This window comes from Muscardinus avellanarius, assembly GCF_963383645.1.
Source record: "Muscardinus avellanarius genome assembly, chromosome: 18".
Lineage (NCBI taxonomy): Eukaryota > Metazoa > Chordata > Mammalia > Rodentia > Gliridae > Muscardinus > Muscardinus avellanarius.
In genome coordinates, this window is record NC_137804.1 from 13,340,619 (window position 1) to 13,484,797 (window position 144,179).

The 144,179-nt window shown below is 42.5% G+C and overlaps 2 protein-coding genes across 22 annotated transcripts in view; both read left to right on the forward strand.

Moving 5' to 3' along the window:
* Positions 1-6,290: 6,290 nt before the first annotated feature.
* SLC4A7 (solute carrier family 4 member 7) lies at positions 6,291-110,401 on the forward strand (the record flags this gene model as incomplete). Of its 14 annotated transcripts, none has more annotated exons than XM_080715931.1 (26): positions 6,291-6,338; positions 36,825-36,906; positions 41,817-41,963; positions 49,674-49,812; positions 51,052-51,212; positions 53,167-53,355; positions 56,872-57,249; positions 63,329-63,444; positions 65,317-65,474; positions 68,157-68,244; positions 70,161-70,307; positions 74,037-74,143; positions 76,371-76,545; positions 80,270-80,403; positions 82,048-82,293; positions 83,529-83,634; positions 85,608-85,769; positions 86,137-86,250; positions 89,059-89,220; positions 89,646-89,897; positions 95,688-95,756; positions 97,201-97,374; positions 101,797-101,928; positions 104,255-104,352; positions 107,864-107,962; positions 110,320-110,401. In XM_080715931.1, 26 exons carry the CDS (start codon positions 6,291-6,293, stop codon positions 110,399-110,401), a joined length of 3,765 nt encoding a protein of 1,254 aa, XP_080572057.1. The 14 variants fall into 14 exon arrangements, with proteins under 14 accessions (XP_080572057.1, XP_080572063.1, XP_080572070.1 ...); XM_080715937.1 differs by having other exon boundaries at positions 56,872-57,231; XM_080715944.1 differs by lacking the exon at positions 56,872-57,249 and adding an exon at positions 64,571-64,630.
* Positions 110,402-140,095: 29,694 nt separating this feature from the next.
* Positions 140,096-144,179, forward strand: part of NEK10 (NIMA related kinase 10) — a gene marked incomplete at both ends in the record, with an annotated part of 236,981 nt that continues 232,897 nt past the window's right edge. For all 8 annotated transcript variants that reach the window (XM_080715029.1, XM_080715023.1, XM_080715024.1 and 5 more), the window contains 2 exons: positions 140,096-140,169; positions 141,440-141,500. In XM_080715029.1, coding sequence (XP_080571155.1) covers positions 140,096-140,169; positions 141,440-141,500 — 135 coding nt within the window. The remainder of the gene's footprint in view (positions 140,170-141,439; positions 141,501-144,179) is intronic.

Below are 144,179 nucleotides of genomic sequence, written 5' to 3' on the forward strand. Positions count from 1 at the left end.
AAAGGCTGGGCATAGTGGTGCATGCTTGACCAGAGGAATGCAGTTCAAGGACAGTTTCAGTCCCAGTACTGCCGCCCCCCCCCAAAAAAAAAAAATTCAGTACTCTTTCAAATAGGTTAACCCTATGTGTGTGGCACTGAAGGTGGAACCCAGGAGCATTCTAACTCTGAGCTATACCCTCAGCCCTATTTTCCTGTCTCAGCCTCCCAAGTACTGGGATTACAAGCATGTGCCACCACGCTTGGCTCAAGAGTTTTTATAAAGCTTGATCCAGCTCACCTTCCATTCCCAGAGGTCTCTCGTACCGCTGAAAAGGCCACCCTGCTATACAACCACATGGTGTTGGTTTCTTGTGACTTGGGCCCTTCTGGGGGCGGGTTTACCTTGGGCCCACCTTAGGAGACCTGGAGAGAATAAATTCAGGCATTATAAAAGGGGCTCATTTTGAATAACAAAAGATACTCCCATTGCTCTGGAACTTCCTTTAAAGTCTGTGAATGTAACCAGGAACCAAATCAAATACAGTTCTTATTTTGCCACCAACATCCATGAATCAGTTTTAATTTTTTTTTTTTTTTTTGTGGGTCTGGGGATGGAGCCCAGAGGCATTTGACCTCCGTGCTACACCCCCTGCCTTATTTATTTATTTATTTATTTATTTATTTATTTATTTATTTATTTATTTATTTATTTTTGGTGGTACTGGGGTTCCCGGAAACCCTTCTACCTCCAGCCACACTCCCAGACGTATTTTATGACTTTGAACCTGCGCGATCCTCCGGTCTCCACCTCCTAAGCGCGGGGATTACAAGCCTGCGCCACCATGCCTGGCACTTTATTCTTTATTTTGAAACAGGGTCTCACTAAGTTGCGGAGGGCTTCACTAAGTAGTTGAGGCTGGCGGTGAATCAATGATCCTCCTGAATCAGCCTCCCGAATGCTGGGATTCCAAGTGTGCGCCACCACGCCCGGCTGAATCAGTTTTAACTTAACCCAGAGGCATTCTACTCCAAGCTATATCCCCAGCCCTATTTTTTATTCTTTATTTTGAAACAGGGTCTCACTGAGTTGCAAAGGGCCTCACTGAGTAGCTGAGGCTGGCGGTGAATCAATGATCCTCCTGAATCAGCCTCCCAAATGCTGGGATTACAAGTGTGCGCCACCGTCCCCAGCTCAGCCCTATTTTCTTATTCTTTTATTTTTATTTTAAAACAGGGGCTCACTAGGTTGTGAAGGCCTCACTAAGTCCCTGAGGCTGGCGGTGGACCTGTACTAGGATTACAGCCATGTGCCACCAAAACCAGCTGCTGGAAACTCTGAGCTAAAGGATCTCTTAGGTGACCTCAGAATCAAGGTCACTCTGCCCTTCTGCCCTTCAGGTTCTGGTCTCTCTTTCTCCCTCTAAAGGCAGAAGAAAGCTTTCTGCAAAGTCCCAGTTGTCTAGAGGTAATGCCTCCCCCAAAAATCTCATCATACAAGACACCCAGGCGTCCTCAAGATTCCCCAATTCTCTGAGGGTTGCTCCAAGCTGGATTTTTTTTTTTTTAATTACAGGAGACTTGTATTTGCATAATAAGACAATGTTTTCCACTATATACTTCTTCCCATCACCATCCCTTAGGCCCTAACCCCCCATTCCACTTAGTAGTTCAGGATGATACATAAACTTCAGTTACCTTGCCCTTCTTCAAAGCTCATGTGGGACTTGTATGGGTGTAATTAAACTTGTATGTGTGTAATTAAACTTGCTTTTTTTTTCTCTCTCCCGTGAATCTGTCTACTGTCTTTTGTTATTTTTTGGTACTGAGATTGAACCCAGGGGAATTCTACCTCTAAGCTCACACCTCAAGCTCCTTAAATGTTTTATTTTATTTAGTTTTTTTTTTTTTTTTTTTTTTGCCGGTGGTGGTGGTGCATGCTTGTAATCCTAGCATTTGGGAGGCTGAGTCAGGTTCTCAGATAGCCTCAGCTACTACTTAGTGAGGCCCTTTGCAACTCAGCGAGACCCTGTTTCAAAATAAAGAATAAAAAATAGGGCTGGGAGTATAGCTCGGAGGTATAATGTTCTTTCTTTCTTTTTTTCTTTTTGCGGGTCTGGGGATGGAACCCAGGGGCATTTGACCTTCGAGCTACACCCCCTGCCCTATTTTTTATTCTTTTTTTTTTTGAAACCGGGTCTCACTGAGTTGCAAAGGGCCTCACTGAATAGCTGAGGCTGTCTGTGAACCGCGATCCTCCTGTCTCAGCCTCCTGAATGCTGGGATTACAAACGTGTACCACCACGCCTGGCTGCTAGAATGTTCTTAAGTTCTATTCCCAGCACCAAAAAATCCAATTTTTTGGGGGGTGGAGTCACTGTTTTGAAACAGGATCTCTGTAGAATGTTGAGAATCTTGGTAAGAGGCTGAGGTTGGTATCAAACCAGACATTCTCCTGTTTCAGCCTCCCAGGTACTGATTATGGGGATGTGCCACCAGGCCCACCTTGTCCTTTTATTTCCTAAACTCAAATGTGTCAAGTCTTCAGAGAGCAGAAAGTTTTTCCCTTCCCCAGAACCATAAAGGCTCAGATGACTGGCGACGTTTCAACTACAAGAAGACACCAGGAAGATACATAGACTTGTCAAAGGATCTTCTGTGAAAGGTTAAGGATGGTTTCAGGCTCTTGGAAATGACAAAGAAACTGCTATTTGTCTTTACAAAATATTCCTTGGCTCCCAGAGTATTGTTTGCAGGAAGATTGTTGCCTCCCAGAACGGTGATCTTGCCAAGGTGTGGTTTCCAAGTCCCTGCTAGGATTACCTTATCCCAGAAGCACAGGAAGTATCCTGAATGTCGCCGTAGTTAAAACTCCTTGACTCTAGGTGTTACTATTTCTCCTGATGAACTTGGGTTCATATTCACCTCTGTTTAGCAAATGTTCCCTTGTGATACATTTCAGATAAATATTTAAGTACCAAAGAGAACAATTTTCCTTTTAGCACCCTGAATCACTTCTTACCTGTCTCCATTTGCACAAAGCAATTTTGACAGGTTATCTTCTTTACTCGGTATACCATAACCTCAGGACCAATTTTGGCTGGTCTTGAATTAACCGGGCAACTGAGAGCAATCAATTCTACAATTCAGACCTTTACCACATTATTCTATTAGCAGTTGGGGTGAAGTGAAGAATGGAAAAAATATGGAGTAACAGAGAAGTAATTCAGAAACTATTTGTAGATTAAATAAACTAAGGTTTTTTTTTTTTTCTTCTTGCAAGATAGATGAAGAGAAACCCTCATTGTTTAGCCAGATCTGCTGAGGGCATATTTTTCCTTTGAAGTTGAATGTTTAATACTTTCAACTCTGCCACCAAGGGTCTGGGTTTCTACTTTGTTCTTCTAAGTTCTCTGGCCACATTCTCAGCTGTCACCCACGAGGCTCTTAGGTTTTAAGAGGAATGGTATTGTCTCCCCTATAGATTTGTTCACTGAATGGCGTACTGAGAGATTACAAGGGCTGAGCGTTCTTGTAGGTACTATCAGCAAACCAAACAGATAAGAAATCACTATCCATATGAAGCTAGCAGGGAGCGCACATTGTGTGTGTGTGTGTGTGTGTGTGTGTGTGTGTGTGTGTGTAGACAAATGGTAAACCAAATAAAGCATTAAATATATAGACTGTTATATGCAGAAAAATTGAGCAGAGAAAGGGACTAGAGTATATTCTGCATAACCTAATTATGGTTTCAGGGAGTCCGTATTGTGTGAGAGCCCAGACCAAATTCTTCAAAATAAATTATATCCACCTTTGAGAATAGATAGGCCAAGCATAAGAGACTGATGCTTTAAACAACTTTAGGAGGTATTTTCCTCCAGTTCTCTTTTTCTATATTATTTATTTATTTGTTTGTTTGTTTATTTATTTATTTATTTTTTCAGTACTGGGGATGGAATCCAGGGGCATTTTACCTCCAAGCGACACCCCCAGCACTATTTTTTTTGGGGGGGTACTAGGGATGAAACCAAGGGGCATTCTACCTCTGAGATACAGCCCCAGCCCTATTTTTAAGTCTTTATTTTTATTTTTTGTTTTTGTTTTTTGGGGGTCTGGAGATGGAACCCAGGGACATTCGACTTCCAAGCTACACCCCCACCCTATTTTTTATTCTTTACTTTGAGACAGGGTCTAATTAAGTTGTGGAGGGCCTCACTATGTAGCTGAGGCTGTCTGTGAACTGCGATCCTTCAGTCTTAGCCTCCTGAATGCTGGGATTATAAGTGTGCACCACCACGTCCTGGGATTACAAGGGTGTGCCACCAGTCCCCGCTCTTAAGTCTTTATTTTGAAACAGGGTCACTGAGTTGCAAATGGCCTCACCAAGTAACTGAGGCAGTCTGTGAACTCCAAACTTCTATGAGCCTTCCTTTCCCGATTTGCAAACCGGGGAATATCACAATGTCTACAATCTGTTGCTATAACAGAATACCACAGACTGGGAAAACTGTAAAGAAAAGGTACCACAGTTCTAGAGGTTGGGAAATTTAAGGTCAAATTTAAGGTCTGGGGAGAGTCTTCTTCCTGTGTCTGAAAACAGGAAGGCAAAGCACATACAGGGTGGAATTGGCAGCCGCAAGCCCTTTTATGATCAACGTTAATCCGTTAATGAGAGCAGAGCCCTTGTGACCTAAACACCTCTCCTTAGGCCCCACCTCTCAACGCTGTCACATTAGGGATTAGATTTCTAAGTCATGCTTTCTGCCAAACACATTCAAACCACAGCAAACATATTTTGTAGTATCGTGAGGATTAGAGATGAGACATGTTTACAAAATGTCACAGCCTCTAATTGTAGGCCTCTTTGAAACGATGGCTATTACTAACAGAAGCACGCCTACTCTTGGGCAAGTGCGTGAACAATTTATGCCAGCCTATTAGTAACTCTCTGGGAAATTTAGAATGAAGGGGTCTAGGACCTAAACCACGAGTGAGACTTCCGCCATCCGGAGCTATTTGTTGGTGGCAAAGGGCCTTATTATTATCTTGTGGCTAGGATATGAGCTCTAGACCCTCTAATATATGGATTCATTTTTTTCTCTAGGGAGACTCAGCGATCCTCAATTAAACCCTTTGTTATCTTTATTAAACATCAAGAGAAGCCAGGCCTGGTGGTGTATGCTTGTAATCCCTGCATTTGGGAGGCTGAGACGGGAGGATCTCCGTTCCCGGACAGCCTCAGCTACTACTTAGTGAGGCGCTTTGGAACTCAGTGAGACCCTGTTTCAAAATAAAGAATAAAAAATAGGGCTGGGAAGCCGGGCGTGGTGGCGCATGCTTGTAATCCCAGCATTTGGGAGGCTGAGACCGGAGGATCTTGGTTCGTGAACACCCTCAGCTACTTAGTGAGGCCCTCTGCAACTCAGTGAGACCCTGTTTCAAAATAAAGAATAAAAAATTGGGCAGGGGGTGTAGCTCGGAGGTCAAATGCCCCTGGGTTCCATCCCCAGACCCGCAAAAAAAAAAAAAAAAAAAAAAGGGGGGGGGCTGGGGTGTATCCTGGAGGTCAAATGCCTCTGGGTTCCATCTCCAGTACCTCAAAATAAATAATGTGGGGGTGCACAGTCAGCGGGGGAAGCCTATAAGGATACCTGGTCAGGTGTACCCCTCTCTCATAGGCACTGAGTTGGAAGTTTAATACTACTGTACTGAGAGTAAAAGAAACTTGGAAAAGTCCTGAAGACCCTGTTCGTTCCTCCTCTAAAGGGGTGGCCTTCTCCTTCCCTCCGGGCTATAAAACACGTGCTTAGGAACCAAAGGAGGTGTGGAACACTAACGCACTTCCGAAAGTCATGGGAACCTTGGAGCCCAGGGAACTTTTACAAAGAGGGGCGGGGCCTTCCGGGGGGCGGCGCGTGCGGGGACCAGCGGGCCGCCGATTGGCCGGGACAGACGTCCGTCCGCCTCTCCCCGCCCCACCTCCGGGTGGCCCGGCGGTGGGGCCCGCGGGCGCGCTGGCAGTGCCAAACTGGCAGGGGGCGTGGCGGGGGCGTGGCCCGCGCGACGTCACGGCCGCGGCCCCGCCCCGCGCGGCTCCCTCCTCCGCCCCGCGCGCCCCGCGCTCGCTCAGTCCTCGCTCCACGCTCCACGCCGCGGCCTCGCTCCGGCGCCAGCCAGCCCCGCGGCCGCCGCGCTCCTCGGGCGCCGGCTCTCCCCGCGCCGGGCGCACGTTCCCGGTGCCCGCGCTCGCGGCTCGCGGCCGCGGCGGTCGGACCGCGCGGGGCGGCCCCGTAGCCGGCGGCGCGGCCGGCCATGGAGGCGGACGGGGCCGGCGAGCAGATGAGACCGCTACTCACCCGGGTAACGCGGGGGCTCGCGGCGGCGGCGGCGGCGGCGGGAGGGCGCCGGCCGCAGACAAAGGCGGGGCGCGGCGCGGCCCCCCGGCCTCCGCCCCCGGCCGGCGCGCTCGCCATCCCCTTTGTGTGGCCGCCGGGCGCGGGTGCGAGGGCCGGGCGGCGCCGGGCCGGCTCGGGGTCCGCATCCCGCCGGGCATCCTCGGAGTCGAGCTCGCCCGGGACGACCACCGCGGCCCCCGGGGGACCCGCGCCACCTGCGCCCGGCCGGCGGGGGCAGCTGGGCCCCCTCCCCGGCCGCCCGCGGCCCCCACCCGGCGCCCGCGCTTTGTTCGGCGAGTTCTCCGGCCGCGTGGACGAGCCGCCTGCGTTCGCGGCCGGGGCTGCCGGCCCTGCCTCCGGCTCCTCCTCCTCCTCCTCCTCTGGCACCAACCCGAGTATCCTCCTGCCGCCGGCCGAGCGGAGGGACGGGGTGTCCGCGTCCCGCGTCCTCTCCCCTCCGCGGCTCCATCCGTCGGGCTTCCCCGCCGAGATGAATTCAGGGTGAAAGGGAGTCGGGGTCCACCTCCCCCCTCCCCAGGTCGGGGATGTCTTGTAGGATGATGGGACCACGGGGTCCATCCTCATTTCCTGCTTGGAGTCGAGTCCGTGGGCCCTCACCCTGGTGGTTTCCTTCTCCCTCCCGGTTTTGGTGATTCAAAACACATGGGGGTGTTAAAATTTTTTTCCTACTTCCAATTTACTCGGGCCGGCAAAGGAGGGAAGGTTGCAGGGGAAATTTTCCAGTCTTTCACACGTAACAGGAAAAGAATGGCTTTTCACGTGTTTTTATCTGAGTTTTAGTTCAGACTTCTCTCTCTACTCTCCCCCCCCCCCCATCCCCTTAGTTTTGAGATGATTGTCAAGGGCCGGGAAAGTAGTCATTCATTGTTTCCGAGTGTGCCTTTATAAGTTGCTCTAAAAGCAGAGTTGAAAGCGGAGTCTCCAGACAGTGAAGTCTTTTAGCAGTGGTTATTGGGACGCTCATTGACATCGAAGGGGATGGAATACTGCAGACGCCTAAGGAATCTTTCCTCCAGATTCTTCCTGAGGCCTTTGACTCAGCTATCTAGCGTCTTCTCTAATAGTTCTTAACCTCATTTTTTGCAAGTGTTCAGTGGAACAGTAAAAAGCATCCGAGTTGTCCTAAAGTTAGACAAACTATGATGTGTTCTCAGATATTGCTCATTTAGCAGAAGCAGCATACAAAGGCGGCTGCCTTCAAAACCATTCATTCTTTCAGTGTAACACCAGTGGGAACCTGCTCCGTACTGTCCAACAAGACAGAATCAGCCTAACCCTAATAGAGGTTACATTCAAATCTGGGGAGACAGATGGCAAAGGAATTCTCAACACTTTTTTTTTTTTTTTGGTGGCATTGAGGATGGAACCCAGAGGCCTACCTCTGGACTACACCCCTGAGTCTGTTTTTTATTTGGAAACAAGGTCTCATTAACTTGGCGGAGAGCCTCACTACTGTTGCTGAGGCTGGCCAGCGAACCTGCAATCCTCCTGTCTCAGCCTCCCAAGTACTGGGATTACAAGTGTGCACCACTACGCCGGACTCCTCAGTACTGTAATTAATTGCATAATGAGAGAGCTTTGGAAGGTTATATTGGGGAAGATAAAAATGGCCAGGGTTAAGTCTATACAGATCAGTAATAGAAATAAAATACAGTAAGCTCTTTGTCTAAAAATAGACCGGGGGCACAGCAAATGTAGATTGAGGTAGTCTTTAGAAAGAGTAGAGTATTGGCACTTAAAAAGTTAAATCTTTTCTCATCCTTCCCCCCCCCCCCCGTAAATGTAAGTCATAAAAAAAGTGAGAGATGATGGTATTTGTTAGCTATAATTCAGCAGACTGTTTAGCACAGCCCAAAAGTAGAAGAGAATTAATATTCACAAAATACCACCTTAGGTTTGTAATTATGCAGAAAATTTGAATGAGTTGGTGGCAGTTTATGTTACTCTGAAACTGGAGCCCATCTGTTTCATAATTTAGACTCTAAGTTTTCTTCTCTTTAAAATTCTATAATTTTCACTCATTGTGGCATTGAGGAAGAAAGTCATTTGTCTTACGTGCAACTTTTGCTTTGGTACGTACGCCTCATCGTGGGTATCACATAGAATTAGTTGAATTTGCCGGGCGCATTCGGGAGGCTGAGACAGGAGGATCATGGTTTGGGAACAGCCTCAGCCACTTAGTGAGGCCCTTTGCAACTCAGTGAGACCCTGTTTCAAAATAATTAGTTGAACTTGACATTCTTATTTTCTAGTACAGGTTAATTTGTCATAACAAATAGCCCTATTTAGAAGCTTCTGAAGATTTAGCAAATGCTTTATTCTCTGTAAGTAGTAAGTGACAACACACTTCTGTTACCACTGAAATTTGGAACTGTTACTTGAAATTTCTTAAATGATTTCTTTCATTTTATGGATATTAAGTATCTCATGGGTGCCAGGAGTGGACAGATAAGACAAAGGTAGCCAGGGTCCTAGCTTTATTAAGTTGGTTTTGGCATGTGGAGTGAACCCGGTGATGGCATTTTTATTCCATTTGTGAGGGCCAGTTAAAACATTTTGAGTCTGTTAGGACTACTTTAAAAAAATAGCCAGTGGGGTAAAATGAAAGATATTAACAACTCAGATTGAATTCGTTGGTGATGAGTAAGGGGAAGGTGTTTGTAGGTCTGTAAGAAAGCATTCCCTTGGGGAACGGTTCGATTTTGATAGTTTTAGATCACATCCCCCCTGGATATGACCAGGATTTTAGTTACCTTTTTTTTTTTTTCACCTTGGGGAATTTGGGCCCTAATATATGGAGTTGGAAGAAAGAAAGAGACAGTAAATCTGTCATCTGTCCAAGTGAAACTGTGGGACAATTGAGTTGGATTGAAGAATTGTTTTGTCAGGTTACTGAAACTGGGAAGTACACAGGTTTTCTTTTAAGAGCACGAAGGGTGTGAAGATTGTTTCGTTGCACTATGGTCTTGGTGAGTGGGCTAAAATGCAAAGCCAAAGTAACCTGGTGTCGGAGGAGCCTGGTATATTATTTTAGTGGTATGTGGTGTAACCAGTATATTCTAGTTATACTTGTCAACATCCTGTAATGGGTTGCTTTCCTCTTTCTTTCTCGTTCTTTACTGTATTTAACCTAAAGTATGATCTTCAAGTGCATAGGATCTGTGACTGATAAAATGGGCCATTTAGGTAAAGGTGCCTTTGGAGTTTCAGAAGGTTGATGTTACAGTCCGGGATCAATGGAGTTTTGGATTCATAGTGCACTTTCCTCTTGCTGATCATGGTTTCTTGTAGTGACTCCTTTTTTCTGCCCGCAGTATTTTCAGTTTCACAGTAAGCACTTCTCAGTAGTAGAGCTTACGTTCTAGCTTACAGTGAGAGTTACCTCTGTTTTTGTTTGCACTATTTTGTTTTGAACTACTTGTAATTTTTTTTTTTTTTTTTTTTTTTTTGGTACTGGGGGTGGAACCCAGGGGCTTTCTACCTCCAGGCTAATACTCCCAGACCTATTTTATACTGTTTGGAAACAGAATCTCACTCAGTAGCTGAGGCTGGCTTTGAACCTGTGCAATACTCCTGTCTCAGTCTCTCGAGCGCTGGGATTACAAGCGTGTGCCACCACGCCCGGCCTACGAACTACTTGTAATTCTGATGGTGATAAGCCACTGAGGGTCAGTGGTTGGCTAGCCTTGTGTTCTAGAGGCTAGCACTGCTGGTTTTCAGTCTTCCTGAGGCCAGAGGTCCAGCCAACCAGGCCAGTGCTCTGGGGCCTAAATTAAGGATGCTTAATTCCTTCCATGGGCTCCATCTTCTAAGACAAGAGAGTGGTCAAACACTTGAGCACTCAGAGCAGGGAAATGATGTGGTTCTGATACAGATTTGTGTTTTATCTGGAGATGATATGCTAAACAGCCAAGCTTTACTTGGGCTGTTGTAAGCAGATTTTCAAATTTCCTTCAAAGTTGATGTATTTAAGTATTTCAACTTTTCTTAAGTAGTAGTTTAGATTTTAATGAGTTTAAGCAGTATTTTTTTGGCTAATGAAGTGAAGGACAAAACTACCTTTTTGACAATGCAGGAAAGATATACTAATGTTTTAACTTTATTTTGGTGGTGGTGGTACTGGGTATTGAGTCCAGGGGCATTCTATCTCTGAGCTACACCCCAAGCCCTAGTTTTTATTCTTTTTTTTTTTTTTGGAAACAGGGTCTCACTGAGTTGCAAAGGGCCTCCACTAAGTAGCCGAGGCTGTCCGTGAACCATGATCCTCCTGTCTCAGCCTCCCAAATGCTGGAATTACAAGCGTGCGCCACCAGGCCCGGCTGCCTCCAGCCCTTTTTATGTTTTATTTTTTATATACTTTTATTGGTGCATTTTAGTCCCACATCATCATGTAAATCATAATGATAGTGACATACATGCACATGGCACTTGGCAGGTTTTCCCCTGGCTCCCTCTTACGTTTTATTTTGAAACAGGGTCTCACTAAGTTGCTGAGAATCTTAAGGTGCTGAGGCTGGCCTTGAATCTGCGATCCTCCTGTTTTGCATCAGCCCCCCAAGTACTGGAATTACAGGCATGCTCCACTATACCTGGCTTATTTAAAACATATTTAAAACATATTATTAAAACATATTAATGTTTTAAATATGCTTTGTTTTTTTCGCAGAGAATGCTAGGTGGGCTGGTGTCGTTTGGTGCTTGTTTTGCTCACGTTGCAGGCAGTGTGAAAATCGGCCCCTCTCCCCCAGTTCCCTCTCAGCCTCTGTTGCCCTCCCAGGATGGTAGTGCCCATTTTCTGACAACTTGCCAAATCTGGAGAAGCTGTTGAGTTGTATATGATCTCTGATTATGAATTCGGGGAAGGGATAGACCTTTTTTTTGTGATGCTGGGTGTGGAATCAAGGGAGATTCTGCCTCCAAGCTACACCTCAGCCCTACTTTTTTATTCTTTATCTTGAAGCAGGATCTCACTATGTTGCTGAGGGCCTCATTAAGTAGCCGAGGCTGGCCGAAAACCTGCCATCCCAAGTACTGGGATTACAAATGTGCGCCACCACGCCCAGGTAGGGATGAACCTTTGAAAACAGATGCACCTTTTTGGAAGGTGCCTGTATCCTATTATATTGGGAATGTGGAATGGTTTCTAAAAAGAACACGAGAGAAATGATAAAACTTAAAATCTTTTTCTCTCACAGCGTGCTGTAACACACGTAATTAATACTTGGCACGTTTATGTTTCCTTTATGTCCTTTTCATGTGCAGAATGCTTTCAGCTTAATGCTATATTTTATTCTGGAAAGTAATAATATTTTTTATACTGAAATATACAGAAATCCTCTTACCTAAAGAATTCATGTGTTCAACAAAAGTAAGAGTGAAAAAATTTATGTATACTAGACTCTTCCCATTGAATTTCATGGAAGTATGACAGGTGTTGCCACTGAGAGAATCCTTTCAGGACCGGGCCTGGTGGCTCACTCTTGTAATCCCAGGACTTGGGAGGCTGACGCAGGAGCATCACAATTTCTCGGCCACCCTAGGCAATTGGTGAGACCCTGCCTGAAAAAAACTAACAAGACTAGGGAGCCTAGTATAGATGATGCTTTAGGTGTAAGTCTTAGTATTGTAAAAGTAGTAAAATGACTCTTTGCAAAACTTTGTTACTTAAAGGATTTTTTTTTTTTTTTTGGTAGTAGTGGGAATTGAACCCAGGAGCATTCCACCCCCAGCCCTATCTTTTATTCTTTATTTTGAAACAGGGTCTCACTGAGTTGCAAAGGGCCTCACTAAGTAGCTGAGGTTGCCTGGGAACCATGATCCTCCCGTTTCAGGCCTCCCAAATGCTGGAATTACAAGTGTGCACCACCACACCAGGCTAAAATTGCCGTGTGTGTGTGTGTGTGTGTGTGTGTGTGTGTGTGTGTGTGTGTGTGTGTTAACCCAGAGGCATTTTAGCTTTGAGCTAAACCCCCACCCTGATTTTATTTCTTATTTGGAGACAAGGTCTCACTAAGTTGCGGAGGGCTTTGCTAAGCTGTCAAGGCTGGCTGCAAACCGGTGATCCTCCTGTCTCATCCTCCCAAATACTGGGATTATGGCATTATAAGCATGTGCTTGGCTTCTGAATTTGTTTTTAACAGAGAGATAATGACATTGGAGTCTGAGGATGAGCCTCAGACCCCTAGGAGCTGATGAAACATACTCTACTGGGCATTCTTTCCTGAAGAGGGTCAAATAGTTTTACAACTAGCTCTATTCGGATCTCAAAGGGGTTTATAATCCAAAAAAAGAGCTAAAGAATGTATTTTGAATATTAGCTCAGTTTGACTTCAGGCCATCTTTAGAAGTTCATAGTTTATATTTTGCTTAAATAGTTGTCAATAATGATTATATACCATTTCAGTTTGTTTTATAAAATACCAGATCTATAGGAGATTCTGCCAAAACACCATCTGTAGCCAAATAAATTTGGGAATGTCTCAAATTGCACTTTTTGAGATTCACAATGCATAGCAGTAGATTAAAGATGCTGAGGAATCCTAAAATAAATAAATATTGAGGGAATATAGGCAGATGAGTTGGCAATTCTTGATTGTTCTTACAAAAGATAAATTAGTAAGTCAATAAGATGTTGTATTTTTTTTGTACTAGAGATTGATCCCAGAGGTATTCTACCTCCGAGCTACACCCCCAGACCGATTTTATTGCTTATTTGGAAATATGGTCTCCAGGTTGATGAGAATCTCACTGCTAAGGTTGTCCTTGAGCCTGTTGTCCTCCTGTCTCAGCCTCCCAGGTACTAGAATTATAAGCCTGCGCCACCATGCCCGGCTTATAGACCACTTTTAGATAAACTTTTTTGAGCTGGGCGTGGTGGTGTATACTTGAAATCCCAGCATTTGTGAGGCTGAGACAGAGGATTGCGTTTTGCGGACAGCCTCAGCTACTATATGAGGCCCTTTGCAGCTCACTTGAGATGCTGTTTCAAAATTAAGAATAAAAAAAAAAAAATAGGGCTGGGAGTGTAGCTCAGAGGTAGAATGCTCCTAGCTTCCGCCCCCATACTGGGGAAAAAAAAAAAAAAAGATAAACCTTTTTCTCTAAATTAGAAGTCATCTTGTTACAGTACAAGAGATATTTGGAAATGTTCCACTTAAGATGTTTTCAAAGCAGCCAAATAGGGCAGTAGTTGAGTAAATAATATTGTCCACAATTGTGTGATCTTGTAGCCACTAAAAACTAAGGAGAGCCAGGCGCGGTGGCCCATGGCTCTAATCTCAGTACTTGGGAGGCCATGATAGGATCACAGGTTGGAGGACAGCTTTGGCAATATAGCGAAACTCCTAGTGATCTAGAGATACTCCCTTTCAAAGTAAATAAAAAGGGCTCGGGATATATTAGGATGTAGAATGCTTCTTTTACCCTCTAGTACCACACATACATACACACACACACTTCAAGAAACAAAACAAAAGGATGAATAAGGATGATTTATTTGTATAAAAAGACTTATCTAGGCTCAGTTGACTATCAAAAAAGATGATAACTGGGCATGGTGGCGCATGCTTGTAATCCCAGCATTTGGGAGGCTGAGACAGGAGGATCGTGGTTGTTGGACAGCCTCAGCTACTTAGTGAGGCCCTCTGCAACTCAGTGAGACCCTGTGTCAAAAAAAGAGTAAAAACTAGGGCAGGGGGTGTAGCTCGGAGGTAGAATGCCCCTGCGTTCCATCCTCAGTACCACACCAAAAAAAAAAAAAAGCAAAAAAAAAAAAAAAAAGCAAGATGTGGGTTTGAGTATGCTGCAGTGTCTTTTCGGTAATGGGAAAATAAATCTGTGTCATTGTACTTACCAGCATTTGTATAAATATATGAGGAGGATAAATGGGAAACAAAAATGTTGATGTAGAGGTGAGTGAGAGCAGGGACTGAGGCAGGAGCGGGAGGAGAGCTTCCTTGTATACGGTCACTTTCTGAGCCACGTGAACACCTGTACGTATTAAGTAAAATGGAATAATTTATTACAGTGCTTCATGCCATAGGTTAGCATACCAACTATTTCACAAGAAAGAGATGAACACACACACACACACACACACACACACACACACACACTTTTTGGTACTGGGGATTGAACTCTGGGGCATTCTACCTCTTATCTTGACCCCAAGCCCTTTTTATTTATATTTATATTTTATTTTTTTGTGGAGCTGGGATTGAACCCAGGAACATTCTACCTCTGAGCTACACCCCCAGCCCTATTTTATTTTTTTTTACTTTGTAACAGGGTCTCACTCAGTTGTGGAGGGCCTAAGTTGCTGAGGCTGACTACGAACCTGTGTTACTCCTATCTCATCCTCCCAAGTACTGGGATTGCAAGGGTGCGCCACAGTGCCTGGTTTATTTGTTTATTTTTATTTTGAAACAGCGTCTAGCTAGGTTGCTGAGAGTTACTTGCTAAGGCTGTTCTCAAACCTGCAATCCTTTGTACTGGGTTTAAGGGTGAGCGTCACCACACCCAGCTTTAATACATTTTAACATATATGAACTACCTAATTTTTGTTTTATAAACTTAACAACATTTATACCTTGGTGTAAATCTGGTCTAGGCTTTATGGATTCGTTCTTTGTTGCAGCGCAGGCCAGTGAAGATCGGGGAACTGAGTTTGTAGAGAAGCGGACTCTGAGCGTACATCATATTAGGTATCTCGTGGACTTTAGCATCCCCGTGTTACAGGTGTGAACTCGTGGACAGAGAGATTTTCTGAACATTGCCCAAGCCCTGCAGTTAGCAAGAGACCACTCTTTGGAACTCGTGGTTGATGTCAAACTGTGTCTCTTTGTCTTCCATTTTTCATTGGTGCCTCTTTTTGTCAACACCATTTAACAGCCATAGTAGATGATTCTACTTGTATGGTGTGTGAAAGGTCTGTTTGTATCTGGGCAAGTGGTCTCCCTTTTGTGAGTGAAGTACACAGTTCTTTAGGTTGCTGAGATTCTCACTATATTGGGGGGACTATTCTTGAACCTGCAATCCTCCTCCTCACCTTCCTAAGTGGTGGGGTTATAGGCGGTCTCCATGGGTCTAAGTTTTCAATTAATTCTAGACCTTTATACCTAGGAAGCAGTAATATTTGTTCAATGAATGAATGCTAGGATAATATCATGGAGTCATAAAATTTGGAATTGAATAAGCTTTTGTTTAATTGTTCAGTCAGCTAAGTAATGAATAATATTGCTATTCTTTTTTTCGTTACTGGGGTTGGAACCCAGGGGCATTCTACTTCTGAGCTACCCTCCCAGCCCTATTTTATTTTTTATTTTTTATTCTTTATTTGTAACAGGGCCTCACTGAGTTGCAAAGGGCCTCACTAAGTAGTAGCTGAGGCTGTCTGAGAACCACGACCCTCCTGTCTCAGCCTCCCAAATGCTGGGATTACAAGCGTGTACCACCATGCCTGGCACCACTATGCCTGTCAACATTGTTTTTATGATGTTAACTGCGAATAAAACCAAAAAACAAAAACACACATAAAAAGATCTTACTTGATACAGGTGCCAATAGGAGACAGTATTCCTTTATACAATGCGTTTTGGAATTTTGATTGATTCTAAAGTAAGATGTTTCATCAGTGCCTCAGAATGAGAGGCAAGTACTCTACCAGTGAGCCATATCCCCAGATCAAAGTAAGAGAATATTTAACTTTTTTTTGTGTGTATGGTACTGGAGATTAAACCCAGAGACATTCTACCCCTGAGAAAAAAGTAGTATCCCCAGTCCTACTTTATTTTACTTTGAAATAGGATTTTGCTAAGTTGCCAGAGGCCTCACTAAGTTGCTGAGGTTGGTTTTGAACCTGTGATCCTTCTGTCTCAGCCTCCCAAGTACTGGGATTACAAATCTCTCTCTTTTTTAACCTAAGGTTTTAAGCAAGTGAGTATTGAGCACCAGGAAAATGAAAATTTATTTTCACCAATTTTAAATACTTTACTAATAGTGAACTGTGTATTTCACTCATATTAATCCTGTTCAGTTTTTTTCTTCATGAACAGCAGTGACTTTCTGCAACCATGTTTCCAGCAGCACCAATGGCAGAGAGGGGTCAAGTCCCACATCAGATGTTGGCTATTGTGCTAACTCAGTTGGTACTTCAGAATTATTACTTACATAATGGACTTTTTTTTTTCCTGCTCATCTGCTTTTAAGTCTGCGATTTGCGATTTGCGGACCCTCGTCCTTCAGGGCCTGCTCCCGGACCTCCCGGTCCGTGCAGTGTTTGTGAGGTGCTGCCCCCAGCCGGCGCTCTGGCCCAGTGGGGCCCTGTCAGTAATACTGAGGACTGATTTTTCTTTCGCTCTTAATTGTCCGCACATGACCTTCCAACTTTTCCAGGAAGAGCTTCCTTGTCCGCTTTTGCATATGCTGTTCGTATCCTCGGCTAGGTTTCTGTGATGAGTCTGTGTCTGGGCAAGTGGGTCTCCCTTTTGTGAGGAATAAGGGATTCATTCAAGACTAAAATTGGCATTCATTTGGTCTTTCATTTTAGTTTGTTAAGCTTTTTTTTTCCCCTCCCATTAATTGGAAATTCAGTAAATAATCACAAGTCCAAACCCTCATTTTGCAGGCGGGTATAATAGGAGGTGGGGTAACCCTCAAGCACATGGCTGGGTTTCTGACGCACCTGAGTGTCATGGCCTTCATCGGCCACCAGGTGGCCCCCGGGGGCAAACTCACTTCCTAAGATTTTTATACATATATATTTGAATCATTGGATCATTAAACAACTTAGCGATACATAGCACTTTTGAGATGAACTTTGCAGCCTTGACTGCTATGGGGTTAAGATACTTAGGCCGCCTCTACATTTTGCAGAAATGTGATTTCTCGAACAGTGAGTCATAGTAGGAACTTTTCACTTAAAGAGGACAGACTCTGAACTTTCTAACTTTTTTTTTTTTAAGATAGCTGTCTTTTTTTAGCCAGGCGTGGTGGCGCACGCTTGTAATCCCCGCGCTTGAGAGGCTGAGACAGGAGGATCGCACAGGTTCGAAACCAGCCTCAGCTACTTAGTGAGGCTTTCAGCAACTTAGCGAGACTGTTTCCAAATAAAATATATAAAAAAGGTCTGGGAGTATAGCCTGGAAGTAGAAAGCCTCTGGGTTCCACCCCTAGTACCACCAAAAAAAAAAAAAAAAAAAAAAAGATAGCTGTTTTTTTTAAATCTCCATCTTTCAAGCTTCTTCAGACTTTTGTCCCCTTTACTGGGGGAGCCCAGCGGTGCTCTACCACTGAGCAATATCCCTAGTCCTTTTATTTTATTTTTATTGTTTGCTGTACTGCAGATAGAACCCAGGGGCATTCTACCTCTAAGCTATATCCCCAACCCTATTTTTATTCTTTATTTTGAAACAGGATCTCACTAAGTTGCAGAGAGCCTCACTAAATAGCTGAGGCTGGCAGTGAACTTCAGCCTCCCATCTCAACCTCCCGAGTACTGGGATTACGAGCGTGCGCCACCATGCCCGGCTTCCTTTTTATTTTTTGTCTTATTTACATTCATTCATTTGTTTTAATGATTCTCTAGCAAAGTGTGGTCCTACCAGAATTTGAAACTATATTGGTGGTATGATGGCAGTTATTGGAAGATACCGGTTTTAATGGGAGCTGGGAGAGATTTTTAGATTTTTTTAGGTTAAATCTCACCGTTTCAGATCACAGGTGAAAAATTGCAAACTGCCAGTTTTACATCATTGGTATTTATTTATTTATTTATTTATTTATTTATTTATTTATTTTGCGGTACTGGGGATGGAACCCAGGGGCATTCTACCTTCAAGCGACACCCCCAGCCCTAGTTTTTATTCATTATTTTTAAACAGGGTCTCACTGAGTTGCAAAAGGCCTCAGTAAGTAGTAGCCGAGGCTGTCTGTGAACCATGATCCTCCTGTCTCAGCCTCCCGAATGTTGGATTTATAAGCAAGCACCACCACACCTGGCTCATTGGCTTTATTTTTATGTTAAGTTTTCATTTCTGTCATCGGCTAGTTGCATCGAATTCACAGTAAATGCTTTAAAAGGTTAAGTAATGAATATTGAATGTGTTAGCCACAAGGGATTGTTTTATATTTAAAGTGCCAGTGTTTCTTTGTTTATGGCTATGGACTTCAGATAGAAGCAGTTGAGATTGTACTTTATTGGCGCTGGATTTCGCTTGATTAGGGATGGTTGATTCCCCGCACATTTAAAATAAGTAGAAGAATCTGATTGGAGGTTTTTTTTTTTTTTTTGTATAGGAGATGGAACCCAGGGGCATTTTACCTTCTAGCTATATGCCCAGCATTTTTATTTTGAAATAGGGTATTGCTAAGTTACTGAAGGTCTCACTAAATTGCTGAGGGTGGCTTCAAACCTGAGATCCTCCTGTCTCAGATTTCCAAGGACTATGATTATAGGCATGTGCTGCCATACCTGGCTGCATGTATATAGTTATTTATTTATTTATTTATTTATTTATTTATTTATTGTGGGTCTGAGGATGGAACCCAGAGGCATTTGACCTCCGAGCTACACCCCCTGCCCTGTTTTTTTATTCTTTATTTAGAAACCGGGTCTCACTGAGTTGCAGAGGGGCTCACTAAGTAGCTGAGGCTGTCCGCGAACTGCGATCCTCCTGTCTCAGCCTCCTGAATGCTGGGATCACAAGTGTGCGCCACCACGCCTGGCTATGCATTATTTTTATAATAAATTTTTTTTGTAGTACTGGGGATATAATCCATGGTTATTCTACCTCTGAGCCACACCTCCAGCCCCCCTCTTCTTTTTTGAAACTGGATCTCACTGAAGGCCTCACTTTGTTGAAGCTGACTGTGAACATGCGATCTTCCTGTCTCAGCCTCCCAGGTAGTGGGATTACAACCATGCAGGACCACACCTGGCATTATAAAAAGTATTTTTAAGCTTCTGAAATTACTCTCTGACAACCACTTCTCAAAAATTAGCAGAACGATTATTTCTAAAAGATTTAAATTATTTTGCAGGAATTGGATAAAGTGAGTTTTTCTAAGACTATCAGCTGAACTGTTAATTTAGTACTTTAGCGCAGTGGCTTTTGTTGTTGACCTGTGTGTTGAATTTTGAGCTGTAAAGAGGTAGTAGTTACAAATCGCATAATGGAAGCCGGGCGTGGTGGCGCACGCTTGTAATCCCAGCATTTGGGAGGCTGAGACCAGAGGATAGTGGTTCACGGACAGCCTCAGCTGCCTAGTGAGGTTCTTTACAACTCAGTGAGACCCTGTTTCAAAATAAAGAATACAAAACAGGGTAGGGGGGATAGCTTGGAGCTCGAATGCCCCTGGGTTCCATCCCCATACCAGGAAAAAAAAATCACATAATGGAAGGATGTAAGTGTTTTTAAACTTTACACCAGGTCTTCTTTTAGTTGTGGCCTTGTAGACCCAGTTCCTTTAAGAGATTTTCAAGGGTGATCAGTGTGTTTGAGCTTTTAATGGCAGTGGGGAAGTCCTCAGTGGAGCCAGTGTTAGGACCTCACATCTTCCTCGGCCCTGCTCTTGACTCCTGCTCCTGGGCTGTGGGTGTTGACTTTGAGGCCTTCTTGCAGGTCTCAGGGCCACGTGGCGTCTTGGATTAGGTAAGAGTGCGTGTGAGCGGCCAACCTCCATTCCACCCTTTGAGCTTGTGGCTTCTGACACCTGCTAGTGAAACAGACCTCTTTGAAGTTAAAGGCGACTTCCTGATAACTGCTCTCACTTCCTCAGTGTGGGGACATCTGCCCTGCTGAGGAAATCAAGACAAGTCCCGAGTCCTGCTGTGGCCACCCTGCCCCCCACCTTGGTCCCCCGGCCCTCCTCATCCAGGCCCTTGAGTCCCTGAGGATGGAGAGTGGAGGTGGAGGCTTCCTCAGCCTTCATCAAAGCTGCTTTGAGTACACTTCTTGGCGGCCTGTCTCCTGAGTTTTCATGGAGTGTCGAGTGCTGGGCTTTCTCTTGCCCCGCGGTTTCGTTGGGACCTTCACTCCCATTCTGTGGGCCTCCTTCTTTGGGCTCCGCTCTTCACCATGCTTAAGTTCAGATTTTTACATGTGCTGCCCCTACCTCTCTGCTGCTTCTGTAATTCTTGTTCTTAGAACTTGAGTACTGTCTGGTCACTTCTTTTTCCTGCCTGCTGTCTCCACTACCTTCCCTGTCTGGTTTAGAATCCACAGCCTCATTTTCACGCTCTCAGGACTTGAGAATGCTAATCATTGTGTCATCTGTATTCAGCTTTCTTTTTGTGTGTGTGGTACTAGGGATTAGACCCTGGGACATCCTACCTCCAAGCTGCTCCCCCATCCCTATTTTTTCTTTTTATTCTTTTTTTTTTTTTTTTTTTTTTTTTTTGCAGTGTCGGGGGTTTGAACCTAGGCCATTCTACTTCAAACTACTTTTCTATCTGTTTATTTTGAAACAGGGTCTCATTAATTGCAGAGGGCCTCACTAAGCTGAGGCTGTCCACAAACCTGGGATCCTCCTGTCTCAGTCTCCCAGGTAGTGGGATTACAAGTGTGCGCCACTACGCCCAGCTGTATTCAACATTTTAATAGGCCTCTAATCCTTTAAATTAGGTTTGTGGTGGGGCTGCTCAAACAGCTGGAAAGATAAAGTTACACACACAGAGTCACAGACTGGTACCCTGTTCTAGTTAGACATAGAACGGCCCCCAGAAGAGCACATAAGTTGGTGTCCCGAGCTGATGTAACTTAGTCCCGGGGGTTGTAACCTCATCGGTAGATAGATTGGTTGTAATGGATGTATCTTGGTGGTAGCCCAGGCCGGTGGGGCCTGGCCGTGGTGATTAGAGATGGTTCCTGACTGTCTAGCCACTCTTTGTTACTTGGGCCAGCCTTGTGCTCTCCTCTGCTTTCTGCCACTGTGTGCTGAGCTCTGCGGATCCCTACCTCATGGACCAAACCCAAAAATCTCCGCAGAAACCATGAGCAGATAAATCTTCCTTCCTGTAGATTGTGAGGTCAGTTGTTGGGTAATAGCAATGAGAGAGCTGACTGAGACACCTTCTAAATTCATGTTTTCCTCCGTATCCGCAGCTCATACAGGGAAGCACTCCAGTGTCTCTCTAATCTTATCTCCTGTGCTGTTCAGTGGACACGTGACATCTTTCAGCTCTCTTCAAGCTGCGTGCCTTTACGGTTCAATTCCAGCAAACACTTCACCTACTTGAGACTGAGAAGAAGCCATCAGAAAGGAGTTGGGTCACCGTCTGGGATGACTCTGCGCAGCGGCTCTTACGCAGAACCTATCAGACCTTCCCTTCTTTTTGTGCTTTTTACTGGAGTGAACGGAACCACTCTGATTGCTCAGTGGCTGAAACGTGAGCAACAGCCTTGATTTTCCTCTCCCTTTGTCCCTACACCAAGTCCAGCCGACCCCGCATCTTAATCCGGAGTTGGTCTGTTTCCTTAGTTCCGTGGACTTTGTAGCTGAGGGCTCATCCTCTCTGGCCTGGAGGAACACAGTATCTTTTTACTTGGCTCCCAGCCTCCAAGAACTCCCGGGCCTGAAAGGACTGTGTGTATGCGTCCACTGTCCCACCTCTTTCTGTTGTCTTGCTTTCTCTTTGGTTCCTCCTGTCACTGTGCTCATGTTGGTTATCTGAACATTCTAGTCTTTGTTATCTCTGAGTCTTGGCACATTCTGTCCCTGGTACCTCATGAGTGTTTTTGGATGATTGAGTAAAGGAACGAGTGGAAGTGTATAGAGTGGAACACAGTTATAAAAATCTCTAGAACCTGTGTCTGCACACATACACACATACCCTCAGGTAGTAATAAAGGATACTTAATGAAGCCTCTTTTCCCATTTGAAGAATTAGTTGATAATATAAGGGCAACTGAGAAATTTAGAATAATGCATATTATGTTTTTATTAACATGCATTTTCTTATAAATTGACTAGGGAATCATTTACGTTGAAGACTGATATAAAATTGGCACTAGCTGGGCATGGTGGTGCACACCTGTAATCCCAGCTACTCGAGAGGCTGAGGCAGGAAGGTTGCAAGTTTAAGGCCAGCTTGAGCAATTTAACAAAACCTTGTCTCAAAATCAAAAGGGCTAGGGAGGATTTGGAGTGTCCCAGGGTTCAATCCTCATTACAAAAGAGAAAATGGCACTAAAGCTCCTTATATTTAGTTTTAAGTAGTGATATTTCATAGCCCACTGCCCTTTTTTTTTTTTTTTATCTTTTTGTAGTACTGGGGATAGAACCCAGGGGCATACTACCTCCAAGCTACACCCCAGTCCTTTTTTTTTTTAATTTTTTTTTTTATTTTGAAACAGAGTCTCACTAAGTTGTGGAGAGCCTCACAAAGTCCGAGAACTGCAATCCTCCTGTCTCAGCCTTCCAAGTCCTGGGATTACAAGTGAGTGCCACCACGCCTGGCTATTTTTTTTTTTTTTTTTTTAATGGTGCCGGGAATCAAGAACTCACACCATAGCTACGTTCTTGATGGCTTACTTTATAGTTTCCCAGAGTTCTCTCCCTCACTTCTTCCTAGCTGCTGTGAGTGGAGCAGCTCTCTCTGCTGCACCGCTTGCCTTGCTGTTCTGCCTTACCCCAGGCCCAGAGCACTGGTGCCAACCAACCATAATGGAACCCAAATACTGGGATTACAAGCGTGCGCCACCATGCCTGGCATGCCTTGTAATGTTTTTAAAATGTGCATATATAGCCGGGCTAGGTGGTGGGCTTGGTGGCTCATGCTTGTAATCCCCGCGTTTGGGAGGTGGAGACAGGAAGATCACGCAGGTTCGAAGCCAGCCGTGCTAGCCTAAGAGACCTTGCCCCCCCAAAAAAAAAAGTATAAAAAATAGGTCTGGGAGTATAGCCCAGAGGTAGATGGGTTTCCAGGAACCCCAGTACCACCACCACCAAAAAAACCCCAAACACATATATAAAAAGAATTTCATCCTTCATCTAAAACATTTTATTCAAACTGCGGTAGGGATATTATACGGAATACAGTTACTCATGATGTAGTTGGTTATTATGCACAGAGAACAGGCATTTGTAGTAAAACTCTTCAAGTTCAAGATGTATTTTAGAGTGTGGAATTCAGTTTTTATAAAAGGATGAAGGTGCTGGCTTACCTTTGCCTGTGTGTGTGTTCATACTGACCTTTGAGGTTTCAAAAGTACTGGAATTCAGTAGTATTTTCTTTGTTGAGAGTGAAGTGTGTGTGTGTGTGTGTGTGTGTGTGTGTGGTGTGTGTGTGTGTGGTGTGTGTGGTGTGTGTCAGGGATTGTTTTTGCCCCCGGGACACTTGGCAGTGTGTGGAAGCATTTTTGTTTCTCATACCTGGGGAGGGGCACCTGTGCGCTTGCTTTGAGCATCCATTGAGTAGAGCCATCCAGCTGCGTGGCCCAACCCTGTCCAGTCGTAGAGCAAAAGGAACAACAGTTTCAAAATAGAAAAGACCAAGAATAAGTTCTTGAAGTCAGAGAAGTGACTGCTGGTTTGAATGTCTTAGAGGAAGCGAGAGCAGCACAGAATTACGTTCCTACTGAAAAGCCTAAGCTTAAATACATCCGGGTTTAAACCATAATTAAACCATACATTAAACCATAATTTGGCTTTCATTTATATTTTAGTTCTTGCCTATTTTCTTAGTTAAGGCTTTCTAATGGTAGCCAAAGACGAGACCTCCATCTGTGTGATAGCACTAGTGAATACTATTAGCGCTTCCTTAATTCAGGAGTACGGTAACGGCATCGTCAGTCTGTATGGTCGGGTCTCAGTATGGAGTCTCACTGCAGTGCTGCGGTGCGGGTGGAGCCCAGGGCCTCGCACCGCCCGGCCAGTGTGCTACCCCCGAGCTGCACACAGCCCCTCGGTAGCTTTCAGAAAGGCAGAGGGGTTGGGAGTGTGGCTCAGCAGTCAGCTTCTTGAATAGCATGTGTGTGAGGATCACAAAGAAAAAAGGAAGGAAAAATAGGGCTACATTCCAAGGACAGTGGTTACTTTTTATCTTGTTTCTTTCTGGAAGGCCTCTTTTTGGGGGAGGGGTACTGGGGATCTAGGTCATTGCAAACAGTGTTGGCCTTTACCTTAGCTGATGGGAGGCTCATAGCAACCTGGCATGTAATGTCTGAACCTATAAACTCGGAAACATGTCTCTTGTACAACAATGCTACCAACTCCAAGTTTTCAGAAAAGAATAGGATTATAATGATGATCCTGTAGGCTACCCCTAGCTTCAGTTGTATTTCAATATGCTTTTCAAGCCAGACAAGCCTCATCTTCACTCTACTTTCCTCTTTTATGAGTTTTGAGTGGTTTTCATACTAACTTTATTTATTTTGGGTACTAGAAATTGAACCTATGGGGAGTCTACCTTTGAGCTACATCTCCTGCCCTATATTATTTTCTGTTTTGAAGCAGGGTGTTTATTAAGTTGTGGAGGGCCTTGTTAAGTTGCTGAGGCAGGCCACGAACCTTCGATCCTCCTGTCTCAGCCTCCCAAGTACTGGGATTACAGACAGGGGCAATCATGCCTGGCTTGTGGAAAGATTTTGATAAAATAATTTTTGCCCTACTTAGACTATATTTTGTTTTTGAACTAGATTCTCCATTATTTAGTGCACATGAATCGATAAAATTTAAAAAGTATATCAATTATAGATATACTTCAAAATATGGAATATAAGCAAAATTCTTGAAAAGCTGAGGGCATTTGAAGGAACTTTTTAAATTTATTTTAGTTTTTGTGGTATTGGGGATTGAAGCCAGGGGTATTCTACCTCCGAGCTACACCCCCAGCTCTATTTTTTATTCTTTATTTTGAAATGGGATTCACTGTTGCAAAGGGCCTCACTAAGTAGCCGAGGCTGCTTTGAACCTGTGACCCTCCTTTCTCAGCCTCCCAACTACTTGGATTACATGTGTGTGCCAACGCACTAGGCTTTTTTCAAAATTTGAATTCCCTGGCCAGGCCCTTCTGTTCACCTTCTGCAGAGCCGGAGAGAACAATTTCCTGTTTCTAGTCACAGCCACTAGGTGGTGATCTTACATGGTGAAGCCTAACTCAGTGGTGCTAAAACTGAAATGGTTGCCCAAACCGAGCCCTGTGAACTCAGTGGTAATATTTAGCAGTGAAAAGGATGAGAGCTGTTACCTATTGGAAAATGTTTTAACGTGAGGCGGTGTCCATTTGTGTTTGTTGTTGCTTTTTGAGGGGTATACTTGGGGGTTGGCACGGGAGCATTCTACCTCAGAGCTATCCCCCAGCCCTCATTTTTATTTTTTATCTTTTACTTTTTGTTTTGAAATAGGGTCTCATTAGGTTGCGGAGGGTCTCGTGTTGCCGATGGTGTTCTTGAACCTGCGATCCTCCTGATTCATCCTCCCAAGTACTGGCATTATAGGTGTGCCCTACCATGCCCAGTTAGGTATCCATTTGTTTTATTGGGCTTTTTCTTTTTTTCTTGACTGCTTTAGTTTATCTTTGGAAATCAAATTAAGGCAAACTTTCCATGCTTATTATTTATGCTGAATTATGTTAATTTTTTGTTACTTATGGTAATTATTTATTTACTTTTTTGTGGTACTAGGGATGGAACCCAGGGGCATCCTACCTCCGAACTACACCCCCAGACCTATTTTAATTTTTTTTTATTTTTAAAACAGGGTCTCACTAAGTTGTGGAGTGTCTCACTAAGTAGCTGAGGCTGTCTGCGAATCTCAATCCTGCGGTCTCAGCCTCCCAAATGCTGGGATTACAAGCGTGCGCCACCACGCCTGGCCTAATACTTTGTAATCTTGATTCTGTTTTTCTCTACGTATTAAAGTATTCATTGAGCAACCAGCATAGAAAAAATAAAGAGAATACAGTTCACCCACAACACTTCTTCAATCCTGTATTTTAAAGCCCTGCTCTTTCTCAGTAGTTCTCAAAATGCTATCCCTGGGCCCCAAGAGTCTTTGAAATCTTTTCTGGGACCTTTGAGGTCAAAACTATGTTCATGAATATAGACATCTGCCCTTTCTGCAGTATTGACATGTGTAGTGCCAGTGGAGATGCAGTAGTCACCACAGCTGCAGAGCTTGAGCACTAACCAGACAGGCACAGCAAACAGCACCAGTAGATGCTCTCCGTTTAAAGAACAAAGTAAAATTTCGCTTACGAATGTTCTCAATGAAACAGTGAAAACTAGTGCTTTTATTGAATTTCAGCCTTTGAATACATGCTGCTGTTACATTATGAATGACAAAATAGGAAACATTCATAAAAATTCTAGTGTGGCACACCCCACTACAGAAGTTGTCTGGAGAGAAAGCACCCACTGGGTTGATTGTTTGGATTATGCATTTAGCTTGCTGGGTTTTTTTCATGGAACACCATTTCTGTTTAAACAGCTGACAGAATATGGCTATTCAGATATTCCTCAAGAAAAAAAGTTATAAGTGAACCAGTTAACCTTGAGAAAAATAACTGATAGTATTTTTTTTTTTTAACCAGTAGTATTAACTCAAGGTTTTGGCAAAAACTAGAATTTTGAAAAACCCGTATATGTGATCCTGCCTGAACATGAATAATTTCTCAGTATTTGGACTTAACTAGTAACATTGTTGGTATTATTAACAAAAGTAATTTTCAACATTATTTTATAATGTAAAACTTTGGAAAAGCTTTGATACCCAGGGAACACATATTTTCCAAAAATTCTAGATCCATTCAACGTGCATAGACCAATGGATTTGGATATAATGGTATACAGTCTTTAGATTTCAACTTTTTTTTTTCTTTTTTTTTTTTTTTTTGCGGTACTGGAGATTGAACTAGGGGCATCCTACCTCCGAGCTACACCCCCAGCCCTATTTTATTCTCTGTTTTGGAACAGGGTCTCACCTAGTTGCAGAGAGGGCCTCACAAGTTGCTAAAGCTGGCTGTGAACCTGTCCTACTATCTCAGCCTCCCAAGTACTGGGATTACAAGCGTGTACCACCACACCTGGGCTCTGCAGCTACCTTTTAAGAAATGAGTGAGACCCTGTTTCAAAATAAAGAATAAAAAGTAGGGCTAGGGGTGTAGCTTGGAGGTAGAATGCCCCTGGGTTTCATCCTCAGTACTGCAAAAAAAAAAAAAAAGAAAAAAAAAAAAAAGAAAAAAAAAAGAAAAAAAAAAGAAAAAAAGAAATGATTATTTATTGATTTGGAAAAGGGTATGAAACAATCTCTTTTGCGCCAGGGTATCTGTATGAACCTAGATTTTTAAATATTCTTCCATCAAGTAGTGAATAACATCAGATTGACGTAGGTAGGAAAATCAAGTTGTATCCTATTAACTCAGGTTTATAAAGAGATTTGCAAAAATGGAAAGCAAAGCCGTTCTTTTCACTAAATTTTTTTATTATAATTATTATTACTTTTTTTTTTGCAGTACTGAGGATGGAACCCAGGGGCATTTTACCTCCAAATTACATCCCCCATCCCATTTTTTATTCTTTATTTTGAAACAAGGTCTCACTAAGTGGCAGAGGGCCTCACTAAGAAACTGAGGCTGGCCACAAAACTGATCCTCCTGTCTCAGCCTCCCAACTACTGGAATTTCAAGCGTGTGCCACCACGCCTGGCTCTAAATTTTATTTTTGAGACTAGCTATTTTTCATTATAATTTAATATATATTACCATATGTGACATGCTGCTCATTGCCTCTTTGCATAATTTATGATTAAAAGGACACTTATAGACCAGAATATATTAATTCTGTTTGTAATTCTTAGCATAAATTTAGTAATAAAGGCAAAGTTCTGTTCACATAAAAACATCTTTGGGTGTTTCCTTTAAAATTTCCATAATATAGAAAATGTATTCTCTAAGATACACACACACACACACACACACACACACACACACACACACACACACCCTTCTATCCACAAATTTCCTTAGAGTATGCCCTTTTTTGTACTAAAACAGTAGAAAGATTGTCTTTGAAAACTGGTTGCCATGTCCTTCTTTTAGTATTTCTAAAGATGCATATTACTTTCCAAATCTGCTAATGCTATGACATGTGTGAGTTGTAGTCATTAGCTTGGGAGATTAGGTAACTCAGAAGGCAGCGATTGGCTGTGCTGTAAAAGTAACTTAGAAGAGTTCATCTCCACAAAGCACAGTGACCTAAATCAGAGAGCTGCTCACTGTCCGGATCATCAAGGGACATCCCTGCAGCTCACTGTTAAAAACAAGACCTCGCTGTCTTAACCATGGACCGATTTCGACGGGAGAAGAAGTTACCTGTATGTACCTCATTACGATTGTGTATTTTGCTTACAGACAAATTGGAATCTTCCAGAGCGTAGTGGGGAAGCTTGGAGAAATGTCAGGCTTAGCACTGGCTTAGAATAGTATCATCCTCTGTGTCCTTGGTGGTGGAAGTCACGCTGAAGAGTAGAGCCTGTGTGCAGTCAGAAATGTCTGTGGCATCTTTATTCCTCTGTAAAACTAGTTTGGGCATGGTTAACATTTCTTAAAATATTAAGAAAGAAATCAAATCACTTTATCTTAGGGGTTAAGCATGTTTTGAAGCTGAAGTGTTTGGTAACTTAAATCATCTGGCCAGTCATCATAATTTATGGGAGATGTTACTCTTAGGCTATCGTCCTATGTCTTAGGTTAAGGAAAAAGAAGTTTGTCGTAGGGATCTCTGATAGCTGTAAACCTATGGTGTCAAAAAATATTTTATGCCAGGTGTGGTGGCGCACGCTTATAATTCCAGCTTTTGGGAGGCTGAGATAGGAGGATCGTGGTTGGCCTCAGATACTATTTAGTGAGGCCCTTTGCAACTCAGTGAGACCCTGTTTCAAAATAAAGAAAGAATAGGGTTGGGGTGTAGCTTGGAGGTAGAATGTCCCTGTGTTCCATCCCCAGTACCGCAAGAAAAAAAAAAAGAATATCTTAATAGGTTTATAGTGTATTATTTAAGATTTTTTTAGGGTCTGGGATGTAGCTCTGTGACAAAGCGCCTGCCTGGGTTTGATTCTCAGTTCCAAAAAGACTCTCTTAATACTCAAAAAAAGAATCTTTTAATACCCTTTTTTTCCTTAATGAATGACTTTGTCAAGCTAAGTGACTAAGAAAAGTACAAGTTGTAAATTCTTTTTAGGCAAGATAAATGAATGTAAGAGAAATGAGTAAATTGTGTTACGCAGTTGTATAATGTGTTTCTAGCAAGGCCAGATCTGTTTGATTTTGCTGGACCCCATTCGTAAATTGAATTTTGACTTTCCCATGTGTTGATACTAGGATCTTTTAAAATTGTAAACTAATTTGTTAAATAACAGAGCTTTGAGCACATATCTGCTTTTGAGCTTTGTGTGCAGAGGAGCCTTTAAGTGGACCCAGTAAGACTTTTGTGTGGCGTCTTGTCCTTTGAGACAGCACTGCACAGTCAACATGGATTTATCAGAGGACAACCAGGGGCCAAGCACTGCTTAGCGCTGGCTCCGAGGTGCTGAGCAGAGGGACACAGTGCCTCCGCCTGTCACTTGTCCTGCCTGGCGACTGTGAAACAAGTACTTACACCCATTGTTAATGATGAGCTAATGACCATGCCGTATGGTCTGTGTGTTGGAGTGCTCGCGTTCTGAGTCTCATGGAGAACTCGTGTAACCACTCTAGAGGCCTGCATTTTAGTTTGAGCTCTTCCATTAACGGTGTGATTTTTAAGCGAGTTGTACTTTGTGTGGCTTTCACTTTTTAGATTAAAAGTAAAAGGAAATTGAACTGGAGAAGTAAAGCCTACTGCATAGCCGAGTCTGAGCACTCATTTGTGAGGAATGGGAAGGACGGTTCACCACCCCTGGGTTTCATCTCACGGGAGTCTCATCTTCAGTTGTAAATGAAGTGATGAGCTGGGTGTTTGATTTATTTTGCAGCCTTCCCTTGCCAAGGTATCATACTCTGGTGTGTGTTTAGTAAGCATTGGCTGAATGAACGGACGCGTTCCTTGGTTCCTCGCCCTTAAGGAACTGAGACGTTCACAGTCCGTAGGATTCCTGGGGAACAGAGGAGTTATGGAGCGGAAGAATTGACCAACAGAAGTCTCTGTTGCTGAGAGATGCCCTCACCTTGCTTTCTTGGTCTGAGTAGAACCTTAAAAATACCCAGCCAGAAGCACCCCAAGGTGTCTTTGCGGGGGTGGGGGGAGTCTTGTCAGAACCTCCCTGAACCTTTTGCTGAAAAAAAGTTACTAAATCTTGTTGTACCCTTACTCCGACCCGGGTAGTACCCCAGCCCTATTTTATACTTTATTTGGAAACAGGGTCTCACTAAGTTGCTGAGAGCCTTGCTAAGTAGCTGAGGCTGGCTTTGAATCTGTGCGATCCTCCTGTGACTCAGCCTCCTAAGCGCTGGGATTACAAGCATGTGCCATCATGCCTGGCTAAAAATTCTTATTTCTGAGTGTTAGATGAATTAAGTTCTTACTTTAGAAGCCCACCCCCGCCCCGCCCAACCATGAGCTGAATTTCCTGAAAGGCCCTGGACTGACCTGAAAGCTATCATCCCCCTCCGACCACCTGGTCACTTACCTGGGAGACCTGCCCCCTCCTGGTGCCCCTTGGCCAATCAGTGAAAGAGACATTCCCACTGACCCCAGGCCAATTACCTGGCCAAATGACCCCCCATGGGACTCTAGCCAGTTGGGTCAAAGGGCACTTCCCCTAGACTATTAGCCCCCAATAACTAACCCCAAACCCCCATATAATGCTGACCCCAGTATGCGCTCCTTCTCTTTCCTTCATCCGTACCAGCTCCCTCCCAATAAGTCTCTTGGCTATAAGGCAGTCTCTGGTGTGGTGAAACTTGGTCCTTTCACTGAGAGTAAATTTATACGTATTTGACATCCCTAAGATAGAGGACTCCCAGTGTGTCTCAGTGTGAGTGTGCTTATTAAACCTTGGAGTGAGCCAGGCATGGTGGCACACACTTGTCATCCCAGCACTGGGAGGCTGAGACAGGAGGATCGCGCAGGTTCAAAGCCAGCCTCGGCTACTGAGTGAGGCTCTCAGCAACTTAGTGAGACCCTGTTTACAAATAAAGTATAAAATAGGTCTGAGAGTACAGCCTGAAGGTAGCAAGCCAAAAAAACCAACAACTTGGAGTGCGTGTGTCGCCCTGTGGAAATAGCATGGTGAACATTGGGGATTCCAGGCAGAAGCTGATGGGTGTCTGTTGTCTTGGCTCTTGACACCTGACAGCGGCGCGGAAGCCAGCATCTGTATTTCAGTGGAAGCCAGCATCTGTATTTCACCTCTTAGGGCTCTGTTATTCTCCCTTTCTTTCATTTTGTTACTTTTTTGTTGTTGTTGTTACTTTGTCCCTTTTTTCTGCACTTTGAAAATTTCAGAGGAATTGCAAATCAAAGCCATAGTGTTAGAAAAGCTCAAATATGTGAAAGAATAAAAGAATCCCCCAAATTATATCAGTATGCAGAATGGGCCACCCCATCCTAAAGAAGCCTTTCGCCTTGGATTCAGCATGTTGATGGACCGATCCCTTAGCTGCCTTCTATTGGGTCACTTACCGTAGTTCACCAAGCGGTGATCTGTTCAGGAGCCTTTCCTATCACAAGTCTGTTGCCATGGAGACCTGGAACATGTGTTGCCTCCTGTGCAGAGCAGTGAGACCTTTCCTGTGATCATATGTGGGTAATGGATATGTTGTTTTTGTGCTATAGTTTATAAGTGCGGGTTTTAAACCAGTGCTAAGTAACTCAAGATTGCCCTGGTTCCGTGCTGCCGTGGTATCACCTGGGCGCCTTCCTTTTCCTCCTGTGTTTCTGGTTTCCCGACGCTGCGGCCTTCTCTCCTTTCAGATAGAAACTCAGCTGAGACTGACACTCGAGCACTTTGATGTCAAGGGCTGCTCTTGGCTGTTGCTAGTTCTAGTTTTCCTTTTTTTTTTTTTTTGGAGGCAAAAAATGTGAAAAGGCTTTAATTCACATTTTAAAATGACTTATCAGCAGATTGAAATTTGGCATTTTTAAAAATGCAAAATACATAATAATGAAAACCAAAACATTGCAGGACGGTGCCTCTGCTCCCTCTCAGTCCTTTTGCTCAGAGGAAGGCAGTGCTAGCAGCTTTGCGTATTGCTTTCTAGATACTTAATATACATACATACATTTTTTGGTATAAGGTTTAATAAAGGACACAAAATGGTACTCTTCTTAGAGTATTAGCTTTATGTTAGGAAATAAGGCATAAAGCATTATCCTAAAATTGCAGAATTTTAAACACACTTATTTTAGAAAAGTGTTGCCCCCTTTAAACACCCAGTGACTTTATTCTCAGGGATTTTCAGTGGATAGCTATACACACTCTGCGTACCTGGTTGAATTACTTATGGTAAGTATATCTAGTATGGCATACTTTACTGTTGACATTCGTAGCAGATCGGGCCTTTCTTATTTATGTTTCACAGTTGAAAAACTGGGTATGCTTGATTGCTTGCTTGCTTATTGATTGATTGATTGATTGGCACTGGGAATAGAACCCTGGGGTGTTCCACCACCAGGCAGTACCCTCAGTCCTATTTTATTTTATTTTGAAACAAGGTCTTGCTAGGTTGCGAGTCTCACTATTTGCTGAGGCTGTCCTCCTCAAACTTGCAGTCCTCTTTTTTCAGCCTCCCAGGTACTGGTATTATAGGCATGCACCACCATGCTTGGCTTCAGTAGTGCGAATAAGGAAAAAGGAAAAATGCATGTTTCCCTTCACCCCTTCTTCTAATTTAATGCCTTAAGATTCTTAGGCTTTTAAAAATTCTTTGTTGTGTAAGTTATGCAGAAAAACATTCTAGTTGAAACTATAAAATAACAGTAAAATCATATTCTAACTTGGTTTTACTCAAATCCAGTTTTCTTCTCTGGAAACAAGTAGTTAAGGGTTTGGTGCAGATCCTGTCAGGCCTTTGCTTTTCCTTTTTTGCATAATATACAGAAATACGTACAGAACACGTGTGTGCACGGGAACACAGTTTTGGTTTAGTCAAGGGAGTTTTAAACAAGAATGTGACTTTTCGTTATTTCTCTGTAGCTGCCTTTTTCACTATGTCCCCGAGGTCTTTCCTTAGTAGTATTCTTAGCTGTGCTTTTTTTCAGGTCTATCTTTTTTTGGTGGTACTGGGGGTGGAACCCAGGGCCTTTCTACCTCGGGGCTATATTCCCAGACCTATTTCATACATTATTTGGAAACAGGGTCTCACTAAGTTGCTGAGAGCCTCACTAAGTAGCTGAGGCTGGCTTCAAACCTGCGAGATCCTCCTGTCTCAGCCTCCCAAGTGTGGGGATTACAAGTGTGCCTACCACACCCTGCTAGGTCTATTTTTTTAAGCTGCTCCTTAGGGTTCTGTAGCATGTGATGAGTGTTCAGTGCTCCTTAGTGTGCCTGTTACTACTGGCACATTCTCCTTCCATTTGTTATTAGTATTAGTATTTTCTTTTTGTGGTACTGGGGATGAAACCCAGGAGATACACCTCTAGCCCTGTGTTACTCTTTTATATTGAAACAGGGCCTCACTAAGTAGCTGAGGCTGGCCGAGAACCTGCGATCTTCCATCCTCTGTCGCAGCCTCAGCACTGGGATTAAAAGCGTGCCCACCACACCCACCTCATTTGTTTTTATTATTAGAATGCATGTTGCACAGAGCATTGAATGGCAGCCACCCAGGCTGCACAGGTAGTGTTCAGCAGGTCCAGTGGGAGGGCAGGCGGGGGCTGCCAAGGATGTGTGGGTGGCTCACGCTCTGCTTTCTGTACATGTGGGGATATTTTTCTAGGATGAATGTTTAATGTCAGCAGTTCTGTAGTATTCTAACTACATATTAGTATAGATCATCTAACATAGGCTCCGCTTGCTAGTTAGCTGATTGGCGTTGTTAGTACATCTCAGCATGTCATTCTCGCTGCAGAGCAAGAATGTTTTTTGTTTGTGTGGAGGTGAGAGTTCAGTGGATTGTTGTGCTTCTTGTCCTGGCATTGTGCAGGCTAAATACAAGTTTGGAATGGGAGCAGCTAATCCCTTTAGAGGCAGTGCCCTCCCTCTCAGGATACAGCTCGGCTCTTTCTTAGGCCAGAGCTTACGTGTGGTACCTGGTGCACAGGCTTCGAAATCAAGCCCTGCCATCTGGGGAGGGGGCCCCAGGCTTCAGAACACAGCAGGGTCAATGGCTGGCCATCTTGAATTTTCTGGTGTTTGGTTTTTTATTTTGGTCTTTCTTTATTCTTAAGGAAGTGTGAAGGATGCTGTCCTGTGAAGCCGTGCAGTTTGATTACTGATGGGCACTGCGCTGTCTTCCTTCTGAGCCCATTGATGCAGCCGTCCCGGCTGCACGGCCTGCTCCAACTCCCTAAAGCGTCTCGCTTCTCTGTGTTTCTCGTATTAACTCTGACCCCGGTCATTTAGAGTCACGCACAAGGGTCTCCTGATCCTGATCTGTCTGGTTCTGCTGTTTCCATCTCTGACCTTCAGGAAGCAAGTTTGGATATCAGAAGATGCTCACTTTCTTACTGTACTGTGCCTGGTTCTGAGTTTGGAGTAGCAAATAGTGAGTTTGGATAATAAGAAATTTATTTGAAAATTTGAGCAAATCAGTTTCGTTCCTGAATTCAGATAGTGTACATTTGGACACAGTCTGGATTGTGAAGCATAATTAATAATTAATTAATTAAAAGTTCACTTCATATATACTAAAAATAGGTGTTGAGCTGCAGGCCCAGCACCAGGGAGGCTGGGCCAACCATCCCTGGCACAGTACCCGTAGCCCAGGCTGGGCACAGGTCCAGAGCCAGCGCAGGGTCCAGCTCGCCTTAGAACCTCACTCTTGAGGGAGGGGCTCTGTTCATCTGTTTCTATTTGTGGCACAGAATGGTGTAAATCTGTTCATAATATGTAGTCGGTGATCATTCTGATGTTCCTTTTAAAATTGTTAGATGTTGAGAGGGGAAGTTAAAACTAGAATTCGATTTTTTTTTTTTTGGTAGTACTGGGGATGGAGTCCAGGGGCATTCTACCTCTTAGATATACCCCAGCCCTATTTTTTATTTTTGAAACAGGGTCTCACCGAGTTGCAAAGGGCCTCAGTAAATAGCTGAGACTGTCTGCGAACTGTGATCCTCCTGTCTCAGCCTTTCGAGTACTTGGATTATAAACATGCACCAACATGCCTGCTTAATTCTGTTCTTTTAAAAATAGTCTGTGTAATATTTTGCAATACATATATATTACAAAAATATGTTCTTTTTCTTGAGCTGAATTTTCAAAACTGAAAGCTACAATTTCCTTACGGTGATAATTTGGATGTGACTTTTCTTTGGTGAGGAAATAAAAACTTGCTGATTTTTATTGGCTCTTAGTTAACTACAGGTAAATGTGGCTTTGCATGTGGTGTCCAATAATTTTGATAATTTTGTGTTTACTTGTAGTCCAGTCTAATACTGCTGATTTTCTTTAGAGTACCTAAGAACAAAAGTAAAACACCAAAGGGGGGGAGGGAGCCTCTCACATTGACACTTGACACTTAAGGGTTCTCCTTTCACCAGATGTTTTATTAATCTGGTCTTGGAAGGCCTTTCTATTGACGAGGAAGTGAATGTATTACCAGTGATTTAGTAACAAACATAGAAGACCATTTAAAAATCTTTGTCATTACCCTGGGTTTTTAATTTGAGAGTTTGAATGGTGTTCCATGGATTAAAAAGTCAATAAACATGGAGGGGGAGGGCACCAAGCACCGTGTGAATGTATGTCATTTTCAGTATGATCCACATAAACATGAAAAAAGTCAATAAACATAGTTTAAAATGGTGCAGTAAAAGCCAGGTGTGGTGGCTCATGCCTGTAATCCCACGACTTGGGAGGCTGAGAGAGGAGAATTGCAGGTAAAAAGACACCTCAGCAAGTAGTAAGACTCTCATCCACCTAGCGAGACCCTGTTTCCAAATAAATAAAATCGGACTGGGGGTGTAGCTTGAAGGTAGAATGCCTGTGGCTTCAATCCCCACCACCACACACACACACACACACACACACACACACACACACACACACAGAGTAGTGCAGTTAGCTACACTATTTTAAGAGAAAACAGTCTGTTTTGTGTGGTTTTTCCATTTAAAAACTCGAGCCAGGCATGGTGGAGCATGTTTGTACATGGGAGGCTGATAGGAGGATCATAGGTTCAAAGCCGGCCCCAGCAAGTTAGCCGAAGAGGAAATAAAATTGGGTTGAGGGTATAACTTGGAGGTGGAATACCTCTGGGTTCAGTCCCCAGTACAAAAAAATGAACCCTTCAGAAACCTCACTGATGGTCCTCAGCATGCAACTCCCTGATTAAAGGAGGATCTCTTGTTTTTAGGGTCCTGATGAAGAAGCTGTCGTGGATCTTGGCAAAACCAGCTCAACTGTGAACACCAAGTTTGAAAAAGAAGAACTAGAGAGTAAGTTTGCTTAAAATCCTTCATATGCTTAGCAGGAAAACTCATGTTTCTCAGTGTTCTTTCAACTGTATTTATCGCCTCCATTTACAAGAGGGCGGAAAGCTCTTGTAGCGTATTTGCAGAAGCATAGAGCATCAGACACCCGCGTACCACCACCTGCGCGGAAGCAGAACATCCCTGTTTATTAACTCGTTGTTGCTAGAATCTGTCTTGGCTCAGGATAGATTTCAGAAAGCCCTTCATGTCTGACAGTTACCACTACTTGGAAAACTGAAAAGACCACAGTGACAAAATCATTTGGTTCTTCTGTTTTTTCACTACCGGCTGGCTGGGTGATTTGTGTCATGAGCAGGCCAGAGTGCCAGACTAGTGAGTTACAATAAGTTAAAGTTATCTTTAGCTGTCATCTAAATGCTCACTTTGTAGGTGTGTGACATCAGCTTTTTAAAATGCTTTAGTGGCCGGACATGGTGGTACACGCTTGTAATCCCAGCATTTGGGAGGCCGAGAGAGAAGGATCATGGTGCACGGACAGCCTCAGCTACTTAATGAGACCCTGTTTCAAAATAAAGAATAAAAAATAGTGCGGGGGGGGTGTAGCTTGGAAGTAGAATGCCCCTGGGTTCCATCCCAGACCTGCAAAATAAATAAATAAATAAATAAATAAATAAATAAATAAACAAACAAACAATAAAAAAATAAAATGCTTTAATGACCTCTGCACAGAATTGTGGAGCAAATGAGTTGTATGCCAGTCTGTCTTTCCTAAGCAGGAAGAAATCCTGGCAAATGATTTCTTTTTTTTTTTTTTCTTTTCTGTTTTTATTTTGAAATAATTTTAGATTGACAGAATAGCTCTGAGATAGTACAAAATGTTCTGTATGCACTTCACCCAAGTCCTTCTAATGTTAAGAACGTTAGCATTAATTGTGCATGGCCATCAGATACTTGTGATAAAGTAGAAATGGACATAGGTTAATTACTAATTTAGTTAGCAATTGGCAACTGCTAGTTTATTATTAACTAAGCCACAGGACTTTGGGGATTTCACCGGGGTTTCCACTAATGGACTTTTTCTACTAGAAGATCCAGCTGACCCAGGTCAGGATCCAGCCGTCCACACATTCACTTCGTCCTCTTAAGCACCTCCGTCATCTCCAGCGCCATCCCTGCCTCTTGGCCTTGACTGCTGGAGAGCAGTGGAGAGATGTTTGTACAGAGTCCTCAGTCCCTTTTGCCTGATGTTATCTCATCCCAGTGGCCACAGAGGCTGCGTGCCCAGTGTGGACAGGGGGCGATCGAGGTGACCAGCCCTTGATGGTGTCAATGTTGAGCACTTGATTAAGGTGGTGTTCACAGCACAGCTTTTGAGACACATTTGGGATCTTTTTAGCCATTACATCCTTATGTTAAAATTTGAGAGCTGATTCCAAATCAGGCTTATTAATCTGATTTTTTTTTTTTTGGTACTGGGGCTTGAACCCAGGGATATTTTACCTCTGAGCTATATCCCCATCCCTACTCTTTATATTTTGAAACAGGATCTCACTAAAGTCATGGAGGGCCAAAGTAGCTGAGGATGCCCTCGAACCTGTGATCCTCCTGTCTCAATCTAAATACTGGAATTACAAGTATGCACCACCATGCCTAGCCTTAATCTGATTTTATTTTTTTCTTTTCAGTACTAGGGATTGAACCCAAGGCCACTTTATCTCTGAGCTATACCCCCGGCCTTATTTTTTATTCTTTTTTTTTTTTTTGTACTGGGGATGGAACCCAAGAGCATTGTACCTCTGAGCTACACCCCCAGTCCTATTTTTAGTCTTTTTATTTTTTGAAACAAGGTCTGAGTTGCAACAAAGGGCCTCACTAAGTAGCTGAGGCTGTCCGTGAACTGTGATTCTCCAGTCTTTTCCTCCCAAATGCTGGGGAAGCGCCACCATGCCCAGCTCTATTTTTTATTCTTTCTTTTTGTGTGTGTACGTGGTGCTGGAGGTGGAACCCAGGGGCTTTTCTACCTCCAGGCTATACTCCCAGACCTATTTTTTATACTTTATTTGGAAACAGGTTCTCACTAAGTTGCTGAGAGCCTCACTAAGTAGCTGAGGCTGGCTTCAAACCTGTGCGGTCCTCCTGTCTCAGCCTCCCAAGCGCTGGGATTACAAGCGTGCGCCCCCATGCCCGGCTTAATTTGAGGTTTTTAAGAAGGGCTGTGCTGGGAGGTAGAATGCTCTGGGTTCAATCCCTGGTACTGTTCCCCAGAAGAAAATGGAAAGAGGTACAAATAAGAGTGCTCATACATATTCTGAAAAAAATTAGTGACTTTAAAAACTAGGCTTACTAAGGTTTCTAGAAAAGATACTTTATTTTGTAGCAGGGTACATTAAAGGCAGAATAAAAGTAGAAGAAACAATAAGGTTCAATCTCCAATCTTCAGTTTCTAGTGTATTCTTGCTTATTTTATCTAGCCTTTCTGAACTGTATGCTCCCAGAATTTACCTTGGTGCCCTGTAGGTTGTGTGCCGAGATCCACCAGGACTAATTGGAATAATAACTTTGTAATTCCCAGAGGGCAGTGATGAGAATTTGACTCTTTTATATTTCTTTGTGTTTAGAAGGAAATAGTTTCACTGTATCTGAATTTTGTTGTGTTTTTAAACTTTTAAAAAACACATTAAACCAACCAACCTACCTACCTTTCTTCCTTCCTCCCTCCTCCCTCCCCAGGAATTGAACCCACGGGCACTCTACCTTTAACTATACTCCCAGCACTATTTTATTTTATTTTTTAAATTTTGAAACAGAGTCGTCTCACTAAGTTGCTGAGAGCCTCGCTGAGTGCTGAGGCTGGCTTCAAACCTGTGATCCTCCTGTCTCAGCCTCCCAGGTCCTGGAATTGCAGGATGTGCCACCACGGCCGGCTCTTAAAAGTGCATCACTTTAACATATGTATTTCATCGCTTATGTTATGCAATCATCATTCCAATTCCAGAAAATTTTTATCATCCCCCAAGGAAACCCTGAATAATTAGATTTTAAATTTATAATTTTTTGGTAACATTTTTTTCTACTACTTGGGATTTAATTTCTAGAGCATTTCTCCAGTGCTTCTTCCTAGGCAGAGTGCTGGGTACTAGGAGATGTTTAAACGGATAATGCGAGTTCAGTGTATTTTCCTAAATCAAGCCCTCTTTTACTTTAAAAGTTGCCTGTCTGCTTTATTGATGTGAACGTATTGGCAGCTGAAACATGACATCGGTGCCACCTTTTCCTCCTCAGCTGGAATGTGAGCCTTTGGTAACTCGAACTATTTGCTGCCCCGTGCTTGTCCACAGGTGACCCCAGACTCTCCATGGGTTTTGACGTGGTTTAGTAGGAATTTTTCCTGAGTCACATTCACAAGTGCAGAGTCAGCAAGTAATGAGGATCAACTATACATTTCATTCTTACCTAAGAATGAAGAGTTTTAAAAAAATATTTATTTTCTGAGCATCTTGCGAAATTTTAAAGCATCAAAGCTTCTTGTTTCAGTATATTTCTTTTTAAGACTGTATATAAAAGCAAAAAGCAACTCAGTAGCAGATATTTTTTATAGTTGTACATTAGTTGAACTTGTAGGCCATATCCCTCTTTACTCAGCATGGCTTACATAGGAACTGCTTTTTAATCTGTTCAAGAAATCAAGTTCTCGCCAGGCATGGTGGCGCACGCTTGTAATCCCCGCACTTGGGAGGCGGAGACAGGAGGATCGCGCAGGTTTGAAGCCAGCCGCACTGGCTTAAGAGACCCCGTTTCCAAAGAAAAATATAAAATAGGTCTGGGAGTGTAGCCCGGAGGTAGAGGGTTTCCAGGAACCCCGGTACCACCAAAAAAAAAAAAAAAAAAAAAAAAGGAAATCAAGTTCTCGCCTCTCAAGAGTCGACATGGCACAGTTAGCTACTGTTAGTTTTTATTTAAAGGCAGAAACAGACACTGCCTTTCATTAACTACTTTTGGGTTTTGGGGGGACAAAATGCAAAGTCAGGATGAGTACAATATCACTTGTAGCCCTTGTAGCCTTTTCTTTTTTTTCTTTTCTTTATGGTACTGGGGATGGAACCCTTCTACCTCTGGGTTGCACTCCCAGACCTATTTTATATTTTCTTTGGAAATAGGGTCTCTTAAGCCAGCAAGGCTGGCTTTGAACCTGCGTGATCCTCCTGTCTCAGCCTCCCAAGCGCAGGGATTACAAGCGTGCGCCACCACACCCAGCCTAGTTTCTACCCTTTAATAGGAGTATTTGGACCATTTACGGTTAATGTAGTTCTTAGTAATTTGGACCTTGCTCTATAATTAAAAAAGCAAATATTTACAGTTATTAACAAGTTATAACATGCATTACAGAGTACTTAATCATCATTAAAATATATCTTTTTTTTTTTTTTCAGTACTGGGGATGGGACAGGGGTATTCTATCTCTGAGCTATACCCCCAGCCTATTTTTTATTCTTTTTATTTTGAACCAGGGTCTTACTAAGTAGCGGATGCTGGCTGCGAACCTGCAATACTACTGTCTCAGCCTCCCAAGTATTGGGATTACAAGTGGGTGCCACCATACCCAGCTTAAAATATATCTCTTAAGGACTAGAGTTGACCATAGATTTAACTGGAATAAATTTGTGTCTGTGTAGATTGATTTCAGGCTGGTTTAGCTCTTGTTTCTCAAAATAATGCCTTTAGAGGTACAAAGCAATGCTTACGTAAATATGTATCTAGTGTAGTTATCAGTTACTGGTATTGATTTTCATATGCAATACATATATTACATCCGTGGATGTAATTCTTTAACAGAGTAAGCTTTGGTTTACTTTTGTGAGTACTGCATGTTTCCCTTTTGGAAAATCATTGTGTATTCCTGAACCGCATACTAGGTCACCGAGCTGTGTACATTGGTGTTCACGTGCCATTTAGTAAAGAGAGTCGTCGGCGCCACAAGCATCGTGGACACAAGCACCACCACCGCAGAAGAAAAGACAAAGAATCCGATAAAGAAGATGGACGGGAGTCCCCTTCTTATGGTAAGAGAAAATAGCCATTCTCTGTTAATGGTTTAAAATTCTTTCTTAGAAATTATCTTACTTTTTAATTGAAAAATTTTTTTTGAGGGTGGTATTGGGGATGGAACCCAGGGGCATTCTACCTCTGAACTACACCCCCAGCACTATTTGTTACTCATTATTTTGAAACAAGGTCTTATTAAGTGTAGCCGGGGCTATCCTCAAATCACGATTCTCCTGTCTCAGCCTTCCAAATACATGGATTACAAGCGCACACCACTACACCCGGCTTGAATCTTTTCTTTTTAAAATTGTGTATCTGTAGTAATTGAGACATGTTATACACATTGAGGGATGCCAAAAGTAAAGCTAGATTCTGTTTTTTATTTTAACAAGAAAAGTATTTGGTTAGCAGGTTAAGATCTCCTTAGTATAAGTAAAAGAAAAGAAGAAGTTTTGTTTTCTTTATTGTCTTCCCAGTGCTGGAATTGTAGAAATTGGGTTTTGTCATTTAACTTCCAATTTAGTAGGGTTTCATTTCCTATTCTCTGTCATCTGTCTGTTATTATTTAATACACATTGAACTGACATCTGGAATACCAAGCCTCCTGGAAGGCACTGAAGTTGCTTTTTCTATTTTAATAAGGATTGATAGCCGTGATTTAAGTGTCCCTTTCCTGCTAGAAAGAAGAGGGGCAAAAAAACCCCAAACAAAAGCTGTTACACGTTACACTTAGTGGATGCAGAGCGCGTCGCTGGCATAGGCCGTGAGGGCTGCCTCCCGGTGGAGGTGGGGCCGTACTCTTGCGCTCCCTTGTGTGCTGTGCTAAAGCAAGGGTTTCGTGAGGAGGCACAGAGGAAAGAATTACTGCGTATGGCATAGCTAAGATATGAACCTTAGACAAATACTGGTGGCCCAGTAAAATGTTAAGTGCTGAACCTTTCACTTTTGAAGTAGCCTGTGACCTATGCTTTTTCGTTTAACATTTTCAACAGGGTTCTGTTTGTTCATGATGCAGGGCTCAGGCCTAGGGCCTCGCACTTAGTAGGCAAATACTTTACCACTGAGCTGCACCCTTAGCCCTTTCTGGAAAGGTTTAAAAGGTAGATATTATTATTGTTTGCATTTGATGGATTAGAACATTCTGCTCAGGCTAAAAGATGAAAATCTTTTAAAAACCTTCTAAGAGACACTGACGACCTAATAGAATATTAAATGGTTATATAGCTGACAAAGGTCATTCTGCACTTTTAGAGAGGATTGCTAATGAGCTTCGATGACGTCACGTAACTTGGAAGCACTCTGCTGTCCATGTGGGCGCCCTGTCCAGTGTGGGATACCTAGGCTCTCCTGTGCTGGGACTAGATCAGTATGTTCTGTAAATCTTCCCGTATAAAAAGGCACACACCATTTTTTATGGATGAAAATGTTCTTAAACTGCATATGTTTGTATGTTCACTGAGGTAGATAACTTGATGTTTCAATTTAGGATATCAGATCACTTGCCTTAAGTATAATGATTTGAAAAATAATTACGTTTAAAATAGTTGACTTTTTAATGTCCTTGGGATGGCTTTATTTTGGTTTTAACTACCAGTTTGTATCCCTGAAAGTGCTATGAGAGACATCTCTTTTTTCCTTTAACTGTTGTAAAAGAAATGGCATAATACTTTGGTCCTAGACATGATGGAGGAGCAGAGATTGCCTTTCCCCTCCCATTTTATTTTATTTTATTTTATTTTTTGGTGTGGGTCTGGGGATAGAACCCAGGGGCATTCTACCTCCGAGCTACACCCCCAGCCCTACTTTTTTATTCTTTATTTTGAAACAGAGTCTCACTGAGTTGCAAAGGGCTTCACCTAAGTAGCTGAAGCTGGCCGTGGTGGACCATGATCCTCCTGTCTCAGACTCCCAAATGCTGGGATTACAGGCATGTACCACCATGCCCATCTAGTTTTTTTATTTTAATTTTTATGTTTGTTTGTTGTTTGTGGTGCTGGGGATGGAACCCAGAGGCTTTCTACCTTCGGGCTACACTCCCAGACCTATTTTCTATGTTTTTTGGAAACAGGGTCTTACTAGGTATCTGAGGCTGGCTTTGAACCTGTGCAATCCTCCTGTCTCAGCTTCTCAAGTACTGGGATTACAAGCGTTCACCACCACGCCCAGCCAGTTTTTAAATTTTTAATTTGACCTTTTGTTGTTTTGGGTTACTGTGTTATTTTTCCAATGCCTCCCAGCTTTACTGAGGTATAACTGAGAAAAACTGTGCATGTTTAAGATATGCAATACAGTATTGTACACACTGAGATAATTGCCATGATGAAGTTAATTACTAACCCATCATGTCACATAATTGCTTTTTTTTTTTTGTATATGGTAAGAACGCCCAGTGTCTGCTTTCGTAACATTTCAAGTATGCAGTATATTTTTATGAACTGTAGTTGTCATATTGCACCTTAGGTCCTCAGAATTTATTTGTTTTATAACTGAAATTTGAACCTTCCTTCCCATTTTAAGTAGTTTGAAACTGGATAAAATATATAAACCAGATGTTCCAGATGTTGGGTAATGGGTAGCACAGGACTGTCATAGAGGAAGAGAAGCAAGTGAGGATAAGTCCTATGATTGCCTGAGTTTATGGCCTAGAAGCAGTTTCCCGGCCACAACACAGGGAGGGGAACCTGAGCGAAGCCGGGCCAACGCTCAGTAGGCATGGATTAAAGAAGTAATCATAATAGAAATTAGAAAATAGTTTGAACTCAGTGAAGGAAGATGAAAACACAGTCCAGGCAAGTAACTGTGATGGTCTCGCAGCACGGTTTTCATGCAGGACGGAACTGTGCAGAGAGTGAGGGCTTGTCTGTATTTTAAAATTTGTCAGATGCAGATACAGAGGTACTTAGAGGCAAATATGTGCCATTTAATGTTTCTATTAAAAAAGAAAAGCAAACATCAGTATTTAGGCTTTTAACTTAGGAAACTAAGGGAAAAAGCAAATTAAACCCCAAATAAGGAAAAGGAAACAAAGTCAAAGCAGAAATGAATAAAATAGGACTTCCGGGAAGATGGCGACGGAGAAAAGCGGCGCTTACGAGCCCCGCTAACAACCAGTCTTTCATAGCCAGCGCCTTTCATAGCCAGAAAACACTATCAACAGAGAAACAAAAAATGTAAATACAAGGGACAGAGAAAAAGAGGGCTGGAAAAACAAGACACCAGAAAGAAACCAGACTGCAGTGCTGCGGCTGGACCTGTGGCACAGAGCGGCACGGGCGCTATCTTCCCTTGCAGCACCAAGCCCCAGAGAGGAGAGGGACTCAGATCGGAGCTCAGAGCCACAGAGGAGATACGCCGGCCTCACAGCCGAGGACACAGCAGCAGCGCCTTACTGCCGATGGCAGCAGCAAGCTCACCGGACGGCACCAGACCAACACACTCAACAGCCCACCAGGCTCCAGAAAGGAGCGGCATACAGCGAGCCGAGGTGAGCGGCTGCTGATCACCCGGGCGGAACTCGGCAGATTTTTCGGCAAGGGAGCGTCTAAAGCTCCCAGGTGCCGGGCTCAGCACAACCTTCAGGGACTCAGAGCAGAGCTCAAAAACAGAGAAGAAATACACCAGCCCCAAGCTGAGGGCGTGGCAGTGGTGCCATATTGCCACCTGCGGCAGCAGCAGCGAATTCACCGAGTCCACTACAGCTCCATCAGTGCACTCAACAACAGTGAGTCAAATTGCGGCCCCTAGAGGAGAAATCCCAGTACTGCACTCCCAGGGACATGACCCAGTGGGGGAGTGGCGGTGGCAGAGATATCACACCATAGGAGAACGCCCAACCTGGCACCCCCCCATGGTCTAAAGCAGCCTCGATTGACTCCCTGGGTCTAAGACTTTGCGATACAACCCAGTAAAGGAGTAGTGGGGACTGGGATACCACAGACTCGAGATCCAGAGCACCTTAAGTGAAGTCGAAGTGACCCAGGGAAGAACCCAGAGAAGGCACAAACTTCCGAAATTATGGGAAAGAGGAATAACAATGGAGCAATGAATGCCCACAACCCCACAACATCAGAACTAGAAGATCAAATCAGGAAAATAACTGTAGAAATAATAGAGGTGTTTCGAAAAGAATTCAGAGAGAGCCAAAAAGAGATAAAGGATGCAATCAATGAAGTAAAGGCCTCAATTCAAAGTATAAACAACCGATTAGACCACATGGAGAATAGAATCTTGCTCTTAGAAGATGATCAATCCAAAAATGAACGCATAGTTTCTAATCTAGAAAAAAATATCCGACAGCAGAAATCTGACATTGAAGAAATATGGGTCCATTTTAAGAGAGCTAACCTAAGAATAATTGGAATAGAGGAGGGAAAAGAAGGTGAAACCAAAGGGATCAACAATCTCTTCAAGGAAGTAATAGCAGAAAATTTTCCAAACATAGAGCAAGAGGTCGATACACAGGTCCAGGAAACTTATAGAACTCCCTTTAGACAGGATCGGAGAAGAGGATCCCCACGCCACATAATTGTCAAAATGACCAATGTGGAAGCCAAGCAGAGAATCTTAAAGGCAACAAAAACAAAGGGCCAACTGACATTCAGAGGCAAACCAATTAGAATCACTCCAGACTTCCCAAACCAAGTCATGAGAGCCAGAAGGGCTTGCAGTAACATATTCTAAACTCTGAAAGAAAACAACTTCCAGCCAAAAATTTCCTACCCAGCAAAACTTTCTATCAAATTAGATGGAGAAATAAGAAGCTTCCACGACAAACAGAAACTGAAGGAATTTATGTCTTCAAAACCAGCGCTAGAGAAAATACTCAAAGAGATTAACTACAAAGAAGAAATAGGTAACATACACTAGAACCAGAGAAACAAGATTTTCCATCCAACAGACAACTAAGATTAGTTATCTGTGGAGATTCATTATTTATGTTAGTCTTTTACCTATTTCTAAATTGTATTATTTGCTTTTATTGTTGCTAATTTCTAGGATTTCTATTTGGAATATTAATATACCATCAGATATAGCATTTGGAAATATTTTATCCCATTCTACCAGTAACTTTTAACTCTGTTTACATTGTCTTTGGATATACAATCTTAGGGAGTTTGTTTACTTTTCTGTTGCCTGTGCCATTAAAATCATATCCAAGAAATCACTGCCAATTTCAGTATTGTGAGGTTTTATGACCCAGATTTTCTTTTAAAAGTTTATAGTCTTAAGATTTATATTTAGGTCTTTTATTATCTATTTGGAGTTAATATTTGTATATGGTGTTAGGTAAGGGTCCAATTTTATTTTTCATGTAATTATTATTTTTCAACAATATTTAGTTAAAAGATTATTATTTCCTCCACCAAATGTTTGTGGAAACCTTGTCAAAAGTAACTTGACAATATATGGAAGAATTTAGCTCTAGGCTTTTATTTAACTCCAATGGTTTATATATCTGCCTTTATAACAGTACTACACTGTTTCAATTATTGTAGCTTTATATGGTTTGAAATCAGAAAAAAAATATCTTTTAGCTTTGTTCTTTTTCAAGATTGTTTTGGGTATCTAGAATCCATATTACATATTAGGATAGATTTTTTTCTGAAAAATAAATAAATGTATGATAGTTTCACCTAAAAATAAAAGAAAAAATATTCTCTAAGAAAGAAAGCAAAAAGAAATATTGAAATGTTATCTTTAAGTCATCAAAAGCTTGGTATCAGACAAATGAAACTGTTATGTGAGATTATCATTTTTAATTTTTGATAAATTACTATAATACTAGATGTCAACCACTAAGCCAAGAATGGGAAGGAGGGATGGGGAGGGAACGGGGTGGGGATCGGGTAGGGGCTAACTGGGCGATGTGTGCATGTATGTCTACAAAAGTTTTTTTTTTAATCCCATTATGATGTATGAATACAGTGTACCAATAAAAAAAAAAAAAAGAAATGAATAAAATAAAAGTGAGAAAAACAAGGACAAGAATCAGCCAGAGCAAAATCTCATTCTTTTAAATATTAGTAGAATTGATAAATATATGGTCAGTCTGATCCAGGGGAGGGGAAAAAAACCCTAAGCAATCAGTAGCAGAAATTTTCAGAGCAGACCCTCCTGACAGGCTAATGGGAAACATTATGAATATCTTTTGCCCACAAAACGGATAATTTAGATGAAGTGGACCCATCCCTTTAAGAATATAACTACCAGTCTGGGCAGATAGCTCGGTGCAAGAAGTGCAAGGTCCTCGGGGATGGGATGGAATCAGTGTCCTCCCCGCTCTCCCAGGAGTTTACTAAAGGCTACTACAGTAATTGGATTTGTATTCTAAAACATTTTTGCAGTGACTTTACTACCAGATGTTATAAGGGGTGAATTCAAAGAAAGCATGTAAGAAAGAAACATAATACAGTCTTGACTTAGAAACGTTAAGAGGAGGCGAAGCTTGGTGATTCATTGGACTGAGATGTCACAAGCAACTGGAAGAACAGACAAAATATTTCCTGTGAAGGTGAACTCACAGACGTACTGAGCAAAATAAAAATAAATATTACTTGGAATTACCTTTTTTTGGTGGTACTGGAGGTGAAACCCAGGGGCCTTCTATCTCCAGGCTATACTCCCAGACCTATTTTATATTTTATTTTGGAAACAGGGTTGCTGAGAGCCTCACTGAGTAGCTGAGGCTGACTTCCATCCTGCATGATCCTCCTGTCTCAGCCTCCCAAGTACTGGGATAACAAGCTTGCGCCACCACGCCTGGCTCTTATTTGGCAGTATTTATAAAAAGGCAAATGTGCGACAGATATTCTGAATAATGGCCTCAAAATACCTGTGCCTTAATCTCTCTAACCTATAAATACTGCTTTATATGATAAAAGGGGCTTTGCACATGGGGTTAAGGATTCTGAAATGGGGACATTATTCTGGATTATGCAGGTAGGCCTGATATAATCACTGGGTTATTAAGTTAGAGGTCAGCATAGCAGGTAGGAAGTAGAAGAAACAGAAACAGCAAGTGTTTGTAAGATGCAAGGCAGAGGGGCACCTTTACATCTAGAGGAGCTTAGGGAATAGAATTTCGCCTAGAGCCTCCAGAAGGAGCCAGCCCAGCCAGCAATGATGTTAGGACTCATTTTGGACTGCAGTACTGTAAGAGAATAAATTTCTGCTATTTAAAGCATCAAGTTTGTGGTAATTTATTATAGCAAAATAGAACTCTAAGTGATAGTAACACAAAAGCATGGTATCGGCATAAAACAGACATGCAGAGCAGTGGAGCAGAATAACAGACTCAGAAACAAAGCCTCATGGCTATAACCAGTTGATCTTTGATAAAGGCTTGAATTATTTTATTATTATTTTATTATTGTGTGTGTGTGTGTGTGTGTGTGTTACTGGGGATGGAACCCTTCTACCTCTGGGCTAAACTCCCAGACCTATTTTTTATATTTTTATGTGGAAACAGGGTCTCTTAAGCCAGCTAAGTCTGGCTTTGAATTTCTGCCTCCCAAGCGCGGGGATTACAAGCGTGCGCCACCATGCCCGGCCTGAATTCTTTATTTTTAACATAGAATGATGCTTTTTTTTGTGCTGCTGTTTTTTTTTAACAAAAGTTTTTATGTAATATATTTGTTTGTAACAAAAGTGTTTCCCTTCCAAAACTGTGACTTTGTCTTTAAATGAATTGAGGGAAACTAAGTATATTTCCATTTTGTTTTGTCAAGACACACCGTCTCAGAGAGTTCAGTTTATTCTTGGCACTGAAGATGACGATGAAGAACATATTCCCCATGACCTCTTCACGGAAATGGACGAGCTGTGCTACAGAGACGGAGAGGAATATGAATGGAAAGAAACTGCCAGGTAATACTGCTCATCTCTTGTTCTTTTCTTTTGCTTTTTTAAAAGTTTCGTCATTTATTCAATGAATATAATTATAAAGAAGTAAGTTAAGGAACAGGTTTTTTTTTTTTTTTATGGTACTGGGGTGGAACCCAGGGGCTTTCTACCTCCGGGCTATACTCCCAGACCTTTTTTATATTTTATTTGGAAACAGGGCCTCTCTAAGTTGCTGAGAGCCTCACTAAGTAGCCGAGGCTGACTTCGAACCTGTGCGATCCTCCTGTCTCAGCCTCCCAAGCGTGGGGATTACAAGCGTGCGCCACCACACCTGGCTACCTGGTGCTTTAAAAGCCAACTAGTATTTAGCATTTATTTACCTTGCCAGTGCCTGAAAATTTTATTCTTATTTCATTTTATTCTTCAATTTGTTTCCTGTGGGGCATGGTGGTGCACGCTTGTAAGCCCCATGCTTGGGAGGCGGAGACAGGAGGATTGCGCTGGTTCAAAGCCAGCCACGCTGGCTTAAGAGACCGTTTCCAAATAAAAATATAAAATAGGTCTGGGAGCATAGCCTGGAGGTAGAAAGGTTTCCAGGAACCCCAGTACCACCACCACACACACACAAACAAATTGTTTCCTTAATCCTTTATTATTAAACATAAAAAATTATGATTGTCGAGGTTCCATACTTTGTTTTTTATAGGCTTATTATTGCAATAACTATAATAGTAAGTGTGGCTGTGGACACTGCAGATTTACTGTGTATCATCGGCCTAGTTTGTGAAAATGTACTTGTAATGACATTTTCGTTCTGATAGTGGTTTTGTTTCTTTTTTTCTAAAAATAAAACAAAAACCAAGTGTATGTTTAACACATTAAAATAAACACGTGAGCTGGGCGAGGTGACGCAGGCTTGTAATCCCAGTACTTGGGAGGCTAAAACAGGAGGAGCCAGGTTTGCGGCCAGCCTGAGCTACTCAGTGAGGCCCTCCACAACTCAGTGAGACCTTGTTTCAAAATAAAGAAGAAACCATAGGGCTGGATAAAGAATAAACCATAGGGCTGGGGGTGTAGCTCGGAGATAGAATGCCCTGGGGTCAATCCCTTGTACCGCAAAAAAAGAAAGAAAGAAAGGGAGGGAGGAAGGAAGGAAGGTAGGTAGGTAGGTAGGGGAAGGGAAGGGAATGAAAAGGAAAGGAAAAAAGAAAATAAGCACATGGAGTGCTCACTCTAAAGTGTTTTTACACGTCATTCTTTCAGATGGCTGAAGTTCGAAGAGGACGTCGAGGATGGAGGTGACCGCTGGAGCAAGCCCTACGTGGCGACGCTGTCTCTGCACAGTCTGTTTGAACTCCGGAGCTGCATCCTCAACGGGACGGTCATGCTGGACATGAGAGCCAGCACTCTAGACGAGATCGCAGGTGCTTCGGGGTGCCCAGAGTGTTGATGAGCCGCTAGAGCAGCTGCGTGCTGGCCTGCAGGGTGGTCGGCAGAATAGACACACAGTGCGAGATAGGCGCTTTGTGTCTTTGATAAGGTTTGAGACCAGGTGATTTAATTAGACACGCATAATCATAGTATTGGGAAAAGAGCAACTAGGGCCATAAGCAGATATGGAGTCTGTGCTCTGATAATTCAGAGAAGAGAGTTTTTTCCTTGTTCTTTTAGACCAGGGCATGTGAAGAAGATTCTTCAAGAACATTAACTGTATAGCGTATTCAATAGAATTTGAGCACATACAGCCGGGCGTGGTGGCGCACACAGCATTCGGGAGGCTGAGGCAGGAGGATCGCGGTTTGCAGACAGCCTCAGCTACTTAGTGAGGGCCTTTGCAACTCAGTGAGACCTGCCTCAAAATAAAGAATAAAAAAAAAAATCAGGCTGAGGGTATAGCTTGGAGGGAGAATGCTCCTGGGTTCTATCTCCAGTACCACACACAAAAACAAAAACATAAAAACCCCAAACCTGTAAGGAAGAGACAGCACAAAGAACAGACCAGAGAAGTGCAGACACGCACGACCCCCAGGAAGTCAGTTGCACACGTCCTGGGTAGTCGTGGGAGGTGTGTTGGGGAAATGAGTTGAGGGCAGATTGTGACCAGCCTTGATTTACACTGGCATTTCTTTGCGGTAGACATCGTGGTGGTCTCTGTGAGATTCAAGTTGGGCAGCAGTGTGACCTTGAGGCAACTTCAGGAAGGGGATTCTGGCAACATCATCAGATGGCTGTGGATTAGGAGCTGGTTAGAAGCAGATGGTCCCGTTAGTCTCCTGGCAAAGCCTAAGCAGGAAGTGGTGGTGGCCTGAGCCTCAGCAGGTGCATGATGGAGACGAGAGGTGGAGAGAGTGTGGAGGAGGGAGCATGCTCTGGCCGTGGGGCTCTCGCTAAAATCGCTCTCACCTGGGTCATTCTCTGCCCGGAACCGACCCCTTTACGATAGCCCAGCAGCTTACTTGCTCATTGGTTTTTATACCTCAGAAGAGTGGGAGTAGAAACTTGCCCTGCCTCCTTAACACCTGTATTCCCATTACATGGTGAACGCTCTGTACAGAGTCAAGGAGCAGCTGAATGAACGGGTCCAGCTCTTCATCTCCTTGGCGGACTCCTAAACTCCATGGCTTACTGCTACTTCTTCAGAGAAAATAAATTACTCGTGCTCCCTGGGCGCTCCCCCTCCCGCCGCCTTATCTTTATTCAGTGCCCCCCATTGCACTTGAGCCTGTTGCTGCCCCTTGGATTTTTCTAGTTCCTCCCCTCCTGCCCCCCACCTCCTGGACCCTTGTCTTAACTCTGGGAATCTATGAATAGTTGATAGGACCTAGGAGATGAACCACATACCTTCACACTGTAGAAAACCAGTGTTACTCAGTAATAAAACGTATTGCTTCCCTACAGACTAGCAGTTTCCACCACAGGAAGACTATTACTGTATAACAGCGGCTGCTTCTTTTTTTTTTTTTTTTTTTTTTTTTTGTACTGGGGATTTAATCCAGGGGTGTTTTGCCTTTGAGCGGCACCTTAGACCTTTTTAATTTTTGTTTTGAAGCAGGGTCTTGCCAGGTTGCTGCAGCTGGTCTGGAGCTTGGAAATCCTCCTGTCTCAGCCTCCCAAGTACTGGGATTATAGGCACACACCACCAGACCGTAAGCTAATTTACAAATGATGGTATTTAGTAAAATAAGGGTCCTCGTAACTTACTCATCTTTGTGGGATGGCTGAGTCTTTATGCATACATTGCTCAATATTAAGAGATGGGAGTGCTTTCTAAAAAAATTTAAGTGTCTACGTTTTGTTTTATTTAGTGTTTGTTTAGTTCTGTATTGCAGTCATTTTGGTGTTTAACGAGCACACCTGGTATTTCTTCCTTTTGACTAGATATGGTACTAGACAACATGATAGCCTCTGGCCAGTTAGACGAGTCCATACGAGAGAATGTGCGAGAAGCTCTCCTCAAGAGGCACCATCATCAGAACGAGAAGAGATTCGCCAGCCGCATCCCCCTGGTCCGATCATTTGCGGATATAGGCAAGAAACATTCTGACCCCCACTTTCTTGAGAGGAACGGTGAGATAAGTTGTGGCGTCCAGTTTTGGTAGCACTCCTAACAGTGTTCCGGCGTGTGCAGTAACTAGTAGGGGAAAGAAAGCTCTTTCCACAACGTGACTGTGTAGGTCATTGTACAGTCTTTTGCTGTCTTTTAAGTATGGTGTTGTTATTTGTGCCTTTTAAAAATGTCCTTTCTAAAATGGCTTTCTTTAAAACATGATACAGTCATCTGTAGAAATCACGTGGATGAAACATGAAGGATTCATTCTGTTTAAATGCTATGAACTAATTCTTTGAGTAATACTTAAATGTTAACACTATTCCTTGCCCTGATTTATCTCTTCTTGCTTTTTGTTTCTGTTCAAGGTTTCTTGTTGTATGATTGATAAAAGAGGCATAAATTACAATCTTTAATTATAGTTTTTAGCTTTTTATTTTTCAGAGAGGGTTTTTTTTTTTTCTTTTCTTTTTGGAACTGGAGATCAAACTTGCTCAGAGCGCTGTACCTGCAAACCGGGCTCTTTGCCACTGCGCTGTATCCCAGCTTCTCTAATTGTAGTGTAATCTTTTAAAAATTGTAAATCTTGACTTTGAACCTTTATACTTGTTAGTAGTCTTTTTTATTTTTTTTCCCTAATATATTTATCCCTCTGGAATGTGCTATATTGTCTGGGCTGCTGTGGCCTACTCCAGGATTTGCTGTTGCTCATTTTCTTCTCTCTGAAGTACAGAGACCCAGTGCTAGGTGCTATTTTGGCTCTCAAAGAGGATGGTGATGACAGGGACTCGGGAACCCGGCATCAAGGACTAGAGTAGCCAAGAGCTTCAGTACCACTCCAACTGTTGCTGTTACCCACCGTTACCAAGGACCACAGGGACCCGTGGTGTGTGGGGCAGCGTCTTCCTGCTTATCCTCTCGGTCCCTGAAACAGTAGTGTGGGTTTTATGTCTTGGACAGGCAAATAGCCATAGGTGATAGAGCATAGTATGTCTGAAGTAGATAGCACATCTTCTGTAGTCTGCCATAAGCTACTTAAGCTGATTGTTGGATAGTAAAACTTTTAGTAACTTTTTAAAGTCATGCCTGTTAGTTAAGGAACCTTCAGGGAAAATAAAAGTCTTTGGACCTAAATTTAATTTAAAAGCAAGCTGTGTGTGGCATAGTTTACCTTTCTTTTTCATCTTTCATATATTAGATATTCTGTACATTTGCGAAATTAATTTGTTAACTCAGAGGGACCCTATTAAGTCCCTTTTTTCTTCCCTTTTGTGCTGGGAATTGAACCCAGGGGTCTTCTACTTCTCATCTACACTCTCAGCCCTTTTTGTGTTTTGTTTTGGCTCTCTTGCTAGGTTGTTAAGAGTCTAGGTTGCTGAGGCCAGTCTCGAACCTGCCATCCTCCTGATCTCCTTTCTTAGCCTCCCAAGTACTGGGATTCCAGGTGTACACCAGCGCACCTGGCCTATTTCATCTTATTCCTCATACTTCTGATTATTTTCCAATTGTTTCTGATTATTCTTCAATTGTAACTTGATTACTTTTAGTTATAAGACCATGGCTATTTTCTTTTTAATGCCATTTTATCATTGTTATTTTGTTGTTTTTATACTTGTTTTTCTGCATGTGACTTATTTTTCTAATGAAATGGTGTTTATAAAAGGTTAATCTTTACATTTAATATTTCTGGTATTTAGAGCATGTGGCTTTGATTGCTTAGGTCATATGGAATTGGTTGTTGTATTTCTTACATTTTATTCTTAAAAAAAGAATTGTTATTTTCAGATATATTTAATAGAAATAAAAGATGTTTTAAGTAAAATATGCATGACATTTTGAAATATTCTAGACCTAGCCAGGCGTGGTGGCGCACACTTGTAATCCCCGCGCTTGGGAGGCTGAGATAGGAGGATCACACAGGTTTGAAGCCAGCCTCAGCTACTTAGTGAGGCTCTCAGCAACTTAATGATATCCTGTTTCCAAATAAAGTATAAAATAGGTCTGGGAGTATAGCCCAGAGATAGAAAGCCCCTGGGTTCTACCCTCAGTACCACACACACACAAAAAGAAATATTCTAGACATACTATCTTACTGCTGTTGTTGATAAAATGCTTTACTTTTATCTAGTTAATTCAAATATTATATGTATTTGTTAAATTGGATCTGCTAGCCAGGCACAGTGGCACATGCTTGTAATCCCAGTTCTTGGAAGACTGAGACAGGAAGATTGCAGGTTCTTGGCCAACCTCAGCTACATAATGAGGCCCTCTGCAGCTTAGCAAAATCCTATTTCAAAATAAAGAATAAAAAATAGAGCTGAGGTTCTAGCTCTGAGATAGAAAGCCCTTGAGTTCAATCACCAGTACTGTGCCCCCCCCCCAAAAAAAAGCTATATTAGAAACAAGGAACGCCGGGTGTGGTGGCGCACGCTTGTAATCCCTGTGCTTGGGAGGCGGAGACAGGAGGATCGCGCAGATTCGAAGCCAGCTGCGCTGGCTTAAGAGACCCTGTTTCAAAATATAAAATAGGTCTGAGAGTGTAGCCCAGAGGTAGAAGGGCTTCCAGGAACCCCAGTACCACCAAAAAAAAAGAAAGAAAAAAAAGAAAAAAAAGAAAAAAAAGAAACAAGGAACATTATAGAACATTTATTAATAAATATCTTTAGATAGCTCATATATTAATAAATATCTTTAGATAGCTCAGTAATATATATTCTTTAAAATTGGCAGTATAATTCTTTTAAAAAATTTATCTTTTGTTTTTACTTAAGAGCACGATCAAGCCCTGATTTGTTTATATATATGTGTGTGTGTATGTATGTATATATATATATAGTTATTTATTTTTATATAGTTTTATATATAGTTTTATATATAGTTGTTTATTTATTTTAGTGAGGATTGAACCCAGGGAACATTCTAACTCAGAGTTCTACACCCTAGCCTTTTTAAAAATGTTTTAAATATTTTGAAATGGGGTCTTGCCAAAATAGCTGAGATTTTCACTACATTTCCAGAAGTAGCCTCAATCTGCGATCCTCCTGTCTCGGCCTCCTGAGGACCACGATTAAAGATGTGCACTGTCGTGACGACTTGTGATAACGTGAACTGTTATATAATTATTACACTATGGGAAGTATGCACTAAATATTAAGTATCAATGCTGGTTAGTCTTGGTTTGGGTTTTATCTCTTAGATTATTTCAATAGTATCACTTGCCATCTATTACTTATTTAAACAGTAATTCTGTCTTTTTTTTAAAATGCCAAAAAATTGCTCATTCTAATTTCTAACAATACTGTCACCTACCATTTATCATTAACTTTTTAAAAAAATATACATTAAAGGAACTAATTACAGTTAAAATAACTTTTCAGTGACCCTAAAATCTGATTGACATGCTAACCCTCACAGCAGCATGAATTTGAAATTTGGGGCCTTTGCCACTTGTGACTTTGGATGTAAGTGAGTTTCTATTTCTCTGTTTGCCTTTTGTAGCAAACTTCATCCGTTCTCATTCATCTGTTTTATCTCAGGGGAAGGTCTTTCAGCCTCCCGCCTCTCTCTGCGAACAGGTCTCTCTGCCTCACACCTCTCGTTGCGAGGAGAATCGCCCCTCTCTCTTCTCGGTCATCTTCTTCCTTCTTCAAGAGGTGGAAGCCTCGCGGGCTCCCGGTGTCCCACCCCAGTGCCCACCCCTGCGCACAGCCCTCCCGCCAGCCCGGGCACCTGCTGCCCGGCCGCCAGAAGCTCCCGGCAGAGTCGGCTGCAGGCCCCGGAGCTGCTGGTGTCGCCTGCCAGCGACGACATCCCCACAGTAGTAATCCATCCGCCCGAGGAGGACGTAGAGGCGCCGGAAGGCCAGGAGCAGGAGCAGAAAGTTGGCTCGACCCCAGGCAACTGCCCCTCTCCCTGTGGCTGGCGCTTCGCCCATCACGCACTGGGAATGCCCGCACGAGCCCGGGGCGCTTGGCGGTCATGGCGACTTGTGCATGGTGCCGCTTCTTCCTAGCGATGGCGGGCAGGGATGAAGGGTCGCAGAATGCACTTCTAGAGAGACCACAAAGAAGACTATACATAATTTAAGCCCTCCTGAAGTTGCCGATGAAACTTTAGAGACTAAGGCATATGAATAGTTTAGAAAGCATCAACCTTTTTAAAAATAATTTATCGCCGGGCGTGGTGGCGCACGCTTGTAATCCCCGCGCTTGGGAGGCAGAGACAGGAGGATCGCGGAGGTTCGAAGCCAGTCGCGGGCGCTGGCTTAGGAGACCCTGTTTCCATATAAAAATGTAAAAATAGGCCTGGGAGTGTAGCCCGGAGGTAGAAGGGCTTCCAGGAACCCCAGTACCACCCCCCAAAAAAAAATTATCTGCCATGATTATTTCTAGAATGGTGACCTCTTTGTGCTGTTCACTCATGAGTGAACACACACACACACACACACACACACACACACACACACACACACACATATGATGTGCCTTTTTACCTGCTTAATACTTTTCTCCAAAGACCATAGTGCATTTCAGCCCTCCCAACAGAGATAGGATCTCATGTTCTTTTGTTTTGCTTCTGAGAAAATTGATGTTCTTTCTCTCTCTCTCTCTCTCTCTCTTTTTTTTTTTGTGGTACTGGGGATGGAACCCAGGGGCATTCTACTTCCAAGCAACACCCCCAGCCTTATTTTATTCTTTATTTTGAAGCAGGGTCTCCCTGTCTCACTGAGTTGCCGTGGGCCTTGCTAAGTAACTAAGGCTGGCCGCGAACCTGGATCCTCTGGGGATTACAAGTGTGAGCTACCACGCCCTGTAATAATGACTGCCTGGAATTGCTATTTCAAGTCTACTGTGTTTTGGAATAGAGTTTAGTAATCCTTTATTCAGCACCATATCTACTTTTTCTGTGTGTGTGTGTGTGTGTGTGTGTGTGTGTGTGTGTGTGTGGTCCTGGGGATTAAATCCAGGGGTGTGCTAACTCTGAGTTATACCCCGGCCCTATTTTATTTTTACTTTTGAAATAAGGCCTCACTAAGTTGCTGAGGATAGCCTGGAATTTGTGGTCCTCCTGTGTCAGCCTCCCAAGTACTGGGATTACAGGCATTCATTACTGCACCCAGCCCATATCTAGCTTTAATTCATAGTACTCTTGAAATTTTTTAGTGCCAGAGTTTCTATAGTCATAGCCAGGATAAATTTTTTAAGTGAAGTAGAATTATTTCTTAGTAGGCAAAAATTTTATAGCTTATCATATTTAAGGGCTATAAATTATGGTGATTTTTGTTTCTTCCATATACATTGATATATGAATATTTACATGCATATATCTTTCCACCTAGTTTGTATTAAGGAAGTATTCTTTTGGTTTCTGGCAGTATAGATTTAACCCTAGTCCATTCTATCTTGTAGCTACATTCTCAGCCCTTTAAAACATTTTTTAATTTTGAAACAGGGTCTGACTAAATTGCTGAGAGTCTTGAACCTATGATCCTCCCATCTCAGCCTAAGAATTGGGATTACAGGCATGTGCCGACACACTCAACAGAAAAGTAGTCTTTGGTGACTATTTTTTTACTTATATATCAACAAAGTATCAGTGATGTACATTAACATTTCCCTTTCTCCCTCTCTCTCTTCTGTCTGTCTCCCTCCCTTCCTTCCTTCCTCCCTTCCTTCCTTCCTTCCTTCCTTCCTTCCTTCCTTCTTCCTCCTATTGAACCCCAGGGCCTAATGCATGTTAGCAGATTACCACTGAGCTACATCCCCAACACTCCCTTTTAGATTTACTTTGAGAGAGATTCTTGCTAAGTTACCCAGGCTGGCCTCTAACTTGTGATCCTCCTGCCTCTTTTTTTCTCCTAAGTATCAGATTTCTCTAATATACGGATAATAGCCAATACTTTAGTGATAGCTCACTGACTTATTCTATTCTGTGTGTCTGCAGATTTGTGTTAAGTGAGGTAGACACACCCATTTTCAAAAACTGGGACTCAACTTTTCCTGGGTCATAACTAGTATCAGCCTATGTTCTGTGACTACTGACCCTTGTGTTCCAACCAGCGCTGGCAAAAATTCTGCTTCTGTTGCGTTCATCCAGACATAGCACTAAGCATGTTTAATCAAAGCTCATATATGTATCTGCGTGTCATTTAAAAGTACAACTGGGATCAATGTGGTTAAATCATCGTAACATTAGCTATGATTGTAGATATAATTGTCATTGTTTTGTAGTTTAAGCGATAAGTGCTTTTCAGATAACATATATTTAATTTTTATAACAATTTGATGAAGTTGGTATTCTTACTTGAATAATGAAGAAAAACTTCGCATTATCACGATCATGTTGCTAATGAGCAAAGCAGGGCGTTTTGGACTCGGGTCTACCTGCAACACAACCTATAGCGTAGTATTTCGTTGTGGATTTTGGTAGTTGATGAAAAACTTACTTTCTAAGGAGGGAGTTGGACATCGAGGGGCCCAGCCCAGGAGGATCCTTTGGAGTCGACTGGCACTCTCGTGTAATGGGCCTGGCCACTGAGTCCAAGGTCGCTCTTTCTCTGAGCTGTACCTTCAATCCTTCCTATGATGTGGATCTCACTAGTCCCTGAGGGCGTCACTGCTTGCTGAGCTTGGCCTCAAGCCTCCCATCCTCCTGCATCGGCCTCCCAAGTGCTTGGGTTACAGGCCTGTGCCACTGTGCCTGGATACTCAGCATTTCTAATTAGGAAGCACTAGCAAAGTTTTCTCTTTTATTCTTAAACAAAAATGATTTCAAACTTTCATTGGGTTTTACCAATGTCATATTGATTGGTAATGCTGGGTGCTTATTATTTTATCAGCTTTCATGTTACAAATAATATAGGAGTAAAAAATCTTATGCCAGAAGAAAAGACATAGAGTTTAACAGTGGCTTATTAGGCTATGGTAATGGAATAAAGATAACAATTAGCTGAAAATTGAGACACACAAGCCTACTCTGTGGATTTGCAGTGATATTTATGAGCTTTTCTGAAGAGAAAAAATTAAAGTGGAGGGAAAAGGGAATTTTTTTCAAGGCAAAAAAAAGTTCATAATTGCCATTTTAAAGGCTGTGTGTAAAAGATTGGCAGTTACAGAGGACTGGTACCAGGAGCAGGTCTGCAGGTCTAGCTCTATCTAGCTTGGCCTTGGCACTGTTGACATTTTTGGCTAATTCTTTGCTGGGTAGTTTGGTGGGAGAGACAGGCCTGTGCTTCGTAGGACATTTAGCAGGAGCTCTTCTCTGGCCTCTGCGCCGGCTGCCAGCAGCACCGTCCAGTTGTGACAGCGAAGGGAGTCTCCACACTGCTGGCTGTGCCCAGGGCCTCGCTTGCCCTGGGCCACTGCTCTGCCTCTGCCTCCAACTTGCTGCCACAGAAAACTGTTCTTTCGTGGCTCTACCTTTCCCTAATTGGCCACGTGATATTAAAAATGTAAGTGGAAATACTAGATTTAATAGTGTGATTTGTAAATCTCAGTGATTTTGTCTATATAATATGTATACCTGATTTTGATTTTGATTTTTAAAACAAAGAAATATACTTCTCCTGAATTGCTTGTTAATGCGCTAGAGCGCATTGCCTTTTGATGACTTACTTAATTCTGACCACCAGCAGTTGAGCCTGGTTTTACAGATGAGCCAACAGCTTCCACTTCGCTGAGGTTAGGAAGGAATTCCACAGATGGGAGGCGTGTTACTGGGGAGAAGTCTAATTCTCAGGGAGTCTCAGTGATGCTTCTCCTGGTTTTCTTGAGCGAGAAGAAGCTTTTTCTTGTGAAAAAGGCTGCTTAAGCCTCCCTGCCTTGGCAAAGAAGAGAAACTATTGTGGAAGCGGAGGCACGAAGGTCAGAGTAGAGGATGCTTTCTGAGCTCCCCATGCTCGGCTAACCTGTGAAGCATGAGTGTGTCTCAGCATCAGTCTCATTGCTGTAACGCAGAATGACTGGCCGCACAGGTCAAAGGAAGGAAGGTTCGTTTGCTTACAGTCTTTAAAGATTTTGAGTTCAATCTCCGGATCTCAGGGCAAGAAAAGAGGCAGAGACCAAGGCTCTGCCCTTTTCTGAAAGCCAGAAGCAGGAGAACAAGGGAGCAAGGGGGTGGAATTCACAAGAACAGTCATCCCTCAGGCCGTGCCCCAGACAGCACCAGGTTACCACCCAGTAAATCCACTACAGCGGGTCCATATGAGCTCTTCAGGGGACATTATTTTTTTTGGGGGGGGGTACTGGGGGTGGAATCCAGAGGCATTCTACCTTGAGTGACACCCCCAGCCCTGTTTTGTATTCTTTCTTTTGAAACAGGGTCTCACTGAGTTGCAAAGGGCTCACTAAGTAGCTGAGGCTGGCCTCTAACCGTGAGCCTCCTGTCTCAGCCTCCCGAATGCTGGGATTACAAGTGTGCACCACCATGCCTGGCTTCAGGGCACATTCTGTATCTGGCCATATAAGTAGTTTTTATTTCAGAATTGTTTATCTTTACTAAGATTTTTAAGTCACAGCAATATCCTAGTTTATATATTCAGCAGAGACTTGGCTATCACTGAGATCCTCTGTCACTGAATTTATGATCACTCAAATATGCATTAGTTTAGACCCAAATATGCATTAGTTTAAATTTGTTGTGTTGTAAAAAAATAAAAGTTCTCATTGATGCATCACATACATGTCATGTGCTGAGGGGATTCATGACTGGCATCAACGTCAGAGGTTACAGGCTCCAGCCAAAAAACTCTTAACTGAATTCTGTGCTCACTAGATTATTTGGAGGTCAAACAAAAAGTCACTTTGATTGTATTTTAGTACCTTTTTCCTCATGATTTTCAGTGTTTTTAGAACTAACTAGATTTTGTTCTTGGACTCAACTTTTTGGTAGCTTAAAAAATGACACATACTTAATGGCAGAACTCTTTGTAATGTAGTTGAATTTTAAATTTTTGAGATTTACAGCTTTTGTAGAATTCATAGTGGTAATCAGGAATTGTCCCACACTAAGCAGTGTTTTTAGGTTATTTTATTGTTGTGAAAGGTTGCTGAAAAATGTCACTTGAATTGAATATATCATTTATAATCCACATAGCTATCATTTCTAACCCAAACAAGTTAATTGTATAGGTTCGTTCGAACTGTAGAGGTTGAGTGACTTACTTGATCAGCTGGTGCAAGGTGACAAGAATGTGTTTTTACAAATAGCTTTGATTATGAAACCTTTAATCTTTGCACTTACATTGTATAAACCATGCTAATATTTTAAAGTTATATTTACTAAGCCAAGCAAAGGAAGGAGGAATGGGGTGAGAATTGGGTAGGGGTTAGATCAGTGATGTGTACATGTATGTACACATAAGTTTTTTACCCCAATATGATGTATGAATATAATGCACCAATAAAAATTTAAAAAAAGGTAGACTGTAATAAAGATAATTAACCTTAAAAAAATGATGGCAGGTGTTACAGATATAAGTACAACTGAAGGCAAAAGTTCTTGAGGAAACTGTTAAAGGTTATAAAAGATTATAGGTTCAAACAGCATTTAGTAGCTCTTAATATTTATGAGTTAGGCTTGCAGTTCGTTAGAGAATCCTATTGTTACTGGTGTGAGCATGCCCGGTGGGTTAGGCATCGCCAGGCAGTCATTTGTGTGCATGTTAGAGTCCTCTGAGTACATGCCCTGAGCACTTGTAGAGGTCATCAGACTGGTGTCTCTGTCTTCTGTGGCTCCTCACTGCCTCACTTCTTGCCTCCTGAATGGCCACCATTTTTGTAAATCCTAGTTATAATACTAAAATATGTAGTTTTGCCATTGCTTAAAATGGTGTTCTGGTCTTGCTGTTATGGTACTAACACGTGGCACTTTTTTTTTTTACCTTGCACATTTGCTTTTTATAATACACCATCACTCCCAGGATATGAGCAGAGCTAGGCTGCAAAGAGAAGTTTCTCGTTACTAATTTGGAATTGTGTTTTTTCTGAAATACAGGCATTTTGGCCTCCCCACAGTCTGCTCCAGGAAACTTGGACAATAGTAAAAGTGGAGAAATTAAAGGTAATGGAAGTGGAGGAAGCAGAGAAAATAGTACTGTTGACTTCAGCAAGGTAAATCTATCCGTAATTATAACATTTTACAGTCATTCCCACCCAGAGAGTTACTAGCGATCTGTGGTTTCATTAACACACACTGTAGTAATTTCTTAGTAGACTGGTGTTTACACACCTGCACATGGTGCTTGCGATGTGTTAACTTGAGGTCAGAAATGGCGAGAAATGTTTTCTCCAAATATCCTAGTAACTCATGCTTATTAGTTTAGCAATTCTAAAAACAAAAGCCCTGAATAAGGTGGTATTTCATCTCCACCTACCCATCCGTACTGTGAAGCTGCAGCCCTTGCTCTAGAGCTTCCACCACTGGAAAGGTCAGTTCTGGGAATGAGTTACAGCGCGAGGCTTACGCTTACTGGACTCTAGTGCAGTCCCAGAATTATGTCCTATGGTGTCAGGGCTCTAGAACGCCCTGTGGGTAGGTAGAGACACGGGTTTGAAAAGAACATGATCACAGCTGTGATTTATTTTTTTTAAATTTTGCTAAATGAGTTTTTTTGTTGAAACAGGAAAAAAAACATTTTAAAAGAACAGAGCAAAAAAACTAAGCTCAAATGACAACTGAATTTAAAGTGTTCCTCATGAGTCTTTCTTAGGAGCAATTGATTGCATGGAACCATTACAATTCTTAGCAATAATTGCTACAGGATACCGCTGATACTTTAATATTTTTTGCATCTAGTGTATAGCTTTGTATGAATTGTGATTATGTCAAGCACAGTTCAGTTTTTTTTTTTTTTAAAGCCTTTTAGTCTGCCATGCAGAGTCAGCAAGTGACATTTTGCAGAAGCCTAAATGCTTGGCATTATAGCTCTGCTGAGCAGCATACCCCAAATTAAATACAAAGCCTTGCCCTGGGGCCTTTGGTTGGACAGAAAGGCTGTTAGTGCTTTCAGTTTTTCTAGTGTGGTCTTATTTTTACTGGTGCTGTAGTATTTCATTTCAGGGAGAAGTGTTTATAGCCAAATTGCATTTCCTCTTGTTATGTGACTAAATTAACGTAATTTGCATTCTAGATCTCCTCTAGACATGGCAGTTGCCGTTTATTTTTGTTCCCTTATCACAGTTTTACTTTTTTTTATTGGCCTGTCCTTTGTACACCTCGTTGTCTCCTGTTGGGCAGGAGCCTGCCTCCTGGCACTGTAGTTGTGGCACACTGGGTGTGGGACTCAAGAGGTCCGCTGTAAGTGCTGCTTTTATTTTTAATAGATAGCCCTGTAAGTGGTTGTTTAGTGACTTGTGTGACACTGTGTACAATAAAGAAGTTCACATACTTTATATCATGTTTGTAACCTTTCCTTGTAATTATACACAGGCAACTAAATTTTACTTATTGAAGGAATTATGCGTCCAAACCAATGAAAGGCTGTGGATTTTAGTTACAAACAATGGCAGTGATTTTCCATTTAATGAAAATACTGGGGAAAGTTAGTCTTTTTTTTTTTTTAAAGGGGTACCTGTAAAAATATAAAGGGACTAATTCACCTCTAAGATTAAGTAATAAAAAATATAAAATGAATGTTTTAGCACTGTGTATAATTTCATGAATCATTGTGAACTATATGTCCTTAGTTTTTAATGAATGGTGCTATATTCATTGAAAAATTTCCCAAGTTTATGTTTGATAACTAGATCTCTGAAGTAGTCAAGGTTGTAACAGTTAAAATAATAGTATTGATAAATATATCTTGCTTGCTTTTTTGTATTTTTTGTCTGCTCCATTCTTCATATTTGGCATTTACGCATCTTTTAGATCACAAGTTTTGACTAGCAAATAGTATTCTTAGAAGGCATTTTCTTTCCTATCTCTCTCTAGTCTTATAAATGCCATGCACAATATATTTTTAATGATGACTGATTTGTCAATAGGTTGACATGAATTTCATGAGGAAAATCCCTACGGGAGCCGAGGCATCCAATGTTCTGGTGGGAGAAGCAGGCTTTTTGGAAAGACCTATAATTGCTTTTGTGAGACTGGCTCCGGCCGTTCTCCTCTCCGGGCTGACTGAGGTCCCTGTTCCTACGAGGTAAAGATTGTTTCCAGCTAGGTTTCTCTGAGCATATTCGTATCTAAAATCTTTCACCCACTGAAATATCACGCATCTTGGTTTATGTAAGAGAAGCTTTTTGCTAGTATTCAGTCATTGTCCCAAATTATCTGAGCATTGGAGCATGAGTTATCTTTCCTCCTGGAATTAAAAAATAAATGTTAGCTAAGTGTGGTGACTGACACACGCTTATAGTAATTGGGAGGCTGAGACAGGAGGATCACAGATTCACGGCCAGTCTCAGCTACTTAAGTGAGGTTCTCTGCCACTTAGACCCTGTTTCACAATAAATAATAAAAAAATAGGGCTGGGGGTATAGCTTAGAGGTAGAAAAATCCCCTCGGTCCAATCTCTAGTACCACATACATACATACATAAAAATTGCATTGGTCTCTCTCTTTATGAGAAGTTTAATCTCTTGAGCTGGGCGCGATGGTGTATGCTTGTAATTTCAGCATTTGGGAGACTGAGACAGGAGGATCAGGGTTCAAGGACAGCCTCAGCTACTTAGTGAGGCCCTTCACAACTCAGTGAGACCCTGTTTCAAAATAAAGAATAAAAATAGGGCTGGGGGGTGTAGCTCAGAGGTAGAATGCCCCTGGGTTCCATCCCTAGTACCACACACACACAAAAAGAAGTTTGATCTCTTAGGAGCTTGGGTTAAAAAAATTGTGAATCAGCCGGGTGTGGTGGAGCAGGCTTGTAATCCTAGTATTCAGGAGGCTGAGCTTAGGGGATTGTGGTTTGTGGCCAGCCTCAGCTACTTAGTGAGGCCCTCCGCAACTTAGTGAGGCCCTGTTTCAAAGTAAAGAATAAAAAATAGGATAGGGGGTGTAGCTTGGAAGTAGAATGCCCCTGGGTTCCATCCTCAGACCCACAAATAAGTAAGTAAGTAAGTAAGTAAATAAATAAATAAATAAATAAATAAATAAATAAAATAGTGAATCGAAGCCACGTATAGTGGCTTGCGTTTATAATCCCAGTACTTGGGAGTCTGAAACAGGAGGATCTGAGGTTTGCAGCAGGCCTCAGCTACTTAGCTACTTAGGCCTTCCACAACTTAGTGAGACCCTGTTTTAAAATAAAGAAAAAAAAAAATTAGGGCTGGGGATGTAGCTCTGAAGTAGAATGCCCCTGGGTTCAATCCCTAGCACCAGCAATTAAAAAAAAAAAAAAAAAGGCAATGAATCATTTTATTTGATGTATTTGTTTTGGCTCTGGGAGCTGATCCCAGGGCCTTGCTTGTGATTTGCTTAGCTCGCTCTCTGCCATTGAGCTGTACACTCCAGTCCCCGTTAAGCATTTCTAACATACTATCTTATTTTTTTAGATATCTTATAATTTGAGTCCGAGAGGACAGACTGGGGTTAAGCATAAGTTTTTAAAGTTTCGTTTGTAAAGTGAGAATACCTCATAAGGGTGATTAGCTGTAATATTACCTCTTAATTAGGTAGAATATTTTGTTCTGGGCCAATTTCTATTTATTATACATTATAAATAAAAATTAAACAAGGTGTGATATTTCTAAGAATAATCAGCAAGTTGTATTATGAAGCCTACTCAGTGTTTTCACTAGAAGACTTACTTTTAAAATATTTTTCTTTTTTAATAAGTAAATATGAAGAATTAATAGGACTTTGATGAAAATGTACTTATTTCAAATTTTGCTTTAGCTTTCTTTAATGATGCAGTGTTGTGATAAGTGAGAAAAATAATTGATTCATATGTAAACCTAATGAAGTTTGATGCATAATTAAAGTTTGGGTAAGTGTAACTTAATGTTTTACTGTACTGTTGACAACACTATAACCAAGTAAGCGGGGCATGGTGACACACACTTGTAATCCCAGTACTTGGGAGGCTGAGATAGGAGGATCACAGGTTCCCAGCCAGCCTCAGCAATTCGTGAGGCTCTCAGCAACTTAGTGAGACCCTGTTTCCAATAAAAAATAAAATAGACCTGGAGGTGTAGCCCAGAGGTTAAAAAAAAAAAAGCCCCTGGATTCCATCTTTAGTAACACACACACACACACACACACACACACAAACACACACACACTCACACACACATACGAATATAACCAAGTAGGAAGTTAAATAATTTTTTACTTAGTCACTGAATAATAAGAGCTTTGATTTTAAATTTGGAATTATAAATAAAAATTCTTCCTTCCAAGCCGGGCGTGGTGGCGCATGCTTGTAATCCCCGCGCTTGGGAGGCTGAGACAGGAGGATCGCGCAGGTTCAGAGCCAGCCTCAGCTACTTAGTGAGGCTCTCGGCAACTTAGTGAGACCCAGTTTCAAATAAAGTATAAAATAGGTCTGGGAGTATAGCCTGGAGGTAGAAAGCCTCTGGGTTATGCCCTCAGAAAAGGAAAGAAAGAAACAAAGATCTAGAGAAGATGGGAATTAGATGAGAGGTAATTCCTTAGCTTTTTGCAGCCCCACGGCAAGTGACAGCAGCTCAGACAGTTGGCTGCGATGTGACCTGCTCCCGCAGAGCCGGTCGCCCATGTCCTAGTGATTCTTACGGGGGGGCTGCAAAAAGATTTGAGTGTTGTTTCTGTGTTTCTATTTGAATGTTTTCTTGTAAAGCAATTGCCTAGATTTGTGTGTACATGTTGTTTATTTTTAAATCTGTACGTACTAATCTTCCCTTAGGTTTCTGTTTCTGTTGCTGGGTCCGGCAGGCAAAGCACCACAGTACCATGAAATTGGCCGATCCATAGCCACGCTCATGACGGATGAGGTAACTAAAACACTCACTGCACACGTCCCGCTGAAGTGCACAGAGGTTGTGGGATTGCATGACATGATAGTCTTCCTTTCTCTCATAATGAAGCTTGGAAATAGGTCCTGATGTCTGTATTATTTTGCTTCCTAGTCATTCTTCAAACACTTGCTTTTGGTAAAGCCTTCAAGACCTTTCTGTCAGGATCAGTGGGTCTTTTCTGATCTTTTTTCTTTTTAAACATTTTGAAATTACTGACTGCCTTCTTGTAATCTTGAAAATTTTTTATCCTAGATTTCAGGATGTTGTTTCTTTTTTTTTTTTTCTTCAGAACTTTGTCTGTTACCCCACAAATCTCTCTCTCTTCTCTCTCTGGGACCTTGTCTTTGACCATCCTACATTTAGATTGGGACTCTTGTCTCCCTGAGGTGCTTGTTAGGTGTCTACAACACGCCCCTCGGGCGGGATCTGAGTAGCCTCCCCTCTTATTTCTCTGTCCTGCCTCAACCAGTGGCCAGATTCTGTTGGCTTTATCACTTGATGTGTTTGCTTTTAATCGCTCATATTCTTTCTGTTTTCATGGCCATTTCTGCAACTTGGACTCTTATCTCCTTTCTTTCCATGTTTTGGCAGTACTGTGTATTGAACCAAGCCGCCGGCACATGCTCGGCAAACACTCCAGTCCTTTCTGTTTTGATAGAGTCTTGCAGGTTGCCCAGGCTGGCCTGGGATAGGCTCCTGAGTGGCAGCGGTTATAGGTGCGCACCACCATACCTGGCTCGTGGATCTTCATCTTGCAGGCGGCAGCAGTCTACACTGCTAATGGCACGCACAGCTGAATGTATCATTTCCTTGATCTGAAGTATCAGTGCCATCCTATTATATATGTTTAAAATGGGTGTCATGGTCCTCCTAAGTCCTACCTGAGCCAGCCTCTGGGTGCTTGTCTAAGCTGGTGTTTGCATGCTGCTCGCCCCTCTCCCCATTTTGGCCAGGGTAGCCTCCCCTCCCCACCCCATGTGATGCGCAGTTTCCCCCTGAATGTTTACAACAGGTAGACCTCTGCAGAGTGCGTTCTCCACCCCGCCCTCCCCTTTCCGGTGTCTTCTCTCAGTTTGTTTTGATATGTCTGGCAGCATTGCCTCTTTGGACAGACCTTTACTGGCCACCTGTCCTCCCAGCTTCCCGTTCTGTGCCCTGCTTTACTTTTATCAGAGCATTTATCATTACCTACAGTGATACATTTAGTTAGTACTTGGCTTTAACTGTCTTTCTCCCTAGAAAAAGGGTCCCCGGTACCAGTCCCCATTGTGCCATTGCAGAGCTTGGAGCTGTGCCTCCCAAGTAGTGGGAACCAGTAAACATTTGTCATTAAGTAAATTGAGTAAAATAGTTTACTTATCTATGATTATTCCCTTAGAATAAAGGACATTTAAATGTCAGAGAAGGATATGTTACAGTATTTTATATTCTGTAATGAATTACAAGTAGTTCCTATACAAAATTTTTCTTTTTTTTAAAAAAAATTACTGTCTTGGGCTGGGAGTTGACAGACTGAAAAAGGAGTATCCACAGGTTTGAGGCTAGCCCCGGAGCATAGCTCAGAGGTAGAATACCCCTGGGGTAGCTCAGAGGTAGGATGCCCCTTGGGTTCAATCCCTAGTACCTCCCCAAAATTAATTCAAACCATTAAAAACATCATTATTTTCTTTTGTTGTTAGCTGTTGTATTGTGAACTCATCTGACAATTCTAATAGCGGGTTACCTTTAAATGTGTTTTCCAAGGTCAGTGGATGCCCACCTGAGCTGAGACATGAGTTTAGATAATATCTTCATTGTGGGATTATTTCTTATCTGCTGTGAATTTAACATGGGTAAAATTTATTTCAACTTTAAAACCTTTATATTCAATATGGTTTTTTTTTTCTCTTTAGATTTTTCATGATGTTGCCTATAAAGCAAAAGACAGAAATGACCTCCTATCTGGAATTGATGAATTTTTAGATCAAGTGACTGTCCTGCCCCCAGGAGAGTGGGATCCTTCCATTCGCATAGAGCCACCAAAAAGTGTTCCTTCTCAGGTAGGCATCTGGAGGTGTTCTGTGATTTACTTTATTTTTTTAATTAAAAATGTTTTAGTTAAAGTTTTCGATTATACATTTTTATGATTCGAAAATTAAAACTTGTTAACTGGGGTTGTAGTTCTCTTGGCAGAGTTCTTGAGGTCCTAGGTTCTATCCCTTGTACCTCAAAAATAAATTAAAAAAATATTTAAAGGGTCACATTCAGAAAAGTAGTACTTGTCTCTTTACTTTCTTACGGTTAAACCCACTTCATGTAGTTGGCCATTGGTTATATTAAGTTCTTAAAAATTGTAGTTTCTTTTCATTATGTGCAAATATGAATATGTAATAAAGCCTTATTTTTCCTCTTTCTTACCAAAGTTGTTATACTATGTATACTTTTTTGTATTTTCCTTTGTTATATACAGGCTGAGCATTTCTATTCTGAAATCCCAAATGCTCTAAAATTAGAACCTTTGTGAAAGCTGAAATGATGCTCAAAATGTTTCAGATTTTCAGATTAAAAGGTGCAGCGGCACTCACCGTAGTCCCAGCACTTGGGAGGCTGAGGCAGTAGAATCAGATTTGCAGCCAGCCTCAGCAACCAAGTGAGAAGCTGTTTCAAAATGAAAAATAAAATAGGGCTTTGTGTGTGGCTCAGAGGCAGAACTCCTCTGGGTGCCATCCCTAGTTCCCCAGAAAGACAAAGAAAAGGGTGCCCAACCAAATAAAGTCTAAGCAATTATTCTAAAATTTGAAAAACTCTGAAATCCCTAACATTTCTAGTTCTGGTTTTTATGGATGAGAGATACCCAGGTTTTTTACAAGATATATATGTATATATGTATATATGTATATATGTATATAAGTATATAGGTATATAGGTATATAGGTATATAGATTTTTTTGGGGGGTGGTGGTACTGGGGGTGGAACCCCGGGGCTTTCTACCTCCAGGCTATACTCCCAGACCTATTTTATACTTTTATTTGGAAACAGGGTCTCTTAAGACAGTGAGGCTGGCTTCGAACCTTCGATCCTCCTTTCTCAGCCTCCCAAGCGCTGGGATTACAAGCTTGCGCCACCACGCCTGGCTGGTTATATTCATTTTATTTACCAATTATTTTGGTAAGTTTTATTAATAGCTTTTTTTTTTAACATGGAACACTTACATTCTTGGAGTAGATTTAGCTGGAGTTTGTCTGCTTTTGTATTTATTTAAGGCATTTGCACCATTGTAAGTATTTTGGTCCATAGACTTCTGTACCGTCTTTGCTTGTTGGCATTGTTAGACTTTTTTATAAAAATGAGTTTCTAAAGTTTTCCACTTGCTGATGTTCTTAAACAGTTCAAATGGTGTAGAATAATTTTTTTCAAAAGTTAGGAAGAATTTCTTGGTAATATTGTTTCAGCTTGCATCTTTTATCATATGATAGACTTTTAACAACTTGCTTGGTTTTTCTATGGAAATTAGTTTTAAACTTTTTATTTTTTTCTTTGGGTCACTTTTGGCGAGTTTTATTTTCCTGGAATAGTAGCTATTCATTTAGGTTTTAAATAAATAAATTAAATTATTAATTATTAATTAATTTATTTAGGTTTAATTTATTAATCTCTTTGCTCGGTTTGCAAAGTTGTTACCTCCTTGTTACATCTTATCCTGTTTAGGTAATGGGCTAATCATCCATTATATTTTTCAAACAGAGCAGCTTTTAAACTTTATTTCAAGCCCAGTGTTGTGGCACACAGTTGTAATCCCAATATTTGGGAGGTTGAGACAGGAGGATTGCAGGTTTAAGGACAGCCTCAGCAACATGAGATTCTCATCAACCTAGTGAAACCCTGTTTCAAAATTAATTAATAAAATAGGGTTGGAGGTGTAGCTGAGAGAGCGAGTGCCCCTGAGTTCTATCCCAAGTACCAAAAAGAAACAAAAACAAGATAAATTTTATTTCAGAATTCCTTTCTAAAAATGTGGGCTTCTTGGGCATGGTGGTGTATGCTTGAATCCCAGTACTTGGGAGGCTGAGACAGGAGGATTGCACGTTCATGGCCAGCCTTAGCTACTTAGTGAGACCCTGTTTCAAAACTAAAGAATAAAAAATAGGACTGGGGGTGTGGCTCAGAGGAAGAGTACCCCTGGGTTCAACCCCAGTACTGGAAAAAAAAAAAAGTGGGCTTTTTAAAAAAAACACATTTTCTGGTTTAAAAACTCTATTTCAGCAGAGGCTTGTTTTCACATTTTCTGCCCTACATGTTTGACTCATCTTTTTTTTTTTTTTCTGTAATAAAGGGCTATTTTATGTGTGATGTTTTACTCTATCCCATAGATATATGGTGTTTTTCATAGTTTTTGTTTTTTATGAATACAATAATTTTTTTCTCTTTCCCCTAAACTTCAGTTTTGGCATTTTCAAATAGTCATCTTGTTATTTACTGCTGAGTCTTGCTAGTCTGTTAATACAGACTTGTAAGTTATAGTTCAGCCACTCTCTGACTTTGGGTGGCCTCCTAGGACCACTTGCGTCTTTCTCTGTCTCCGCCCCCTCCTTTTTTTTGCCTCGTGTGTGTGTGTGTGCACACACACATACTCTTTGATTATGGGTAAAAGCTTCTTACTTTGCGCATGAGGGAGACAGTCCTTTGTCTTGGAAATGGCAGTCTTATGGTGCACACCTGTTACCCTAGTACTTGGGAGGCTAAGATGGAAAATGGCAGGTTCTGTAGTAGCCTGGGCAACTTATCAAGATCCTCAGTGACTTAACAAGACCTCTTTAAAAAAAAAGAAAAAGAAAAGAACTGGTACTTCTTAGTTTAAGATAAAATGTAATGAGAAATTGATTTTTATAAAAACGTGTTTAATAAACAATGCTTATGCTAATTTTTAAGGGAAGAATTTTAGTGAAAGTGAATAGCGCTTTAAAAATTGATGCCAAGCTGGGCGTGGTGGTGCACGCTTGTAATCCCAGCATTCGGGAGGCTGAGACTGGAGGATTGTGGTTTGCCAACAGCCTCAGCTACTTAGGCCCTCCGCAATTCAATGAGACCCTGTTTCAAAATAAAGAATAAAAAATTGGGCAGGGGGTGTAGCTCGGAGGTCAAATGCCTCTGGGTTCTATCCCCAGACCCTCAAAAAACAAACAAATCGATGCCAAGTGTGTTTCTCAATAGTTAACATGAGTAATATTAAAAAAAAAAATTTGGAGCTGGGCTTGGTGGTTCACACTTGTAATTCTAGTACTTGGGAGGCTGAGACCAGTAGGATTGTACAGGTTAGAAGCCATCCTCAGCCTCAGCTACGTAGGCTCTCAGGAACTTAGTGAGACCCTGTTTCCAAACAAAATATAAAATAAGTCTGGGAATGTAGCTTAAAGGTAGAAAGCTCTTGGGTTTAAAAAGAAAACAATTTTAGTGAGAGAGGATGATTTTTTTGTGTGTGATATTTATGTTCATGGCTATTGGTGAATTGTAACTTGGAAATTATATGTATGGATATGTTTTATACTTTACTGATATTAGATTAGAATGCAAAAAGTTAACCCTAAATTTAAAATTTGAATTGAAACAGGTATTTGATTCTGTTTTAAGCGTAATTTGTTTAAAGAAGTATACATTAGGAAGTATGTTTTTCTAGTATAATTGGGTAGATATATAATCCATATGATATGTGATGTTAGCATTAAAGAGGCAATCTCAATTTTTCTCTTTTAAATAGAACTCTGAAAAATGTGTTTTTTGTGAAATTTAGGAAAAGAGAAAGATTCCTGTGTTTCCCAATGGGTCTGCCCCCACAGCTGGCGATGCCCCGAAGGAGGCTGTGCATCATGCGGGGCCTGAGCTCCAGAGGACTGGACGGTGGGTACAGACAGCTATCTCTAGGGGACTAGGGTTGATTTGATGAAAAAGACATGAGCAGTTTTATTTCCAAGTGTTTGAGACTTAAGCTTGTACAATATTTCTTTCATGTTTATAAAGATGCGCTTCATTGACTAGGTATATGGTCTTAAGCTTATTTGCATTGAAAATATTTTAATAGAATATATCAAGCTTTAGTTTAAAATTAAAATTATGGACAGTATGCTTGGAAATTACAGTAATAGAGTGTAAAGGTGAATTTTCATTGCCTTTATAAAGTCCTTAATGAAGGTAATAGAGTCCTTTTACAATTCTCCACATCCAATTTGAGAATTATGAGAAGGAAGAGAAATTATAATGATTGATTTCTGTGGGTTATGCATAGATTTCAAATAAACATGACTTTATGAGATTAAATGGATAAGCATGATTAACCTGCAGAAATGGTCTCTGGAAACCTTGTTAGAAAAAATTAGTTGGTATATGACATCTCACGTTATAGAAAAGTGTGGCTGTTGACTGCTGTCTCCTGATGATCACTATGGAACTACAAGATCGTGCATCTTTAGTTTTCACTTATAAAGCCAGAATCTTACGGGACACACTGTTAGAGACTTGGGTGTCATGCCTGAGGTAAAGGGTACTGCTGTGTACAGGGAGAGTTAACAGCTGGCGTAATGAATAGACTTCAGACAAGCTTAAACTCACAACTGCTCTGTTGACTAGTGAGCCGTATTTTTAGTCCCTGTGAACGTCAGTAGGGAGTGAGACGCCACCCTGTGCAAACGGAGCCTGACTCCTGTGAGCTGCTGTTCCTTTGAACTTGAGAGCTAGGTCCTCCCTGAGAAGCCCGGGTCGATCTCAAGAGTTACCCGAGAGTCTCCACAAGCCACCTGCTGAGTAACGAATTATTGATTGGGTGTTCTAGGTTCATTTGCTAGATTTTTATTGCATCTTTTTTATTGCAAGTTGATTTTCCTTGCTGTCAGATTACTTAGAGCATACCTTCTGCCACTTGTCGGCACATGTTTAGGATTTATTTTACTTTAAAACAGTCAAAATGATAAAGTGTAAAACATGCAAAGCATTTGAAAGGTCACAGGTAGGGTTTTGGTGTATTGTCCTGTAGTCAGTACGTGAATGATGAACAGTTTTTTGAGTCATCGAGCTTTTTTGAATTGTTGGTGGAGTCACCAGTGTCTATCGAGTATCTGCTGTCTCCCTGGGCAGTGCTCTAGACACTGGAGATAGGGCAAGGAATAAAAACAAGTCCCTGCCTCTTGCGGAGTTCATATTTTATTGAGATATTTTCAAACTAGATGTACGTAAAAGTCTGATTTTTTTTTTAAAAAAAGAGAAGTCAAAGCCAGGCGTGATGGCACACGCGTGTAATCCCCCCGCTTGAGAGGCTGAGATGGGGATCGCACGGGTTCAAAGCCAGCCTCAGCTACTGAGTGAGGCTCTCAGCAACTTAGTGAGACCCTGTTTCCAAAAAAGTATAAAATAGGTCTGGGAGTATAGCCTGGAGGTAGGAAAGCCTCTGGGTTCCAACCCCAGTACCACACACAAACACAAAAAAAGTCAAAATGATATTGGCTTTGCTATCTTAATATAAATGCAGATTTTAACATTCTTACTAAAAAACCAATTAGTTCCATTAATATACATACTAGTCTAGTGTAAATACATATAAAAATAAATGTACTAAAATAGCTTTACAGGTTTTTCTTTTCCTAGGCAGACATATAATTACCTACTTGTGCAACTCAGCACCGCATGCTACATTCATGTTAAAGGGGTATTGGGACAATAATTGCCTTCTTGGTATTTCTAACAGTTGCCTATAAGACATAGAATGTGAGCAGTAATGAATAGAGTTGCTTATGCACATGTTCATGACTGGTTAGGTTTTGTTTATTGTATTATTTCCTTGCACATTTGTGTCCAAAGTTACATTTACTTATAAAGTCGTTTACCCGCAGTCTGTTCAGTAGGTAGTCCAGACAATGATGTATATGTCTTTTAGCCTAGTCAGCTCTGTCTTTCCTCTATCAGTAGATTCAATTAAATGCGTGTATCTTTTATAATTTATACCATCGTTTAAGTTGGATTTTAGTTTCTGTTGACTGCGCTAGGCATCTGCAGTTTTGTGTAGCCCATCGTTTTAGTTTGAACTAGCTAGAATCCTCTAGTGTACAGTTTGACGAGTTTCATCTCACCTATTTAGGCTTTTTGGTGGTTTGATACTTGACATCAAAAGGAAAGCACCTTTTTTCTTGAGTGACTTCAAGGATGCACTAAGCCTGCAGTGCCTGGCCTCGATTCTTTTCCTATACTGTGCCTGTATGTCTCCTGTAATCACTTTTGGAGGGCTGCTTGGAGAAGCTACACAAGGCAGAATAGTGAGTACAAAGATTGATAGTGGCCAGGCTCCCAGCTCTTCAGAGGCAAGTGTCTGACGCATTTGTCTCACGATTCGCACTTCTTATTTGAAGAGTCTACCCACAGCATGAGTAACCTGTCCCAAAGCAGACTTCCCCCAAAGGTAATTGCTGTGGAAGCCATTTGAACAGGAGAAGATGCACAGTTGAGGTAAAACCAAACTCCCAAACCCGACAACTGCAAGTTTACCCTGCCACGCTGGATGGAATGGTTCTGTAATCCGAGTAAAAGGCTCTTCTGGGGGGTGTGGGCCGTGGGGAGACCAGCTGGCCTGATCCGGGTGGGCACGGGTGGGGGAATTTCCAGGGCTGCTTTGTCCTGTAAGCCAACTTAGGGTCAGTTACAGTTATAACATTAACCCCTCAGCTGTGGCTCGTAGGCCCAGAATAGACTGTGTGGAAGAATAGAATATAATCGCAGAGCTGATGAATTTTTGAAGTGACCTTTAATTTTGCTGTTATTAAATCTGTGTGAAAGTAGCCAAAGCTTTTATTTGTTTGGAAAGTATTATTGAAAGTTGCCCCCATCCTTTGATTTGACTAAATGAAAGTTTTAATGCTTTTTTATACTTGGTAATACTGTATGAGGAACTGCAGTGCTTTGTAAAATGTTGAAAAGCAGCTTTTTTTGGAGGGGGGATATATATATTAATGGCCATTAAACGAGACGATGATGTCTTATAAGTGAAGTGTATTTTATTTAATTATATTTACTCTTGAGAGAAAATTTTGTATTTTTATAAAGGTTAAAAAATATCCAAAGCTTAAGTAATGACATTCATGTGAGATGTTTCAGGAGATAAGCCTGAGCACTGAAATTTCTTTGAACTCTGAATTTATTTTGATTATATAGATTCTTCTTACTTTATTGCTGAAACATTGTATCAGTCCTACATATATTTTGTATGTTTCTCTGCATGCTCTTGCAAATTGTACATGTCACTCTGCTGGTCCCTGTGAAAATGTCCTTTGTCTCTTGCTGTGTGGGAAAGCTGCTGCTGTGCTGATGGGTTGTCTCCGCCCCATCTCCTCCTGCCCTTCTGGGCACTAGGGAGGCAGGCAGGTCTAAACAGAGCACGTCCCTCCTGTGCTAGGATCCTCCCCCGAGGGGAAGAGAAAGGCCCTGTGTGCGGAGGCCACCGAGCCCCGTGTGCGGGGTCAAGGAGGAAGGATGGGAGGTGGAGAAGCAGAGATGGAAAGCGGAGTGTTGAGAAGCAGTGTCCCAGGGTCCTGCCCTTTAGTTTGTGGTTGCCTCGTGAGGACTCCAGGTAGAAACGAACATATGAGGGTGCACATTTGCACGAGGAAATATAAAGTCAGGGAACCGGCCCTACAGATAGATGACGGTGTAGACAGACAGATGCGAGAAGGGAAAGTGGGAAATTACCGAGATTGTGGGGTGGAGGGGGAGACGACTGCACATGAGATGCAGCGAGGCTCACAGCCCTGGAGGAGGCGTGAGGATGGCATCATTTGCACAATCCGAGTCCGAGGTTGGAGGAGGAGGAACTAGCGAGGAGTGCTCAGTGCCTTAGTGCAGGAGAGCAGTGTGCCCAGGAAGGGCCCGGGGGCTCTGCCGGGAAACTGGGCGGAGTGGGGGCTGGCGGGCGGGCTATGGGCTGTGATTTCTTTAGGGAAAGAGGTTTTAGTTTGGAAATAAACATAGAAGAAGTTCAAAATATAGGAAACACTAGGTGTGGGCAAGGGAAAGTTTGGTTTCTGCAGATGTGTCCGTAGGGGGCGGGGTGAAGGTAAGGGCTCCTCCCCCTGGCGGCACCCGCTCTTAAACCCAAGCTTGAGGTCGGAGCCCATAGTGTTGGCCATCTGCCTGCTAGCAGTTCTTGGTTCCCCATTCTCTTCAGTTTCTCGCTTCCTTCTCCACACACTTTTTCCCCTTTAACTTAAGCTCTGCCTAAATTCTTCCTAAATATGCAGATTCTCACTGAACGAGGGATTTTTGAGGACGGCTTACCAGCATCTTCTAGCATAAACCTGTTTCCCCACAGGCAGGAGAACAACTTTATCCCATACAATTAACAAATCTGTTTCTAAAGTAGACAATTTTTCTTCGTGTTGCCAAAGACAGATTTGTTTTATTTCACCTGTTTTTCTTCTCTCAGTTCCTCTTCTGCTGCCTCCTCTTACTTTGAGAGATTCTGGAAGACGCTGTTACTGAGTTATTAATAAGAATTGCTACCATTTCTCAAGTACTAGTTTACCGATGAATTTCCAGGAGCTATACACTGTGTTGCGAGGTGTTTTCACAAACGCTGCTTAATTCTCCTGGTTAGCATCACCCCATTTAAAAAGAAGAAAGCCCGGCCTTGCAGCTCAGAGCTGGTTGAAGCCGCCCTCGGCCTCTCCTCTGCGGGCTGTCCTCCTTCATGCAGAAGCACTGTTTCTTACGCACTGCTGTCTGTCCCCACCTTTACCAGTGCTGGGCTGCTCCTCTGCAGAGCGTCTGGTTGGCCTCCACCTGTGCAAATGGCGAATGTTCTTCCTTTCTGAGGCCTCCCTCTGTCACGGCGCCCATCAACCCACACCCTCAGCTTCTAGGCAGGCAGGTCATTGTAGTGGCACACAGCCAGTGGACTAGCTAGGATTTAAAATTGCTCCAAGATTTTCATTTTCACATTTTATCTTTTTATTCCCCCAACCTTGAATGAGCCCTCTTATGGTCACTGTAATTTTTTTTGGGGGGGGGGTAGTACTGGGGATGGAACCCAGGGGCATTCTACCTCTGAGCTACACCCCAGCTCTAGTTTATTCTTTTTTTTTTTTTTTTTTTTTCCGGGTTTAGGAATGGAACCCGGGGCCATTTGACATCTGAGCTACACCTCCAACTTTATTTTTTATTCTTTTATTTTGAAACAGGGTCTTACTAAGTTGCAGAGGGCCTCACTAAGTATCTGAGGCTGTCCGTGAACTGCAATTCTCCGGTCTCAGCCTCCTGAATGCTGGGATTACAAGCGTGCGCCACCACGCCCAGCTTTTTTTTTTTTTTTTTGAAATGGTCTCACTAAGTTGCAAAGCGCCTCACTAAGTAACTGAGGCTGGCCACGAACCTGCAATCTTCCTGTCTCAGCCTCCCAAGTACTGGGATTAGAAGTGTGCGCCATCATGCCCAGCTACACTGAATTATTTTACAGAGATGGTCTCATCTGTTTCAAGTATTTCATTTTTTATGTTAATTGGCTAAGCTTATCAGAGTAATTAATTGCTTTAAACTAGGGTTACATGTTAATCTATTATCTATTTGATGGAAGATTCTTTTTATAGCATCATTTTGAATATGTAATGTGTATTTTAAGCTGAACTATTTCAGCCAAGCAGACATATTAAAACAGTAATACCCTTTTTTACTTGCTGTAGACCTAAGCCCTGATGTTTGTCTCTTTCTGTGTACTCTCTGCTCCCTTGTCTCACAGCATTAAATTTTAATTAAGGATGAGTGCAGAAAGTTCGCTTCAGTAAGCCAAAAGAAAGCAGTTTTTTATGGGTACTGAAAATGTATTTGTGATTTTCTCTATTGAAAATGTAATATTGAGAATTGAGGTTGTGTTTGCTTTACATTTGTAAGTGCTCAGTTTGTGCTTTATTTTCCAGATGTCTAACATGTATTCCAGTAGGTTAGAGATAAATTTATGATATGTTGCTTCTATTCATTTCTTTCTTCCTTGAACAGAGTGCAATAGAGTCTCTGTTGGGAGCGTCCTTAACGGGGATTGCCTACTCACTGTTTGCTGGGCAACCTCTGACGATACTGGGGAGCACGGGTCCAGTTCTAGTGTTCGAAAAAATTTTATTTAAATTCTGCAGGTAAGTAATAGTTCCACTCATCAAATGTATTACATATATGTGCAATTATGTGTTATATTGTTTACTAACTTAAGGTTCATGTGATGTATGCATGTGTGTATTAAAGCTCATGATATCTCTCTTCTGGCCGTCATATAGGTCCTAATACATATCACAATATGTGTGACAGCCAGAAGAGATCTGATTAACGTGTATTATCAGTTTGGGGGCTACTGTGTTCGCTGACACTGCCAAGGTCTCTACCACCATCCCTACCTCAGTAACTTGGAAATTAGGAAAACATGATGGAGATTTGTGTAGAATCAATGAATTTGGGTACCAATAAGCAAAATCACGTGAGCAGTCATCCTCTGTGCTTGAAAATGTAAACTGGTGAGAAGGTGGTCACCTGAGCTGTGTGCTCGGCCATCAGGAAGGCTAAAAGTGGGTCTCAGAAGGCCCAGGCTCACGCCACCCATCAGCCCTGGGTCAGCGGGAAGTGTTGGTTTCCACTGGCCAGATGAAGTGTGATCACTATAACTGGCTGACCTTGAATTCAACAGTCCAACACCATCCTTTTATGACATAAAGGCAGTTGAATACTTTAGCTTAGAACGACTTTTTTTTTTTTTTTTTTTTTTGGTTGTACAGGGGATTGAACCCAGGGCTATTCTATCTCTGTGCTACACCCCCAGCCCTATTTTTTAAAATTTATTTTGAAACAGGGTCTCAATAAGTTGCAGAGGGCTTACTAAGTAGCTGGCTGTGAACCCATGATCCTCCTGTCTCTGCCTCCCGAGTGCTGGGATTACAAGTATGTGTCACCATGCCTTGTTCAACTTGATACTTTTAAATACTCAAATACTCTTAACTCTGGGTCTGATTCTGTTCTTATAAAACAAGCTGACTCTGATTTTAATCTGGCATGCTTATAGACTCAGGGAGGATGAAATGGTTTGAGGCATAGACTCTGATAGTAATTTCTTATTTAAAGTTTTTTATTTTTATTTTTTATTTTTGGTGGTACTAGGGTTCTTGGAAACCCTTCTACCTTCGGGCTACACTCCCAGACCCATTTTATATTTTTATTTGGAAATAGGGTCTCTTAGGTCAACGAGGCTGGCTTCGCACCTATGTGATCCTCCTGTCTCTGCCTCCCAAGTGTGGGGATTACAAGCGTGTGCAACCACGCCCGGCACTTATTTAAAGTTTAATGTAAGAAATCACTCTTCCCTGGTGGCATGGTGGAAGAGGAGATGGAGATGGCTGTGGCAAGATGGCAGAGCTGTGGGTGAACCTGCACGTTCCATGAGACACAAGAAGCGTCCGGGTGTTCAGAGGGAGCCAGATAGAACGGTCCCTTTATTGCCATTTGCTCCTCACACCTGGTTTATAAAGTGGGATCTTAAGATTTTGAAAATTTTTTTGCTTAGTAGATTTTTACTGTGAATTGCTTAGATAATAACCACCGAATCTTCCACTGAAGCAGAAAACCGCAGAGAGCTTTCTCCAGTCTTTATTGTGTTCTGTTGCGTTCTGTTCTTTACTCGCTTTTTTAGAAATCGTATGTTTTGATGTTCTTGCTGCATATTGTGAAAATTTTTAGGTACAAATACTCTTCTACACCTATCTGCTGATCGTGTTTACGTTTCTATTTCTGAACAGAGATTATCAGCTCTCGTATCTGTCTTTGAGAACCAGTATTGGTCTGTGGACTGCTTTCTTGTGCATCGTCTTGGTGGCAACAGACGCCAGCAGCCTGGTGTGTTACATCACGCGCTTCACAGAAGAGGCTTTCGCAGCTCTCATTTGTATCATCTTCATCTACGAAGCTTTGGAGAAGCTCGTGACCTTAGGAGAAGTGTACGAGTTTAATATGCACAACAACTTAAATGAGCTGACCAGATACTCGTGAGTGCCTATGTTTCTTCCCAGTACTACAGTATATTTAGTTTGCCTTCTCTCTCTCTCTGCCCTTGTGAACCGTGGTGTTTATGGTTGGTGCCAGCCACGTAGGTCAGTACTTCCTTCTGGCCTGCCGAGTGGTTACATGAGCAGCATTCAGCATCTTCAGGCGCTGCGTTCAGAGAGCTGCTCTTCCTTGTAGTGTGAGTCGGTGCCATAGTCCCTTTGGTGTTTGGAGAAGCAGAAGCTCTAGGGGTTAAACTTGCCTTAGAACAGTCTGCTAGTGAGGACCAGGGCATGGGTAGATGCCCAGCGCAGCTTGCCTTCCTCAAACAGTTCATCATCTGATTTGGAGTATTTTGTTTGTTTCTTTACATTTTCAAATTCACAGCTAAAGTTTTCTTGAAAATGTGTTTTTCTAGCTTACTTAGACAGTTGAAATAATTACATGAACTCTGATATTAAGAATCTCTTAATCCTGCCTGTCCTGGTGAAAAACTATGCTTTATTTATTTATTCATTCAAGCTTTATTTATTTATTCAAGAATGAATCTTGGTTGGGTGTGGTGGCAAACGCCTGTAATCCCAGTACTTGAGAGCCCGAGACAGGAGGATCACAAAAAGGTGGTGATACTCTCAAAAACCCAGACAGACCCTATTTCAAAATAAAGAAAAGGCGGGCGTGGTGGCGCACACTTGTAATCCCAGCATTTGGAGGCTGAGACTGGAGGATCGCGATTCGTGGACAGCCTCAGCTACTTAGTGAGGCCCTCTGCAACTCAGTGAGATTCTGTTTCAAAATAAAGAATAAAAAAAAAAGTCTTAAGATCATGATAGGTCTTGACAGAACACAAACACATGGTGCTGTAACATTCACTGGGAGTAGACACATGAGGGGTAGAGACTGCAGTAAATGCTATGGAGGTTGAAGACAAGGTTAAATGAAAAGTAATTGTGCTAAATGTGGTGTTATTGTCTTAAATTTTAAAGAAGATCGTGTCCTGCTGCCACAGGCCTATCTCTAGCCAGTTTTGTTAGGTAAACGTTTTTTCCATAATTGTATTTTCCAGACAGCAATGTGTTCTGTTGTTTCTGATACGGTTTTACTTTCTAGTCTTCTTTGCTTTGGAAGATGGCACAGAGGCTAAGAAATTAAAAGTTGCCACATTGCAGTTAATTTAGTAAAGTATAAACATGGGACGCCTGATCCTTAAGAATTGACCGTACTCTCCATTTCTCAGGTGCATGTGTGTGGAACCTCCTAATCCTAGCAACGAGACGCTAGCACTGTGGGAGGAAAATAATAAAACAGCAGATGACATTGCCTGGGGAAACCTCACTGTTTCCGTAAGTGTGCTGTGACAAAGCGTGTTATGAAGACTATTTTAATCTGATTCCTTGGTGTCTTCGGTCATTGATACGTGTTGTTTCTGCAGTACACCCTTTTAGCCAAATAAGAGCCACCGATTTTCTATGTCTGATGCGCTAGAAAGAATAGGCTGAACAGAGTGAAGCTGGTAAGAAGGGTAAAAGTAGACGGTATTAACTTCCAAGGTAGACTTATTAAAAAGACGGAATGTAGTGACTTGTCAAACTCACAGACACTGCTCTGCTTTGAGCACTAAGCGGACGAGACGAAATAAGGGCAAAAGCCTACTAACGCACCGACTGTGTACACCGAGTGCTATTATAGGTGTTTGTGTTCCACTGGAAAACACTGTCCTCGCCCTCGGATGTCCATGGTATGTTGTCTGTGAGTATTTAAGTAATTTAAGATTGAGAGTTAGGGATAAATGTGTAAAATGATCCCAGCAGTCAGAATTAAACTAGCATCCTCTGAGGTTCTTTGCCTTTTTTTTTTTTAAATATCATGTAAGTAATTATAAATCACTCCTTTTTCAGTAGTTAACCCCCTGACTATACAATTAAAAAATACCTGAAATTTTAAGGTGCTGTAATTTAAGACAGTACTATTGAATAGAGTAGTTGTTACAATGCGTCTGACTTAATTAAATGAATAAAAAGTAGAGTTTCTGAGCTGCACAGCCACACTCCATGTGCCCAGTCGCTGTAGAGCAGTGCGGTCCCGGCACCACCACGGAAGGTTCTGTCGGATGCTGATATAGCGCAGTAGTGCAGTCAGGAATGGCCTTGGATTCCCGCATGGCTGTTTAAGTTTAACCAGCCATGTTTGTTACGGAGAAGTTATAGTTAATTGAGGTACTCAAATACAAGTGATTTTTTACAAAGAATTGTCTCCTGGTAGGTAGGATGTCTCAGTATTATTGGCAGAGATCTCGAGTGTGTTTTCTTAACATCCAAAAAGACTTTAGGTGGTTGTTTTGTTTCTTCTTGTCGCTTTTAATTCCACGATCCATGGAATGGGTTAGGTTTATGAATCTTGGCACCCTTGTGGACAAGGATGGAACTGTGAAAAAAAATAGAGCTTTTAACTGTTTTGATAAATCCTAGGGTTTTTTTTTTTCTCATTAGAATATAAGTTAAAAAATAAGGACTTTAAAGGTATATTATTGATTTTCATTTGTAAACGACTATGTGTGTGTGTGTGTGTGTGTGTGTGTGTGTGTGTGTGAGTGAGTGTGTGTGTATTTGGGGATGGAACCCAGGGACATTTGGCCTCTGAGCTACACCCCCTGCCCTATTTTTTGTTCTTTATTTTGAGACAGGGTCTCATTGAGTTGCAGAGGGCCTCACTAAGTAGCTGAGGCTGTCCGCGAACCGTGATCCGCCTGTCTCAGCCTCCCAAATGCTGGGATTACAAGCGTGCGCCACCACGCCTGGCAGGAAACATTATTTTAATGGTAACTTTACTTCTCACGAGAGGCGGTATTTTTAATCCCCAGGTTTTGAGTCAACTCAGAAAAGCTGACCACCTCCCTTATTACTGACTCCAGGTTGGCTCTGTAGCTGCCGTTCTCCTGTTCGGCATCGTAAAAGGCCAAAGTAGTAATTGTCTGTCTGCTGCTTTTGTGCTGAATCATCTGTTCAGAAATAAAGGTTAGACGGTGAGATCGGGGGCCAGCAGGGATGCAGAGGAAGCATTTCCCAGCTGGTTCTCGCTCTGAACCTTTCACTAAGGGCGTGTGCAGTAGGAAGAAAGGAGCAACTCTAGGAAGTGCTGTTTGAGCCACTCAACTCCACGTGGTACCTCCTGGACTCCGAATGCGTCCTGCAGCTAATTGGTGCTGCTTGTGGTTGACTCGTAAAGCCTTTCACTTAAGTGAAACAAGGTCTGCATCTTCGTCTGTTACTAACTTACTGCCTGTTTGAACTGACCCCGTCCCTCTGCCCCTCCCCAGGAGTGTAAAGCCCATCATGGCGTGTTTGTGGGGTCAGCCTGTGGCCATCACGGCCCCTACGTGCCCGACGTGCTCTTCTGGTGTGTCATCCTGTTCTTCACCACATTTTTCCTGTCTTCATTCCTCAAGCAATTTAAGACCAAGCGTTACTTTCCGACCAAGGTAACCGGGGTGTGACTTTGGAAGTCTGGCAGTTCTCACACTTTAGTTTTCGTCTTCAGGTCTGTTTCAGAAAAGAAATATTATTTAAGATTAATACTCTGTGTCAAATAGTTAGAAATTATAGGGAAGAATATGTATTACTGATCTGAGCTCACAGGAGAAAGATAAGGGCATCAGGAGAAAGGGTGGGTTGTGAATTGTTTCTTATACTTCAGGGAAGAATCAGCTATAAATGTAGCATTGTCAACCACTAAAGCTCCACTTGGACTGTATAGCAACGTATTTTGTGTGAAGGATGAAATCTGTATTATTAGCAAGGACAAGTCGTATTTCTGTTGTTTGTATTAACCTAATCCCTTTAATGTAGGTGCGGTCGACAATCAGTGACTTTGCTGTGTTTCTCACAATAGTAATAATGGTTGCGATTGACTACCTTGTAGGAGTTCCATCTCCTAAACTTCAAGTTCCTGAAAAATTTCAGGTAAGGATTAAAACAAGTGGCTGCTGTAGCTTGTGAATACCAGACTACTTGAAAGTGAGATACTGCTTCCTTATGAGATGCCAGGAAATATCAGCCACCTTCCCTACTCCTGTCGACAGTTCTGTAGCCGCCCCTTCCTGGTACTGCTGTGAGTTCCAGGGAAGTGCTGCGGCAGCGGCTCAAGCGCCCTAAGGTCCATGTACCGCCCCCACCGGGCCCCAGCTCCCCAGTGTACACACTCAGCGGTGTATCTCTGCAGCAGACCGGGCATCTATATAAAGAGCAATGTCTAGCAGTTCTCACGTTTTTCACTACATGTGATGTGCAAGATATCTATTAATTGTTTATATAGTCAGTATGGCTATGTGTTAGTAGTTGAATCTTCAGTGGGTCAAAAGTTATAGCTTAGGGTTTTTTTTTTTGGTGATCCTGAGGATGGAACCCAGGGGCATTCTACCTCCAAGCTACAGCCCCAGCCATATTTTTTATTCTTTATTTTGAAACAAGGTCTCACAAAGTTGTGGAGCTGTCCTCGAACCTGGACCCTCCTGTTTCAGCCTCCCAAGTACTGAGATTACAGGCATGCGCCACCACGCCCGCCTACAGCTTGCGTTTTTGTCCCCAACCAGCCCCCACCCCCCAACGGGGCTCAAGGGTCACCTGTGTGTTTTTCTTTCTGTTTTGTCTTTTTTTTCTTTCATCCTCTTCTGTTTATGATTGTTGAGCTTTAACAAAAGCGTGTTTTGAATCGTGTCTCTGGTTATATTTATTTTTACAGCTATCAAAGTATAGGACTTCATTTAGAAATGCATGATTTAAAGGAGAACAGATATAAGGAATATAATCAAGATCTTTGCAGTCTGGTTTATCTTTTATTGGGAGAGAAAAGGATCTCACAATATTTAGAAAGTCTATACTTTTAATTTAAAATAAAACTTAAACTTTATAATCACTATATTAACAAATAATAGTAATATAGTATGTGAATATAAAGTAATTGGATATATTTCCTCTTTTTTGGGGGGGTGTCTGGGAATGGAACCCAGGGGCATTCGACCTTCAAGCTACACACCCCCTACCCTATTTTTTATTTATTTTGAAACCAGGTCTCGCTGAGTTGCAGAGGGCCTCACTAAGTAGCTGAGGCTGTCCGTGAACCACGATTCTCCGGTCTCAGCCTCCTGAATGCTGGGATTATGTGCCTGTGCCACCACGCCCGTCTTCCCTCAGTTATTTTTATTTTTGTTGCTGAGGGTCTATATTCAAAGGAGTTTTGGAAGTTTCTGTCTAGAAGGATAAGTATTATGTCACTGAAAAGCTGAGGTCACTAAGATGACTAGTTTCTGCTTTTACTGACTCTTAAGAGGATATGTAAGAAAATGAATCTATAAATTAATATTGGTCCAAAACATCATTGTAATTTCCTGGACCAGTTTCTCACTGTGGTTTCCAGCTATGTCCTTGTTCCTTTCTGGTGTAGCCTTCAGATAGCTGATGCTTTCAAGTAGCATGAAGTGCACTTAGGGAGACACATCGGAGCGCTTCAGAATAAGAGGGCTATATAAGTAAATACTGCATTCGTGTGTAGTGTTGACTATGAAGCGATTTTAAGATATATCCATAGCAAAATTGGAGCCCCTGAACTTTGAAAGTTTAAATTTCTCTTTGTAAGATGAGGGTGGTGGCACACACTTGTCATCCCAGCAGGAGGATCGCGGTTCAGGGACAGCTGCAGCTACTTAGTGAGGCCCTCTGCAAATTAGTGAGACCCTGTTTCAAAATAAAAAATAGGGCAGGGGGTGTAGCTCGGAGGTCAAATGCCCCTGGGTTTTATCCCCAGACCTGCCAAACAAACAACAAAAAACCTCTTTTGTACTAGTAAATGCTTTCAAGAAACAAAGGCTGACATTTAGGTAATCAAGACATATTTTTAACTTTGAACACATACAGGATCCTTCCAGAGCCCTAAATTCTTTTACAGTCTTTTACAATGTTTTGCTATAAAAATAAATTTTGTGTTACATTATCAAGATATGTCAGTATCCAATAAGGTGCCAGGTTTTTATCAGTGGTGGCTTTGGAAAAGAGTCCTGTGGGCCAACTCTGACCGTGCAGGCTCTGCCCGGCCGTGGTGTGTGGGATCTGCAGGGCAGGGCAGGAAGGAGATGATCCACGAGGTCCATGCTTCACGTGTCCTCTTTGTGTGCAACAAACCTCCTCACAATCTCATCTCTACAAACCACGCTTGGCTCATATTTCGGCCGCAGTTGGGACTGGGCTTAGCCGAGCAGTGGTCTGTCTGTGGGTCCAGGACTTTGAAGAAGGGGCTTCTCAGGGTTGAAGCAGCCGGCGGGCCGGGAGGTTGTCCTCTCCAGCCTCACTCCCTCTAGCCCCCTGCAGCTCATCTTGGAGAGGGCTTATCTAGGCTTCTGCAACAGCCTAATCATCTCAGCATTCCAAGAGGGTTAGAGAAGAAGCTGTAGGGTTTCTTGAGGTCACAGCTTGGGAATCACACAGTGTCACTTGGGCCTTACTCTGTGGGCTGCAGATTTAAGGTCACCCCAGATTCCAGAGGAGGAATCCGTCTCTACGTGTAAGAGTGACGGAGGTCGCAAGGCAAGGGGCCTGTGTGTAGGGATGGGGGATTGCTGCTGCTATCTTTGCAAATAATCACCACACATCTCAAGATGTAATTCACTCCTTTCCTCTCCCATAGCATTTCTTGGAATAAACCCAGTTGGTGCTGTGGAAATTTGGTGTGCAATAGAGGAATGAAGCCTTTTCTGTTTCTCTTTAATTTTTTAACAGCCTACTGATTCAGAAAGGGGCTGGATCATAAGCCCCTTGGGAGATAATCCTTGGTGGACCCTATTAATAGCTGCAATTCCAGCTCTGCTGTGTACCATTCTCATCTTTATGGATCAACAAATTACAGCTGTAATCATAAATAGGAAGGAGCACAAATTGAAGGTAATTTCTGACTTTTGCCTCAACTATTGTGATTTCTTCAAGGGTCTATGTAAGGTGTTTTAATAATAACTAGAACACTAAAGGATGTAAGACGAAAATTAGCTTCTTCCATTTAAAATTGACATCGAAAGCCAGGCGTGGTGGTGTGCACTTGTAATCCCTGCATTCGGGAGGCTGAGACAGGAGGATCATGGTTTGTGGCCAGCCCCAACTACTTAGTGAGGCCCTCCGCAACTTAGTGAGACCCTGTTTCAAAATAAAGAATAAAAAATAGGGCAGGGGGTATAGCTCTGAGGTCGAATGCCCCTGGGTTCCATCTACAGACCCGCAAACAAACAAATAAACAAATAAATAAAATTGACATAGAATTTTCATCTGAAAGAGCAGTTTGGACTGGGAGGACTCACGCTCGTTTCTTTCTGCAGAAAGGAGCTGGTTATCACCTTGACTTGCTCATGGTCGGTGTCATGCTGGGAGTCTGCTCCATCATGGGACTCCCGTGGTTCGTGGCTGCAACGGTGTTGTCGATAAGTCATGTCAACAGCTTAAAAGTTGAATCAGAGTGTTCTGCTCCAGGGGAACAGCCCAAGTTTCTGGGAATCCGTGAACAGCGGGTTACTGGGCTAGTGATTTTCATCCTAATGGGCCTCTCTGTGTTCATGACTTCAGTGCTAAAGGTAAAATCTCTGTTGTAGTAGTTTAAAAGCTTAATCTTACCCTAACATTTATACTTAGACATATGAAAATCACACATTGAAATATACTTGAATGTCTGAAATCAGTTTTGTTTCACGCAGAAAATATTCACTTGGAAAATAATATTTAGTAAAGTTTTAGTACAGTGACCATTTCAGTCATAGATGTACCTATTTTAAAATATTATGAAAGGGTAATATTAGTCAATTAGTCATGTGTGGTGGTGCATGCTTGTAATCCCCACGCTTGGGAGGCAGAGACAGGAGGATCGCGCTGGTTCGAAGACAGCTGTGCTGGCGTAAGAGACCCTGTTTCCAAATAAAAAATATAAAATAGGTCTGGGAGTGTAGCCTGGAGGTAGAAGGGCTTCCAGAAACCCCAGTACCACCCAAAAAAAAAAAAAAAACCAAAAAACAGGGTAATATTAAGAACTGTGTAAGCTGAGCATGGTGGTGCATGTCTGTAATGCCCGGGACTTGGGAGGCTGAGACAGGAGGATGGTGCTGGTTCGAAGCCAGTAAGAACTGTGGAAGCTGAGCACGGTGGCACATGTCTATAATTCCTGGGACTTGGGAGGCTGAGACAGGAGGATTGCAGGTTTGAGGCCATCCTCAGCAATTTAGCGAGGTTCTCAGCAACTTAGACCCCATTTCAAAATAAAGAATAAAATAGGGTTTAGGGTGTAGCCTGGCCACGGAATGCCTCTGAGTTCAATCCCCAGTATTAAGAGCTATATAGCTTTGGGAGGAGTTAGTGGGTGCTTAGCTATGATTGAAAAACAAAGAACACACTCAGAATTGTATAGGCAAATTAGAGGAAGTACTATTGAAAGATGGGTACAAATTAATTTATTTGACCAAAATGTTTTTTAAAAAATTTCTTAATGAAGTTCATGCATTCTTCCAGAACCATGCATTCTTCCAGAACAATGAAATAAAAGTAGAAAACACTCATTAGAAAAACAAGTAAAACCAGCTAACATTATCAGTGAAGCATCTATTAAGTTATGCTTTACTACTAATTAACTACTTTTGTCACATCTGTATTTTACTATGCATGTCCCTAGCATACATTCCTACAGAATATAGTGATTTTTGTTTAATAGCTGTAACTGTAGCAAGCATAGATAAGTAGCCTGAAATATTTTATTCATCATGAAAAACCTCGCCTTTGTTTTACTCTTTAAAGAGTGTTTTAATTTTTGTTGTATAGAAAATTAAAGAGTCATATACCGAAGCCAGGCATAGTAGTGCATGCTTGTAATCTCAGCATTTGAGAGGCTGAGACAGGAGGATTGGTTTGTGGCCAGCCTCAGCTACTTAGTGCGGCCCTTTGCAACTCAGTGAGGCCCTGTTTCAAAATAAAGAAAAAAATTAGGGCTGGGGGTGTAGCTCAGAAGTAGAATGCCCCTGGGCTCCATCCTCAGTACTGCAGGAGGGGGGTGGGGAGCCGGGCGTGGTGGCGCACGCTTGTAATCCCCACGCTTGGGAGGCTGAGACAGGAGGATCGCACAGGTTCGAAGCCAGCCTCAGCTACTTAGTGAGGCTCTCAGCAAGTTAGTGAGACCCTGTTTCAAAATAAAATAGAAAATAGGTCTGGGAGTGTAGCCTGGACGTAGAAAGCCTCTGGTTCCATCACCAGTATCACACACACACACACACACACACACACACACACACGAGTCATATGCCATCATAGCATAAATTTGTGTTGTTTATGTGTGAATATGTATGTTATAGCTTAAAAGTTAGGAAGTTTTTATCAGCCAATTCACAAGTATTCATTGTTGAGTGCTTGCCATGCCGTTGGCAACGACAATAAGAGAGGGCTTTTTTTTGTCCATTTGAATGGATTTGACAATTGTATTAGTGCAACTGATTGGTAAACATACAGTGAAAACATTGTGGTAATATTACAAAGTGCTTGGGAAGAAGAGGAGAAACACTCGGTGCAGTCTTAGGGGATGCGGTGGCCCTCGTGTAGCCTGTCCACGGCTGCATTTCACCTGGTGCAGTAGTTAAAGACACAGGAAGAGAGATCTAAAATGAAACGTTAGTCTCGCTGCTTTTCTTTCCAGAAGCAGCATTCTAGAGGCAAATCTTTTTTTAAGCTCTGTTGATTGCCATCCTTAGAACTTTAAGTATACTTAAAATTTTATTTTTTGAGTGTATCATGTTTAGATTGAGGCTCTGCCTGGATCAGTGGTCCCCGCCCTCGGAGGCCTCCCGTGCGGGGTTTCCGTGGGTGAGGCGGAATTCCCACGTGCCCTTTGCCCGCAGGAGCAGCAGCTTGGGTAGCAGGTTGAGTGCAGGTGCAGGCGTAAGGGTCTGCTGTCTGCTGTGACGTCTGCCCTCGAGATTCACCAAAACGTGAAGCGGCGCTCTGCTTTTCATTTAATTTCATTTTGTTAGGAAATTATAGTTTCTCAACCAAAGTATGTTCCAGAAAATAAATGAGTATGTGAAAAAAAATTCTGTATGTTCACTTATATCATGGGCTTGTTTGTGTTATTTTAAATTAGTGATTTTTTTTTTTTTCCCCAGTACTGGGGATGGAACCCAGGGGCATTCTATCTCTGAGCTACGCTCCTAGCTCTAATTTTTATTCTTTATTTTGACACATGGTCTCACTGAGTTACAGAGGGCCGCACTAAGTAGCTGAGGCTGGCCACGAGCCGCGATCCTCCTGTCATAGCCTCGCAAATGGCGGGATGACAAGCGTGCGCCACCACGCCTAGCTAAAAGTGATTTTTAAATGTTTTCACTTTTAATATGGTGACATATAGGTAAATCAATGCGTGTGTCCTATTGAAGCATGGATGTTTGGAGAGGGCCGGGTGTCCCTCCTCAGGGTTTTCATAGTTGGGGAGCCTCTGCCTAAGACTGTCTTTCGGATGAGTTCCACGCGGGCTTGCTTATCCTCCATCTCACGCCCCCTTCTGTCACCTGACAGTCATCGGCTCGTACTTTTAGTTTTATTATTATCCTCAAAGTTATTGACATTGGCATTCTGAGCTGTAATTATATACTTAAGCCTTTCCTGCTTTTCTGTAAGTTGAATTATAAGCATAAAGCCCGTGGGAACACGTCACCACTGTTGTGATGGGCCAAATGTTTACTGAGAACTGGGCAGTGCGCTTGGCTGAGGGAGGCATGTCATCTCACTGAGAAATAAGAGCCCAGGGCCTCGGGCCCAGGGTGCTTTGTACCGCTCCTTAACTCCCTTATTTTAAAAAATAGTGCGTGCAGGTGTCCCTTTGTCCTGCATTTCTTTTCATGTGTGGTACTATGAGTACTTTTGTTTACCCTCACAGGTAATTGACCCGGCATGCACATTCTCAAGTCGAACCCTTTTCTTCGGGGTCTTAAAGTCCTTGTTGCATTGTTTTCTAGAGGGTGCTTTTGTAATCAGCCGTCAGATACCTGTTTGGCTTTTGTAACAGTAGATCCTGGGGTCCTTTCCTTTCTAGAGATACCCAACGTTTCCTTTTGACTCCTGGAACTGTGATTTCCCTGGGAGGTTAGGGAGTTGGCTGGGCGGGGGCTTTTCATTTACACGGCTTGCCTTTGTGTGGCTCGTTCCACTCTGGGAACTTGTGCTTCAGCGGTAGGAATTTAATTTGCTCTTATCTGTTGTTTCTGTTAGAAATTCCTCTACCTAAACAAATCCCAGACCTTCTGTATTTGTTCTAATGCCCGATCCTTCCTCTTTTCCCCTCCCTCCCCCTTCCACATATGTATGCATGCGTGTGTGTGTACATATATATGATGTTTTATATATATAAAATGTGTGTGGTGTTGTGTATGTGTGTGTTTTACTAGGAACTGAACCCAGTGACATTGTACTTCCAAGCTACACTCCCAGTCCTTTTTTTTTTTTTTTTTTGGTGGTACTGGGGTTCCTGGAAGCCCTTCTACCTCTGGGCTACACTCCCAGACTTATTTTATACTTTTTTTATTTTGGGAAACAAGGTCTCTTAAGCCAACGCTGCTGGCTTCGAACCTGCACGATCCTCCTGTCTCTGCCTCCCAAGCTCAGGGATTACAAGCGTGCGCCACCACGCCTGCCTGTCCTATTTTATTTTGATTTTGGAACAGGGTCTCTCTAGGTTGCTGAGAGCCTCACTATTTGGCTGAAGCTGTCCTCCAACCTCTGCTCCTTCTGTCTCAGCCTACCAAGTACTAGGATTGCAAGCATGCATCACCATGCCCCGCTACTCCCTTACTATTAAGGAATATTTCAACCATTTTTCTTATAATTACATTGACTTTTACTCTTCTCAGAACTGTTATTACAAAATAATCTCTTAACTATTATTTTAAAATTCTTTTAACTATTATGTTTTATATCTTTAATTTCTAGGAATTGTTCATTCTGAAGTTGCTTTTTGGATAAAATATTTCCCTAGAAGTTCTCTGAGGATATTAGATTTTTTAAATATACTATCCCTACCGGGCGTGGTGGTGCAGGAATCCCAGTACCACCAAAAAAAAAACAAAAAAAAAAAAACTATCCCTTCTTTCTGAATTATTTCTTTTTCTTCCAGAATCCTTGGAAAAGACATAATAGTAGGTTGATTAGCTGAGATGTCATATACGGGGAGTTTCTTGTATTTGTCAGATCATTCTCTTTTACCAGCCTCTGTGCCCTGAGTCAGAGTGCTGATTGTGTGTGGCTTTGGCTAAATAGATGGGTTTGCAAAGTGCCAGGCTTTCCTATGGAACGCTAGCTAAGTACCACAGGTGTGCTTTAGGATTTCCCTACCTGCCTGAGTAATAAGGCCTTGATTCTGGAGGTGGTTCCAATTATTCCAATTAGTAAATGTCACTGAACCATGTTGGTATTGTGAGGGAAGATATTGATTTAGAAGTCGTAACGACTAGCAGTTTTTGAGTGATGGAAGATCTCCTGGGTGTTTTAAGAGCGTTTTATGCATTTGAAGTAATTTAATCATCTCAGCTGTCTGATGTAGAAACTGTAACAGAAAAGTTTTGTTTAAAAAGTTAACCAGGAGTCTGGTGTAGTATTGAAACACATGCTCTTGATCCTAGCATTTGGGAGGCTGAGACAGGAGGCTATCAATTCACGGACAGCTTCAGCTACTTGAGGCCCTTTGCAACTCAGTGAGACCCTGCTTCAAAATAAAGAATAAAAAATAGAGCTGGGGATGTAACTTGGAGGTAGAATGCCCATGAGTTCCGTCCCTAGTACTGCAAAAGAAGAAGAAAAAAGTTAACCAGGTAAATTAGGAGTGCTGACACAACCTGTAATCCCAGTACTTGGGAGGATGAGAAAGGAGGATTATAGGTTTGGGGCCAGCCTCAGCTACTTAGTGAGGACCTCTGCAACTTCGTAAGATGCTATTTCAAAATAAAGAATAAAAAATAGGGCTAGGGGTGTATAGCTCAGAGGTAGCATGCCCCTGGGTTCAAACTCCAGTTCTGCAAAAAATAAAAATAAGTGTAAATATAAAAATAAAAGAAAAAGTTAACTGGGTTTTGACATGAAGCTGTCTGACTACAGCGCCCTTCCTCTCAACCCCTGAACGGGCTCCCTTTGTAGGTGGGAACACCTAGGAGCAGGTTTTCAAAGAGTTTGTTGTCCATTAGCGTTTCCGCGTGTAGGAATGGTAGGTTGTTCTGGTCCCCAGCTCATCGCTGAAGTGTCTGTTCATTCTGTCACTGGAGTCTCGTAGTGGCTACGTTTCTGTGAGCGTGTGACTAGAACTGTTTAGTCGTGTGAGTTCTTAATTGTGGTTATTTTCCTTACAGTTCATTCCAATGCCCGTTCTGTATGGTGTTTTCCTTTACATGGGAGTTTCCTCGTTGAAAGGAATCCAGGTAAGTCTAAAGTATTTAATGGATTTGTTAATTTTTAATATATAGTTTCTGTGATAGTCGTGAGTTATCCTCAGCTCTAAATTTTTGAGGGCAGGTTAGTTTTCTAACTAGCCTGATCCAGATTTGCCAAATCATAATTGCTTATTACAGTCCCCCCCCCCCAAAGAATGAGCTCATGAGCTGCACGATCCTCACCCATCTATAATTCATGCCAGTGAGAGGCCCTGTAACTCATAGGAAAGACTGGTGTAGTGAGAGGGAAGACCAAAAGGGTTGGAATGGGAGAAGGTACTGTTCCTGAGACGTAGGACAGCTCTTGGAGCCCTTAGGAAGAAAAGGTAGAGGTGAGTTGCCTGTGAAAATGGTAATGTCTGCCATGTGTGTGGCACCCTATGATTTTTAAGACCTTCCGTATAAGTTGTCTTCTGTGGTCCTCCAAAGAGTTGGGAAAGAGGAAGAAGCTGGGATTTTGTGGCTGAGACTCAGAAGCAGAGGCACAGCCGGAGGTTCTTAGGTCAGTCAGCCTTGCGGCCCAGGCCGGGATCGGGCTTTTCACGACTGTTTTCTCTTGTGGTACTTCCTGGACAACAGCCTGCTAACACACTAAGATTTGTATGAGTGTTCGTGGATCCGCACAGTGAGCCCTACCCAGGCCCCCTTCAGGGAAAGCAGGTGTCTGACGCTGCCCGCCGGTGCCGCATCTGGTGGGGCTCTCAGGCGGCGGCTTTGCTCTTTTAAACTTGGCCCGGGATCCAGTTCCCCTGGGTCAAGATAGGCTCTCACATCTCACTCACGCTTTTTTTTTTTTTTTTTTTTTTTTTTTTAATAACAGTTTGTGAGGTGAATAGGGCTGGTCTTACTTCTAGTTTGCTCATAGTTGCCTTTTCAGTGAGTGGAGAATTTGTAATTGTTACTGTAAGTCGATTTCATAGACTTGGTGGTTTATACTTGGAAAGCACCTTAGAAGCCTTTCAGATGTTATTCTTTAATTGCACATGTTAGAAAACAAGGTTAAAGAGATTAAATGAAGCCTGGCATTAGCCTGTAATCTCATTACTTGGGGACTGAGAAGGGAGATTGCAGGTTCGAGGCCGGCTTTAGCAACTTAGCGAGACCCTGCCCCCAAATATGAAATAAAATAGGGCTGGGGGTGTAGCTTGGAGATAGGATGCCCCTGGGTTCAGCCCCTAGCACACACACAAAAGAGATTAAATGACACAAATATTTAATTCTAAAGGATGAATTGATTTAAAACCTTTTTCTTAAATCTTCTTGTAGATGCCTTGATCAATCCCCCACACATACAGTCTGCTGAAACAATCTCCTATACTATATAATTGGTGTAAATTTAGCACAGAAGACCCTAAAATGCAGTGTGGGTTATTTTCTTAAACAGAGGAGAGTGATACTTTGTTAAACTCCTCCGCCTCCATTCCTTGCCTAGTTTTTTGACCGGATCAAGTTGTTTGGGATGCCGGCGAAGCACCAGCCTGACCTCATCTACCTGCGCTACGTGCCGCTCTGGAAGGTCCACATCTTCACGGTCGTTCAGCTGACCTGTCTCGTCCTCCTGTGGGTGATCAAGGCTTCAGCCGCCGCAGTCGTGTTCCCCATGATGGTAAGTGTTTTCAGACTTGCTTATCACTAGTAAGTAACATGATTATCTGTTTTCACAATAATTCTTTTAAAATTTATAATTGACTTTCACAAAAGGAATTTAAAACATCTTGCATGTTTAGAAATGTGGATTAACTGTTCCTAGCTATAAACTGGTTGTTTTCCAATCTGAATTTTCTTGCCTATTTATTTATTTATTTATTTATTTATTGGTACTTGATGGAACCCAGGGGCATTCTACCTCTGAGCTACACCCCCAGCCCTATTTTTTATTCTTTTATTTTTGAAACAGGGTATATCTGAGTTGCAAAGGCCATCACTAAGTAGTAGCTGAGGCTGTCCTCGAACTGAGATCCTCCTCTCTCATCCTCCCAAATGCTGGGATTATAAACATGCGCCACCACGCCCTGCTTGCCAATTTTTAAATTTGCTTTTTTCTTTAATTTTGTAGCCCTTACACAGTAAAGCTAGGGTTGACTTTTTAAACAATGTTAGAACTTAGGACCTTTTTGTGGAACAGATGTAATCGACATGTAAAAAGCAAAGCAGTCAAAACAACAAAGTTCTCGCGCTCGCTCTCGCTCTGAGACGGGGTCTTGTCAAGTTACCTGTGCTGTACTGAAGTCCTGATTCTTCAGACAGAGCCTCCCGTGTAGCTAGAAATACAGGCGTGCACCACCATGCCCGACACATGCCCTCTGTTGGGCTTGTGAACCTGGCATCAGACCTGGAGCCTCACACACTACCACTAAGCTACATCCCAGCTCCACAGAAAGGTTCACTAATGGAATACTTCATTATATAAATGTTTTAGAAATTGACAAATGTGGAAGTTAGAAAGTTATAAACATTACAGATGACCTTCATAAGGCAATGTGATTCATTATATTATCACAGGACATCGCATTTTGCAAAGAGAATTTTTGTTCTTTTGTAGGTATGATATAAAAACTGGTTATTTACATGGTCACATAAAGTTAAAAAAATTAAAACTATAAAATTATTTAGATAATATTTCCTGATCACAATTAAATTACACATAATAAACCATTAATACAACTTAAGTATTTAAAAATTAAACCCTGAATAGAAAGCTGAGTTGTCTAAAACGTTGAACATAGTTGAATTTTAGTCAGAGGAAGCTGTATCTGCCTTTATTGTTTCAAGAAGACTTAAATTGAAATGCCACAGATATGGAAGAGACTAAATCAGACTTAAATACTGCATGCCTTTATAGTAATAGTTTTGAACATCTAGCATAGGAATCAACAAATTTTTCTCTAAAGGGCTGATAATAAACCTAGGTTATGAGAGTATTATGTAGTTACTTTATATAAGTGAAAAAACTTCCCAATTTTTTCTTCATTAGAGTAAAGAAATAATCGTATAGTTTTATTTTTAATATAAGACTATCAATGAGAACAATGGGATTCTACTTTTATTTAAAATTTGGGATAACATTTTACTTATTTGAAGATCAAGATCAATATTTTTTATTTTCAGGGCTTATGGGTATAGCTCAGTGGTAGTGTTAACTAACATTTGAGTTTATCATGCTGCACTGAAAAAAATTTAAACACCTTTATTAGCAGGTTAATTCCAGGTATCATGTATAAAACCATTATTAGCTCATGGGCTCTACAAAAATAAGTGGGAGGCTAGATTTACCCGAGTAGCTGTGGCTTACCACCCCTGACCTGGAGGAAACAGATTGCTTCTTTCCATATTAGAGCTGCTGCCTCAGAATTGACCCCAGGAGAGGTGAGCCCGGCGTTCAGCCCAGGTGCACAGCGGAGCCTGGGCGAGTGGCTGAGGCGGCCCGCAGCAGAGCACTGGGCGCAGGTTGATTAGCAGCTTACTGTTAGAGAACATACACTGAAAATACTTCGTGATTTATTCTCGATAAAAGGAAAAGATGAAATTTTTGTAATTTTCTCATGAAACACAAGCAAGATTGTAATACCAAAGCCAATTAGGTTGTACAAAAAATCTATTTATTGATATAACTGCAGATATGTCAGAATATTAGCAAATAAATTTAGCAGTACTTCTTAGAGTAACATATTGTGATTAAATCAGTGTGGGGGGGTGGGGTTAGGGGTTGAACTGAGTCGTTTAAATCTTGTAGAGAAAACTAAATGCCATACTCAACACTATGGGTGGAAAAATGTTCAGTTTCTTGTTTGTAGGTCATATACATACAACTTGTCAGAAGCATCAAACTGTACACATGCTATTTTTCTATTTTACTGTATATATTTATATTCATTAAAATATGGACATGATGAATACCAGAAAATAACATTTTATTCAGATGATTATAACTAAGATAACAAAAGCTGAGTGTGGTGGTAGACGCCTGTAATCCCAGTACTTAGTAGGCTGAGACAGGAGGATTGCAGGTTGAAGGCCAGCCTCAGGAACATAGCAAGGTCACAGCAGCTCTTTTTGTTTCAAAATAAAAAATAGCCCTGGCAATATGATTTACATTGAGATAAAACTGTAATATACCAATAAAAGCATATTAAAACAACAAAATAAAAAAAAGTCTGGTTGTGTAGCTTAGAGGTACAATGATCCCGGGTTCACTTCCCAGTATCCCAAAAAAGAAAAGCAACAACAAAAAGACAGCAATTAAGGAGTGGGGTGGGGCTTTGCCATCTACTAGACTGTTCTGTGCTAACACCATACAGTTCAGACAACCCAGTATTCAAAAATTGCTATCAGCCAGGCGTGGTGGCGCACGCTTGTAATCCCCACTCTTGGGAGGTGGAGACAGGAGGATCACGCAGGTTCGAAGCCAGCCGTGCTGGCTTAAGAGACCCTGTTTCCAAATAAAAATATTAAAATAGGTCTGGAAGTATAGCCCAGAGGTAGAAGGGCTTCCAGGAACCCCAGTACCACAAAAAAAAAAAAAATAAAAATTGCTATCAGAAGCCAGATGTGGTGGTGCACGCTTGTTATCCCAGCATTCAGGAGGCTGAGACCTGAGGATCACGGTTCGAGGACAACCTCAGCTACTTAGTGAGGCCCTCTGCAACTCAGTGAGACCCAGTTTCAAAATCAAGAATAAAAAATAGGGCAGGAAGTGTAGCTCGGAGGTCGAATTCCCCTGGGTTCCATCCCCAGATCCGCTAAATAAATAAATAAATAAATAAATAAATAAATAAATAAAAATAATAAATAGAAATTGCTGTCAGTTCGGTATGGGCAGGACAGTATGAATGGACAGAGCAGTTAACAAAGAGATCAGACAAATAGACTAATGAGTCCAGACATACGTCTGATATGTGACATTTCTGTCACTTCAGCACCGTGATCAGATTATTTCAACTAAGTTGGCATTTTGTTACTTTGGGAAAATTTACTGTTGGAAGAGTTAACTATATATTGGAAGTAAACAGTTCGTACTCCCTATCTGACACCATCCTCAGAGAGAAGTAAAGAAAGATTTCAGAATATAACTGATACGATAAAGTCATAGGAAGTTTAGAAGAGTGTTTATTATAATCCAGAAATTGGGGGTAACTTTTCCAAGAAGAGAAGGAAATTCAAGTATAAAAGATAAATATTTGACCATATAACTAAGGGCTTCTTGTATGCCAAAAGGTGTTACATGCAGTAAAATCATATTGTGAACTAAGAGAAAATACTTGTAACACGAAACAGGATTTCTATCCCCGCTATGAAGGACCTCTTAAGAATTCATAAAAGCTGGGCATGGTGGTGCACGCTTGTAATCCCAGCGCTTGGGAGGCTGAGACAGGAGGATCGTGCAGGTTTGAAGCCAGCCTCAGCTACTTAGTGAGACCCTATTTCCAAATAAATCACAAAATAGGGCTGGGGGCGTAGCCTGGAGATAGAAAGCCCCTGGGTTCCACCCCTCAGTACCACACAAAAAAAAATCATAAAAAATTATAAAAAACAACAGAAAAATACAGAAAGAGAAAATTCAGTGACCAATCCATGAAAATGTTCTCATTCCCGTGTGATTGATAAATAAAACCTGGTCCTATTTGTAAGTACGCTAATGCGCTGCTTAAGATATGTATATCTATGTCTATACACACATACACACACACACTACTTATACATTGTATGTAATATTAAGCCATAAAATAATCTTTTTAAATTTTATGATGTTATGTTTAACCTGCTTTATAAAGTTTTGTGCAGAGTACTAGGAATTTATTCAGGAGAAGGTTAAAAATGTCATTTTCTTTTTTCCTCCTTTGTAGCTTTCTTTTTTTTTGAAGTAGACAGAAATAGATGACTCAGTTCCTTTGTAATAAGATAATGAAATATTTTAAGCAAAATACGTAAGGATTTTCCCATTATTTACAAGACTTAACAAATGCTTCCTTCCTCTTTAAGTGGTATAATTTTTATTACACGTCAGTTACTATTTCCCCCCCACCGGAAGGTTCTCGCGTTGGTGTTCGTGCGCAAGCTCATGGACCTGTGCTTCACCAAGAGAGAACTCAGCTGGCTTGATGATCTCATGCCAGAGAGCAAGAAGAAGAAAGAAGATGACAAGAAGAAAAAAGAGAAAGAGGTAAAACGCCAAGGACTGTAGACTTGGCCCGTCCCCTCCCTCGCGTAATGTTTGGTACGATGGAGTGCGCACTACCACCTTCCTGGTGTCAGCTTGTCTAATCCTCACAAGAACCCTAGAAGGTGTACTTGCTGTCATTATCCCCATTTCATAAATAGGGGAACTGAGGCAGAAGCTAGATAACTGCCCCAAACCCCGTGTCCTGCCCACTTCACCATCTCGCCCATTTGTAGCTCTGACACAGTAATACTTTAAAAAATTATATGTCATGTGCACTTAGCAACAGAAGAGTTAGAACTGTTAGCAATGTTGAAACATATAAAAAAGCCGGGTGTGGTGTTGCACTCTTGAGATCCCAGCATGCAGGAGGCTGAGCCGGGACGGTCACGTCTGTGGACAGCCTCAGCTACTTAGTGAGGCGCTTTGCAACTTAGTGAGAACTTGCTTCCAAATAAAATATAAAATAGGTCTGAGAGTGTAGCTCAGAGGCAGAAGGCCCCTGGGTTCCATCCCCCATACCACCAAAAAAAAAAAAAACAAGATAAAGAATTTTAAAAATGGGCTGGGGATGTAGGTCAGAGGTAGAATGCCCCTGGCTTCCGCCAAAAAAAAAAACCACAAACAAACAAAATATACACCATACACACACACACACACACACACACACACACACACACAATGACTATGTAGCATAAATGATTTTGTTGATTGTAGTACATTGCTCAACTTTCCTATTCAGAATATTGTTTGAAAATCGAAGATAAGAAAGATAAGCATTTTTAAATGTCATACTCTTATTTAATTGCTTTTATGTTTACTTTTCAACAGAAATTATAACTAGGATATTATTTAAAATATTGATTAGAATGAGGCTTCAATCCCCCCCCCCCATCTCGTTCAGGGGATGGATCCCAGAGGCATTTGACCTCCGAGCTACACCCCCTGCCCAATTTTTTTTAAATTTATTTTGAAACAGGGTCTCACTGAGTTGCTAAGGGCCTCACTAAAGTAGCTGAGACTGCCCGCGGACTGTGATCCTTCTGTCTTAACCTTCCAAGCACTGGGATTACAAGCGTGCACCACCACGCATGGCTTCCAGTTTTTTTAAGTTAAAGAGTTTTCTAAAGTTATATATATAAGCATGTATCAGCTTTTGCTGAGTTTTTTCAAATTGGATGTATTTGATTTGTGAAATAGTTAGGTCCTATTGCCTACTTTTTACTTCCTGTAAGAAAATAAGACTCAGTAAAGAAAATAAAAGTAGAAGTGGATTTTAAAGCCAAGAATATATATCCTCCTATATAGGAGTATTCTTGAAAGCTGTTGACAAGAGTGTTCTGACTTCCCAAATAATCAGGGGCTCCATCTCCTTTCCCCTTGTCCTCAGCATGTTGTTTTCACCCAGCTCACCTCTTGGGTCAAAGTGGCTGCTCCCCTCCGGCTGTGCAGTTAGCATTAGAGGCCACAGAGGGAAGGATGGACAGAGGGCCAGTGAACTTTGACCTGTCCAGACATACCCAGTAGGCTCTGCTTTGTACCCCACATCCCCCCCGAGTTGCAAGGGGTGCTGGGAAATTTGATGTAGGGGTTGTTTTATTTTAAAAATCGGGATTCATTGCCATCCCCAAAGAATGGGATTTCTATGAAGAGGAAGTAAGGAAGAAGAGGGTTTGTGCTCGTTGACCCTCTCCTGCCCTCCACCCCATTATTAACACGTCATACCCTGAGCCCATGTCTGCTGGCCAGGTGGTCCTGAACCTGAGGTGACCCCCTCTGGGTGACATTTTTCAGTTTGAAATGCGTTTGAATGTCATAACTTGAGGGGCTGCTGCTGCTAGCTAAAGAGTAGTAACCTAGGAGGCTGCACAGTATTGAGTACGTGCAGGACTTGCTCCTGCTACAAAGAATTCTTCGGTCCTCAGTGCCAGTATCGCTGAGGTTCAGAAGCCCTGCTATACACGCGAGCATTGGCTCCTGATATACTGTGATGAGGGGCATGAAATTTCACCAGAGCTTATCTGTCTTTTTATATACTTGTATAATAATGCATATGCAGATTTATGTAGTTCTATTTATTATCAAACAGTATTAGTGGTTCCCTTTGAGAAATGGAAGTTGTACCATTTAAAATTAATCTTTACAAGAGGTCATTTTCATTTTGTGCTACAAGTATGTGTTTGTTATGGTAAAGTGAAATGTTTAGTTTTGGAAGATGGATTTAAGTAATAGGGTCAGTTGGATTTCCAAGTCTTTCTCTGTTCTGTGGTAACCGACCCTCCTGGAAATACTCTGGGAGAAGTAGTGATCTCTTCTGTGTGTCCTAAAGGAAGCAGAACGAATGCTTCAGGATGAAGACGATGCTGTGCACCTTCCATTTGAAGGGGGAAGTCTCCTGCAAATTCCAGTCAAGGCCCTGAAATACAGGTGAGATAGAATTCTGACCAAGCCATGTAATGCTTCTTTAAAATAATGGTGGCGCACGCTTGTAATCCCTGCACTTGGGAGGCGGAGACAGGAGGATCTGGCAGGTTCAAAGCCAGCCTCGCTAGCTTAAGAGACCCTGTTTCTAATATATATATATATATATATATATATATATATATATATATATATATATATATATATATATATATATATATATATATATATGAAAATAGGTCTGGGAATATATCCCAGAGATAGAAGGCTTCCATCCCCAGTACCACCAAAAAAAAAAAAAATAAATAATAATAATAATAATAATAATAACAACAACAACAATTTGTTTTTAAGAAGTTACTAAAATTTGCATCTGTCATCTACTAAGGGGGAGATTGATGCAGTTTTTGAAAAGAGAATCTCAGCTGGATGAGGTGATGCAGGTTTGTAATCCCAGTACTTGGGAGGCTGAGACAGGAGGATCATAGGTTCGAAGCCAGCTTCAGCAACTTAGTGAAACCTTGTTTCAAAATAAAGAATAAAAAATAGGGCTGGGGGTATAACTCGGAGGTAAAATGCCTATAGGTCTAATCCTCAGTACTGCAATAAATAAATAAATAAATAAATAAATAAATAAATAAATAAATAGAAAAGGGAAGGGTTCTCTCCCCACCATAAGTAGAAATGAAAAGAAAGCTGGACTTGGCCAGAGCCTTACCTGAACGCACACCAAGCCAGCAGGATTGGCTTTTGTCGTCCCGTCCGCCTCACTAAAGTTTAAAAGCAGCACACAAGTTTCAGAGTATTTCCTGCTCTCAGTAGCGGTGCTTTTCTCTTTCTTCCCTTCATTAGGGCTGGGGTCCGTGTGTACCATCCAGAGGCCCTGTAGCGCTCCTAGTTTTCAGACATCTTGCTTGACCATTGATGGCACGGGCTCGCACTGTGGGAAAATCATTAAAACGTTTTGTATATAATTGATCCTCTGTAATCTTATCACCTATATTTAAAGATTTAAGTCTTAAGAACTAAAGGTACAGAGGTTGAGAAATGCAAACTTTGCAGTTTAAAGACTATCCTTTTTTTCTTTTTCTTTTTCTTTTTTTTTTTTTTTTTTTGTGTGTGTGATACTGCAGAGTGACTCCAGGGGTATTCTACCTCTGAGGTGTAACCTAGCCCTAATTTATTTTTTATTTTGAAATAGGGTCTCACTAAGTTGCTGAAGGCCTTGAATCTGTGATCTTCTTGGCTCAGCCTCCCAAATACTGGGATTATAGCCACCATGCCTGCCTTCATATATATATTATGTGGTACCGAGGATGGGCATTCTACTTTACTTTGAAACAGGGTCTCACTGAATTGCAAAGGGCCTCACTAAATAGCTGAGGCTGTCTGCGAACCCGGATCCTCCTGTGTCAACCTCCCAAGTAATGGGATTACAAGCATGGCACCACATCTGGCTATCGTCTGATCTTTGACAAAAAAAGAGTGGGTGTCTGAATGTCCCCTTTTGTCTCTACCTTCAGTGATCTGAGTCATGATTTTTTTTTTTTTTTTTTTTTTTTTTTTTTTGGTGGTACTGGGGTTCCTGGAAGCCCTCCTTCCGGGCTACACTCCCAGACCTATTTTATATTTTTGAAACAGGGTCTCTTACGCCAGCGCGGCTGGCTTCGAACCTGCGCGATCCTCCTGTCTCCGCCTCCCAAGCGCGGGGATTACAAGCGTGCGCCACCACGCCCGGCCTGAGTCATGATTAATGCTGCTTTGCTTAAAATTTGAACGTGGAGAATGCCAAGAAATGCCTAACCTGTTTGCCAGATTTTTACGTCTTAAATAGTTTTGCATTAATTGCTACAGAGCTCAAATTAGGTAACAAAAATATTTGGCAAACAAAGTCCTATAAAATGAGAAAATATATCACACAGGCAATGTTTTCCCATGTAAAACATACACTGTATTCAGAAAGGTGTTCATCTTGACTCTCGGTGAAGTTCTCCCTTCGGGGACACCGTTTCGAAGCTAGCACCTTCCTCAGGAAGTTCTCGCTTCCTGGTTTGAGGTTGGCAACCACGTGAATATGTCCCCTCGGTGTATGCCAGACCTGCAGCTGTGGTTCCGCCATTGTGAACTTGGCATTTAAGGTCTGTGTCCTACACGAGTGACTGGTGGGTGGGACGGCAGCCTTTCCTAGAGACTCTGCCGTCCTGAGGTTGGAGCAGCGCTCTGCTTTGAGGTGAGCTCACCAGCACTCTGCAAGGACCACTGCTATTAAGTATGGATAACTGAGCTGCCATCACGTTGTTAATTTAACATGATCTAAGTTAGCACATAGGCTTATAGCTTGTTTGCACAAAACATTTTTCTTTGCGTAAAGGGAAAATGCCCGCAAATCTACTATTTCTAAAAGTTTATTCATATTACTTAGTGACTGCCTGACCTTAGTCCCTAATTATTTACTTATCATCATAACTAGATTTGAGGGCTTGAATTCATTTTTGCAGTATTTCATAGGAGTATACAGTGACCACATGTGACCGTTATAATTTATAAGTGGACACGCTCTTCATTTGATAACACTTTGAAGGCCAGCCAGCAGTGATATGTGTAAAGCTGGTTTTGTTATTGAAATACTTTCAGGGCTTGGTTTTCAATGGCAGAGAGTTGCTTTTTCCTTTCCCAGCATTTTTTTTTTTTAATGATTTTTGAAGGCTTTGAAAAACAAGAAAATTTTTTTTGTGTGTATGTGCACATGGTATGTGGGGAGTGACCCCCAGGAGTGTTTATGTCTAAGCTACACCCTTGTTCCCTCCCCCCCACCCCCGCCTTTCATCCTAAGGATTGAACCCATGGGCATTTGCCTCTGAGCTGCACCCCCAGCCCTATTTTATTTTTATTTTGAAACAGAGTCTCACTGAGTTGTGGAGGGCCTCGCTTAATTGCTAAGGCTGGCCGCAAGTCTGTGATCCTCCCGTCTTAGCCTCCCAGATCCTGGGATTACAGCAGTAAGCCACCATGTCCAACTCCCTTTCTTGCTGAGGCTGGCCTCAAACCTGCCATCCTCCTTTCTCAGTCTCACATGTACTGGGCTTCCAGGTGTGCACCAGCAAGCACTTCTTAAGAGTTTTCTAATTGAATGGGTGCTATATTTTCACATCTACAAGCATATGCATCTATTCTTTCAAGTTATCTCATTATATGCTTATAGATAAGATGGTCAGAGGGCATTACTGCTGGAGCAGAGGGGAGCCCCAAAGCCGGCTCTGAAGCAACATTCCACCCGCAGACCTTGCTAGTTTAGTTCCCTGTACTCCTGGTTTGTGTCAGAGATGTGGTGCTCCCCTCCGTGCAGCCTTCCTAACACATCCCGAGTTTCTGGTATCTTGCCAGACCTTGATGTGCGCGCATGGCAGGGTGTTCTCATTTGTAAGTTGACGACAGCAAATTAACCATGAGGATAATGTAAGTGATTTAATGCTTTCACACTACTGACTACTAACCAGAAAGTGTGCTTGTTCCTCAGTGTTGACCCCTCAGTTGTTAACATATCAGATGAAATGGCCAAAACCGCCCAGTGGAAAGCCCTTGCCATGAACACGGAGAGTGCGCGAGCCGACGCGAGGTAGCTATGCCGCTTCCGCTTCCGCTTCCGCTTCCGCTTCCGCTTCCCTGGCCGCCGTGTCCTGTCCCGCGTGCGCCGATGGCCGCGCAGGAGGAGCGGCGCCCAGGCCTTCACTTTCCTGGCCTGTATCCTAACACGGCAAAGCCAGCTCCTTTCTCTCACCCTTCCTTCCTTCTTCCTTTCACCCATCATTTTCCTGTAACCATAGTCGGACGTAGGTAATGATTATGTTTATACTTTTTAATTTACAGTTTTATATTTCAAAGAAGAATTTGAACTGTTTTATAATAAAAATAAATTCTATAGCACAGTATAGAATAACTATATAGAAGATAAAAAATAAAGATAATTACAGGGATTAAAGTATAATTATATACCACCTCAAAAATGCTTTCCAGTGGAACAAAAGAAAAATACAAGCCAGATGTGGTGGTGCACGCTTTTAATCCCAGTACTTGGGAAGCTGATACAGGAGGGTCCCTGAATTCGAGGCTAGCCTCAGCTACTTAAGCCCTCAGCAACTTAATGACATATTTTTTTCAAAATAAAGAATAAAATATGGCTAGGGGTATAACTCGGGGGCTGAATGCCCTTGGGTTCCATCCCCAGTACCACAAAAAAAAAAAAAAAAAAAGGGAAAAATTCAGGTTTGGTTTTGTTTTGCTTTAGTTTATTTTTCTTCAGGTAAGTTCAACATTTTTTTCTGAAGATATTTGGAGGAAATTAAATTCATTGATATTATTATTAGATTTTATAATCGAAACTACCACAACTCCTTCCTGACCTTTCTTGTTATATATACAACATGTTTCTTTTTTTGCTTACACATCAAGACCTGAGGCCTCAGGAATTCTATTTTGATAATCATTAGAACTTTAATCCTCAGGCCCCTGAAACAAAGCATTGTCCTAAGTGGTACTCATTCCTGTTCAGAAAATTCCCTTGGGGGTATTTTCCTTGGGGGTAAATTCCCCTGGGTCACATGCCCTGTTGGACATTGGATTACTCTACTCGGGTGTCCCAGCAGACAGCCATATAGCGGTATCTGTTTATTTCCTGTCTTTTTCCCATTCGACCTTTGCCTTGTGATGAGTAAGTGATTAGCCTCCTCTCATTCATTTTCTTTCTTTTTTGGTACTGGGGATGGAACCCAGGGACATTCTACCTCCAAGCCACACCCTCAGTCCTATTTTTTATTCTTTATCTTGAAACAGGGTCTCACTGAGTTGGAAAGGGCCGCACTAAGTAGCTGAGGCTGGCCTCGAACTGGGATCCTCCTGTCTCGGCCGATGCTGGGACGACGAGCGTGCGCCACCGTGCCCGGCTCTCTCATTCTTTTCCTATCCTCTCATAGAACCTTTTTAATTTAATTTCTACATCATGCTTTTCTATAATCATTTCTCAAGCTCTCGTTTTCTAAGCTCAGCTGTCTCTTTTTAAAATTTCTTTCGTCTGTTTTAAAGTTAAATTCTTAATGTTGGAACATTCTCAGCAGCTGTTACTTATTTTTCATGCCCTGTCAGTACTCTCGGCCCAGGTTTTATATTTGATGAACAAAGAGACCTCATAGTCATCTATAGGTACTGCCTGTCATTTGTGTTGTCCCTCTCTTCATGAGAAGAAAGCAGAGACCGTGGCTGTCATTTAGCAGAAGGGTGTTGGAGAGGGCTTCCCTCATTTTGGAGGAGGCAGCTAATCACAGCATGCTGCTTCTGTACGTGGGGCAGGGGAAGTGCGGAATCCAGTTATGCAGATTAGATCTATCAGATCCTGTACATGGAATCGGTGTGTTTGATCATAACTTAAAAATCTAGGTATTATCAGCCAGGTGCGGTGGTGCATGCTTGTAATCCCATTTTTGGGGAGGCTGAGACAGGAGGATCGAGGTTTGCAGCCAGCCTCAGCTACTTAGTGAGGCCGTCCACAACCTAGTGTAATCCTGATTCAAAGTAAAGAATAAAACGTAGGGCTGGGGGTGTAGCTTGGAGGTAGAATGCTGCTGGGTTCCATCCCCAGTACTGCAAAAAAAAAAAAAAAAAAAAAAAAATCTAGGTATGTCAGTTTTGTATTAGGGAATAGAAGTTTCGTCCTGTGTTACCTTTTGGAGGAAATTATTTGATTTATATATTAATGGACTTTTGTGAAATAAAAGTCAGTTATACCAAGAATTCTCAGTGTATACTTTCCCAGTTAAGCTTACTGATACCAAACAAAAAGAGAAGTAAGGTTATGACAGGAAGTCAGAAGTTTGTACTGTTAATAATTGTCTCCAAAGGTGATGTGCATTATTGGCCATATTCGGAATCTAGTATTTGCTATTTTAAAAAATCATTTTTCTCATTCTTTGTTTTAAATAGCCCTGAAAAACCTGTGAGTGTGACAATAAATTTTGAAGATGAACCATCAAAGAAATACATGGATGCTGAAACTTCGTTATAGAATTAAACCAAGAGGAATTATATATAGATATAGACATATATCTCTATATATAATGTGTGTGTCGTGTAACTCTGTAACAATGTTGTACACCATGCTGTTAAGCATGACCACTGAGTGTTTTGAAGTGATATCTGAAGTTCGTTATGAGCACCCTGGAGACCATATATTGATGAAATGGCCTCTTGGAAGTGAGGTACATGGTTCCTACTATTCAACTATTTATTCTGTTGGGGAAAAGGTTTTCTGTTCTACAGTGGAAGCTGGGGAGGAGTGCATTCAATCTCTGCTCCATAAACGTCTTCGTTCACAGTGGCAGTTCATACCAGCCTTATGTGATCCATACTTAGTCCAGCCAGCTAGAGTTTCTAAAAACGTTCCCCTATTATTTCACTATCACTAGTGCTTTATGGGAAGAACAGGGAGTGTTTATGCCAGTGCTGTGTGGGGAGACACCAAACCATGGCTGCTCTGCCGGCCCTTCCCTCAGCCGCTGCCCGGCCTGCTCAGGAGCGGTGGCCTTCTCTTGGCCACAGAGGGGAACTTAGACCCGTGGAAGCTTCCAAGGTGGGAATGATAGGTTTTCATCTTTGTATTTTTGGAATTATCTGCAATCTTAAAGTTGTATGTTTGGAATTATTTGCAATCTTAAAACTTTATATCCAGGTTCCATTCTGACAGACAAGTGAAATTATAGATGATTTTATAGTTTCCCTCGTATGGGTCATAACTTTATGAATTTTGGTTGAGTTGTGCCCCTTCTTAGGTGTTATTTTATGGATATTTACACTCTTTTAGATCCTGTAAGTCCCGCTCTGTCCTTTGCTGCTGTTCTCTTTCACCCAAAGTGGTTTGTTTTGCATCAGGTTCAAGTTCTTGATTATTTTTCTATTATAAATAATATGATTAAATAATCAGGAGTGCGAATTCTCTCCAGTAGGTTTATGATCAGTATTACATTAGTCTATTAAGAATCACCTTTTACTTTCTGTTTATTATTTTTTCTCTTGTATAGATTTATTTAATAGGTTGTTACCCATAATTTCATTGTAAGGCATTCTATTTATTTTAATTAATATGATGCTTAAATACTATATAGACATCTGAGAAGATAACAAATATAAATTGTTAATGTAAATACGTGGTGCTCACTCACACTTCTGTTTATTATCTGAAAGCAGTTGACAGATTTTAAATCTTTGATAAAAAGCACTGCCATATTTGTTTTAAAAAATTAGACATCTTAGACTGATGGCATTCTTCCTATTTTGTGTTAGTTTGTTTAGATTTTCAAGTTGCCCTTTTAACTTCTAGCCAGTTGTTTTAGTCATCTTCACATACTCTTAGCTTCACAGAAGTAAAATATTCTTGTTAAGCCTGTAGGACTGGCTGAGTGTGGTTGGCAAGAGAGCAATTCACGAAATTCAAATAAATACTGAGAAGCCATAGAAATATTGAAGATGGTAACATGAATCTTAGGATGAAAATTGCATGAAGTTCCAGTGCTCCCTAACAGTGCAGAAGTGTGAAGCACTGATCTTGCAGAAGATTGTGACAGATGCCAAAAGCTGATATTTTAGCGGTTCTCAAGTGTTGTCAGTTCATTCTTATCCACATAACTATTGTAATTTCCCCACCAGAGTGTAGGTAAAGGAACAGCTTCAGCCTCAGCTCAGATGACATGTGGGAAATGTCGCTGCTTTTCTTAGAGACCGCGGTTGGCAGCGTTGAGCGCTGCCTGACCTTAGAGTTGTGGGCTGCGCTGACCTGGGCCGCGCGCGCCTCCGCCTCAGTGACCCCTTCCCACTCAGCTCGGTCCTCCCCACATCCCCGTGGGCCTGAGTAAGAGGGTCTCCTCACATCATTTCCTGGTGTCTGGACCTCAAAGAGTTAACAGCTGTACTTACTTTACAGAAAGTGATTTTAAGATTTAAACTGAAAACTACCTGGGATTATAGTATTTCTGTGATTTTATTTAATTGTGTACAGTAATGATCCAGTGCCAGAAAAACCGTGACTTGCAAAATTCTTTGCATTCAGAATGTTTGACGGTGTTTTTGATGATTGATGGTTTCTGCTTGCTTTTGACTACTTGACTTGTAAGACGTCTTGGTCTGGTAAGACTACTCCAGTGAAGAGTGAAGGTGACTCATGAACGAATCAGCTGCTGGTTTTAAGCGGTTACGGTGTTTCTTCCGCTGATGTTGGGAATAACAATCATGGGTAATATTCATTGCAAGACAGTGAAAGATAAAATTTAATATATATATTGATTTTTAAATGTTGCCTTAAATGGGTATATATGAGCAGTAGTAATTGCTATGTACTGATTTACCTCAAGGTGCAAAATAATTAAACATGTACATATTCCATTTACAAAATAAATTCAAATGAACAGCCCTGCACTTTCTTAGATGCCTTGATTTTCAGAGTAGAGCTTAGTGCTACTGAATACACAGGCCACAGGGCCACCTCAGGATGTTCTTTTCTCCACCGTTTTTTTTTTTTTTTATTTATTTATAGGTGTCTGTTTACAAAGACTATAATAAATCCTGGTGTTGACCATTTGAAATTTACTTTCTTTTGATGCCGTTTCAATCTAAAATAGCAGCTTTCGGGAAAACAGTGACCTGATTTCCTTATGACAAAAGGATGACTATATTTTTTAATAATACTAGATACGCTGAAGCGCAGCACAGTCTTTCTCAAGCGTGTCGTGTGTGTGTGTGTGTGTGTGTGTGTGTGTGTGTGTGTTTTAAGCTGTCGCTCTTCAGTCTCTCTAAGTTTAAAGCTGTGGTGTACCAGTGTTCCTATTTGCCAAGACTTCTGGGAAATGGTGGATAAAGTTTTTATGTGCTAATGCATGCATTTGTACAGGACATTTGTTTACCACTTAAGATCACTAGCTTTTGTTTTCTCCATCCAAAAACATTTCTGTTTCTTCCACATGCTCCAGATTCCTGTGTGAGTTTAATAGAGTTCTAATTCTTTCTTTCGCAAAGGCAGGTTCAAAATTCTGAGAAAAGAAAAATGGTCTCTGAAACATAAATAACACCAGAGATTGCCGTTAATCAGATTGTATGACGGACACCAGTTCTGTAAACGTGGTCAACAGTGTAACACGTGAACCTTGTCTTTAAAATGCTCCGATTTTGGATATGTAAGCCATCTATATAACATTGTAATTCAAAAATGTGTATATTAAATAACTTAATATTTTAAATTTATTTATGTTATCGTTGTTATCGTATGCAGTGCAAATATGTGAAATGCCCTTTCTTTTATTCCAACAATTATTTATTTTTAGAAAGTCCATTTAAAGACTATAAGGACATTCAAACATAAAAAATGTTGTTCATATTGCAAAATTTGGCAGTTTCAAAGTAAATTCTCTTCTAACTTTTCAGAAAGTAAATGTCAGTTACAGGAAAATATAGCTGGAAATGGAACCATCTCGAGGTTATTTTTAAGAAGAAGTTTAATTAGCATGTACCGAGAGTGCTCATGAAGCCCCAGTTTTTGTTGGGTTTTAAAAAAATCACATTTTTTTTTTTTTTGGTATATTGATTTTGTGCTGTGGCTTTCTTTTGTTGCTTTATTATTCAAGGTTTTTGTTTTGCAGGGGGAGGGTGTCTTCCAGTGTTTACTATGTTTAAATAAACAAATTTAGTCTTATTGTTCATTTATGTAATATTTGATACCTTGGTGTATTTTCACAGTACAGTTAAAATTTTTATGACTTTTATAATTACAACAATATTTTCTTTTGTAATAAAATCCAAAGTAAATTAAACATTAAATTGTAGAACTGATATTTTTCATTTATATGAAGTATAAGTCTCTACCCAAGTCTATAATGTGAACGATCCTGCCTTTCAAATTTGTTTCATAATTGTTAGAGGAAAAATATTTTTTGTAGATGTTATTGAAGTTGAAAGAGCAATAAAAGTCTACTTCATCAGTCGTTGGCTCTTGTCTTACTGTGGACCTTGTTAGAAAAGCCGCGTGTGTCTTTCTCAGCTCGAGATGGGGGCGGGGTGGGATGGAAATGAAGGACTTGTACCTCCTGCCTCCTAATGCCCACAGGAGAGACAGGAAAGGACCAGGAACAGGGTGGAGCAAAATAGTGGGTTCATTATGGCATTTAGATACATACTGAAAATAAAGCCCTTTGAAAAGCTTGGTTCATCCACCACCACTGCCACCATTTCAATACCTGGGGTTTTGCTCTGAGGTGTGCCACGATTTCCGTGGTGATGCTGACCTCACAGATTAGAGGCTTGTTTTTCTTTCTTGTTGTTAGTAGTTAATTTTGATGAAGTGTTTTTCCTTAGTAGCAAGTGACGGGTCTTGATTTGCATGCCACGTGGCAGGTGTGATGCCCTCCTGTGTTTTCTGCCTCTGCCTCTTTTTTTTTTCCCCCTTTTGTTTTTCTTTCTTTTTTTCTTTGCGGGTCTGGGGATAAAACCCAGGGGCATTTACATCTGAGCTACACCCCTTGCCCAATTTTTAAATCTTTCTTTTGAAACAGGGTCTCACCGAGTTGCGGAGGGCCTCACTAAGTAGCTGAGGCTGGCTGCGAACCGCGATCCTCGGGTCTCAGCCTGCCGAATGCTGGGATTGCAAGCGAGCGCCACCACGCCCGGCTTGTATCTTCTTAAAGCCAGGCGATCTCTTGAGTATCATTTCTTTCTATGATTGTCCTATGCATTTCTGTATTCTATGCTATTAATGACATTTCTATTCAGAAAACCTTTCTGTTTCTGTTCCTCCAAAGCTCACACTAGATTTTTTTTCTTTTTTAATTATAGATGGATCTCCGTTTAAAATCTGTCAGTGTTTTCCCCCAACCTGGGGAATAGACACAGTCACAGACCTCAAGGTCTTGTCGGGTGCTGCCTTTGTCGGTGCCGTAGCAGCAGCTCCAGTTACTGTCTTGAGATGTCAGCGTAGCCTTTCGCTCCCATGACAGCCCTGATAGTCTCTCACTGAGCCCGAAGCCCCACTGAAGTTATGTGGTTGTGCCAAATTGTCTTGAGCTGCCTTCTAGGCTCATTCTCATTCCTTCACTTAAAGTGTGTGTGTGTGTACCCTTTTCTTGCCCATGCCATTGGTGTAGAAGACTTAGAATTTTTGAGATATGGTTTGTCTTTGAGCTGATCTCAAATATTCTGGTACTTTTTTGTCTGATACTGGAGACTGAACCCAGGGGCATTCTACCTTAAAGCTACACCCTCAGCCCTTTTTTTTATTCTTGGTACATATTTGTGTTGTCTTTGTTCTTTTGTGCTATTAGGTTGTTTTACTGGTGCACTTACATGTTATCTATGCATCCATCTCAGGATAGTAAAATATTAGGACATAAAAAGGGGTACTAGGTCTCCTAGGCTGGACTACATTTGCTACGCTGCTAGTGTGCAAGCGTGGCCTCTTTGCGGTCTTATATATCTTTATCCCATATAGAGCACGTTTGGACCCTTAGCACTGGGGGATGCCGGCACACCTCTCTTCTAGAACCAATGTCTCTTACACCTTTCAAGTCTTATGTCCATTTTTTTTTCAGCCATGTTCATGGAAGGCCAGTAACCTATGATCCTCCTGTCTCAGCCTCCCAAGTAATTGGATTACAGGTGTGTGCCACCACTCCCAGGATTATACTCATTTTTTAAAAATTAGGTGTGTGTGGTATTGGGGGTTGTGCCATGGGAGCTCTACCACCGAACTGCCCCCACGCCCGTCTCATTTTTTTTTTTAATTTGAAACAAGGTATTGCTAAATTGCTGAGGCTGGCCTTGAACCTGCAATCCTCCTGTCTCAGCCTCCTAAGTAGTGGGATTACAGGCCTGCACCACTGTGCCTGTAAGGAAACTACTTTCGATGCATATACACAAACCTACATACTTTACACCATCATGCCCACTTCTTCAAAGCAGAAAAACTAATATTAGAGAAGGCTGTGCTGTGTTCATTTTAAATCAAACATTGGGAGATTTTTATCAAGAGGTGTGATAGAGCCTGAAGGAATTGTGAAGGTGGCTTCCTTGTGGTGAAGATGGGGCTCTGGACCGCACAGAACAGGTCCTCTGCTGTTCCCATCACTTGCTCTGCTGTGCTGGGCAATTTAAGAAATGTCTCCTGTGCAACTCTCAGCTGAAAAATAGATTATCAGAGAATGAAGTCACACCATGAAACACCGTGGAACGGCACCGGCGCAGAACTGAGCGCCGCGCGTCTGCTACACATTGTCTTAAAGCTCCTAGATCTTAGCGCGCTCTCTGCATGGCTCGCCCATCTAAAGCGATTCAGTAAGAGAGGCTGCAGACTTTAACGAAAAGTGAAATGACTCGCTCAGGGCCAAGACACAAATGAGTGATGGCTGTACCGCACAGGCCTCCCAGGTGGCTCATTTGCAAAGCACCATCTTCTCGTTCTCCAAGCTGGTCGGCGGCCTGGAGGAACTGAAAATACTTCCAAGCTGTGCTAGAGATACTTAGCGTGTTGCCCTGGTGCATTTTCAAATTAAACGGAGCTGGAGGTGTAGCTTAGAGGTAGAATGTCCCTAGCATCACACACACACACACACACACACACACACACACACTAAAAAAAAAAAAAAGAAGAAGCACACTTGTAATCCCAGTCCTTGGGAGGCTGAGGCAAGGATCACAGGTTCGCAACCAGCCTCGGCAAGTTTAGCGGGGGCTCTCTGCTACTTAGTGAGACCCTCTTTCCAAATAAATAAAATGGAAATGGGGCTGGGGGGTGTAGCGAGGAAGCAAACTGTCCCTGGGTTCCATCCCCAGTTGTCCCCCAAAATAGATGAATGTCTTTGCTTTGGAAGAGAGTTGCTTTTTAGTCCTTAAGGACTAAAATAAAAATTGCTCCTTTCCACCTATTCTATTTCAAATGCCAAAGATCGGGCACCCGAAGTCCAGGAAAGTCTACAGCTTGCGGAAGATTTCCTCACAGGTGGCTGCAAGTCTCGTCGAAGGCTTCGCAGTACAGCAAGCATCACCTGCTGCTTCTGCCTGCAGCTTGGGGCTGGATGCGGCGCGTTCCCCGGCTGCTATGGCAACCCGGCAGGCGTCACCCGTCGCCATGGTACCCTGCACTGTGCAGCACTGCGGCTGCTGATTGGCTGAGGCACCTGGGCGAGGTGAAGGAAGAAGTGCCCGCATTGGCCCGGCCAGCGCCGGTTGGTGGCTCTGAAGGAGGATTTGAATGAAGAGCCAACGGTGCCGCAGGCTGCGGTGCCCCAGAGATTGAGGGGACCTGGGGGGACCCAGGGGGCGGGTGGTACCCCAGCCGGGGCAGCAGCGAGGATGACGAGGACCTTTTGGAGTCTGTCCTGAAGGAGGGACGTCCCTCCCGCGCGGTGAGTGGCGGGGCCGGGGCGGTGTGCAGCGGGGTCCCGGGAGATGCCCGCAGGTCCCGGGGGCGGGGACGGTGTGTCTGCGGGAGCCCGGCTTCTCGCCGCAGATGGGTTTGTGTCGGGTGGATGGAAACCCATCTACGATGTTTGATGGCGCATCGGGCTCCAGAGAGGAGTCACCTGGCACCCGAGCGCAGTCTCTTCTCGTCTGCCGGGAGATCATTTCTAATCTCCTCCAGGAGCGTCGCGTTTGTTTCTGCCTTTCTTTGCCTCTGAGCTTTTCTATGTCACCTGGGTGAGCTTGTTCCTTCCACCCCTTCAGTCACCACCTCTCTGCCCATGGCTAGGAAGCCCCCATCTCCAGCCCGGACCCCACCCCTACCCCCAGACCCCGAGATCCAACTGCCAGTTAACTCCGAGAATCGGCAACCCCCAAAGTCATCTTGCCCCACACCCTCCAGCCTGCGACTGCCCTGCGTGGCCTAACTTGGGTACCACCATCTACCTATTCAGTTAGCAAATACTACATCTTGGGCAGCATCCTCAGCACCTCATCCCTTCCTCCACATTTGCATCACTTATCAAGGCTGTGCCTCCTAACAGAGGCTGAATCCATCCCCACGCCGCCATCTCCATGTGTACTACAGTACACATTCCACTGATATATTGGTTCAATTTTAAATTTAACAGCTACCTGCGCCCCCCCCCCCCGATTTTAGCCTGGCCCCAACTAATCTACATGTCTCACCCTTGTTAGACTGATAACCTGGCCCCAACTAATCTATTTGTCTTACTCTTGTTAGACTGGTATTTTTTTTTTCTTTTTGTAGTACTAGGGATGGAACCCAGGGAAATTCTACCTCCAAGCTACACCCCCAGCCCTATTTTTTGTTTGTTTGGGTTTTTTTTTTGTTTGTTTGGTTTTGTTTTTTTGGTGGTACTGGGGGTAGAACCAAGAGGCTTTCTACCTCCGGGCTATACTCCTAGACCTTTTTTATATTTTATTTGGAAACAGGGTCTCACTAAGTTGCTGAGAGCCTCACTAAGTAGTTAAGGCTGGCTTCGAACCTGTGTGATCCTCCTGTCTCAGTCTCCCAAACGCAGGGATTACAAACATACGCCACCACGCCTGGCTGCCAGCCCTATTTTTTATCCTTTATTTTGAAACAGGGTCTCACTGAGTTGCCGAGAGCCTCACTAAGTAGCCAAGACTGGCCATGAGCCTGAAATCCTCCTGTCTCAACCTCCCAAGTACTGGGATTCCAAGCGTGCACCACCCCGCCTGGCTTTAGACTGGTATTTTTTTTTAAGTATATAAGAATATTTGCCTTTCTTCCTTGAAGTTGTACAAATACTCCCTACTAACCTGACCCAATCCTTAGGGCTGCCTTCAGAGTTCCAGAACATGCCGCATCCTCTCCTGTGTGAGTGGAGCCCGGCTTCACACCCTCCTGCCCTGTCCTCACTCCCCGCTCACCCTCTGTGTCCCTGATTCACCTCCTTCCTCCAGCTGCCGTGCAGCAGGGGCTCAACACATACTTGCTAAGCGAATGAGTCTCTGCAGTGAGCTTTTTTCCTCCTATGACATCCTTATTGGTCTCAGAAAAATCAGAAATAACTTTTGACCAACAAAGCTATTGCTTAACAAAAGATGAATGTTCAACTTACAAATTTCACTTTTTTCTGGTACTGGACATTGAACCTAGGAGCATTCTACCTCTGAGCTATAACCCAGCCCTTTCTATTTTTGTCTTTTTATATTTTTTATTTTTTATTTTTTTGGTGGCACTGGGAGTGGAACCCAGAGGCTTCCTACCTCCGGGCTATACTCCCAGACCTATTTTATATCTTATTTGGAAACAGGGTCTCACTAAGTTGCTGAGAGCCTCACTAAGTAGCTGAGGCTGGCTTCGAACCCGTGTGATCCTCCTGTCTCAGCCTCCCAAGGGCAGGGATTACAAGCGTGCGCCACCACGCCTGGCTCTATTTTTGTATTTTTAAATAGGGTCTCCCTAAATTGCTGAGGCTGGTCTCTAATCTGTGATACTCCTATTTTAACCTCCAAGTACTGGGATCGCAAGTGTGCACCACGATGCCTGGCTCAGGTTTCTCTTTATTTCAAGACAATTTATAGTTGGAAATGATTTCAATTCATAGTCTATGCTTTCGTGTCACAATAATTGTGATGGTAGCTTGTATTATATGGCTGGAATTAAAATGATTAAGGAGAGTGACCATGCAATATGGCTTTAAAGAGCTGAGTTTTAGAGTCACAGAGATATTGGCTTGAGTCCTACCTTCAGAATTTTAGCTCTGTGTACCATAACAAATAAATTACTTAGCCTTTAACCAGCTTTTATGTGTGTGTGTGTGTGTGTGTGTGTGTGTGTGTGTGTGTGAGTGAGAGAGAGAGAGAGAGAGAGAGAGAGAGAGAGAGAGAGAGAGAGAGAGAGAGATAGGTCATGGTATTGGGGATTGAACTCAGGGGTGTTCTACCTCTGAGCTATACCCTTATACCTATTTCATATATATATTTTGGTGGTACTGGGGTTCCTGGAAGCCCTTCTACCCCCGGGCTACACACCCAGACCCATTTTTACATTTTTATTTGGAAATAGGGTCTCCTAAGCCAGCGCGCGCGGCTGGCTTCGAACCTGCGCGATCCTCCTGTCTCTGCCTCCCAAGTGTTGAGGTTAAAGGCATACATCAACATGTCAGACCAGCATCTGTACAGTGAACTGATAATAGCTCCTACCTCATGGGATGCTTTTAAAGATTAAAGGTCGCTGGGCGTGGTGGCATGAGGAGCCTCTAATCCCAGTATTTGGGAGGCTGAGACAGAAGGATTGCAGGTTCGAGGACAGATTTCAGCCACATAGTGAGACTCTCGGCAGCCTAGAGAGATCCTGTTTCAAAATGAACGAAATAAGCCGGGCGTGGTGGCGCACGCTTGTAATCCCCGCGCTCGGGAGCTGAGCCAGGAGGATCGCGCAGGTTCGAAGCCGGCCTCAGCTACTTAGTGAGGCTCTCAGCAACTTAGTGAGACCCTGTTTCCAAATAAAATAGAAAATGGGTCTGGGAGTATAGCCCGGAGGTAGAAAGCCTCTGGGTTCCACCCCCAGTACCACCAAAAAAATAAATAAATAAACAAAATGAATGAAATAAAGGGCTGAAGGCGTAGCTCGGAGGTAGAGTACCCCCCGGGGTTCAATCCTCAGTACCATAAAGAATTAAAAAAGATGAAATGTGTATGATCTATACCAGGTGCATGTGTCTTACAGAAAGTAAAATTTCCCCGTGTTTAAAACTAAAAACACACTGAAGGTCGGTGTTGTGAAATCCCTGTGGTCCGTTCACAAAAGGTAAAAGTAAGTCTTTTGACTCTGTCAAGAGAAATTTCTAGGACACCATCTTGTCCGTTTACTGCTGCTGCTGAAGTTTTGTGCATGGCGACGGCTTTGAGAGACGAGAGACTCATCCGTACACTGAGCATTTGTTGACCAGCTGGCGGGGCCGGGCTTCACGCCAGATGAGGATGGGTCAAGAAAGTACAACCCGTGAAGAGTTAGGAGGCGCAGAAGGGCCTGCCAGGGCCTGTCAAGCGTCCAGTTGAGGGCCAAGGAACTGAGTCGAGCACTCGGGGTTCCTTCAGTCGCTCCTGAGCACCGGGTATCAGCGGTGAGATACACAGGGGCTTTGGAACTGCTCAGGGCGAGTGGAGCCAAGTCCTCGGAGCCAGGCTCTCCAGCCACACTGCCGGGCCCAAATCCCAGCTCCGTCACGGCTAGATATGGCACTTGTTCTTTTATGCCTGTTTTCTCCCCTGTAAAATGGACTGGCTACAAACCTTTCATTATATCCTACAGACACATATCTCGGAATAACTGTGGATACAGAGGAAGTTGCCTCTCAGTTTTAACTAAGTGGAGCCTTGGGGCCGGTTGTGATGGCGCACGCCTTCCCGCACCTGGGAGGCTGAGGCAGAAGCATCACAGGTTCAAGGCCAGGCTCAGCAGCCTAGGGAGGCCCTCGGCAACTTAGGGAGACCCTGTTTAAAAACAAATGAGGCTGCCGGGCGTGGAGGCGCACGCTTGTAATCCCCGCGCTTGGGAGGCAGAGACAGGAGGATCGCGCAGGTGCGAAGCCAGCCGCGCTTGCTGGCTTAGGAGACCCTGTTTCCAAATAAAAAATGTAAAAATAGGTCTGGGAGTGTAGCCCGGAGGTAGAAGGGCTTCCAGGATAGAGATAAAATACCCCTGCGTTCAATCCCCAGTGACACACACACACACACACACACACACACACACACACAGAGTTCTCCTCAGGGGAGAAAAATAAATAGGTTAAAAAAATGGATGAGGGCTGAGCGTAGTGGCACATGCTTGTAATCCCCGCGTTTGGGAGGCAGAGACAGGAGGATCACCCAGGTTTGAACCCAGCTGCGCGCTTAGGAGACCCTGTTTCCAAATAAAAAAAAAATGTAAGTAGCTGAGGCTGGCTTCGAACCTGTGTGATCCTCCTGTCTCGGCCTCCCAAGCGCTGGGATTACAAGCATGCACCACCACGCCCAGGTAAACAAGATTTTCCATCCAACAGACAATAAGATTGGTTATCTGTGGAGAGTCATTATTTATGTTAGTCTTTCACCTATCTCTAAATTGTATTGTTTGCTTTTATTGTTGCTAATTTTTAGGATTTCTAGTTGGAATATTAATATACCTTCAGATATAGCATTTGGAAATATTTTATCCCATTCTACCAGTAACTTTTAGCTCTGTTTACATTGTCTTTGGATATACAATCTTAGGGAGTTTGTTTACCTTTCTGTTGCCTGTGCCATTGAAATCATATCCAAGAAATCACTGCCAATTTCAATGTTGTGAGGTTTTATGACCCAGATTTTCTTCTAAAAGTTTATAGTATTAAGATTTATATTTAGGTCTTTTTTCTGTTTTGAGTTAATATTTGTAAATGTGTTAGGTAAGGGTCCAATTTTATTCTTTTTCATGTAATTATTATTTTTCAACAATATTTAGTTAAAAGATTAGTATTTCCTCCACCAAATGTTCGTGGAAACCTTGTCAAAAATAACTTGACAATATATGGAAGAATTTATCTCTAGGCTTTTATTTAACTCCAGTGGTTTATATATCTGCCTTTAGAATAGTACTACACTGTTTCAATTATTGTAGCTTTATATGGTTTGAAATCAGAAAATATACATCTTCTAGCTTTGTTCTTTTTTGAGATTGCTTTGGGTATCTAGAGTCCATATTCCATATTAGGATAGATTTTTTTTCTGAAAAATAAATAAATAAATGTATGATAGCTTCACCTAAAAAAAAAGAAAAGAAAAAAATATTCTCTGGTAAGAAAGAAAGCAAAAAGAAATATTGAACTGTTATCTTTTAGTCATCAAAAGCTTGGTATCAGATAAATGAAACTGTTTTGTGAGATTATCATCATTAATATTGGATAAATTGCTATAAAACTAGATGTCAACCACTAAGCCAAGCATGGGAAGGAGGGATGGGGAGGGAACGGGGTGGGGATCGGGTAGGGGCTAACTGGGCGATGTGTGCATGTATGTCTACAAAAGTATTTTCTTTATACCATTATGATGTATGAATACATTGCACCAATAAAAAATAAAATTAAATGTAAAAAAATGTAAAAAAAAATGGATGAGGGAGCCGGGCGCGGTGGCGCACGCTTGTAATCCCCGTGCTTGGGAGGCTGAGACAGGAGGATCGCACAGGTTTGAAGCCAGCCTCAGCTACTTAGTGAGGCTCTCAGCAACTTAGTGAGACCCTGTTTCCAAATAAAATATAAAAAAGGTCTGGGAGTATAGCCCAGAGATAGAAAGCCTCTGGGTTCCACCCCCAGTACCACCAAAAAAAAAAAAAAAAAAAAAAAAGAAAAAGAAAAAGAAAAAAGGATGAGGGATTAGAAAAAAAGTGTTAACCTGAGGATAGGATGTGTAACTTGGACTTGGAAGTGAGCCTTACATTTTTAAAAGATTTGATTCTCCAGAAGAAAGTGAACTCTAAACGTACTCGTGTATATATCTGGCATGTGTTAAGGTTAAAAACAAAAAAACTGAGCATGGTGGCACAGAACTGTAATCCCAGTATTTGGGAGGCTGAGGCAGGAGGATTACAGGTTCAAGGGCAGCCTTAGCGATTTAGTGAGGCTCTCAGCAACCTAGCAAGACCTTGTTTCAAACAAAAAATAAAAAGGGCTGAGGGTGTAGCTTGGAATTAGAGTGCCCCTGGATTCAATCCCCAGCACCAAACAAACAAACAGACAAAACAACAACAAAAAACAGAAACCCAAACATAAAAATGAACAAGATTTTGTATGATTTCTCATTTAGTAAAATAACCACTCATAATTTTATGTCTTCTGCTCAGGTCAGCAACAGTCATGTTAAGAGTCATGCACTCAAGAGCTTAATAAACCAGGTGCGGTGGCGCACGCTTGTAATCCCAGCATTCTGGAGGCTGAGACTGGAGGATCACGGTTCACAGACAGCCTCAGCTACTTAGGCCCTCTGCAACTTACTGAGACCCTGTTTCAAAATAAAGAATAAAAAATAGGGCTGGGGGTGTAGCTCAGATGTTGGATACTCCTGGATTCCAGCCTCAGATCCACAAAAAGAAAAAAAAAAGCTTTTTAAATCTTTTTGGTGGTGCTGGGGTTCCTGGAAGCCCTTCTACCTCTGGGCTACACTCCCAGACCTATTTTATACTTTTTATTTGGAAACAGGGTCTCTTAAGCCAGCACGGCTGGCTTCGAACCTGAACGATGCTCCTGTCTCCGCCTCCCAAGCGCGGAGATTACAAGCGTGCGCCACCAGGCCCAGCTAAAGCTTTTTAAATCTTATGTGGGAACTGGGCGTGGTGGTGCACGCTTATAATCCCCGCGCTTGGGAGGCTGAGACAGGAGGATCGCGCAGGTTCGAAACCAGCCTCAGCTACTTAGTGAGGCTCTCTGCAACTTAGTGAGACCCTGTTTCAAAATAAAATATAAAATGGGTCTGGGAGTATAGCCCGAAGGTAGAAAGCCTCTGGGTTCCACCCCCAGTACCACACACATAAAAAAATCTTACGTGGGGAATATTTGTAATTCCAGGTTCAAAGCAGTCAAGCTGACTCAAAGTGACAAGATGACCATAATATCAAGAAACAAAAAAAAAGACTAAAACAACAACATAATCCTGCTACCAAATTGTCTTACAAAACGAGAGGCAGAGCAGATAAAGCAGAGCAGCTGTAACGCTGACCCCAGGCCATTAGGAAAAGCATCGCAGTATCAAGTGTATTTTGCCAAAAATAGGAAATTAATTAATTTGAAAGACATATGTATGAAGCAGTATTTGTTTATTAAGGAGGTAAAAACATTTATCTAGAATCTTCACTTGGACAAATAGAGTGCTGGATGAATACCACCAACAAATGAGAGTTATTTTTATTTACCTTATTTCACTTTCTTGCAGTACTGGGGATTGAACCCAGGGATATTCTACCTCTGCACTTCACCCCCAGCATTATTTTCCGTTCTTTGTTTTGAAACAGGGTCTCACTAAGTTGCAGAGGGCCTCACTAAGTAGCTGATGCTGGCCGTGAACCGCGGTCCTTCCTGTCTCAGCCTCCCAAGTGCTGGGATTACAAGCGTGCGCCATCATGCCTGGCTCCTTACCCATTTTATTTTATTTTATTTTATTTGTTTATTTATTTATTTATTTATTTTGCGGGTCTAGGGATGGAACCCAGGGACATTCAACCTCCGAGCTACACCCCCTGCCCTATTTTTTATTCTTTATTTTGAAACAGGGTCTCACTAAGTTGCAGAGGGCCTCACTAAGTAGCTGAGGCTGTCCGCGAACCGCGATCCTCTGGTCTCAGCCTCCCGAATGCTGGGATTACAAGCGTGCGCCACCACGCCCGGCTTACCCATTTTATTTTGAGATAGGGTCTCCCGAAGTTGCGGAGGGACTCCCTAAATTGCTGAGGCTGTCCTTGAACCTGCGATCCACCACACCAGGCTCAAAAGATATGACAAGTTAGAATGGAAATAGGTCCTGGGAGTATGGGGATGACAGTGGCATTATCTGTTGCCATCTAGTCCTGTGAATTTGGGAATAGCACTTTCAGACCAGCTTGGGTGAGCATTAGCCAAGAAAATGACAGCCGGCGCTCCAGTGCCTGCTGTCTCGGCCCTTGGTCAGTAGCGTCCAGAGGGATGAATGGGGGCAGGTCAGATTGCTACTAGATAAACGTTTGGTCCTTTTATCCCCAACTGCTTGTTTAAATATGAAACAGAAATTGCTGAAAGAGTAATCCATCTGCACCAGGAAGGTGTCAGGCCTACTGACTCCGAAACAAGGGCACCGCCACCGCGTGACAGCGCTTGCCCTCGGCTGGGCACGGAGCCCTGACTTTGGAGGTTCAGCGCCAACCGCATCCCGGGACGATATTTAAAATACACCACCTACATATTTCACACGAGTGATCCAGGTAAAAGAAGATGTGTTTGTAAGCACCCCAGGGTCGGGGAGGGCAAGTTATGCAAGCATCAATTGTTATTAAATCATTCCTTGCCCTTGGCTGAGGGCCAGTGTCAATAAAGTCTTTCTTTCCCATCACCCTAGAGTTTTCTGCTAAACCAGGCGTGGTGGCGCACACCGGTAATCCCAGTCCTTGGGAGGCTGAGGCGGAGGATAGAAGGTTGGAGGACATTCTCAGCAATTTAGCAAGACCTTGTTTCAAAATAAAAGGAGCTTTGAGTGTGGCCCTTTTATTTTATTTTTATTGTATTTTATTTTATTTTATTTTTGCGGTTACTGGAGATGGAACCCAGGGGCATAATACCTCGGAGTGACACCCCCAGCCCTATTTTTTATCCTTTATTTTGAGACAGGGTCTCACTCAGTTGCAAAGAGCCTCACTAAGTAGCTGAGGCTGTCCTTGAGCACAGATCCTCGGTCTCGGCATCCCAAATGCTGGGATTACATGGGGCAGCCTCCCAGATGCTGGGATTACACACCCAGCTTTAGCCCTTTTTATTTTAAAACAGGGTAAATGCCTCTGGGTTTAACCCCCAGTACCAAAGACATAAATAAATAAATAAATAAATAAATAAATAAATAAACAAACAAATAAAGCCAGGCCTCAGCTACTTAGTGAGGCTTGTTGCAACTCAGTAAGACCCTGTTTCAAAATAAAGAATAAAAAATAGGGCTGGGGGCATAGCTCAGAGGTAGAATACTGTCTGGGTTCAATCCCTAGTTCCTCAAAAAGAAAAAAAAATGTGGGGAGAAGAAAGGGAGGGAGGGAGGGAAGTGAAAAAAAGATAGGATAGGAAAGGAAAGGAGGAAGATGATTTACATGCTGAAGGTGAACTGGGTTCTGTTCTGCTCCTGCATACGTGCCTGTGTGGCCTGGGGCACCCGTGGTATGTCTCCAAGCCGTACTTTCCTTATCTGGTCGATGAAGAGTGCTGAGGCGTGTTCTGCAGCTTGGTGGCCTGTGGACGGGTTTGGTTCCCCTGCATGTGTTTTGTGTAATTTTCCCTCCTTCTTAAGGTTGACGCCCCTCCAGGAGGGCGGGCCTTCCTCCTGCGGTTCCACCGAGGTGCGGGTCCTGGGTCCTGGTCCTGGTCCCTGTCATCGCGCCTCACCGTCTTCATTCTTTGTATGACAGTCTCTTCCCGAGCCCAGGAGGTGCGAGAGCCCCGACTCTGAGGAGCTCAAGGCCCTTTCTTGTAGCAGCTGTCTCTGTTCTGCTTAACTCCACACCTTTCCCATCAGAACAGACGCAACAGAGTAACTTTAATGTAACATCGCGGGACATGGCATAGTATGACGCCTGTCTATACCACAGTGTAGACCAGAGGACTACACTTTCCCTTTCAACTTTAGTGGCTATGTCAGGCCGATTTCTTTCTTTCTCTCTTTCTTTCTTTCTTTCTTTCTTTCTTTCTTTCTTTCTTTCTTTCTTTCTTTCTTTCTTTCTTCCTTCCTTCCTTCCTTCCTTCCTTCCTTCCTTTTTCTTTCTTTTTTTCTTTCTTTTTCTCTTTCTTTCTTTCTTTTGGTGGTACTGGGGTTCCTGGAAGCCCTTCTACCTCCGGGCTACACTCCTAGACCTATTTTTACATTTTTATTTGGAAACAGAGTCTCCTAAGCCAGCGCACACGGCTGGCTTTGAACCTGCGCGATCCTCCTGTCTCCGCCTCCCAAGCGCGGGGATGACAAGCGTGCGCCACCACGCCCGGCTGTCAGGCCCATTTCTTACAGGAATCGCCCACTTGGGCTCACTGGACTTGAACCTGTGTGTCATTTACTCTGCATCAGTTTGACCAGTTGAACGCAACATTTTCTGTGCTGCAGTTTAAACATAAACAGCCCTATGACAGAACAATTTGAAAAGACCAAGCGCCATGTATCTACTGGATTGAGTGCAAATAGTGTTTTTTTTTTTTTTTTGTAAAAAGAAAGCTTTATTCTCAAAGCACATTAACTAAATAAATTGCCTAAGTGACCAACACATTTTAAGCATTTCTTTTGAAGCAACTTTAGACTTATAGAAAACTGAATAAGATAGAGAGTTCCATATCCCCTTAACTCAGCTTCCTCTGCTAACACTGGGCCTCACCAGGTGTAATCATCATTAAGAGGTTAACAATTGGCTGGACGTGGTAACACATGCATTTAGTCCCAGTACTTGGGAGGCTGAGACGGGAAGATTGCAGGTTTGAGGCCAGCCTCAGCAATTTAGCAAGAACCTGTTTCAAATAAGTAAATAAATAAACAAACAAATAAATAAATAGATAGATAGGAGCCAGGCGTGGTGGCGCACCCTTGTAATCCCAGTACTTGGGAGGCTGAGACAGGAGGATCACACAGGTTCGAAGCCAGCCTCAGCTTCTTGGTGAGGCTCTCAGCAACTTAGTGAGATGCTGTTTCTAATAAAATATAAAAATAGGTCTGGGAGTGTAGCCCAGAGGTAAAAAGCCCCTGGGATCCATCCCCAGTACAACAACAACAACAACAACAACAACAACAATAATGTAAAAAAATAAGAAATAATTATAGGGCTGGGAGTGTAGCTCAGAGGTAGAATGCCCCTGGGTTCCATCCCCTTTATCACAAAAGAAAGGCAAAAAAAGTTAACAATCAACCAATACATTTCTAACATGTTTGTTTTTATTTCTTCCCATGCTATGTGGATTCTATCTTATTTTAACCACTTTTTTTCAAAGGACTGTAATTAGAGAAATTTTAGGGGAAAAATTATCTCTAAAGGAATTGAAAAAATATATTTTTAAAAAAAATTGCATTACCTGTTAGTTTTAGGGATAAAAAGTCTCTAAATTCTTTTAATTTGTCTGCTTGAATCCAGGAAGAACCCTAATGTCTTCTTATATAAAAGATGAACTACAATTTCTTGGCAGTAGTAGAGAGCCCTTAAGGAGGGTACAAGGAAGTTCTAGTGGTGCTGGGGGTGGAATCCCCACCTGGAACACATTCCCAGGTGCTCCACCCCTGAGCGCTCAATGGAAGGAAGTTCTAACTTCCTTTTGTGGCAGGTTTCACAGAAGTTTATTTTAGTGCTTCTTAAAAATAATAAACTTTGAGTGGCCAAAATGGTGATTAACTTTAGCCAGAGTGAATTTTTTTTTTTTACTGTTATTACAAGTGCTATTTTTTAAACCATTAGGAAACATACCAAGTAAAATAGAATATTTACCAAGATGCAACCCAAGTGTCAGTAGGGAATAAAAATAAAGGTATTGGAGGGATTTAAAGTTACTTCCCATAATGTTTCAAATAACTTTCTGTTCTATATTTACTAGAGCTGAGGCTTTTTAAGCAGCTAAGGCGGCCATGGAATAAAAAAGGATTTCTAGGTGAAGTACCTGAAAACCAATATCACAGATACTCAATGTGTTATGTAGTTAGTGGGCTTGTGTTGCACAATTTGGATTAATTAGAGTCAATTAGGTGATATTACCACAGCATGGATTTCTTTCTCTGTCTTATGTGTTTACCCTGAAATTAGCAAGAGACTCCAAGTAAATGAGGTGCCTGTCTCCAAGGACTTCTCCGCATTAGCCTAAATTTTAAAGGACAATAGGAGATAGGAATTTCTCCTCCTCCTCCTCCTCGTCCTCGTCCTCCTCCTCCTCGTCCTCCTCGTCCTCCTTGTCCTCCTCCTCCTCCTCTCCCTTCCTCCTCCTCCTTCCTTCCTCCTCCTCCTTCTTATTCTTTCTCCTCTCCCCTCCTCCTCCTCCTCCTTCCTTCCTCCTCCTCCTTCTTATTCTTTCTCCTCTTCTCCCCTTCTCCTCCTCCTCTCTCCTCCTCCTCCCTCCTCTTCCTCCTCCTTTTCCTCCTTCTCCTCCTCTTCCTCTTCCTTCCCTCCTCCTCCTCCTCCCCCCTCCTCCTCCTTTTCTTCCTTCTCCTCTTCCTCCTCCTCCTTCTTCCCTCCTCCTCCTCCTTATTCTTCTTCCTCCTCCTCCTCCCCTCTCCTCCTCCTCCTCCTCCTTTTCCTCCTTCTCCTCCTCTTCCTCCTCCTCCTTCTTCCCTCCTCCTCCTCCTTATTCTTCTTCCTCCTCCTCCTCCCCTCTCCTCCTCCTCCTCCTCCTTTTCCTCCTTCTCCTCCTCTTCCTCCTCCTCCTTCTTCCCTCCTCCTCCTCCTTATTCTTCTTCCTCCTCCTCCCCCCCTCCTCCTCCTCCTTTTCCTCCTTCTCCTCCGCTTCCTCCCTCCTCCTCCTTCTTCTTCTTTTTTTTTTTTACAAGAAAGATAGACAGTTTATTGTATAAGATTCCATGTGATAAAACATTATAAACAAGTTAAACATCAAATGAGAAATTAGAAAAAATTTTGTAATGTTTATAAAAGATTATATTGATATCCAATCTATATGAAGAGTTGACAATATATCCAATATTAAGAGAGTTGAGGCTGGGAAGAAATTTAGTCCAGGTCATTGGCAGTAGTATTAAAATGGTTTTTAGGGAAGGTCACTTGGCAGACTTTTAAAATCATTTTATTGCATATAGCCTTTAATCCAACAATTACAGTTCTAGCTATTCTTCCTTTTAATACAGAGATACACATATGCATAGGAAACTCATACAAAAATTTTATTATAGAATTGTTTATAAGATTAGAAAAGGAAATAGTGCAAATATCTATTGGTGGAGGAATGAACACATAATATATATTTACACATTTGAAGTATATCAGTTTTTTAAAATGAAATATCTATATGTTGTAACACGTATTAAATACCTAGAACAGTGATTTTCAACCAGGGGCAGTTTTACCACTCATCTCCCAGGGAGCATTGGGCAATGTATGACAACATTTTTTTTTCTTCTTCCTCCTCCCTCCTCCTCCTCCTCCTCCTCCTCCTCCTCCTCCTCCTCCTCCTCCTCCTCCTCCTTCTTCTCCTCCTCCTCCTCCTTCTCCTCCTTCTCCTTTCTTCTTTGCAGAACTGAGAATGGAACCCAGGGGCATTTTACCTCTGAGCGACACTCCCAGCACCCCGTCCCTTTTTAATTCTTTATTTTGAAACAGGGTCTCCCTGAGTTGCAAAGGGCGTCACTAAGTTGCTGAGGCTGGGGATGAAGCCCGATCCTTCTGTCTCAGTCTCCTAAATGCTGAGATTACAAGCGTGCGCCACCGCGCCTGGCTTTAGAAATTATTTCTGAGAGTTTTGTTTTAGAAATGGATTTAAAAATCCGAGAATGAGTCAACATTGTGATTCTGCCTGTTAAAAGCCAAACTTCTTAAAAAAAAAAAAAAGCCAAATTTCTTGATTTTTCCTTCATTTCCTTTTCTATTTTTATTTTTTCCTGGCTCTTCTCTGAAGTTCAGAGAAATCTTCCCTTCCCATCTGAGATAATATTCAGGTCCCAGGCTGAAATGGACCTAGCAGAGATACTGAAAATTTCTCTTTGTAAAGTAACCCACGTTTGGTTGGTATATACAGTCTTTCTCGACTGTGCCTCGTTCCCTTATGTAAAAACAAAAAGCCACAAAAACCCAACTATATTTCAGCTTTCCCATTGGAATGGAAGGAAAGTCCTTGTGAGTGCACATCTTTTTGTGTTATCATTCCCCCGGCCTTGTCTCATCCATAAAATAAGTGTTAAGAGAATCGTTGGTTTTCTATTTTTATTTTTCCCAGTGGAACCCTCTTCTGTGAAATCCTACACGGAACCCCAAAGAAGTAGGGACTATGGACACCTAAGTCCTCGGCCACAGGCCTCCCCTCGCGGACTCGCGCTCGCCCTCTCCTGGCTGTCACGGAATCCACAGTCCCTGGGTTAGTCCCTCGGGCTTGTCTCCTTAGGGACAGATGGGAGGACCTCCAGGGCTGCGGAGAAAGCAATCCGCGTAGTAGAGATCTTTTGACTTCAGTAATCTAGATTGCTGCCCTTCCCGGGGTCTTTCTGGTTCACGAAGCAGAAAGTACAGACATTTTTACAGCAATTTGACGTTGCTGTGACAGGCAAATACATGATCGATGGGTTTGTTTTACTGAATAGGATTTGAAGGGAAACCATCAGTCCGTAATGGCATGGAAATTTTTAAAAAAAGCACCCCCACCCCCCCCACCCCCCTACCCCCGGCTTCCACAGACAGTTTCAGAAGCATTGTTAATGAATACTTGCCGGTATGGAACTTTAATTTTCTTCCCAACAACTGAATAAATGAGATAATTCCTGAATGTATTTGGGATTACTATAGCATGCAATTAATTTGATTTACAAAGGAGCTTTATGAGAGCTTTGTTGAACTAAAAGAGTAATGGCCTGGGTTTCTTTACAAATAATCCCTTTCTATCCGTTCATCTTTTATTAGGTCTTTGATTGAGTACTTTCTTACTGTTTGCCTATCAGGTGTCTGGTGGGTAAGAGAAGCCCAGTCCTGGCCTCGTGAGGCATATGTGAGGTGGAATGCGGAGGTTTGCAGTGTGGGGACTGCGGGGTGTCTGGGGGTACCGAGGGAGCTCCAATCTTGCGAGGGCAAAGGAGTCTCTAAGCCTAAAAATAAGTAGTTGTCAAAAAGCCAGCAGTTTGCAAACTGGCGAGAATGCTGGAGCCACTCCTTACAGGTTGTGACACAGGCACTCTTTGAATGCTTATAAAATACCGTGTTCTGGTGTATGGGGGATCTGTCTGTGGATGAAACACACAGCTTTCCTTCCCCCATGGGCCTCTGGGTAAGTCCAAGGAAACCCATAGACAGGTGAGGATTTCTGATGTCAGTGAATCCCGGGTAGAAATTCAGCTGTGGTAAGTATGAGCGTGGGAGGGGGTGGTATGCTGCAGGGGCTCATCGGGGGAGCCCACTCTTACGAGAGGACCTGGAGCTGAGACCCAAATGCCACACAGGAGACAGCTGAGCAGTCTGACGCCTTTAAGGCAGGATAAAGTCAGCCGGTTCATGGGTACAAATGGTCCCAAGTCCATTTCTTGCTGCTATAACAGGGCAGCAAGGACCAGGTAATATATAAAGAACAGAAATCCATTATCTCACAGTTCAGGGGGCCAGGAAGTGGAAGATCAAGGTGCCAGCAGAAATGGTGTCTGGCCAGGGTCCCTTCTTCACCTCCAATATGGTGCCTAGAAGGCTGCATCCTCCAGAGGGAAACATTGGTCCTCACAGAGCAGAAGGGGGGGAGAGGAGGAAATAAAGCCATCCTTGAAAGCCCTTTTCAAAAGACACTTAACCGCTGGGCTTGGTGGCATATCCCTGTAATCCCAGTACTTGTGAGGCTGAGACAGGATCGTAGGTTCAAGGCCAGCCTCAGCAACTTAGCGAGACCCTATTTCAAAATTAAGATAAAGCCGGGCATGGTGGGGCACACTTGGAATCTCAGTACTTGGGAGGCTGAGACAGGAGGATCACCGATTCATGGCCAGCCCCATCTACTTAGTGAGACCCTCTGCAACATAGCGAGACACTGTTTCAAAATAAAGTATAAAAATTTGGGCTGGGGGTGTAGCTTAGAGGTAGAATGCCCCTGGGTTCAATCTTCAGTACTACAAAAGAAAAAAGAAAAAAGAAAAGAAAAAAGAAAAGAAAAGAAAAAAGAATAAAATATAGGGCTAGGGGTATAGCTCAGAGGTAAAATGTCCCTCAGTTCAATCCCCAGTACAGCAAAAAATAAAAATTAAAACAAATTAAAAAATTAAAAAAAGGGTTGTGGGTATAGCCCAGAGGCAGAACATCCCTGTGTTCAATCTTTATTATCAAAGAAGCAATAACAAGAAAAGATACTAAACCCACCTCTCCAAAGTCCAGCCTCATAATACTATTAGAGTGGTAACCCAATCTTAATATGAGTTTTTTGGGGACAAACATTCAGACCATAGTTGTCAGCATGTGTATGGGTCCACGTTTCTCCATAGAAAGTCAGCCTGGCTCAAGTGGACTGAGCCACAGTGAAAGGGCAAAAGACCCCAAAAGGTGAAAGTCAGGTCAGAAGCTGCAATAGGAGGAGGCCAGAGAGATTGTAAACCACAGAGCCGCATGGTCCCATATATATATATAATTTTTTTTTTTTTTTTTTTTGCGGGTCTGGGGATGGAACCCAGAGGCTCTGAGCTACATCCTCTGCCCAATATTTATTCTTTATTTTGAAACAGGGTCTCACTGAGTTGCAGAGGGCCTCAATAAGCAGCTGAGGCTGTCCCCCAATCGCGATCCTCTGGTCTCAGCCTCCCAAATGCTGGGATTACAAGCATACGCCACCACACCCGGCTCCATTTATATATATTTTTCCGTGTAGTACTGGGGATTGAACCCAAGGGCATTCTACCTCGGAGTTACACCCCTAGACCTATTTTATTTTTATTTTTGTTACTGGAGATTCAACCCAGGGGCATTCTACCACTGAGCTATATCCCCAACCCTTTTTTATTTTTTTTATTTTGAAATTTTTTTTTGTGATACTGGAGATTGAACCCAGGGATATTCTACCTCCAAGCAACACCCCCAGCCGTATTTTTTATTCTTTATTTTGAAACAGCTTCTCACTGAGTTGCGAAGGGCCTTACTAAATAGCCAAGGCTGTCCGGGAACTGCGATCCTCCTGTCTCAGCCTCCCGAGTGCTGGGATTACAAGCATGCACCATCACTCCCGGCTTTTATTTTGAAATTTTGAAACGATGACTCTCAAGGTTGATGTGAGTTCTTATGACTTGCTGAGGCTGCCCTCTAACCTGCAATTTTCAGGCGTGTACCACCATGCCTGGCTCCAGTTTATATTTAAAAAGAATCCCTTGGTTCCTCTGGCAAGTGTGAGAGCAAGGAGACAAGGAAGGGGGGGCTGTGTCAAGGATCTAGTAGGAGAAGATGGAGGCTAGTAGTAGGGCCATAGCGGTAAGGGTGGGGAGCACGGAAGGCAGGCTTGCTTCGCTTGGAGGCTTGAATGGGGGAGAAAGAGGAAAGAGAATGCCCCTTGAACTTTTGCCTACAGTAGCAGGCTGTGTGCTGCCATTTACTGAGATGATGATGACGACTGGGGACATTTGGTACCAGGAGTGGGGTTGGAGCATTCTGTTTGCAGTATGTTAAACTTAGGATGCTCATTAGACATCCGCATGGTGACTTGGCGAGTTCAGGCAGTCAGGGTAGGGTTAGGGCTGTCCATATACATTTAGAAGAGGGTAGGGGGTTAAGGGCTGAGCCAAAAGCTAAGCCACAAGGTCATGCTAGCACCTGGGGAGGCCAGGCTCAGAAGGAGGGAAATTGGCTCAGCACTTGAGAGCTACTGAGGTAGGTTCTGTTCAGTTTGTACCCACAGCAAAGATTCCTGTTCCTTCATCATCCACAGCTCTTGAAATTTTCATGGACCCAGTGGCCACAGTGGGCTTTGCCCAGAGCTTACTGCCTCATAGTTCTTCTTGCTGAAACTTCCTGCTCCTCCCCCCTTTTTAAGGACATCCTCCCAGCTACTGGAGTCTCCTTAGCCCTAGTCAGGCATGCCTGGGACCCTCCTCTGAGGTCTTTAAGCAACAACTGAAGGCCGTAGGGACATGAGCCCTGGGCTCTCTTAGGTGTAGATAACTCGGAGACATGGTTTATACTCAGAGCGCCTCTGTCAAGTCAGACTGAAGCTAACCTCCGGAGAGCTTTGGCTAACAGAACACCCGTGCTTCCTAAGATTATCTGCCTCTGGGCAGCTTAAACTATGAACTGCCCTTTCTTTTCCCATGTCTCATTTTGTTCTATAATGTTAACATAGGATAATCATACATATGTATGTATGTATGTATGTATGTATGTATGTATGTAGTTTTGCAGAACTGAGGATTGAACCCAGGGTATTCTACCTCTAAGCTATACCCCCAGCCCTCTTTCTTATTCTTTATTTTGAAATAGGGTCTCAGCCAGGTATGATGGCTTGTAATTCCAGCATTTGGGAGGCTAAGACAGGAGGATCGCGGTTCACAACCATCCTCAGCTACTTAGTGAGGCCCTCTGCAACTCAGTGAGACCTTGCTTCAAAATAAAGAATACAAATAGGGCTGGAGGGGTAGCTCAGAGGTAGAATGCCCTTGGCTTCCATCCCCAGTACTGCATTAAAAAACAAAACAAAACAAAACAAAACAACAACAACAACAACAACAACAACAAAAAAAACCCAGGGTCTCACTGAGTTGCAGAGGGCCTCACTAAGTAGTCAAGCATGGCTATGAGCCCGTGATCCTCCTGTCTCAGTCTCCCAAGTACTGGGATCACAAGCGTGCTCCACCACATCTGGTAAGATAATCATTTTTAAAAAAATCTACAATGGCATTAGGTCAAATCTACCCAAGCATTCCCAGCTTCTTAAAGTTTTGTTTTGAAATAGTTTCCACTTCAGCAGCCTGTCAGTTGGAAAGGACTTTGCCTTTCATCCTAGAAGCAATTGTCTCTTTGTATCGATTCTAGTGAATTTGTTTGCTGTTTAATTAAGTGACACATTTCCTGAGACGGATATGTATTTGCTCTTCCAGCTCACAGAGTATTTGCGAATCTCAAACTGATAAGACCATTAGATGATTAGTTGTTGTTCACACACCCAGTCAATATAATTACGGAGCTTACGAGAGAGAGCAGGCGGGATGTTTAACAGGGTTTCCTACTGATAACTGTGATCTTCCGAGAGAAGCCTGAGCTTTTCCACACAATCTCACGCACTTAACACTGCGCTTTCATTTCTGACTCCTAAAGTAGTCTATCTCTGTGAACCGAGAAGGAATTCGAAGCCCAGCTGCCGGCCAGTGTATCTCTGTGGAATTTTCCTTCTGTCCCGAGGAAAAGCAAAACTAGGTTCTATTTATGTTGACCAGATTTCCACTTATGTTAGAACTTTTTAGGGGTCCCTTAATATGTAGATACAGAAAGCACTGGAGTCTTTGGCTTTTGAACGTTAATTTACAGATTGTCCGGCTTTCTACCTTCCCATCTTCTCTCCCTCCCTCTTTCCTCTCTCTTCTTTCTTGCTGGGTAGAGCAGATACTAAGTCACATTTCTACTTGAGCAATGCACAGAACATGATTTAAAGTGCGTACGTGAGGTTTTCTTTGCTTGTGGTGGTATTGCATACTTGTGATAGCCTCTTTTACCTTTAGCAATTTCAGAGATTAGATGTAGTAAGCATTTGATAGATATTCGTTGAATTAGTGAATCTGTGGTTTTATAGCCTCGGTACAGCGGTGAGGAGTTAATACAGTACCTTATACACAAGTGTTAAGAGCCTTGGTCCCCCTCCCCTGTATTGGTGATACTAAGAATTGAACCCAGGGGCCATCTGCCTCTGAGCTACACCCCCAGCCCCTTTCGTTAGTTTTTATTTTGAAATGGGGTCTTGATACATTGCTGAGGCTGGCCTTGAACCTGTGATCCTCCTACCTCAGCCTCCCAAGTACTGGAATTACAGGTGTGCACCACTGTGTTCAACAGGTCCCAAACCCTAAGCCCTCCCTTACCTCTTTGTCACAGGTATGACTGTCTTGGAAAAAATCATCCTTAAATCCTTAGCTAAACTATCGTTGCACATTTCACCAAATTAAACGTCTCTAGGATCCGTAGCAGGGAGACACCCCTGGGCGTGCTCGTTTGCCTCGAGATACCATGGAACGCTCGGATTTTGCCCGAGGCTTCATGATTCATGGCGGCAGCTGCAATGATGAGACACACTGCGTGCTTTTTATGCCTGAAGCACACATTAGAGTCAAACTGTATCATCGAAGCACAATTGGGAATTTTTTTTTTTTACATCCAGTTGAATGAAAAACAATATCATATTTGATTTTGTATTTGCTATGTTATTGAAAGTGTAGGTACCTTTAGCTTTCAATTTCTGTTCTGGAAATGAAAGCAACTGATTATTGATATTGAATTAGAGGGGGAAAAAGCAAACAGGTAAAAGGTCCTTAGTGAACTCATAGTTCTATTTATTTATTTATTATTTTTATAATTTATTCAATTTATTTATTTATTTATTTATTTATTTATTTATTTGTTTTTCATTTTTTTGCAGTACTGGGGATCGAACCCAGGGGCATCGTACTGCCAAGCTACACCCCCAACTCTATTTTTTTATTCTTTTTCTTTTCTTTTCTTTTTTTTTTTTGGTGGTTCTGGGGATGGAATCCTTCTACCTCCGGGCAACACTCCCAGACCTATTTTTTATATTTTATTTGGAAACAGGGCTTCTTAAGCCTCTTAAGCCAGCAAGGCTGGCTTCGAACCTGCGCAATTCTCCTGTCTCCATCTCTGAAGCTCAGGGATTACGAGCGTGCGCCACCATGCCCGGCTTATTCTTTATTTTGAAATGGTCTTACTCAGTTGGGTGGGGCCTCACTAAATGGGTCAAGTTGTCCACAAACCCACCCCTGTCCCAGCCTCCCTGGGGTAGCAAGCCGTGTGCCACCACGCACAGCTGAACTCATACTTTCTTCTGAGTGGGAGTGACAGTGTTAACATTAATACTAAGAGCCAGGCGCGGTGGCGCACACTTGTAATCTCAGCATTCAGGAGGCTGAGACAGGGGATCGCGGTTCACAGGCAGCCTCAGCTACTTAGTGAGGCCCTCTGTAACTTAGTGAGACCCTGTTTCAAAATAAAGAATAAAAAATAGAGCAAGTGGTTTAGCTCGGAGGCCAAATGCACCTGGGTTCCATCCCCAGGTGCACAACACACACACACACACACACATGCACACACACACACACACACACACACACACAATTAATACTAAGAGAGGTGACCATACCAATACTGAAAAGCACGTTCAGAAGGTTAAATTGCCTCTTGGGCAGTATTTCCACACTGGCCCGACTTGGGTGAGCTGAGTGGCAGGCTAAGACTGGCCCAAGTTTTCATATGGGGAGTCAGGTAGCAGCTTTCACGCTTTAGGAATTCTGAAAGATGGCCACATCTTGTACATTACTCTCCACGCTGACTGGCTATTTGTGAGTGGGCAGGGCTTTCTCTGAGACTCCTGGCTATGACCCAGGAGAAGGACCCTTTGAGCTGGCAACATACAATTAAAGAATCTTGTTAAGAAAAACAGGGTGGTAGCATACAAGCTTTGACAGACATACATTTTGGAAACCCCAAATGGGGATATTTTCTCTGACATGCAGAACAATACTTGTTTGGATGCTGGGTCAGAATATTTGCAATCAAGAATAATTAGAATTATTAGGCTTGTGGACCTCTATTATAAACTGTGTCCTAAAGGTATCCAAAGCCCTTTGAAATAGAAAGTTGGAATTCATGTTAACTCTTTTATTATTGTATTAGAAATAAACACTAACTTTTTTTTTTTTACCAGTACATTGTAATTATACATGATAGTGAGATCCATAGTGGTATATTCATATAGGTGTTTGTATGTGTGTGTATATGTGTATGTGTGTGTGTGTGTGTGTGTGTGTGTGTGTGTGTGTTTGTGTATGTGTGTGGTACTGGGGATGGAACCCAGGGGAATTCTACTTCCTGAGTTTTATTCCCTAATTTATTTGTTTTTGCTTGTTTGTTTGTTTTTGTTTTAAAATAGGGCCTCACTAAGTTGCCGAGGCTGGCCAGAAACCTGAGATCCTCTGTCTCAGCCTCCCAAGTACTAGGATTAAAGGCATGCCTCACCATGCCCAGTTCATTCATATAGTTTTTGCGTGTTTAAATAGATATTATAAGTGAACCTTGTCTCGATGAATGGAGAATATTTGGGCTCACACAACCCAGCTCAAGTGTTTTCTTCTCTTTTACTTTGAAAGGTATGCAATGTTAATTCTGGGGCACTGATGTTTTACAATGCCTGATCCCGACAAAAAGGTGAAGACCACAGAAAAATCGGCTGATAAAAAGCAGCACGGACTCTCCAGCAGGTAACCCCATGCCGAGTCTTTGCTAATTACCAACTGAAGAGTTGCAATGGAACGGATCTGATGGCCTTTTGAGAAACCGGGAGGACTCTTGGCAGCTGCTTCTCTGAGCTTCGGTGTTGACAGAAACACTTGATGTTTTTGAGAGTTCTCCAGGAAATGGGGAGTGTGTCTGAGTTTGTTTATAAAAGCAGACCTCCATGTGGCAGTGCCCCCGGTGGGTGACTTTATGGTTTGAGGAGATGATGTTATGGTTTGGGAAACTGTCCCCAGGGACCTTTGGTAGAACCCTGGGAATAATTCCCCTCCCCCCAAAAAAAAAACCCACAAAAAGAAACTCAAAAAGCGTAGGTTCTTGTCCTGAGCTAAGGATAGATATGCAATAGCCCGGACTCTTGTTGAAGATTTAAAGAAGTGTATTAAAAAGATAGAAACATAGAAGACAGTTACAGCCCCATGCCATTCAGGAGTGGCATGGAGGGGTGGTTCAAACGAATTCACCAAAGATACAGTAGGTGAAGACCATTCTTATAGCCAGATCTGCAGCAGGCCCTTTGATATGTAGATATCCTGCCCCATCTCTAACCCAGGTATCCTGCTGTGTCTCCAACCCAACCAGACCTGCCCCGTCTGGGGCAGGCGGGCAGCTCACCTCTGTCTCCAGCACAGACCCCACACCTTTTGTTATACTCCAAACTCTGTTAAGTTGCTTCTCCAGAATCTGGGATTTCCTCACATCCTTGAGGAAGTTTGCCTCTCTTTAGAAATGTAAAAAGGCCCCTTTTCCTGAAGCTCCTGGCTTTCTTTACGACCAAAGATATATTTTAAAATTGGAAATCTTTTTGCAGGCAACACTCTGTGGCAGATGACCAAAAGTGTCTGACACAATTTGAGCTTGCTACAGCAAGAAAGTCTAACCTATTCCGGTGTTCTCTTCCCCATGAGATAAGCCATCATATAGACTTGAACAGTGGTCCGAAGACTTTTCAGTAAAGCTGTGTTTAGATATGGCCTTGTCCAAGTTCATGAGGTTCAATTTTGAGAGCTTTTAAGAGTGCAAGATTTAAAATATTGATCCATATTCTGGTAAACAGTAATAAAAACTATTGGACTAAACTTACTTTTTTAAAATTTCTAAAGAAAAAAATGGAAATCTTTCCCAGTACTGGTACATTAATACATTTTGAAACCTCTTCCCAATACTGGCACAGGTGACACGTCCTTGTGCACAGGAGCCTGGTGTTGGTTGACATGATGCTCCCCTTTCTTCTAGGGACTACTCAGATCTCAAAAGACTCCGCTGCCTTTTGAACGTTCAGTCCAGCAAACAGCAGGTAATGTTTTCCAAGAGTGTGCACGTGTTAACCACAGAGAAAGCGCCCGCAGCTTTTCATGCCTCTCTCATGCAGACACCCCGTTTTACTCTTTACGTATCACCACGTAACCCAAGGAGTGGCTTTGGGCTATTTTTAGTAGCATGTATATATTTTTACTTCGCAGGGAAGCAATGGTTCCCCTTGCCTTTATTCATCTCTAAACTTGTCTTTTGGTTTTGCTTTTATGAAGACTTCGGAGAGTTATGAGATTAGAACCATCCGTAGAGGTTGGGGAGCAGCATAGCAAAGCTAATTTAGCACTACTAAATAAATAGTAAGTTCAAGTAGTGAATAGCAGGGGTGGGACTCGAACCCTGCACCTGCCTCAAAAGACTACTACATTATACTTATCTGAGGAATTTTGTTTAAGAGCCCATATGGTTAGTAATCAATTCCCGATTTTTTTTTTTTTTTTTGTGGTCCTGGGGTTCCTGGAAGCCCTTCTACCCCTGGGCTACACTCCCAGACCTATTTTATTTTTGGAAACAGGGTCTCTTAAGCCAGCGCAACTGGCTTTGAACCAGCGGGATCCTCCTGTCTCCGCCTCCCAAGCGCGGGGATTACAAGCGTGTGCCACCAGGCCCGGTATTCCCGATGGTTTTTGTTGGATCAACCCGACTTACTAGAGATCTGTAGCATTTTTATCATTTTATTTAAGCTAGAGAATGGCTTTCTAATTATTGAAATAGGACAAAGGACAAATAATGGTAGGGCAAACAATGATGGCTCACGTTTAGGGAGCATTTATATACTGCTCCACCTGCAGCGCCTTGGTAATGACGTCCTTGGTAATGACGTCCTTGGTAATGACGTCCTTGGTAATGATGTCCTTGGTAATGATGTCCTTGGTAATGATGTTCTTGGTAATGACGTCCTTGGTAATGACGTCCTTGGCAATGATGTCCTTGGTAATGATGTCCTTGGCAATGATGTCCTTGGTAATGACGTCCTTGGTAATGACGTCCTTGGCAATGATGTCCTTGGTAATGATGTCCTTGGTAATGACGTCTTTGGTAATGATGTCTGGCTTCCACTTTCACAGATGTGGAAATCAAGGCACACAGAAATTAAGTGTCTTTCCAGAGATCACACAGCCTGCCATAGTTCAGAACCTGGGCTTTCCATCTCTGCAAATTGTGCCTCTGGCTGCTGAGATAGCTATTAAATAGAAAGTTAGATTGCAATTAAAACAACAACAACAACAACAACAACAACAACAACAACAACAACAACAGTTGACCGAGCACTGCTGTGGAGTCAAAATGTCCTTAAAATCTCTTTTCTCATAGAGCCCATTCTTTTACGTTATTAGTCCTATGGAAATCTCTTCTTGTCTTCCTATTTTAGCAGTCACTTAAAATTGGTCTATCTCCATACTTAGTCTAGCCTATACTTCCAGAATAGTCTTCCTGGCTCCCTGCCCACAAACCTTCATGAAGAAAGGCCCCACATCTCATCCACTCTTTCCTGGGGAGGTCAGCAAGATGACTTAGCATTCAGTTTTGGTTGTGGTTTCTAATTTTTTCCCCACTGACAGCCTACAATCTCACCACGACCTGAAAGGCCTCTACTTTTGGCTTTACTCTTCTCTTCTCCTTCTGGACTTCTTTCCTATGATTTTTTTTTTTTAACCTCTTTCCAAGGCCCAAGGGTAATGACACCACCTCCAAACAGCTTCCATCTGGAAGGTGGCTCTTTTCCCCAGTGCTCTTCCTTTCACCGTTGTTGGTAGCAATTCTCTCCCACCTCCTCCCTCCTCCTCCTCCTCCTCCTCCTCCTCCTCCTCCTCCTCCTCCTCCTCCTCCTCCTTCTCCTCCTTCTCCTCTCCCCTCTCCCTTCTCTCCTCCCCTCCCCTCTTCCCTCTCCCCTCCCCCCTCTCCTCCCCTCCCCTCCCCTCTCCTTTCTTCTCCTTCTTCTTCTTCTTCTCCTTCTTCTTCTTCTTCTTCTTCTTCTTCTTCTTCTTCTTCTTCTTCTTCTTCTTCTTCTCCTTCTCCTTCTCCTCCTCCTCCTCCTCCTCCTCCTCCTCCTCCTCTTCCCCTCCTCCTTCCCTCCTCCTCCTCCTCCTCTTCCCCTCCTCCTTCCCTCCTCCTCCTCCTCCTCTTCCCCTCCTCCTTCCCTCCTCCTTCTCTCCTCCTCTCCTCCTCCTCTTCCTCCTCCTCCTCCTCCTTCTTCTCCTCTCCCCTCTCCCCTTACCCCTCTACCCTCTCTCCTCTCCCCTCTTCCCTCTCCCCCCTCTCCTCCCCTCCCCTCCCTCCCCTCCCCTCCCCTCTCCTTTCTTCTTGTTCTTCTTGTTCTTCTTGTTCTTCTTCTTCTTCTTCTTCTTCTTCTTCTTCTTCTTCTTCTTCTTCTTCTTCTTCTTCTTCTTCTTCTTCCTCTCTCTATCTCTCTATCTCTCTCCCCCCCCCCTTTTCTTTGATCCTCTCTCTTTCTTTTTGCGGTACTGGGGATGGAACCCAGGGGCATCCTACCTCTGAGCTACACCCCCAGCCCTATTTGTTTTTATTCTCTATTTGAAACAGGTTCTCACTGAGTTGCAAAGGGCCTCACTAAGTAGCTGGGGCTGTCCTCGAACCCTCAGTCCTCCTGTCTCAGCTTCTCAAATGCTGGGATTATGTCCATGTGCCACCACGCCCGGCG